Below are 144,179 nucleotides of genomic sequence, written 5' to 3' on the forward strand. Positions count from 1 at the left end.
CTCATTTCTTTGCACATGATAGATGCTAAACAAATGTGTTAAGTGAACTAATAAGTTACAATAGTGAAGTTATTACAAGATTCTCAACTTCATGCAAGTGAAGGATCATATTAGAAATTATAAGAATTTGTGAGAGAGGTAGAAAGTCTATAAGAGAATTATGCAGGAATTGTAAGATATATGAGACAAATATAACACCATGAAATGGGCCAAAGTTCGTGAGCCAGGAATAGTAACTGTTGCTTTCTCATATGGCATAATACTAGATGTAGAAGAAGAAAAAATTTAGATCATGATTGAGACAGATCCCTGGCAAAACTAAAGTTCAAAATCTATTTAGGCTCTCCCAGCTTCACGATTTTATTCTTTTGAAGTGTAAACAAAGTTCACTGGCCTGCCAGTCAAATAAATGCTAATGGTAAAATTGGCTATGGTTGACTTTTTGATGTTAAACATTTGAAGTTTGTTTCCACCTAAAAGGACAGGCTCCAATCTAACTGGTACAATCAAAATATCTTCAAATAGAACAAAAGTTAATGTCACTCGAGATGCACTAAAAGTTAAATTGCAGAATGGCTGAGAAAGAAGGGGTCTTGGCTTGAGAAAAGGATAATAGTTACCTAAAGAACCAAAGACTGTGTATTCTTGGTAGAGGACTTTAGAAAGAAAAATAATCTTTTATGGGCTGAGGAGTGTGGCAAGCTGAAGAAGACCCTTTTCTGAATTAAAATTAGAAAATTATAGAATCTGCACTGGAGACAGGCCATGGAAAACTAAAAGCACTTGAAAGTTGAAGCTATAGGGCAATGGAAATGAAGAGGAATTAAAGAGGAAGTTAGGCTACAGAGAGAAGGCTAGAGGAGGTACACAGAGAGGCAGAGCCAAGAACTCATGCAGTCCCTAAAAGCTGTGCAGAGTGAATTGTGTTCCCGTATCTCCAGTCTGCACTTTAGGTACCTGAGACCAGGCTGTAATTCATGCCTTTGGGTTCTTGAAAATTTCCTCATATTCTTTCAGTTAAGTATTCTTTGACTTAGGCTAGTTGAGTAAGATTGATTTTTTCCCCCCTTGAAAAATAACTGATTTCTAACTGGAACATACAAGTTTTCCAGAGACAGCAAAGCAGCAGATAGCCATAAGCAGCCGTGATCCATCATATGACAGTTCTTTAAAAAAAAAATCTGAAGTACATATGAACAATGTTTCCCCATCACTGAGCTTTTCCATGTTCTAAAAGAGAAACTTAACTTTTTTTCTCTGGTTCATCTTAACTAAATAAGACATCAGCCTCAGCTGAACAAGTGTGTTTATTCATAGTGGAACAAACATTTATTGAGTATCATCAACTCTGTGTCAGACCATTCTAGGGACTGTGACTAAAAGAAGTTAATGAGACATGTTCACTCTCCTGAAGGATTTCCTATAGGAGGGACAAATTTGTTTTAAAGTTAATCTAGTCCAAGGAACAGAAACCTGCTCAAACTAGCTTAAGAGAAAAAAAGAAATTATTAGAAGGATAAGGGACATTTCATGGAATTTAAGGTAGGAAGGGCAGTTAGATTTCACGAACTACTGGAAACAAAAAATAGAAAGAGATAACTAAAACAATCTCTCTCTCTCTCTCATTTGTACATACCTCAGTTTCTTGGTCTCTCATCTCTGTATCTTTGCTTTCTGTGAATAGCTGAAGGTTGACTCTTTGTATAATCATTAAAGAAAACGGATGTCCCAAGTGAACATGAATTCCTAGTCCAGGTGTTCAGCAAAGACTCTAGAATGTTTATACTCTGAATACAAATTCCTGGGAGAAAGAATCCGATTAGTCCAGCTTGGGGCAGTTGTCTGCAGAAGTGACTAGGAGGCAGGATAACGCCACTCAGTGACTTCTAGAGAGGGATCGTGGAAGACTGAGAAAGCCCTATGGGCAGAGCCAGCAGATTATTTTGCACATTTGCCACACACATGAAAACAAGTAAGGACAGTCAACCTTAGTAGTGCTAGAAGTATGAATAAAATTCATAGGTGTATTGATGGGTCCGGGGAGCTGGAGAACATAGAATTATTTTACTTTTGTTTACTTGTTTTGTCTGGTTTTAAATAGTAAGTTTCTCTGTTATTTTTGGACATTATGCAACTCAGCCACTGCCTGGAGACCTGTGGTAAGTCAAGCTCAATGGATTCTTAGCTTTACTCAGTCATATGGGCTCAATTGGTAATGTCTGAGGAGCCACTGGTCACTTCATTTTAAAATTTCCAGGACTTACATAGAATTTCACATTCATACCCTTTTCAGGCCAAAGGAGAAAAATATGGAACTGTTAGAAAATTCATTCTAGTGTAATAATGATTTATTAGAAACTCATTATTTACCAAGTTTAGGATGAGGTTTTTGTAATATAAACATAGAAGTTTTCAGAGATCCAGCATTTAAGTAAGAAAGTAGAGTATATACATAAAAGTCCCACCATAATACATTCAAAAGAAAGATGATTTGAAAAATAGAAAGCAAATTAGGGGATCCAAGAACCAAGAAAGAAGAATAATTGGCTCTCAATTAAAGGGACAGGAAAAAGTTGGGCAGATAATACAAAATCGGACAGGAGCCTTGAAGTAAAATTTGAAGAAATGGAGATAAAAGAGAAAGCCATTCTAAGCAGAAAAAATAACTAAGGAATTAGCAAGGAGGAATTGGAGAGGCAGGCAGGTGAACAGTTGAATTTGGCCTAAACATAGCGTGCAAGATGGAAAAATGGTGAAAGAGACTACAGAGGTAGGTTGGGGCCCAACTGGGAGCTTAAATGCTAAGGCACTTGAACTTTATCATGTAGACACCCAAAGATTTTCAACAGATCAATCTTGCATTTTAGAGAGATAACTGTGATGACAGGTACAAACGGTGGGCTGCAGATGGGAGAGGAGAAAGCACAGAGATTATTTAGTGGCAGAGGAACAGAAAATAAAAGATGGCACAGATAACCATGGTAGAAGGGAAAGACAGAACTGGTATGGTTTGGTGGCCAGGTGGCCTGTTGGTGGCCCTGGGAAAAAAAAAACAGAGGTTTCTGGTTTCAGTGACTACACATGTGGAAATGAGGTAAGCAAAGAAGAGCAGGATATGAAGATAAAAGAGATCAGAAGAAAACACTGGGAAAAATTCATCTGACTTCCCCCCCCCCGCCACCCCCGAAAAACTCCTGCCTGAAGTTAAGAGAATGAGAAGAGGAGGAAAAGGCCTCACTCCACCCCAGCAGTTTTTGGTCTCTGGGTGTCTCAAGACTCTTTCAAGTGGTCAGAGAAGTCAAAACTACTTTTAGAACAATACAGAAACATTATTTGTCTTTCTCCCTGAGTTGACATTTGTCCCGATGGTGCAAGAACAATGAAGAGGGCTGGTAAACCTGGTGTTCTTCACCACTGGGCACTAACAGAGAAAGGAAGGGGTGGGGACAGGGAGATGTCAGCCTGCGAATTTTCATGCCATAGACTAGGAAAAGTCATCGATATGGTTTCAGATTCCACACCGCAATATTCTTTAAGAAACTACAGCCTGTTGAGTTTTGTTGTAGTATCAGAGCATTATCCGGCATTGTTGCCTGTTTTTGCAAGTACATATCTGTGTGACACCGGATTAATCTGTATACCTTGCCCAAGACTACATATTGCAACAGATTGAAAGCAGAAGCAGACAGGAGAATCCAAGTGTCTGCTTTTAAGCTAAATTAAAAAATGGGCAGAAATGTAAAGCAATGCCACCCTTCTCGTGGATTTTTCTATTTGGGGAAATATAGTTATTTTTCATAATACACATGTTATTTATGCTTAACATGTAATGAACTTTTTGTTATTTAAAAATACATTAATACATACATATTTCAAAAATTATGTTTTAATTTCTTATATGGTAAATATCCATTAGTAATAATTCACATAAATAAAAGTTCTTTGGGATCCTCAATAATTTGAAGAGTGTAAAGGGCTCTTGAGACCAAAGAGTTTGAGAAGCCCTGGCTTACTCTTCGCTATCTTCTGCTCAGAATGCAAAGCTTAGCACAACCACACCTGGGCAGAATAGCTCCTAGAAGATGAAGGTAGGGGTTCTCAAACTGTTTTTTCTCAGGAACCCTTTATGCTCTTAAAATTAATGGGAGGCAGAAGTTTGTTCTCTGTTCCTTAAAATTTTTGCCTGCTCTGGAAAAATATGTCCCCTGTACCTCATGCCAGAATAATGTTAATTTGCCCAGTTTTGAGAACCAAAGCCAAGTAGGGTGCATTTTCCTATCCAGCACCCAGAGACAAAGCACAGATTCCTGTGACACATGAAGGGAACTATCCTGCCTCCCAAACAAGGGTCTGTTCCAAACACTTACTCACATTTCAGTGAGTCAAAAGGAAACAGACAGATATTCATCTCCCTGAAACTTGGCTGACTTCCTGCAAGAAGTCTGTGAGGAGAGTCAAGGTTGTGTGTCAGGGTTAGTGAGCGGCCACCTAAGAGCTCTCAGGTGGTATCTGGAGTCTTAGTAAGCAGGTGAAAACCACAGACAGGCCAGAAAAAATTGCCTTCAAATGTCTGTCAGGATTAGTAAGCAGAGTTAATAAGTGACAGATAAAACAGGAAAGAACCCAGGGCTATACATTTTGAGTCTAAAGGTGTTGAATTTATAGTCATGACCATAAGCAGTAGCATCTGATGAATACTAATTTAATCCTTAAAAAATTCAAGACTTCAGTCCTTCCCCTGGTAAAGAGAAGCATTTGATTTTTACCAATTGATCAAGTCTTTCCTGCCTTGAACCACTCTGCTTCCTGGGGCAGTATGCTAGGCATCCCGTCTGCTCATAGCAGTGCTCCACGAAGATTGGGAAGGGTGACAATGGCGATGCTTAGACGAATAATTCCTTAAGTTTAATTTACGAAAACATTTGATTACCTGACAAAAGTAGTCACTAGAATAACTCTGGTTCCAGCAATGTGCTGGGAATCTGTGGGTGAACTTTTGGATGAAAAACCAGATTTAAAGAAAAGAAGTGAATATCCTATACCTTAGGTTTGAAAGTAGAAATCTCATACAGTATAGAACGTTCTCTGTCCAGGTCTGAGTCTGAAAGAATGGGAGAAAATAGTCACGGTGTAATATAGACAAAGAGGAAGAGTCACGGGTTCATATATGGGCTCTCACCCTACTCTCTGTGTGTCTAGAAGTAAATCACTTAAATTCAGTAAGCATCATCGATCACCCCACTACCTGCAAGGAGAGGAATGCATGATGATCTCTCTCTCTCTCTCTCTCTCTCTCTCTCTCTCTCTCTCTCTCTCTCTCTCACACACACACACACACACACACACACACACACACACACACACACACACGGAGCTCTTGCAGCAGGTCGTGCTTAAATATCACCTCGGATAATCATAACTTCTTTCCCGATGAGCTAGTTTCTAACGTGGTCATTCTGCACTTATTTTTGTCCCTTTCTCCACCCAGTTTAGAAAGACAGAGAAAACGACGCACCGCGCAGCCCCTGGGAGCTGTGGCTTAGGGCACGCGGCTCTCCCTGCCAGGACCCGGGAGCAGTAAAGGACTGCGTGGGGGGCCAGCGCTCTCCAGCGGACCTGGGGAGCTCTGCTGCGGGTGGGTGACGGGCTGTCCGGAGGAAGGGTAGTGCCAGGGCTCATGTGCTCGGCCAGTCTAGACCAGGGTAGGAAAGGCTGCCGCCAGGCGCGTGAGCCCCATCTCCGCCGCCTCCAGGATGCCGGGGCTGTGAGGCTGTTGGGGAGACAAGGTGCGGCGCCGGGGTGTGGAGCCACGGAGGTGTAGCCCGCGGGGCCGGGGCTCGGCGGGGCGGGGCTGGCGCAGATCCGGTGTTTGCCCGGGCGGGAGGGGCTGGCCTGGGCGGGCCCCGGGAGCGGCCCGGCAACTTTTCCCTGAGCTCACCCGGGCGGGGAGAGAAGCCCTCCCGACGGCTTCTGGAGAGGGTCCGGGTTCTTGTATCCCTCGGCCAAGGTCATCCTCTGCACACTGAGCAGCTCCCGTCCCCAGGGCAGGTCCAGGATGGGACCCGGCCGGACACGGGGCGCGCCGCTGCTGCCGCTGCCGCCGCGGCTGGTGTTAGCGCTCGGTCAAGGTAAGCGTGGAGTTCGCTCGGCGTCCGCGGCAGGAGGGCGGGAGGGCGGGTTAGGCGGGACTCGGGAGAAGGCGGCCTGAGTCTCCGCTCCGATTCCACGTGGAACCGGGCTCGCAGCCGTCCGGAGCTGGTTGGAGAGAGAAATCCTCCCGTTCCTGCTCTCCCGGGCCTCGCGTCCCCATAAGACGTGTCTCACCCTGTCTGTGAAGCACCCTCCAAAGCAGCACCCTCCAGAGTCATCTCGATGAGCGCTTTTGTTTTGGGTGCACACACACGCGCGCATGGGGGGAATGGGGATTAGCGGGTGTCCTGGAGATCTGGGTCCTGCAGCCCACCTTCCCCTGGCTCAGACAGGTGCCGCGTCTGCTCGGGACCAGGGAAACCCGGAATCCGGTGCTGGGCAGCAGCCTGCAGCTCCCCAGAGCAATGCCTGGTAGCTTTTCAGAGGACTCCGAGCCCCAAATGCTTATTTTTCAACACAAGGTTGTGAATAATGCCTCCATTTCTTGCTTCAGGACGCAGCGCCGGTGTTTCTCCGCTTAGGAGATTTAGAAAACCCAAGCGCCTATTAAGTGCTTGGCGGAGGGGAATTCTTCCTTCCCTTCTGCCTTCCTCGTATTGTCGTAACGTCGTCCATTCACCGAATGTAAACTTAGGCCAGGAAAAGGTTTTCCACTTTCTTGATCACAGATGCCGCAAAGAGAGAATTAGCCGGGGCAGCAGCTCCAGCTCCAACTGCAGTGCTGTGGGAGTGGGGCCCACCCGCCGCCTGACTTCTTTTGCACTCAGTGGGGAAATAAGGCTGGGGGTGCGCCGCTGTTGTGCAGACCCACATTAGGAGCACTTAAGTACTTTCTCCCGACCTTTATCCAGAACCTAGTGTGTGCTTTAGGTTTAAGAACTTTATTAGTTTATTTGGGGAGGAGTCACATTTGTATTTTGTAGTTTGAACAGCTATCAAAACAACACCCCAAAATAAAAAAAATAAAAGGTCTCGGATTTTCAGGTGTTTTTACAAAGAAGATAAATATTTCTCCTACACTGGGCTTCTTCAAAAAAAGCTTTTCTTTATTGTGGAAGAATCCTAGTGCAGGTCGACCCTGTGGCATTTTCTCTAGGTCAGAGATAACAGAGAAGTAATACCACCATCCCCTCTCCCAGCAGAGAACGGGCATCATTAGGTTTTCCGTCTAAACGTGTCTGGTGCTTCACAGATGTTCTCTCCTGGGGCACAAGAGTTCTTCTGAGGGGGGCGGCAACCCTAATCTAAGGGTTTCAGATAAGGTTGGATTCTACATGAATAATCAGTCCCCGAAACACCACAACCTTCCTAAGAACTAATAGAAATATAAATCTGTGCTTCTCATCGCTCTTTAATTACCCCGTATTAAAAGAAGCTATAGAAACATAACATCATTTTCTTTGAAGTGTTCAGGCTTGTTCCTTAAAGAGTGAGAAATACTTTAGTGGAATGTGTCACTGCAAGGCATGAAGTCAGGTAGAGATTTCAACCTGGAGTTAGTTGTAAGGACTACTCAATGTAAGGAAGCGGAGATGATATAACATGACATCTGTAAAAATAGTTCATGTATTTATTCCCTCTACTTGCTCCAGTTATTTGCAGACTCAAGGAACAACTTTTCTCTTATTTTAAAACGATCATAATAAAGCTTTATATTTTGTGCTATCAAGAGAGTTTCCTAGGGAAGCAGCACCATTTTTTGATACCATGAATCTCCAAGGTTAACATGAATAATTGAGATCTCTAGCTCAGTAGTATCTAAAATTTTTATGGCATTACCTTATCTGTATAAAATTTTTGAGTATTCATCATCACTACACTCACATATACATAGTTGTTTATAAATTTATACATGTATAATTGTGTAATATAAACACATACAAAAATTAAAACTTAAAAGGTGTATATGTGTATGAGTTTATACATCTTCCATGCTCTCCGGTATGCATGCAAACCAATTTAGAAACAATGTCAAATCTCATTTTAACACTTAACATTCAAAGTCACTTTCCACAAACCTTTTTGCAGGTATTAAAAAAAAGCTGTACTCACAGTTTAGATCCATATTTATCACCTTTCATTTTCATTCCTGATTTACGTGCTTCAGATCATTGAAATGGTAAATGGGAAAGCTGAGGATGGAACAGAGAGGCCAAAAGAGGCCTAGATAACCTTTAAACTCAATATAAGTCCTTGGAGGAAAGGGAAATGTAATTTTTAGATGAATGACATCATGAATATTCTCCAGTGTGTTAACAGGCCAAGGATTGGACTTCACCCTGGGTTCTGGAGCACATCTTTTCTCACCACCCCTGGGACCCTGCCCCAGCCATCATGCCCTCTTTAATGTAAATCTTCAAATTCTCTCCCTAATGCAATGTCTCCTCAATCTGTAAATACTAATTTCTCTCCTACTTAAAAAGTCTTCCTTTTAATATTTGATTTCCTCCTGAAACACACTCTGCCTCTGGCTTCTGTTCTCCCTCTGTTTTTCTCCCACTTGCCTGGCCGCTCTTTCTGAGTCTCCTTCACAGGCACATTTCTTGCTGGTGTTTGCAGAGCTCCATCCTGGATCCTCTTCTTCAATCTACAGATTTTCTCTGGGCCCATTCCCTGCTCAAGTCAGACTGCTTAAGTCTCCAGCCAGACTCCTCTCCTGAGTTCCAGATAAGTATTTTCATCAGCCACCAAACCTCTCCACCTACATGCCCTATAAACTTGACAGACAATATTTCCTAAACTCAATTCAACACCAATATAAGATAAACTTTCTCCTAATTGTCTACTATTGTTTAATGGCAGCATTACCATGCAAACACCAAAGCCAGGAATATTTACCCACGTTTCAACCTCACAGCCAGTCTATACATTCTGTCGGTTCCCTGCCCCCTCCCCTCCAATCCATGCAAATTCTGCCACCACCCAGTTCAGGCCTTCACTTTGTTGTGTGTGGAGTACTGTCGCTTTTTTGTTTGTTTCTTGTCCCTCCAGTCTATCCTTTTCATTGTCACCAGTGTTATCTTTCTAAAACACTTAGCTGTATCCAATTGCTCCCTTGTTTCAAACGTTTGGCAGCTCCCTGTCTCATGTAGGGTAAAGCCCAAATTTCTTTGCATGTCACAAAAAGTCCTTGGTCACAGCCTACATATATCCAAACTTTTCTCTCCTACACCTTCACCTGCACACACTCTACACACATATACACATGCACACACACAAATCCACTCCAAAGCATATACACACACACACACACACACACACACACACACACACACACCTGTATACACCATTCTGCATTCTGACTACACCTGGTCATACCATATTTAGTGTCAGAATATTTTCCATACTGTTTCCTTTGCCTTCACTGCATTGTTACTGTTTCCCTTTTTCTCTCATCTCTTTACGACTAACCTTTGTCCAATGCCAGAAGAGACAATGCCAAGCAAAATTATAAAGTAGGGCTGTTTTCCTTTTGTGAGGAAAAAGAAAGCTTGAGGTAACCTTTTGCTTCTGGGACCCACCCTAAACCACTCTTCTCATTGTCTGCCCCTCGATGGCCTTAGCCACCCTCTGATAAAATAATGCCCTCCCCCATTGCTCACAAGCTTTACCTACCCAACCTCAGCTCAGCTTTGCTTTCTTAAATACTGGTTCATGAGCCATTGTTTGACTTAAATTCATGGACTGGGGCTCAGAATTCAGTATTTAAAAACATTACCTATATATATAGTCAGGTTTGGAAGTGATAACTTACATATCACCACTTCCTCCTCTCCTTTCCTAAGGAATTAAAATTCCAGTGTTGCCTGTACCACTGTTGCAAGAAGACCACCAAGACAGGTGGATTTCAACACTAGGAGTCAGTGGCTGAATTCCCTCCAAAGCGAATGATGACTGCTCCCTGTCTTTATGTGCTAACAGCCCTGGACATATGAAAAGAGGGAAGCTTGTTAATGTGAAGAGATGAGCTTCTAATGATGGAATTTTAGATATTCAGCAAAATAATGACACACGTTCAGTCAGTATATAAAAAATAAAGAGGAAGAATTGGGAAAACGTTTGGGGCCAAAAGTAACCTGGCATCATGTAAAATGTTACCACTAAAGCCATAAGCTTTAGTTTCGACTACCAACCCTGCTCAGCTTGGGATATTACTCAAAGATTCAGCACGGCATTAACCAGGAGGAACCATGGAAGGTTGTCTGTCTAATCAGCAAGTAAAGGTATGGAGGGACCAATGATTTACCAGGAAGAATACACAGAAGAATGGGTCTCTGAAGGGGAAAATCCTGATTATCACAAATCACGAGACAATAGATTCTGTGAATGACAGTGATTCCGATGCCCTTTCAGATGGTCCATGGGGCTCTATTGATCTGACTACAGTGAATTCCATAAAACTAATATTTAGTCATGTCTTTATGAAGCACCTACTTTATGTAAGACAGTGTGCTAGGCCCAATGTGGAATCAGAGAAAACCTGAAACATGGTCCAGAAAGCTTGCAGGCTATGTGCAAACAAATCCAAACATGGGAAAGGGAAATTGTCTCAGAGCCCTGAAGAGAACCTAACCAATTTCAGCCCCTGTCATCCTCCTTTCTAGCAGGTGTATATTTATTGAGTTACCACCCTACTCTGTACAGCTAGGAGATCCAGGGGAAGCTGAAGAGTGATGCAGCTGGGCCAATCTGGTGGTCCTGTGCCTCTCACCAGTGTCTCATTTAGACATGGGCATGTTATGCAATGTTGGCCAATGAGACATCGCGGAGATCTGCTGGGGGACTTCAGGGAAAGGAATTTTCATTACTAAGACAGACATTAGTTAAGAAACTTTGTCAGGTTTAGATGTGAAATTTGAAATACCTACAGCCATCTTGCAACCATGATACAGTTAGATTAAGGATAAAGCCAATATACTTGTGATATCCTCGTGGAAAGATGGAATGAAATGGGTTCTTGATATTGTCTTTGAGCTTTTGAATTATTGAAATTTAAGGCCATCATACCTCTTGGTGTCTTCAAATTTTTTTTTATATAATTCAGAACATATTGTTTTCTATAACTTTGAATTACAACATAAGTTTCTATAGTATAATAGATGTCATGTACTTTCACATGTAATTAATGTGTGGTACAGAACTAAATGTTGAGTTCGGAGGATGGAGGAATATCACTATGACACACTGATGCGTCAAGCCTTCAGAGAAGTCTTCAAGGGGACATAATTTAGATCTGCCATGAAGAACCTCAGAAATCATGGAGCCCAGTTCTCCCCTTTAAAAATGGCTGTAAGTGATACTATGGGAAAATAAGATAGAGAGCAACATAACTAGCAATAGGACCAAGTCTCCTAGTTTCTGGGTCAGGAGTTTAGGTTCATGAAAAGGAAACTGACACAATGAAAGCAGAGGTCATTTGTGCCCAGCACAAGGTGCTCAAGGTGTTTGAAGAGAGTGAAAGCTGAGATGTCAGCAGCCACCAGACCTTGCAGGGCCCCATAAACCATGAGAAGCAGCATGGGTTTTATCCTGAAGACAATGGAAAGGTTTCAAAGGGACTTGAGCAGGAGAATGCATGATCAGATTTGCTCCTTAGGCAGATCACTCTGGTGACAGGGACGAGGGTGGATTGGATGGAGGGCAGAGGGAAGGTACCGAGATCATTTAGGAAAAAACTGGTTTTAGTTTTAGTTTTAGTGTAGTGCACCAGGTGAGAGATGATGGTGGTAAAAACTCAGATAGTAGCAGTAGAGAAAGAAAATGAAGGACTGATTTGAAAGATCAATTCCCATCCATTCTTCTTAAGGAATTGGTGATTAATTTACTATGTTGATGGTGAAAGAGAGAAGAGGCTGATGCTTAGGTTTCTGATGTGGACAAAGCAATTCATGTAGTGCCATTTACTGAGGCAAGGAGTGTTGAAGGAGGGAAAGATGGAAGAAAGAGATATCAATTCAGCTTGACAGGTTGAGTTTCAGACATCCAGGTGTTCATATCTAGTTAACAGGTAGTCATATGTAGAGGGGTTAGGGACAGGAAAGAGAGTGAGATGGTGGTAGAGATTTAGAAGTCATCAGCATCTACAGAATAATTGAAGACGTGGCATTGATATGATTAGTCAGGCAAAAAGGGGCTACAGGAGGACTTTGGCCACAACTCAAGGATCTGCTTTAGAGGGTCAGGTGAGGAAGAGAAGTGTGAAAGGAAGGAGAGGGAGCAGCTGGAGAAGTAGAAAGAAGACTGTGGGCAATGGGGCACCACAGAAATATTTGAAGAAGGAAGAGTTGGTCAGTAGGGTCAACTTCGTCACAGAAGTCAAGCAAGTCTGACAGCCTTGACAGGGGTGATCTCCAGGGAGTACAAAAAGTAGACACCAGAATGGAGTGGGCTGAGGAGGAAAAGGAAGGTGGCTTGGGTTGAATGTCCCCCCAAAACTTAATCCCCACTGTGACTGTTAAGAAGATGGAAAATCTTATTATAATAATTGCAAGGTGGGGCCTTGAAGAGGTGATTAGATTCTGAGGACCATGCCTAGTGAATGGATTAAAAATGGTGGTCATGAGTGTGGTTCTGAGGCCCTTAAAAGGAGAGTGCAGGAGGACGTCTCTGTCTCTCTGCTCTACCATATTCACCATGTGATACCCTGAGTTGCTGTAGCCACCACCAGGACAAGACCCTCCCTGGATGTGTTCCCTGGACTTTGGACTTCCCAGCCTCTGAAACTGTAAGCAGTAAATTTCATTTTCTTACAAAGTACCCGGTTCCAGGTATTTTGTCATAAGCAACAGAAACGGACTTCACGAGGTGAAGAAATGTAGACAGTGCCAGAAAGTTTGGTAGTAAAAGAAAGAAGAAAGTAGCGAGAAGGGTGAGATGGGAGTAGCTGCCTTTAAAAAAACAAACAAGCAAACATGGGAAAACTAGCATAAAATTTTTTTATGATGAGATTTTTTTATTTCTATTACTTACGGCACTATATGGTACACTTGCAATTTTTTAAAATTGTACTGAACCATGTATATGAGGCAGAGGTCCATCACACAAGAGAAACTGAGGGAAGGGGAGGAGCTTTGATGGTTATGGAGAGGATGTTATCAGAGAGAATGGAAAGGGAGAAAGTTAGATGACTAGCAATAATGACAGGTCTGGTCATTAGGAGCCCCTGATTAGAAACCACAGATGATCATGTGAAGGTAGGAAAAGTAGCTTCCAGGATATGAAATGGAGAGGGTATTAACTGATGAGAGAAAGGTGACATTGTCCCAGTTATGCAGAGAGGGGAAGAAAGCAGAGGTATGGGAAGAGGCGCCTCCCACCCTCCAGTGTGGCTGCGTGGGTTGATGAGAGAGCCCTTCTATACATTTTTGTTTGTTTTGGAACATACCGATCCCACTAAAGTAGTTGTAATGAATAAGTTTAGTGCTTTTTTAGGGCGTGTAATACATAACAACTTTCCAATTCTGGTAGTAGAATTAATATCAGTGCTTTAAATAATGTCAGATTTCCTAAAAAACAAACAAGTTCTTTCAGAGATGCTGTATAGATTCATGTTTCTTCAGTTAAGCTTTTAATTCTCTACTTCTATTTGGTATAATATAGACACTCAAAATCTTTTCAGATTATTATTATATGTGAACACATAACATAATCTTTTTCCTTTTATTCCGTGTAACTCAGTAGTGTTTTCGAAGCATTTTACAGCATTTTCATTTAATCATATAAATTAGAAAAGAAATTTATGTCTACTACTAATTTTGTTAGTTATAATTAGTTCAAAGTCCTTATATTCAAGTGCTTTATCCAGTCTATGCCTGCTGAGTCTTGCACACATAAATTACTTTCACTAACCAGTATAAACTTGAACTGCATATTTTGCTAATGTTTTCAGCTCCATAGAATATGGGGACTGATAATAATTTTCAAATATATTTTATTTCCTTTGAGAGACTTGTCTATTCTGTTGCCCAAATAGTCAATAGAAATCCTGCGATTTTGTCAGCAGAGATTCCTGCATTATTATTCTTTGTTCTGAAAGGTTGACTGCAATTCTTCCTTTTATTAGTTTAAAGTGACTAGAGACAGTTTTTACTAGAGAAGCCGTACATAACTCCTGATCACTGAAAGGCTTTCTGTATAAAAATGAGGTTAATGTTTAAACAGACCAATGGAAATAAAAGAGTGTTAGACACTGTATTGTGAGTGTAAGAGATTATTTCATTGTGTTTTGAAAAGCATGAACAAAGCTACTTCACTGATGGACGCCGTGAACATTGGCAGTTGTCATTCTCCCTGATTCATTTGAAGGTGGCCTTTGTTTGCCTCTGTGCGGTCTGATCTCATTTCCATGGATACCATGTAGAAATGCAGACGGAACGCAAGCTGGCTTCTGGTCAGCTCAGTCAGACAACTCTGTTCCAAATTGTTTACCAGTTATCTTCATCTCCTTTAACCAAATAGTTTCTTGGATGCTTGTTAGAATACAGACCCCGAACTTGCTTGGATTTTAGAGCTGTTTCTAAGTGATATTCTAACTGTTGGTGCATAAAATAGATATTTCAAAATGATTGACTTAGTTTTCTATGTACTTATTGACATTGTTTCCTGGAGGGAAAAAAAGAAAAGCTTCACCTTGGAAATTGGAATGTGTTTATTTTCCTTTCTGTATAAAATGTAATGAATGGCCCCAATGAAAAAAATCTAATGCAAAATTGAAAGATAATTAGGTAAATAATTTATGTAAACGCTGTGGTAATTAAAAAATACCTTTATTTTTATAGTATTTAATTTATCCCCCAAATAATCAGACTTTAATATATTAGTGTTGTTTTATTATTTTTTATAGTTTGGTTCAAATGAGCTATGACCTTAGCCCTTTTTAAGAGTACAGCCATGTGATCTCTTACCTCTGTCTGTGTTCTCTCTTTCTGAAATACTCTCTAGCCCCCAACCCCATTCTGTGCATCATTTAAATCTTAATTTCATTGAGGCTCATGCACCCCACAAAACCTACCCATCCCCTAATCCAATTTAGTTGTCGCTCCTCACGTGGATAGCAGTTGTCCCATTTTATTTCAATAACCTGTGCACTCAGCTATAACTCCTGCAGGCTGCAAGCACAGAGTAGACACTGAGAAGACCGTATCTTCTTCGATTGTGCCAAGTATTCTTGGCACCATTTCACTGAATGAAAGATGAATGTATGAGACATGTATGACAACTACTGTAACATGGGATTAAAGACATACTTTCTGAATGAATTCCAAGCTGGAAAATTCCTAGTTCTTTCCAAATAGTATATGCAAAAAACACTCTATTTGCCAGTTTATCTGAATTTGCTAAAATATTCCTTTAGTTGATAAATTTGTTTTCACTTCTTTGACAGAGTTTGCTTTTAAAGTGTTTCTCTTTTGTCTTGAAATCTCTAACTAGGATAGTCCTATTGACAAGTAACAAGATTAATGAAAGTATTAGGACAGTGGAAACATCCTCTTTTTCTAAAAACCCTTTCCTGTTCCCCTTTTCTGTTCTCATAAAGCAGCACCATAATTTATCTTCAGTTTGACTCTCTCTCCCAATGAATACATTTTTTAGTATTACCTTATGTCCTGGTTATCATTGTGTTCTCAGAAACTCAAAAAATGATGGGTTAAAAAAAAAAAGGATTTAGGTGAATTTTAAAACCTTTTTTATCATGAAATATACATACATAGAAATGCATAAAAAGTAAATATACAGCTTGTCAGGGCTTGGATTTGATTTTACTCTATTCAAAATTAGTGAGTTTGCTGTTACTGTTTTATGGATGCAGGCAGAAGACATGAGACTCCTGGATCAGAGACAAAGGTCTTTATTAGTCATGGCACAGCAAGCAGCATGCGCATCAGCATATTTGTGTTGGTTTCCTTTGCTCCCCAAGTTGCAGAGGGGCAATACAGTGGGACCAGCTGGACGCCTGCACATGCAGTAGGGTGCATTACATGGAAGGAACACTGTGCTTGGTGAATCTGCTGTTTTATAGCAAGCAGTGAGCAAGACTGCTCTTTGTCCCACATGGAGACATTACTTCATTCCTCAAGGTTGCTCACTGAAAATACAACCCTGAGAAGTGGCATGGTAAAGAGTAGTCAGGCTCTTATGTCTTTGGCATACTCAGCAGATGTGTAGGTGTGTGAGATACCTGTGGATGAGTGTCTCCCAACATAGCTTAACACATTATTTTTTAAAATTTGTGTAACCCAATAAAATATTGAACTTTCAGAAGGAGAGAATAGACCCATAGTTACTAGAGGTGGGAAAGGGGGAGGGCAAGCGGGGTTAGGAAGTAATTGGATAAGGAACACACAGAATGGATATGGTTTGTAATAATGAACATGCTAATAGTATTGATTTGATCATCTCATACTGTACACAAATACTGATAGTCAACTCTGTACCTTATAAATATGTATAATCAAAAAAAAAATTGTGCAACCTAAACTCAGGTAAAATAAAAATAGATTGCCAGGACCCCAGAATTCTTCTACACATTCCTTCCCAATCATAAATCACTCTCTCTATCTTTACTTTTTTGGCAATAATTTCTTTGCCTTTGTTTATTCTTCTACTAGTTAAGTATACCTCCTAAACGCAAGTGTTTAATTTTGCTAGATTTTAAATGCACACACAAACACACACATATGTAGTATGTATTCTTTTGTGTCTGGCTTCTGTTAACATTGTGTTTGTGAGATTAATCTCATTTTGCATATAGATGTAATTCTTTTCTTTTTACTATTGTATAGTATTTCATTGTATAAATATACTACAATATATTTATCTATTCATCCTAATTTATGGACATTTGGGCTATTATGAATAGTCCCGCTGTGAATATTGTTGTACTTACCTTTGGTAAACCTGTGTACACATTTATGCTGGGAAATACCAAGGAGTGGAATTGCTGGGCCATCAGGGAGGCAAATACTTATCTTTAGTAAATGATGATAGTTTTCCAAGTGCTTGTATGAATTTAGTCCTGGTGGCAAGGCATGAGTGGTCCTGTTGCTCAGTTTTCCCCTACATTGAGTAACACAGGAGTTTTAAATTTTAGCCCTTGGTGCAAGTGTGATGGTATTACACGTGACTGCAATCAACATTTCTTTAAGTGCTAATATAATTTAGCACATTTTCATGTGTTTATTGGCCATTTGGATTTCCTTGTCTGTGAAATACATATTCTAGCCAGACACAAATGAATGAATGATTCCCAGTGTGGTTGTCTGTCTTTATGTTGATTTGTAGTAGTTCTTTATACATTCTGAATATGAGTCAGTTACACGTGCTGCAAATATATAGTCTCATTTGGAGGATTTTATCCTCTCAATGATGTACATTGATAAAGTTCATAATTTTAATGTAGTTAAATTTAACGAGATTTCGTGGTTACTGTTTTTTTGTGTTATGTGCAAAGAATAGTTCCTTAATTCAAGGTCATGAAGATATTTTCCTCTATCATCTAAAAACTTAATTGTTTTGTATTTTTAGCTAGGCCTGTATTTTCCTATAATTGATTTTTGAGGATGATGTAAGGTAGGGATTAAGGAGATTTTTTTTTTTAATATAGATAACCAGTTAGCTCAGCACCATTTATTGAAAAGAAAGTGCAATGTCATCTTCATCATCAATCAAGTGTCATATATGCTTCAATCTGTTTCTAGGCTCTCTGGTCTGTTCCAATGTCATATTACCTTAGTCACAGTGTTTACAATAAGTCCTGTTATCCAGGAGAGCAATTTCTCACCTATTTTTTTCCCCCTTCAGGAGCACCTGGACTACTCTTGACCTTTTGCAATTCAATATAAATTTTAGAATGAGCTTATTAATATCTATGAATTTAAAAAATTTTTAATTGCGTTGACTACATAAATTAATTTAGGAAGAACTGACATCTTTATAATATTAAATATTCCTATTCGTGAATTTTATATATCTCTCCATTTATTTAGGTCTTGTGTAATTTCTCTCAGTAATGACTTACAGTTTTCTGTTCAGATAACTCAAACAGCATCTATTAGATTTATTCCTAGGAATGTGATATTTTTTCATGTTACTCTAAACAATGACTTCTTAAAATCTTCTAAATAAAATTTTGTTGCTGGTATATTGAAATGTATTTTTTTGGTAATATGACTTTATATGCAGCAGTCTTGCTAGTCTTATTCATTAGTTCTAATTATTTCTAATTCTCTTGTATTTTCTATATAAATTATCATATCATCTATGAATTAGCATAATATCGTTTCTTCTTTCCCAAACTTTTTACCTTTTATTACCTTTTCTTGCCTTACTGAACCAGCTGGGACCTCCAATACAATAATGCATATTGTACAGAATATTGAATAGAAAGGGTAATAGTGGGCATCCTTATCACATTTTAAATCTTAATGAAAAGATTTCAGCATTTCACTATTTGGTGTAATGTTTGTTGTGGACTGTTCATAGATAACCTTTTTATCACATTATTCTCTTCTACCATTAGTTTGCTAAAAGAGTTTTTTAAAGTTACAATTGAACATTAACTTTTATAATATTTTTCTGTATCTACTGATGATTACATACATTTTCCTCTTTTGATCTATTAATATATTTTGTATATACCTTTCCATATGGGTTTCATTTATAACTTTACATTAATGCTTCCTGCTATGTCATGATTAACTGTTGTTCCATTGTTGGATATTTAGGTTGTTTCCTGTGGGATTTCCCCCCACTACTGTAAATAATGTGGCTATAAACATGATTGTACAAGAAACTTTTCTTCTTTCTTTTGGATGATTTGTAGCCATACATAATATGGGAGTTTACCAATTTCACCAATATTAGATTTTCATTTATTTTTTGTAGTTTGATGGGTATAAAGTGGTTATGTTAGTCCATTTCTGTTGCTTATTACTAAATACCTGAAACTGGGTAATTTATGACAGAAGAGAATTTATTACTTACAGTTTTGGAGGCTAGGAAGTCCACAGTCCAGGGGGCGCATCTAGTGAGGGCCTTCTTCTGGGGAGGACATCTTCAGGGTCCAGTGGCAACACAGGGTATCACATGGCTGGAGTGAGAGCTAACCTTCTCACTTGCTTTCTTTAAAAAGGCATCTGAACCATGCTCATGACAATCCATTAAACCATCAACCAATTACTCCATGAATGGATCGATTCATTCAGGGGGACACAGTCCTCATGATTAAATCACCTTTTAAAGGCCCCACCTTCCATCACCATGTTGGGGATTAAGTTCCAACATGAGCTTGGGGGGACATTCAAACCATAGCAGTGGTACTCCATGTTTATTTTAATTTTCATTCCTTTTATTCACGAGGGTGTATTTTTTTAAGTTACAATTTTAAAATGCCTACCTTTTGAAACAATATTTGTACAATAGAGTATTCTAAAAGAAACCTCAAGAGATCTTCTAGTTCAGCATCCTGTCTCATTTTTATAATAACCAGCTTTGAATTTACTAAAGCCCAGGACTCCGAACTGCAGTGTGTTGTTTATCATTTCAAGAGGCCCTTTGGATCTCCCTCCCGAAATCTCTTTGGCAAACTACTCTTTGTCTCTTATTTCCCACAGACTGATTATAATCCATTTTCACTTAAAGAGAGGCAATCCTCTAGTTAAGATTTCCACATTCAGAACCCTTTAAAAGGGAAGGCATTCTGTTTGCCAAAGCACTTGACTACAAGTAACTGAATCTGTAGATTGCTCTGGTTATCCATTGCCATGTAACCAGTCACCCCAAAATTTAGTCGCTTGAAACCACAACCATCATTTATCGTCTCATGGTTTCTTGGGTCAGAACTTTGAGAATGGCTTGGCAAGCAGTCTGGCTTGAGATGTCTCATGTTACTGTCAGAGAGAAGGCAGCTCTCTCTCCGTGTGGTATCCTCAAGCCTCTCCAGCATGGCACCCTCTGGGTAGGCTGGCTTCTCACATGGTGGTTAGGGCTCCAAAGGCAAGTGTCCCGAAAGAAACTGGTAGAAACTGCATGTCCTTTTCTAACCTTGACTCAGAAGTCACACAACTGCATCTATTCAAAGCAATCATAAGGTGTCACCTAGATTCAGAGGGAGGAGATTTAGATTCTCCCTCTTGATGGGAGAGTGTCAAAAAATTTAAACATACATGTTTTAAAACCACCATAGTAACTGAATCAACTTAATGGCTTTTACAAGATTGTTCATTGTTTAGATCAGGGTCTAGACACTGGCATTATCTACATTTGGAGTTAGGTAGTTCTTTCCTGGACTGGTGGTGGTAGGTGGTGGAGGGGGGAGCAGAAGGGCTGGTCTGTGCATTGGAGAATGCTGAGCTGCATCCCTAGATGCCAATAGCAAACCCCGCCCCACTGTGATGATCGTAAATGTGTCCAGATGTTACTAAATGCCCTCTGAGGAACAAAATTGCTCCTAGTTGAGAACCACTGTACTAAACAAACATTATGAAGCACATTTAATGTTTATGGCTTCATAGAGAGAACTCCAGCTCTGAAGAATAATTTAAGTGCCATAATTTTTCTGGGTGACTTTAGATAAGTCACGGGCAAACAATTCCCAATTTTGGAAGGTGAAATGAGATTATGAGCAGAAAAGTATTTTGCAGATTGTAAAAGTGTATATAATTTTATTTTTTTTAAATCCGTATATTTGGTATTTATCCATTTTTATAATCATTTGTTTAAGGGACCTATTTAAGGGACTTTTATGGAGTACGTATTATATGCCAGCAGAGTGTCAGACATGGCGAATTGGAGGATTTGAGGCAGCCTCCTTCAGTAGCTCTTTTTTTCCATTTCTAATACCACATGTGGAGGAGAATGGTAGCACCGAGAGCTTTACTGAATGTAAAGTGTGATGCTTAAAGCAAAGACTTTTTAAAGAAAATCGTGTTTTTCTTTCATAATAAAAGCCAGGGAGAATGCTATGCTGCTACATTCCAAAAGAAGTTGTAAGGGTCTTTTTGTGCTTTTGGCGTTTGCACTAACTTTCGTTAAAGAGCTGTAGTTATAAGCCAGACATTAGAGAGCTTAAATCTACAGTGTATGGTCATTTTCAAATGAGCTATAATTTCTAAGTTTAGTTGCTTTATTTTTTTGGTCCTGTGATGGGAAGGGGGATTCTACCTGCATTATTGTCCTTTCAGCATGAAGACAATGCTATTTAAAATGAGATTTCCTGTGGTTATGTACGTATTCAAAAGATCTAATGTGACCCATGACCATTTCCTGTTACCATACACATGCTGGGTAATGATTAGCTACACTTTAGAGAAAGAAGTATGTTTTCTTAGATCCATAGTCAGGGTCGGAATAATGCCACTTCCTGTTTGTGGGGCTTCCTGGAGGGTCCATGGACTGCTAATGTTTTCTTGGCTTTTGTGGTGTGCTTTTCGGGTGCCTCAGCAAAATACAGCACAATGTCATCCTCCTTCCCATTATACAGCAATTTTCAGAAACTTAAATAAAAATGTACTCAGGATGTGCTTTTCATGTTAACAGTGAAAACAGGCTCACAAATTGCTATGCCATATTAAATTGCTCAAGAACTGTGCCATCTTTGGTAGCACATAATGATATGAGTAGTAAAAATGAAAGCATACTGTCTTTACTAAGTGCTGATCATTTGTTAGGCACTCGGTTGAGAGTTTTATATGCATTGTCTGATCGCAGCAAGGTAGGCACATATATATCTGTTTTACAGATGAGAAAGCAGTGGCTTATACAGAATGAGGAACTTGCCCAAGGTCAAGAGCTATTCAAACCTCGGAGGCCAAGCTCTCAGCCACTGTGATAATACTGTTGGCCTTGCTCAGTAAGTGGATTTTTTAGTTAAAAAAAAATACTATACTTCTAGCACTGCCATACTTCTGCCACCCAGACACTTCCAAATATACTCAATCTTCTTTTTATGGTTCTCCTATAGCTAGATAAGAAGAAAATCTAAGTGTTCTCTAAAGCTCTAAATGGAAAATAAACTGTGTATATATTTGCATGTACATAATGTGTGTACATATATATTTATTAATCTATATTTTAATCCATCTAGCTATATATCTGCTCAGTAACCTGCATTTAAGCATCTTCCCTTGAATGAGTCAAGAGCTCTGAGGATTTATTTATTAATTAAACTGGTCTTTATTGATCTTCCATTATATGCATAACTTATTGTTAGGGGGAAAGGTGAAACAATCAATCTGTTTATTCATAATTATTAAGCCACAGCCATGTGCCAGGCACTATTCTGAGTCCTGGGAAGTATAGCAGTGAACAAAACAGACACAGTCCCTACTCTTAGGGACAAAGGCAGGTCTACCATCAAACAGGTGAAGCTTAAGTTTTAGGTCCCCTCACTGTGCAGACCACAGACCACTTCCAACGTGTTCACATGGCCTGATATTTTTATTAAATATGCAAAAGTTAAGGTCTCTTTTCTACCCTAACATAACATGTTTCCACAACAAGGACATCAACAATAAGCTAACTAATATGTTTCACCAATTCCTAGTTTCTGGATAATCCCTGTAAAAGAAAACTTGAGGTAGAGTTACAGGAACTGCCTTCACTCAGTGGAATGAGTGACAGGAGACGGGGATCACTGGAGACCACCCTAGCATCGGTCCACCACAGGTAGTGAAGGAAGGCACCTCTAATAGGCTAATGTGTGAGTAGAAACTGGAAGGCAGAGAGAGTGAGCAGGCAGCCCTCTGGGTAAAGAGCATTCTATGCAGAGGCAATGCATGCAAAGGGCCTGAGGTCAGTGTGTTTGATGAAGAGCCAGGAGTCCAGCGAGTGAACTAAAAGGATAGGGTAGGAGGGAGGTCAGACAGGAGGGGGAGGGGTGATCACACAGCCAATGAGGCAAAACGTACTTTGAGAACCACTGAATGACACTTCCAGGTAGTACACTGTTATAAGAGATGCAAATTGTAAGAGTCAAGGGAGTTGAAGGACACATGCTGGCTAGGATGGTCGGGGAAGACGCCAACCAAAAGTTTGTAGAGAAGTAGCCTGTGAACAGAGATAGAAAAAATGCTAACTAGTTATATCTATTATTTTCCATTCATTGCCTCAAGATATGTGAGATGTATCTTATTTCTGAGCAAGTTAGGCAACAGGCACTGACTTGCTAACTACACAAAACCATATTTTGAGAGAGAGAGAGATTCTCCTTTCACATAGAAGGAATTTAGGAAGAAAGTGGGAAAATAAAAGTGAGTTCATGACATGGTATTTCTAGCAACTCTGGGGCCAACATTCTTTCTCCCGTATTTCACGTCTCCCTCTCGGCCATTGAGGGACAGCAAATCTGCCAGAGATCAGTTCAACCTCCAGCATCTCTATGAACAAAAGAGAACCTATTGAGTTGTTAGAAAGTACTGAGTCATAATAAATGGCTGTAAGAAGCAATTGCAGTGGGATTTTGGAGAGGTTCATGGCCTGAAAGGTCAAATCTTTGTTTGAAATGACCTACCACATGCCACAGTACTCCAGGACTTGATGCAGTCACTTTGTCACACTCACACAAAAAAGTACTTTGGATTCTTTTACACATAAAATATGAACATTAAATGATACAACTGGAATTAGTGTATGTCTCTCCTTGTATTTACACATGTGCATGTGTGTATTGACAGAATTATCTTTGAAACTTAGACTAGTACATTTAAATTTTCTGGAATAATCTGATTTCCCCCTGTTTTAGTCTGTTTGGGCTGCCATAACAAATTACCACAGACTGGGTATCTGAAACTACAGAAATTCATTTTCTCATAGTTCTGGAGGCTAGAAGTCCAGGATCAAGGTGCTTTCAGGGTTGGTTTCTGCTGAAGGCTCTCCTACTGGCTTGTAGACAACTGCTTTCTCACTGACTCCTCACATGGCCTTTCTCCTGTGCATGAACTAAGAGATCTCTGGTGTCTCTTACTCTTCGTATAAGGACACCAGTAATATTAAATTAGTGCTCTACTCTTATGACTTCATTTAACCTTAATTACATCTTTATAGGTCCGGTCTCTAAAAACAGTCACACTGGGGATTAGGGATTCAACATACGAATTTTGAGGGGGACACAATTCAATCTATAAGACCCCCTTATGCTTAACAGTATATTCAGGGGTTATTTTTGGCCATGAAAGTGATTCTCATATTTCTTTGATGTGAACACAGAATAATTGTCAAATAAATGATATATGCGTACACTATTAAAAAAGTCCACAAATCATGAAGCAGGGTATTTTTACCTGGATGTCAGCTACAGTTTCTCTCTCTGCCTCTTAAAATCGAGAAAAGATTTATTCAAATTCCTTTTCCATCCCCATAAGAAAATACAATGCCCTCCCAATATTTCTCTGAATTCCCAGGAGGCGTACATTTTCTTGGTCATTAGGCCCCCAGCTTCCTGACTGCAGAGTTTTTTCTCCACTCTCTCAGGTCTGGTATGTGATTTGACTGTACATACAAGCTAATGCATTAGCCTGTGATTCTTTCATGGATGCTGACAGATGGCAGGAGTTTCGTGAGTCAGAGACAAAGGACTTTATTACTCACAGCACCACAAGCAGCATGAGCATGAGCATGTCTGCAATGGTTCCCCTTGCCCCACAGTAGTCTCATGGGGGCTACATGGGGGGGCCAGATGGACACCAGCACACACCGTGAGTTGCACTACAGAAAAGCAACAATGAGCTTGGTGAACCTGCCGTTTCACAGCAGGCAGTCAGCTCTTTGTCCTGTGGGGAGATGTTACCTCATCCTTCAGTGTTGTCCACTGTGGATACAGCCCTGAGGAATGGGCCAGATAAAAAGCAGTCAGGGTCTTACATTTTTGGCATACCTATTGTACTGGGTTGAATTATTGTGCCTCCCTTCCCCAAAGTATGTCTTTATCTCAGGCCCCAGAACCTATGAATGAACGTTACCTTATTTGGAAAGAGGGTCTCTGTAGATTGACTGAAGGAGCATGAATGCTCAAGCCACTTCTGTGAGGGCTCAAAAGAAAATGAGGAACATCTTATTGGAAACTGGAGAAAATGTCATCCTTATCATATGGTGGCAGAAAATTTGGCCAAATGGTGTCTTATAGTTGTGCAGAAATCATACAGCTTTTAAGTGATGAATTTGGATTTTTAACTAAGTAGATTTCCAAGCAAAATGTTGCAAATGTAGCCTGGTTTTTCCTTGCTGAATATAGTAAAATGTGAGGAAAGAAGTTACTTGAAGAAGGATCTTTTAAACAAAAAGAACCAGCAATTTGATGATCAGGAAAATTCTCAGCCTATCGAGATTGGGGAAAAAAATGCTGAATGTTACGAATGTTTGTGTCCCTCAAAATTCGTTTGTTGAAATGTAATTCCCAGTGTGATGGTATTTGGACATGGGGCCTTGGGGAGGTCATTAGATCAAGTGGATGGAGCCCTTATAAATAAGATTAATGCCCTTATAAGAAGAGGCTAGAGAGCTAGCTAGCTCTCTTTTTGCCTTATGAGGGAGAATACAATGAGAAGTTGGCAGTCTGCAATCTGGAAAAGAGCTCTCACCAGAACCCAGCCATGCTGGCACCTTAATCTTAGACTTACAGCTTCCAAAACTGTGAGAAACAAATTTCTGTTGTTTATAAGCCACCCAGTCTATGGTATTTTGTTGTAGCAGCCCAAACTGATGAAGACACAAATATTAGGAGATTCATTGTTAGGAAAGCATGCTCTGAAGAGATGTCCAAGGATATGGCTAGACAATCTTTTGCTGAACAGGTGAGGTATGTGATTTACGGATCCTTTCAACCATCTCAGCAGAGGCTGGGAATAGAGATCGGAGTATCCAGGAAAGATTTGTGGAGAGCTCTTTAGTCTAATGGCGTGGATCCCCATGACATACATAGGAGACCTATGAGGCGTTTAACGATGTTGTCTCAGCAGAAATATTGCCATCTTGGACTGAAGAGGACAGAGAAGCAAAGGCAAGTGGGGACACTGCAAGGCCAGAGGCTTATGGTGCTGCCATGGGCCCAGAGACAGAACCTTGAGTAACAGAGGATAATTCTCAGGCCATGAAGTCTAATGGAATTTTCTCTTCTAGATGTCACAGTTGTTTGGGACAAGGTGACTCCTTATTCCTTCTAATTTCTGCCTTTTGAAATGGGAATATCTATCACATGCCTTCACCACCATTATATTTTGTTTTATAGGTTTACAGGCCCACAAATGGGGAAGAATTTTGCCCCAGGACAGATCATAGCAGGAATTTCACTCATACCTGACTCAGATGATGAGATTTAGGACTTTTGAGCTGATAGTATTTAGATGAGATTTGGGGCTCAGAGTTAACTCTGTAATGGGTTGAGGCTTTTGGAGGTGTTGAAATAGGTGAATGAATGTATTTTGCATGTGGAATGGATGTGAATTTTAGGGGGCCGGATAGCAGAATGTAATGAGCTTAAAGGTGGCTCCCAAAAGGATATGTTCATATGCTGATTGCTGAAACCAGAGAGTTTTACCTTATTTGGAAAATGGGTGTTTGCATATGTAATTAAGGATTTTGAGATGAGAACATCCTGGATTACCTGGGTGAGCCCTAAATCCAGTGACAAGTGCCCTTATGAGAGTGAGGCAGAGGAAGATTTCACATATTGGAGGAGGCGATATGACCACAGAGACAGGGATTAGAGAGATGCAGACACAGGTTACGGAATGTTGACAGTCCCTAGAAGCTAGAAGAGTCACGAAGTGGATTCTCCCTTGGAACCTCCAGAGGGAGCACAGCCCTGCCAACACCTTGATTTCAGACTTCTGGCATCCAGAATTGTAAGAGAGCAAATTTCTGTTGTTTTAAGCTGCCTAGTTTGTGGTAATTTGTTACAGCAGCTGTAAGAAACCAATAAACCCATTAAGATGTGTAGAGGGGCAGGAGATCGATGGAGGACTGTTACCACACTAATCCTCCTATAGGTGTTCCTTTAATTTTACTAAAAGGTTGAATCTTTAACTTTTCCACAGAATCACTCATAGAAGGCCCTTGTGTATGTAGTTAGCTTTGAGGATCTGGTGAGATAGGAGGCAAGCCAATTACACCAGCACAAACAGACCACAGTTGTTAGGCATCCCTGTCCCTATAGGTTTTCAACCACCCCACTATGTTGCTGACCATTCTTTCGTTCTTTCTCGTCATTGTTCCTCTTACCTCCCCTAAAATCCTGTTGAGTTTTTTATTGGCCCTGCCAATAAAAGGCCCTGCCTTTATCACAGATGCCCTAAAATTTTTATCCTCACCTCAATTTTTCAAGGATTTTTCTAAACGAAAATAGTTCCTCTTTGAAATATGAAACTTCTCTTTAAAACATAAGATATTTTTTCCCATTAAATAGCAACAAGTTGCATCAATGTAATGTTTAAAAGAACTTTGAAAGATTCGAAACAGTAAAAGTGCACATGTGAGGAAGAGGTGAGGGACAGGGGATGGTAGTAAGGCAGGAGGGGACCCGGAAAACCAGGAATCAGAAGGATCTTGGAGTTAGAACTAGTCAGAACTAGAAAAGCAGGGTCTCCAAGGCTGAGAATATGGTCTCATCCATCCAGACATCAAAGCTATAAAGTGGAAGAATTTGCCTACCAGAAATCCATGTAATAGCTATAGGTGTACTTGAAAAAAATTGTCATCAATTGATTTTAGCAAAATCTGTGTAAATCAAGGACAATGAAATTATCATATATGTAAAAAAAAAAATCCTTGAGAACAGTAAAGGGGTTATATATGTAAAATATATGTAAATTACCATTATAGTCTTAGGAAGTTGAGTGCTGCCTGGCTTCATTCTGCATCACACACTGGAGGGGGCATTGTCCTCAAGTCAATGGGTCAAATCCAACCCAACAGGCTAGAGTTTTTCTTTGCATATTGTAAATGATATCTTTATGGGTGTGATGATAAAATTAGGCACTGCAAATTAGATTGAAGTAAATAGCTCATGTTTGTTTCTTCTAATCTAGGGTAGGAGAAGAAGTAATTTACTTTCTTATTTTTATCCTGATTTTTATTTATTGCAAGAATACCATAACGCACTAAAGGAAGTTTTAAAAGCAACAAATTACACTCACAATTGTACTGCTTGCTGTGTTAATATTCATAGATAATTTTGAGTTTTTCTTCTATTCTGAATATCATGTCTATATTTTGCTGATTTTACCAAACATTTTCATCCTACCCTATAGTCTTGACAATTACTTTTTTAATGGCAGTATAAAATTTCATCTAGTTTGTATGTTACAATTTGCATATTCCCCTAATATTGGACATTCAGGTCATTTTAATTATTGGTTATTAAGAAATAATTAAGAATTATTTTTTTTTAGATTGCTAGAAGTCATTCAAGCTGTTTAACATATGTGAAGTAGGTTTTCTTAGGCCACTTAAGACTGAGAGATGGCATAAAATCATGATACATACGAAATCATGACACAAAATCATGATATATGCAAAATCATGATTAAGAAAATAGCATTTCTGTGGCTCAGTCACCTACTTGCAAACCAGGGGGAGCCCAAGTCCTTTAACACTGCTTTTTCATTCTTTAGGAGAGGAGAGCATTCTCCTGGACTTTTGAACATGGTTCTTCTAGAAACTTTTGCTGTCCCTCATAGTCTTCTACTGTGTCCTGGTCACTGCTGCATCTTCCCGCTGCCCCTGCCTTGGGCATGAAGTCTTGATGCTCAGGTCACTGTCCTCTGCCCCTGCTCCTGACAGTGCTTCTGCATCTTCTGAGGACCAGGCCCCTCAGACACTGAAGAAATAACTTTCCTCCTTAAAGCAATGACACCTTACTCACAGTTGACAGAGATCAGGTCTTACGGCTCTATTTCTGTTCACTATTTCACAGAGACATCATTCCCCTAAAATGCCAGCTTACATCTGAAGGATTGGGCCAGGGAGCAATCTGAGAGTCCTCTGCTAAAACCACCCCTCTCTTCCCAAGTCCACCTCCTGCTTTTGGCCTTTACTCTCTTTTCCCAACCTGAATTTCTTCCTATATTTCCCCATGAACCCTTCTGCAAATGAGCCCCTTCTGTGAAAAGCCTGCCCCACTAGCCCTTCAACATATATAGATATGCTTAAATTTGCATTGGCTACATAAATGAGTCTCTTCTTCTGCCACTCTTTACTGTAAATATGTATCCTTAAGCACTGATGGTGATATGACAGATGTCAATAAACTTCTCCTGCTAAATTGTTTTTGTTGAATATGGAATGACATGTTTTGTTTTATACATTTATTTATTTCTGCTCTTGTTTTCAAAAGATGTTTTTTTCCTTTCTGAGCTTCACTGCATTTTTAGAACAAAACTATGTTAACTGTATCTAATCTCCAACCATATATTTCTATTTTTAATTATCTTATAATTTAAAATTTGTTTCCAGAGTAAAGTGGGAGAATAAATTCCTTATTTGCTGAAACTAAGTCTTAAATGGGTAAGGTTACCAAAAAACCTAACTGGAAACCCTCAGGGAAGGAGTTCCTATAAAATTTTTAAATGAATAAAAGAAAAAAATCTGCATTAATTATTTGTGCTTAACTATCTGGTTTACCCTATGGATATCAAAAAGGCAACAAACTGGGTTATAATCAAGGATGAAACACTGCTCCTCGAAAGTAGAGGAAACTAGTTTTAATCCACCAGGAGATACAATGCATGTACTTGCAGTAAGTTTTAGTGAGATGTATTGGAATACTTTGGTTTAGTTACTGTCAACAAATGCATAACCAGGTAACACTGGATAAATACATTGTTTGCTATTGTATTCACAGGCATTCAGATGAGGACAGAGAGGGAAGATTTATACTCTGTGTAATAATATGCTTCTGGCAGGACAAAGCTCAAGTTAGTTTGAGACTCACGGCATCTAATATAGAATTGGAAATGTGCATATTAATGAAGCAATCTATGACTTTCCATGCCAAACTTTTCACCATTTGTATTAGTCCATTTCTGTAGCATATAATAGAAAACCTGAAACTGGGTAATTCGTAAAGAAATAAAATTTGTTTCTTATGGTTTTGGAGACTGGGAAGTCCAATGACAAGGGAATACACCTGGTTAGGGCCTTTTTCTTGATGGTGACCCTCCACAGCAATGCAGGGTGTCACATGGCAAATGGCTGAGCAAGAGAACTAACCTGCTCACTCACTCTCTTTATAAAGCCATCAGTCCCACACCCATAACCACCATTAAACCATTGATGGTTCATCTATTCATGAGGATACAGTCCTCACAATCTAATCACCTCTTAAACAGCCCTACCTTTCAACTACCACAATTGGATTTCTCACCTTTCTTGACATTGTTACAATGAACATTGTTTCCAATCAGAACCTTGACACATTTAACCCATAGCACCACTCCCATATGTTCTCTTCCACACCTCTGTGCCTGCCGAACCTGATGTTTCCCATGCCTAGAAAAAGCTTTGCTTTTCTCTTTACAGAGAGACTTGTAACTCATCCTTCAAGTCCAGAGTAGTTGCCACCTCCTCTGTGAATCCTTCAAATTTAGATTTGCCCTCTTCTCAACTTTTGGCTCGAGGCTCTTTCTACCTTTCTATATTTTAATACTCATCACATTATGATGTAGTTTTTTATTTTTTAGTCAAATTACCAGAATGGAAGCTTGAAGAGAGCAGGGATATTGTCTGTTTTGTTCGTTTGCTATATACTCAGGATCTAGAAAAACACCTGGCAAAAAGGAGCTGGATAAATATTTGTTGAATAATTCCCTTCTTATTATGTATAGGTATGTGGGCATGGCTGGGAGGAAACAAGATGAACCAAATATGGTTCTATACTCCATATAATACAGTTAAGCTAAGAGGACAGACGTAGGAACATACATTTGCATTGGGATTGCAAAGAAGAAATAGGCATTGAACTAGACAAAATACTTACATTAAATTTATATAAGATGGATAGCATATACTAAGTGTGAAATGTTGATACAGATATTGAGTTGTAAATATATATATATAGTAAGTATATATATATATATATATGTATATATACTTGAAGAAAAATAACCATAATGAGCTAGGATTGTCCAGATTTATCAAAAGAGGCAAGGTCTTGTGGGAAAGATTTAAGTGGCAGGAAAGAAGAGATTTAGGATGCTTTAGGCATGAAGGAATAGTGATGAAAAATGACATGATTAGTGAGGAAAAGGAACAGACCCTTTATATATATATATATTTTTTCTATTCTTTATTTCATTAATTTCCTTTTTTTTTTTAAATTTTATTTTGTCGATATACATTGTGGCTGATTATTGCTCCCCATCACCAAAACCTCCCTCCCTCCTCCCTCCCCCCCTCCCCCCAACAATGTCCTTTCTGTTTGCTTGTCGAATCAACTTCAAGTAATTGTGGTTGTTATATCTTCTCCACCCCCCGTTGTTTTTTGTGTGTGTGTGTGTGTTTGTGTGTGTGTGTGTGTGTGAATTTATATATTAATTTTTAGCTCCCCCCAATAAGTGAGAACATGTGGTATTTCTCTTTCTGTGCCTGACTTGTTTCACTTAATATAATTCTCTCAAGGTCCATCCATGTTGTTGCAAATGGCAGTATTTCATTCGTTTTTATAGCTGAGTAGTATTCCATTGTGTAGATGTACCACATTTTCCGTATCCACTCATCTGATGATGGACATTTGGGGAACAGACCCTTTATAAATGGAACTTCTGTATAATAAGGTTCAGATGAGCCCAACCAAGACTCAGAGCTCAGCCAACAATCATATGAGATTGAGCAAGAAAGATATTTAACTTTCACAAGTTCCAGTTTACTTATTTGTAAATTGGTAGCTAGGTTTTGCTGTTTCACAAGGTTATTGTGTAGATCGAATGAGTCGGCATGATTCTGATATAGGCGGGCAGACATAGGCATTAGGAAATAGGGTACAAATTGGGATATACATTATGGTTTAAACAATAAAGGAAAAATACTGGAAGGAAATATAACCAAGTTAATCATACTTGCATTAGAATGATGGGACTATGAGTGATCTTCCCCCCCCACTCCCACTTTCTTCATATTCCAAATCATCATTGAAGGACATATTAATTAAAAATTCATTTTATTCAACAATTATCCTAGTTGCTGAGAAAAATAGAGTGAATGAAAAGAAACAAGGTTTGATCTCTCAAGGAGTTTATGTTTTAGTGGACAGAGTCAGACAGAAAACAATATAGATACCTAAGATAACTTCAAATAATAATTGCTACCATAGTGGTATAGTGCTGGAGTCAGGTGTTGCTTCCAGATAGAAGGGTCAGGGGAGGACTGTATGAGTAAAGATTTACACGATGGACAGGTGCCAAGATCTAACTGCTGAGTTGGGGGAGAATGTTATAGGGTGGGACAGGCAGCTGCAGAATGAGCTGGATGTGTTCAAGGGACCAAAGGAGAGTGTGGCTGGAACACAGTGAGCAAGGAGGAGAGTGGTGGGACGTGAGGTCAGAAAGATACACAAAAGCCAGATCACGAAGGACTTTGGAAACCAAGATGAAGAAAGTGGATTTTATTCTCAGTGTAACGGCAAGACATTGGGATATTTTAAACAGAGAGATGAAAAGATCTGCTTTACATTTTAAAATACTATTGTATATATGTGTATAGATACATATACATAAATGTATCTATACATATATCCATATATAATAAAATTGAACTGCTAGGTGACAAAGTGAACTCAGTTTCCTTATTTTTAAACTGGCAATAACATATATATATGCATATATATAATGATACACATATATACTGCATATAAAAATAGTATATGTATATATAATAAAGTTTAATTGCTAGATGATAAAATGAACTCCATCATGATTTCATGCCATTACATGATCGGCCAGGTCTAATTAATGGGGAAAAATAATGAGATCACTGTGCGCACAGTCACATGTGTTCTTTCCAGCATTAGATATTTTAAAAGAGAGAGCAGTTTGGCATCATCAGTCTAAGCTTTCACTCGTATGTCTGATAATTGGTAACATATTCAAATAACATTTATCACGTTCTGCACTATGGGCTGAAGACAAACTGTCAATTGGAAACACCAGTTTTCCGAATACCAATTCTGGTTCTCTGCTTAATTTGCTGTGTTATTTTCTTTTGTGTTTTATTTTTATTTTATTCAAAAATGAAAAAGAGCAGTGTTGCATATGAAAATTAGAATGCTAAGGAGAAAATTTGCAAATGTCAAGCTGTGTAGATTTTGCTACAGAGTATTTCAAAATTAATATTTGTCCTTCTCTTCCTGGCAGCGCATATTTCTAAGAAATAATGAGCTGAGCTCTCTTGAGTGAACAAATCCCCAGCAGAGTGATTTTGGCACTTGAGAGGCACGTTAACTACTTTAAGTCCCGAAAGCTTCATCACTGACTTCATTATTCCTTTGGAGCACTCTCCAGAATCTGCTCCCAGCGATTCAGAGGCACAATGGAAGAGCAAGCTGTTTTCTTCCTGCCTTTCGGTGCCTAAAACAATAGATTTCTGAAATACTGTGAGCTTTCAGTGCTTCCCAGAAAGTGGGATATTCCGTTGTGAAAAACACGTATGAGTAGAATTTGATGTCAGTTTTAAAGAGTCTAATCTGTCTTCAGTGTCTGCAAAGATAAATACTTACCTTAAGCAACATAAAGCATATTCCCATCTCCATACAGAGCGTTAATATCCACACACTCTTCTTTCTACAGAAGGAAGGAGGACCAGCATTAACACTAACAGTGTTAGAGAGAAAAACATAATTGACCTTACTCTCTCCCTTCGTTCTCTTTCCATCAGAAACAAGAACTTTCAAAAGAAGTCTGTCAAGGTGTTATCTTCCTTGGTCTTTGTTCTGGTTTTTTTTAAAACGATTATTATTTCTTGATCATTCAAAAAGAAACATCAAAAAGCTACTTTTGATAGTTTCCATTGGAATAAAAAAGATATGACACATTTTTCTACATGTTCATCCTCAAAAATTATCCCTTTTGAAAGGAAATGATACCATTTTCAAAGGGCTGTGATTTTGTACCTCCTTGGATGTAGGTATCAGTGACTTCAATAGATATTTCATACAGAGTACATGTGAAGGATTTCAAAGGGATTCAGAAAAAAATAAATGATACCCTTCAGAAAAAATAAATGATACCCTTCATTAGGTGGCTTATAGTTTTATTGTGTTAAGAAGGACAAGTAGAACTCAAATTACTTAAGAATCCTTAGAAGTAACATAGCAGTTTAAGAGTTCAGGCTCTTGAACCAGCCAGTCTTGTACTCAAATCCTTACCCTTACTTACACTTTCCAGCTGTGTGATACACTTACCTCTAGGAACCTCAAAAATCTCTGTGAAACAAAAATAACATTAGTAATTTTCTCCTAGCATTACTATGAGGATGGGTAAGATAATGAGTCTGCATATAAAGCATTTAGCTTGATGCTAGGGCCCCAAATAAATTCAAAAAGGAATAAATAAGGACTGGCTGGTTAGCTCAGTTGGTTAGAGCATGGTGTTATAACACCAAGGTCAAGGGTTCAGACCCCCTATACGAGCCAGCCTCCAAACCAAAACAAAAAGCTGTAATTATTATTTTTTGGTAAACATAGGAGAATAATTGCTAGGTCAAACAAGTTTTTTTAAATGACCTTTGGGAATTATATTAAACACTTTATATTCACAAATTATAAATATGTACTGTTTTCATTTCTCTTAATAGGCATTTTGAGTTGTTGTTTGGCATACAATGTTGGTCTCCCAGAAGCAAAAATATTTTCTGGTCCTTCAAGTGAACAGTTTGGCTATGCGGTACAGCAGTTCATAAATCCAAAAGGCAACTGGTAAGAATATTCTCTTCTTTATGATTTCAGTAAAAATAGTAAATAAATTTTATATTTAACTCCAATTGCTTTTTCAAATTGGTGCATGACTATCAATGGGTAGCTTTCAAATTTCCTTAAATGAACGATCTTTCTTTGAGAGTTGACAACTGCATATTAGTAATTAATGGGATGGTATAATGCTACTTTTTTAAAAACCTGGATAGAAAATTTTCTCTAAATGTTCCATAGCAAATTTATAACAACAGTTTTGACCATTTAATACATAGGTAGGTAGATAGGTAGGTGGATAGGTAGATGATAGATAGAGATATTGTCTTCATTTCTTTTCAAGTAGACTGATATTCAGTGATCTGTTGAAATCATCACCTAGCAAATGCTGTCCCTGGTCCACTTCTAGATGGTATAATTCTTCCCTAGATTTTCTCCTTCAGCAAGGCTGTGTCTATTCACTTCATTCTATGGTCCTCTCAAGCATCAATAAAAAATCTACAAAAGTGACTTTCTCTAGTATATTTAGCACCTTTTATTTTTTGCCCCAAAGTGCCCCCAGTCTTTTAATGCTGTGTGATGGTTACATTTATAAACCATGGCCATTCTACCCAGGTGAAAAACAACCACCCTGGTGGAAATGGAAATATCCAAATATATCCCCATTGCTGGCTTAAGTTTCCCATAATAACAATGCACATAAACTCAAGGAAATGAGATGATTCTGAAAGTTGTATTTAGGAAGAAGAGCTGTAGCTCCTCTTCTGCCAGAGTTGAGGCCCACTCGTGGACAAAGGTGCTTCCATTGGAAGCTTATCTCCTTGTTGGAATAGAAGGTTCCAGACCATCTCCAATTACAATCGAGCATCAGATACTGGAACATCGCCTTCTAGAGCTCTTTACAATGATCAAATGGGCTGTTGTTGGCTTATCAAATTAGAGCTATAATTCATAAACCTTTTTTCTGTGTGAATTTGTTTGATGCTCTAAACAGTTGAATTCAAAGAAACATTTAGAATCCAAATTATTCACATGGTGAGGCATTCCTGTCTGTGTGATGAGGAACCAGAATGAAATATCATGAGAGAGGGCAGTGTGTCTCTGCGAATCGTGAGCTAAGTTTTATGTGATGCAGATGAATAGGCTGGAGATGATCATTAACTAATGTGAGGAGACTTGGAAAGCAATGCATATTGGAGACAGTTTGTCACTCTCTGGAAGGACAAGAACAGTCTGGTTAGATACCCAAAGATTAGCAATTACTGTAGTCATTTGGGATATGAGAGAGAGATGCATCTCTAACAGTTATCAAATTCTGCTTTGATAACCATAAAGTTGTAAGGAGATTGGAAAGAATATATGGTCAGCATATTTTGACCTTGGAATCCAGCAAATGAAGTTGCCAATGATCCACAATTTTACATGTCTAACGCAGATTCTTTCCCCTAAACTCCCTTGTCAGACAATCCATTCAACATCTCCACGTTAGTGCCTAATAGACATACCACACTTAACTGAGAGAACACAAGTATCTGATTTTCTGCAGCAGCTAATGAGGCCAAAAATCCTTGACTACTCTTTCTCCCTCCTCCCCTGTATCTTACCATAAGCCAGTACTGTTGACCCTGTCACCAAAATGCATATTACATCTGTCCATTTCTCACCGTCCCTCCTGCTGCTGCCCCGATGAAAGCCAACACTAGATCATGTAAGTGCGGCTGCAACAGCTTCCACCCTGTCCCCTGCTTCCCTTCTTACCCCTCTTTATTCTGCTCTCCTTGCCATAGCCATGTGATCTTTCAAAAACATGATTCACTCCCTAGATTAAAACCTTCTGTGGCTTTCCAGTGCAATTAGTATAAACTAAAATTCTTTGAAGGATCTGGTTTTAGCCTGCCTGTCCTATACCATCTTTTACCTTTTCTCCTTTATTTTCTGTGCTCCAGTGATTATGTCTTTTCTCTGTTTCTTCAACATGCCAATCTCATTCCTGCTTCAAAGCTTTTGCTCATCCTTTCTCTTGCTTGGAAGAGTCTTCCCCAAGCTCTTCACTTAGCTGATTGGTTGTCATCTTTCAGTCTCAGCTCAAATGTCTCCTCCTTATAGACCTTTCAGAACAAACCTGTCTATATAGCCCTTTACCACCCCTCCTGGTCACTCTAGCCTTGTATGTGGATTTATTTTCAATCTAGCAGTTATTACTATCTGAAATGATCTTTACTTGTTTATGGGTTCATTCTCTGTGTTCTACCTTTTTCCCTGAGTATGGGGACATTGTTTTGTTCACTGCTGTGTCCTCAGTACCTATAGTGGTAACTGGCACTGCATAGGGGGTCGGTTATTATTTGTTGAATGACTGAATGATAATTCTACTTCCAAGTGATTCACCCAAGGTACTCTACAAAGTGAACTATAGTAGACTGACTTAGGAAGTATGAGCGAAACAAGACTTTCAGATGGACTCCAGTGGTCTGCTTTATAGATGTGGCCTAGCTGAGGACAACCTGGCACTGAGTTTTAGGTTATTCTTTTTAAGCAATAGCTTTCCTGGGAGAGGGTAAATCTAAGAGAGAGCCACCATTGGTAATAGATGTTAGTAGAGAAGATAAGCCTATCAATAACTGTAGGAAACTCAACCACTGGCCATGGAGCAGGTTGGAAGTTGAATAAGACTGAAAGGGGCAGAGTTGACAGGAACCTCTCAGGCAGAGTCCTGGGAAAGAGAGAAGCAGCCATATCTCCTTCTCTCTCCAGGATTCCCTCTAAGTATTTAAGACATTGATAAAAGACAAGTCTATTAGCAATTTGTGGTGAGATTCTAGTGCTGATAATGTGATGTGAAGACCAGGGACTCCAGACATTTCTAAACCCTGCCTTGGCCTTCTCATAACATTCCTGAGATATAAACACACAGGACAGTGGCTGTTGGGAAAGAAGGCACTGCTCACTTACTGGCTGGGCTAGGGTTTTCAACACCAGGGTAGAGCTTTCTAGTAAAGTATAGGATTAAGCTCAGGCTCAAGGTAATTCCCTCTGGCCTGTGTCTTAAGCACCAGCTGGTAGGAGCATTCTGCACCACGCAGAGGAAGAGAAGGGAGAGCCCCTGTGTGACCTGAGGGACTGACCCATAGGAGGAGAGAAGTAGGAAGGAAAGAGAATAAAAGCTGGCCAGGCTGCTGCTCTGAGTGCTTTCACTGATCTGGTCTCATGAAGCAAAGAAGCAGAAGAGGCCCACCCATGGGCAGGATCTTCTCCTCCACTGCAGGCTGGACACTCCATGAGGTGCAGAAAGTACAAAGCAGACCTTAATTTTAAGGAGTGTAAAATAGAGTCAATGAGGGAGATTTGTAGGCAGAGTAGGCCACCATGAATAACACTGTCACTGAGTAGGGGGTCAGTAATTAAGAAGATACAACTAAGTGCATGGTGTCTGTGTTCTTTTCGTGTCCCTAGCTCTATTAACTTAATATTAAGAGCTCATTTTCTCTTTCCAAGCCCTGGGACACTAGAGGGACAAATTTCCTCAGGACCTCACTCATTAGCCAGGCCCTGCCAGCGTGCCTTGTTACAGAGGGCAGTGCTGTGGCCAGGACCCAGCTGAGTGGGTTACCCCATTCCAGCACTCAAGTGGCCACAGCAGGACGAGCAGCCTTCACAACTCTCAGTTCAAGGGAAATAATGTGAAATTTGGAATCCACAATTGCCCATTTGTTTTAACAATTGGCACCGTGTACTTCTCCACTCCTAATTTATGACAAAAGCACAGATATTATGGAAGTAGCAGATGTGAGAAGGACTGTTTAAACGTTAACTTTCCTTCTGATACTGATCAAGTTAACTTTGGGCACAAAAAGTGGTATTACTAGGAATTCTTTTAATAAACTGTGAGTCTTTCTCCGTTGGACTTATACATATAATACATGCACGCTTGCATGCAGACACACACACGTATTTCCTTATTTTCTTTATTCTCTTACTGCTGCCTATTGTGAAGCTGCCATTCAGGTACCTTTTTCCTCTGCTTACTCTGACTTTCTTTTCAATCTATGTGAGTCCTGACTCCATCTCTCAGTCCTTTCATTCCCTCTAACAACTCACTTAAGCCTGTAGTCTGAATTTTCTTAAATCACGCTTCATTGTTTTTAAAGTACAATTTTAGCTGTTCCATATGTCCCATGTTTCTAAGAATTTATAGGGATAGTTTACTTCAGGATCTATCAGGTTTTAACAAAGTACTTTTGACTCTTTCACTAGTTTTATGTATCATATTTTTATTATACTGTAGACTTCTACTGTAGAAATAATGATGATATGGCTTTGATAGCTCTTGAACCTCTTTTTATTTTTTACTTTAACATTTACTTGTTCATATTTGTGGGGTACAGTGTGTTATTTCAATACATGCTTATACCGCACAATGAGTCACTTAGTGTGGACAGCGCAGTTGTGTACCCATTAGTCCACCAGTTCCCTCTCCCTAACCCCCTCCCCTGCTGGGCTCTGGTAACCACTATTCTACTCTACTTCTATGAGAACCACTTTGTTGTTGTCGTTATTACATATATGAGTGAGATTGTGTAGTATTTATCTTTCTGTGTCTGACTTCACTTAACACAATGGTTTCCAGTTTCATCCATGTTGCTGCAAATGATGCAATATCATTTCTTTTTATAGCTGAATAGTATTCCATTTTGTACAAATACCACAGTTTTTTCATCCATTGATAGGCATTTCAGTTAATTCTATCTCTTGGCTATTGTGAATAGTGCTGTGATGAACACTGGAGTGCAGGTGTCTTTTTGATATATTGATTTCATTTCCTTTGGGTATATACCCAGTAGTGGGATAGCTGGGTCATAAGGTAGATCTATTTTTAGTTTCCTGAGGAACCTTCATACTGTTTTCCACAATGGCTGTACCAGTTTACATTCCCACCAAGGACATAGGAGGGTTCCCTTTTCTCTGCATACTTACCAGCCTTTTTAACAGCCTTAAGTGAGCTGGGTAATTTTAAAAGCAAGCTGGCCTCCCCAGCAGAGCACAGAGCAGCCTTCTGGCAGTAAGTAAAGCTGTGGGCTGTTCTCCCTTCCGTGTAGGCAGAGGGACATCCCATTTCAGAGCCCTGCTTTTACACACAGGATGTTCAAATGTGGATGATGCCGTCCTTATCACAAACAATCTGCAAAGGATTGAGATATGTTTAAAATGACTTCCTGGGGCTGTGGTGATATGCACTGTTTCTGTTTGTCTGATCTGAAGGCCTGGACCAAGAACAATCTGAGCTCATTATATGACTCAAAAACCATAGAAAACTGCAATCACCTGTGTGATGAGGACTGACTGAGAAGTAGGCATATTTCCAGTTGTAGAAATGCATTTTCTTGTTCTAGCAAAGACTAGTGCATTCTTTTTCCTTCAAAAGAGAGGAGAAATATAATGTGCATGGGTTATAGCCCCCCACAAATCCATCTATATATGAATTTAGAGCTTTAACTTTGTATTTAAGAAACATTTTAATAAAGCTCTATGTATATTATAAATGTAACAGATTTCTCCCACAAATATGTCTGTAAGAGAATTTCAAATAAAAAATAAAGATGAAATATTCAATTTCATAACAGACATCAAAGCCATGTTATATGGCTTTTTGGTAACACCAATACCTGGTATTTATTGAGTACTCTTTCTTTGCCAAACACATAACACTCATGATGACTCTGGGAGCTTTGTAGTTTTATTGCCCCTTTTACAAATGAGAGAACTGAGACTTAGAAACAACTTAGACTTAAGTTGTTTGCCTAAGATTACAGAGCAAATAAGTAAAAAAGGGTAAATTAATGCAAAGTGGAAATAAGATGCTCCAAATGTATGTATTTTTGTAAGTATCAAAAGAGGGGAGTGGCAGGATGTAAATGGTATTTATAAATAACATCTAAATCTTGTTTTAACATATAAAGTAAGATAAACTTTTACAATTTTGAATTAAAAGTTCTGTTACAGAATTTATTCCATTATTCTTTCATTGGCTTTACCATTAAGTGTTGCCCGGGCAAGGATGACGCTTTTCATCCTGTCATACATAAGGATTTCTCACGTATGTCGGAGCCAGAGCCCAAGGGTTTTACCCTCAGCTTTCTCACCATTTGCTGGGTGACTTTGGGAAACTCATACAACCTCTCTGGAGCACAAAGAGTGTCATCACTACCAAACCAGAATGTTATGATCATTTTGTGCAAGAAATAAAAGTAAAGCACTTCAAAAACTAAACTGCTGTGCGTATGTGAGGTACACTAATCAGCACTTTGTAAAAAGACCTAGGAAGAAAATCAGGTTTTTATAACTCATTCCTCCCTCTCTCTCCCCACCCCTTGCCTCTCAACCATTTCTCATCTGTCGTGGATTAGCTTCCATGCATATTGGATTAGCTCCGGTATATTTCTTCTTCTTTGCCAAGAATGTTATTCCGATCCCCTTTCCAAAATAACTATGTCTTTGTCTTTCAGTATGGCCTTTAAATGTTAGCCAACATCATCCTTTATGTCTCCTTCCAAAGATAATATTCTCTTGCCGTTAGGTTGTCCTGGCAGTGCCATTTCACATGCTTACATTGTTTATTCAGAAGGTTTGCTTTTTTATTTTAAATCTATGGCATGTATATTCCTTTTTTTCTTCCGTTAGATTTTAGTTACTTTTTTACTAGCTTATAACTTAGTCCAATTTTTGATTCTGTAAAAACATTGGAAGTCTGTCTGTAGTATATGCTTGCACTTTTAAGTTTGAAAAACATCTTGTTAATTTATTTATAAATCACTGCTTTGTTACTGCCATGTAATGAAACATCACTCAGCACTGTTCACATAGGTGTGCAAAGTGATATGTTTCCTATCATCAACGACTTTCCCTCAGCTGGCAGTAAGTGCAGGGTAAATATGGAACCACTTACCTTTTAGAACACCAGCCCCATGGACCACCTTAATGTCAGTTTACCTACATCGGTCACACCATACTTGCAGTTTTTTTTCACTAAATTAAAATAATATTTATGGCTAATTTTAAAATGTTTTGTGCAATTTGTCATAAATAAAAATCTATAGTAGAAAGGGCATTTTAAATAACTCCTGCTCTGACTTCCTTCTCCCTTCCCCCACTCTGTGTGCGCCTACAAACCTATGAACACACACACACCCCTTGTTTGTGACTTGCATGTGGGGTGTATCTGCTGTCCTAGAATGTCTCAAGTGCTTCAATGATCCATGCAGATCCTCCATCCCTCACCAGTTTATAATTTTAAGCTTTTCTCTGTGATAATGTCTGATTGTCTGTTTCTGGAATAAATTTCATTTATGAAGGTGAGTGTGACTTATAGACACACCTTCCTACCATCCTTTGTCTGAAACATTTTCATCCATCCAACTCCATCTGAGGAGGGATCTGAGGAATGCTAAGTGGCACTGGAGGAGCCTGTCTGTTAATTTGTTAATGGCCCACATGATAGAAAGACAATGTGCATCTCTTCCCTAGAAGATTTCTAAGTGAACTTAAGACAATAGGAAGAATCAGGGATGTGGAACGAAAGGGCATGGGTGCGAAAAGGCACAAGTGCAGATCTAGGCTTTGTTGCCACATGGACACTTACAGTTGTTTTGTGTTTTCTGTACAGTTGTTTTATGAAAACAGGAATAGTTATAACACTTGACCTCACAGGGTATTTATAAGGATCAAAGGAGATAACGTACATAAAAAGTGCTTTACAAACTGTAAAGCGGTTTACAGATGTTGCTATTCCAATTTTTGTCACTGATGAAACAACTACCTGCCAAAGCACCTAGATGAAATGTGGTGGTATTAAAATCACCCCTCTCCCTAGGATAGGACCAAGAATGGGAATTTGTGTCATCACAAGGAAGTGAGTATTTCAACTTCTGATTTTAACTTCAAGAAAACCGCACGTTGGATGAGTTGAAGTAAGTTTTTACTGCTTCCTTCTAGTGCAAAAGCTAATTTCCAGAGTTTTTATGAGGCAGAACAATAGGCTTAAGATGTCTTAGCAGTAATAAGGTTGGTGGATTCTTCACTATGAAACTGAAAGACCTTGGGGATTTAGCCATCCCACTATTAGAGGAAACGATCTGGCAGCCTAAGAAGTCTGAGGCAGCATGATGAGGCTTAAGTACTAGAATTGCCTTTCACCATATGCCAAAGAATTTAATTATTAAATTTATAATAGCAATATTGTTTTCCAACCAACACCTAAAAAAATGAACTCTCTTTAACCATCTTCCCCCTTCTCAGAGATGCCAAGTCTTCACAAGTGAATTCTCTCCGTCATGGACTCCTTTTACATTTCCTAGCAGGAAGCAGGGAGCCCTTTAGAAGTCACCAGACACTTTGCATTGTCAATGGCCTGGAACTAAACAATGTAAGGAACAATATTTATATTTATAAACCATAGGCTTGGCTTTGAAATTGCTCACGTTAATGTAGATATTATATACAACAGACCTAATCCCAAGTATAACATCCCCTTAGATGTCTGATAGACATCTCAAACTTAAAATATCTCACACTGAACCCCTGAGCTCCCTCTACCTCAAAGTTTTGCTCTTTTCACAATATCCCCCTTATCTGATGGCGGTGACTTGCTCCTCTTTGTTTCTCAGCCAAAAATCTTGGAGTCATCCTTGACTGACCCTCCCTCCCTCTTTTCCTTCCTTCCGTCCGTCCTTCCTTCCTTCCTTCCTCCTCCCTCCCTCCTTCCCTCCCTCTCTCCCTCTCTCCCTCTCTCCCTCTCTTCTCTCTCCCTCTCTCCCTCCCTCCCTCCCTCCCTCCCTCCCTCCCTCTCTCCCTCCCTCCCTCTCTTTCTTCTTTCCTTCCTTCCTTTTTCAAAGACCAGTCCCAAGCAACCCTGCTGGCCCTGCTTTCACAGCAGATCTGAAATGACACCAGTCTCACCTTCCTCCTGCCAGCCTGGATGAGCCCTTCGCCATCCCGTGCCTGGATCATTGCAATCGCCTTCTAAGTGCTTCTTCTGCTTCTTTCTTCCAACACAGTTGTTCCCAGCAGCGCAGCCTTCAAACTCCTTCTGCAATGTGTCAGATCGCATCTCTCCTCTACTCAAAACCCTCCAATGGCGTTCTCATTTCACTTGGAGGGAAAGCCAAGCCTTCTGATATATACAAGTCTCTGTATAATGTGGCCCCCTTACCAGTCTGACCTCGTCTCCTACTGCTTTCCCCCTCATGCACTCTGTTCCAGCATTTGCACCTGCTGGTCCCAGGGCCTGGACTACTCTCCCATCAGAGTCTTATGGTTCACTCCTTCGCTTTCCTCACGTCCTTACTTCAGTGTCCTCTTCTTAGTGAGGCCTCCCCTGACCATTCTAATGATTACACCACTCTCCACCCCACATTCCTAGCTCCGTCCTATTTGTTTTTCTCCCAAAGCACTGATCACTACCACCACGTTTTACCTATTATATTAAGTTTACTGCCCATTTTTTCCTACTAGAATGTAAGTTCGATGAGTCCAGAAATTTGTGGCTGATTACACACTAATGTATCTGCACTGCCTAGAACTGTATCTGGCACATAATAGGTCTGGCCACCATGTACAGCCTCACAGATTGGAAGGCCAGGGAACACCATCATATGAGAATGGTGCCCCCTGGAGTTGTTTATCATGTTAGCCCCATAAGAGATCAATAGACATTGGTTGAATTGAATAAAACAAAAAGTTTTGCCGTACTATTTTAAGCATACCTCTGTCAGTAATCTCTAGAAAAATCCCTTGTATTCAAGGAACATTTGGAGAGTTTAGACACCAACATACCAAAAAAAGATATTTATAACAGCCCCTGGATTGTGGGTTTGAAACTATCCTGCCTGCATTACCATAAATACTGTTTACTAACCAAACAAAGTATTTTGAATTCCAGTGGAGGTGGGCAAATTGGCTATGTTTTCGAAGTCTACATAATCACTATTTTCTCACACGATAATTGAATAGTAAGTGTTATTTAAAGTAGTCATGGAAGAATTCCCAGTTTCACTGTAGGAAAAGAGACATTTATATCTTGGGATTTTGCTTTGTTTTGAGAATCAGCACACATCATGCAGCTCTTTCATCTGGCTAGGATGAAATTATACCCATTTCTTCAAAGAGATTTTGCCAAACTTCAACAGGGTATATCCCCCAAAATATCCTACTCCCCACCTTTGTAACAGTCTCTCATGGCATGTCCCTTCCTGCTACAGCTGATTATGTCAAGTTTTATCAATAAATATACCGGCCTCCCTCATCTTCCTGTCTGATTATTAAGAATGTCACAATTCCTTGGAGTAGACACTGGTGATGTCATAGCCTTTCCTTCTGAGGGGGAGTTGTTAAGAACCAGGATTTCTCTGAGGCCTTAGGGTGTAAGAGACGAGAGTCTGCTGGAAACTTTGCCAGTAAAGGAAGTGGTGATTTCAAAATATTCTCTGTAGTCATTAGCATGACCTGTAGGCTACTCACTAATGTGGTTTAAGGTCTTTGAGGCATGAGTCGTGTGTGATGAGGCACCTTGTTGTTCAACAGTCACCAAAATGGTCTGCTTTTCCAGTGTTTTCTATTGTCTTGTGTTAAGAGGTTAAGATAGCAGAACACTGTCAGAGATTTATCTGTGGGTATGCTTTCTGAGAATTTCGAGTGCTTTCTCATTCTTCGGGTTAAGTGACACAAAACTGTGCAGATGCTCGCCTTTCTCTTCTTCCTGTCTGATTAACTTAGGAGGCCCGTAGTTCTGACAGTGGTAGTGGGGATGTCATAACCCCTTCTGAGCTATGAGGTTATCGAATCCTGAATTCTTAGATGAAGTGGGAGGAGGTGAGGGGGAGAGTGTCCAGGAAATGCTTAGTCAATAGGAAACAGTGAAGAGTCTTTTTGCTTTTGCATATTCTCTTGGAGAAAACAGCTAGTGGTGTGGCTTTGCTGCTAGATGCTCTGAGGAACAAAACGGTAACATTTTAGATCAGAAATACTTTCGTTCCTCAGTGTGTCTCTCTTGAGTTATGCTGAGGATGGATGGAAATGCGCATAAGAGAAGTCACCTGAATTACTGCATTTGGTATTATCTGAATGTACCCTGTTCTTACCTGCGTTGCTAACAGTGTAGCCTTCTCCTAGGATGGCTGTGGCTCATTTCCAACACACAGCCACACACTCCATCACAGGAAGTATGGCCTGACCCTCAGTTTCTGGTTTCTTCTCCAGGCTAGTTCTAGAACCCAGCTCATCTGTCCAGATAGTTTTCTTAATCTGGTCCCTATGTCAGTCCTTTGTGCCCCCAAGAGGATGCCAAAGGGTGAAAAACTTGGGCTTCAGAATCAGACACGCTTGCTCTTCTCACCAGCCATGTGAACATGAGGACGTTGCTCATCTCTCTGGTGCCTCAGTGGTTCCATCTGTAAAATGGAGATAAAATAATCTCAGACCTGTTTTGCAGATTAAATCAGCCAGTGTTTGGAAAGCCTTACATGCAGTACCAGATGTTATAAGATTTGCTGTAATTAATAGGCATTCCTTGTGTGCCAAGGTACAGAGGCACACTTGTGATAGTTTCTTGCTGTAAGGTATTATTTTGTTCTCTACACAGACTCCACGGTCAGTTTTTGTTTAAAAGATAAAACAAGTTAATACATAGTAAATATAGGGAGGCTGAATCTGGAGCAGCTGACAGAATAATAAAAGTATCATGCTTTCCTCTCAACTTCGTTAATTTTTTTCATTTATTTTTTTGTTTGTTTTTTTAACTTGGACAAAAAATAAAAAACATGTTGTTTAATAAGAACAAAACTAAGGATTTTCTTTCTAGGTAACTGTCGAGCTAGGGCTGTGTCTGGAGCACATGCACACTAACTCCACCCACACACAACTCATTTACAAAGAATGCACTGCACCACCCCCAACCAGACCTAAGGCAAGGGGGCCTGATTAAATTATTCTATTTCCCAACAATCCACCCCTTCAGGGTCCCTCCCCATACAATCTATGTGTTCAGAATCTTCCGTGATGTTCCCTTAGCGAGGATAAATGACCCTTACATTTACATAACCTATTGCCCATTCAATATGTCTTAAGGCTTGTAGTTCTGTCCTTTTAACTATTAGCCACATATGTCCGGTTAGTAGTCACCATTGGTGTGATCCTCCATGGGAATCCTGCAGTCATACTGATGGAAAGTTCAACGCACATTCAGTAGGCTGACACACTGATCATGTGACTCCAGTGCAGTGCCTGCAGCCAGAACACTATGGGCGAAAAGACAGAAGGGTTATTGGTACCAACAGGGAAAGTTCTTGCCCCTCTGGCAAGATACATGCCAGTTTGCCATCCTGAGAATGGATGGTTGCAGGAATAGGTATCTTACCTGGCTTATGATACCATACTTTATCTACTAGTACTGTTGGATCTGTAGGTTCTACATGTAACAGTATAGGGGAACTCATAACTGGCCATAATGATAACACAAATGTGCCCTTTGGAATAGAGTATTTATCTGTTCCAGGCCATGTTACCTTTACTCGAGGAGGCCAGATACTTGTCACTCAAGATGAAACTTGCAAGTCTTCCTCTAATCCTTTTCCCCAAGGCTCTATTAAACCTACCCGGCATATATGGGGGGGGCTTGTATTCTCCAAGGCCATTCCCATTGTACTGTCTGTCCCTGTTGCAAACAGGTTGGGGCCAGTAAGAGAATATTTCCATTCTTGCCATATCCTGGCTTCAAAAGTTTATCTATAGTAGTGATTTGTAGCTGTATAGGTGCTGCAGCCCTATGCAACAGAGCTTCCACTGGAGAAGGTCCACCCTTGCGGGGTCTCTCATTTAGAATTCTGACTGTCAGCCATAACCGCCGTGTCCACCCTTTCAGGGATGGGGGTTGGGTAGTTAGCCTTAGTCCCTTTTTTAAAAGACCATTGTACCGTTCAATCATTCCTGCTGCCTGGGGATGATATGGCACATTTAACTTCCACTGAATGAACAACTGGGAGGCCCACCTCTGAACCTCACGTCCAGTAAAGTGGGTTCCATTATCACTTTCTATAACTACAGGCCGACCATACATAGCCATAAGGCTATTCAGTGCCTTCACAGTGTTTACCTGGTCTGGGGCCTTACAAGGCCATACAAACAGAAGACCAGTAGCCGTATCAACAGCAGTGAAATGTATCTGAAATTCTCTGACCTTGGCAGTGGTCTGACAAAGTCTACTTGACATCTAGTCAGGGGCAACCTTCCTCAAGTTATTTACCCATCTGTATGGGGCACCCACCGGGGGTGTGGACTCACTTGAGCACACACTGGACAAGCATGACAGGCATTTACTACATCTTCCCATTTTATAGGCAAGGCCCATCTTTGAGCCACCATCCACATGGTTTTACTGCCAGCATGCTGCATTTATTCATCGGTGTAACCACTGGGCTATATCAGTAGCTGGGGCTCTCTCCGGCCATCTTACCTTAGCCAAGGCATTGGCTTCATCATTTCCTGGACTGGCTAAGGGGAAGTGTCCTGCGACATGGAAAAGAGTTACTTCTTTCTCACGCCCCAATTCCCGTAACTCTTGCCACTTGGCTTGACCCCACAGGGGTCGGTGGCAATTGAGTCATCAGCTTATCCATCAAGTCATGAACTGAAGGCACAGCTGCATGCAAAGGAGGCCCTACTTTGTTCAGTTCTCAGTAATCTACAGTCATTCTCCAAGGACCATCAGGCTTTTTCACTGGCTATACTGGAGCATTTAATAAGCTATGAGCTGGAAAAATAATGCCAACTTTCTCTAACTCCCATATAGTGGCACTTATCTCCGCATGTCCTCCTGGTAGGCAATACTGCTTTACATTAACTACACATCTTGGCTGAGGTAACACCTGTGGGTCATGTTTAGCATATCCTCATAACACTGTCCGTATTCACAGCTGAAACTCTCCAACTGTTGTTTTCAGGTGCAAACCATAAAGTACATCCATACCCAAGATGTATTCAGCTACAGGAGATATATATATATACAGTATATACATGAGGAGGTAATCTCCCTATGACCAATGGCAATGCCACAGCTTTAACCTCAGTCGTATTTCCTCCATAGCCAACTATACGAACTGTGGCCCCTGGAAACTTATCTGGATTGCCATATGTCAGGCTACATTCTGCACCTGTATCCACCAACGCCAAAACATGCTGCACATTTTTCTTCGACCAATATATCGCCAATTCAACATGAGGCCTCCAGTCCTTGCCTGCCCCCAAAAGATGAGTACCTTGACCTGCTCCCTAATCGAAATGGAACAGTTCATCCACCTCCTTGGGAGCAACCAAAAAAATCTTTTAAGTCCACCGATCGCATCCTTTGATCATTTCAATGTTTGTTTCACAGAGGAGCTAACCATATCTTTCAGTTCTTTTGTATAACTACTTTACTTCTCATGTGTTTAAAACAGTTTTACTAGATTTAATAGACAGGAGTCTGCCTTAGTCTTTTTGTGCACTATAGCACTTAGCATGGGGCACATGCTGTTTAATTGATAATGATAAAATATTTACACAGAAGGCTCATGAAAGAATTTAAATGTCTAATACTCCCCAACTTTGACAAGAAAAAAACATAGAAACATATGCTTTCTAAGTAACTGAATGTTGCTGAGTAATTAACATGCTACAGTTTCTAAAGATAAAACTGTTACACGGACTCTTTCTATCCAATCTTCTGAGATCAGAAATGTCAGGTAAGGGCTTCTGCAGTGAAACGTGCAGTCTCTAGTTGGCGAAACTCTTTAGGAAGTGAAATTAACCAAAGGAAGGATGTAAGCACCAGTCTCATCCTGTATTATAATGTATGCACATTGTTACATAGAGTCTCTTAATATCTTTACGTATTTTTAGGTATCCCCTTAGAAAGACAATAATCATGAATCCACTTAGATAACTCATCTGCTCCCTAAATGAGTTCATATATGAAAGTGCTGAGGACATAGAAAGCACTCAACAAATGTCAGTTGTTGCTCTTGGTTTTTATATTGTTTCATTCTTTAGAGATGTGCTGACCACTAACCACGTGTGTCTATTGAGCACTTGAGATGTTACTTTTCCATATTGAGATGTGCTCTCATTATAAAATGTACACTGAATTTCAAACACGTAGGTAGGGAAAAAGAAATGTCAAATAGCTCATTAACAATTTTTATACTGAATACATGCTAGTTTGGAGATATTGAATTAATTAAATATTAAATATAGTATTGAGTAAATATTATTAAAGTTAATTTCACCTGTTGCTTTTTATTTTATTACCATGGCTGGTTACTAGAAAACTTTAAATTACATATGTAGCTCACATTCCTGGTTTGCATTATACTCATATCTCTATTGGACAGCACTGCTTTAGAGAGACCTCCAAGGGTGTGTGGCACAGCAGCTGTGTTATAGACATTATCAAGGATCTTGATCAGTTAAGAGGAAAGAAAACAGGTCAAAATTATAGCTGAACAAATATGACCTATTCACTAATAAAAAAAGGAAGTTAAATGTGTTTTTCACTGTTTTGTGCTCAGTTTTATCTTTAGGAAACTATACTTAACATTTTATCTCTAATGAAAAAAAAAAATTCTATTTCTAGGTTACTGGTTGGTTCACCGTGGAGTGGCTTTCCTGAGAACCGAATGGGAGATGTGTATAAATGTCCTGTTGATTTATCCACTGCTACATGTGAAAAACTGAATTTGCAAAGTAAGTTGTAATTAGCAATGTGATTTTTTACAAATAGCAAAATCTAATTTATCATGTACTCAGCTGAAAAATAACAGACATAGTAGTCATTGTTCTGTCTTAAAGAAATATAGATAGCTTTTTTGCCTTTATCTCTTTAATCATATGGAGCCCAGTTGTATCCGAATTTCCCAAAGAGTTTGAAGACCTGATTTAACAAGATGCATAGGAAATGTGCTGCCTCCTGAACCGTCTCGCCCCAGACCATGGACAGATTTCCATAAACGTTTAGTTTTGTTTCACTGATTACTTGCAGAAATCTGAGGCTATCCATTTTTATCCTCCTCCTCTCCTCAAAACAAACCATTAAGAATAGAAATACCAGTACAAAGGCTGAGTTTGGAGATATCAAGAAACACTCGTGGTTTCGATTATGTCTTGATGATTGCATTCTAATTTTAAAAAACCCACAATTGGTAATTATTTGCTGTTTTAATTGTGCACATCTGAGTTGCCTTCTATTAATGCAAAACATCACTAAATGTGTAAAACTAGAAAGCCAAATGAGTGATACATATTTCCACACAATATTTCCTGATGTAAGTGAGAAGTCACTCAATTCAATCATCATTACATCAGCAGCAGCAGCATCCAAAAAAAAAAAAGAAAGCCAGCACTGAGTTAGAGCTCTCCTGAAGAATTAAGACATGAATTAGGAAAATACAGTGTTTTGGAAATCAAAGGAAAGAAGAGTTTCAAAAAAAGACTTGGAAACAGGGAAGGAGTGTTTCTCATATATCTCTGCAAACCTAATTTCTAGCATAATTTCTTGCACTTATTAAGGGCTTAATAAACATTTTCAGCGACGTGGAAGGATTATCATTGGTGTTAAATGCTACAGAGCGCGAAGGGTGTGAGGCCTGAGTAAAGATCTTCAGCTTATTTAAGGAGGTTATGGGTGATCTACATCAGTGATCTCCAAACATTTTGTACACTCACCATATATATACATATTTTTAACAATAAAATATATAGTTTAGAAGTGAGTTTCAGAATTTTTATTATAGTTTAAAAGTTTTATTATATCCCTCCAAATGTATCATGTCACCCTCTGCTTTTGAACACTCATCCTTATTGTATATATTTTTATTATTCTTTAAAGCTATGTAAGTGCATATTATCTTCCTAATAGTACATTTATATTAAAATAAATTTAAAAGAATAAAAACATGCACATAGAACTTTTAATTTTTTTTCTGCACTCTAGCATATTATTTTTTGTGTAACTTACTCAGCTAGTGTGTAAATCCAGTAGTGTTGTGGGGAGAAAATGTATAACAAAGAATTTAGGAATGGGTGAGCAGTGAGCAAGTCCAAGGAGTAGAAGTCGGCCTCTTTTTCTAGAAGTTGAGCGGCGAAGGACAGCTGGGAAAAACAGTTCTGTATGACAGCAGGGTTAAGAGAAGATGTTTCTAGTAAAAAGGAGATGATCCTACTTGGAGAAAGCGTGGCAGGAGGTGGTAAAAAGGAAATGACTATTAGACAAGGATAGAGTTAACTGGATGGAATTAATGTCACTAGTACCTGAAGAAATGTGTCTTAGAAAGATTGCTCCTTTCTCTAAGACACAAAGGAAGGAGAGAAGTAGAAGTTGTAAGAATGACCTTCCCGTAATGATGAGAGAAGTCAAGATTACCCCTGAGAATGTGATTCGTCTTCTCTGCAGTAGCCGAGTTACTCACCAAGAGTGGTGGGACCTGGGATGAGGCTGGAGGCTTGAGGAGAAGGGTGAAGTTTTACAACAGTTGCCCTGGGAAATGAGGGAAGGATAGATGAAAGTGGCAATGATGGCTTGGCCGAGATTAGAGAACTTGATATGCCCCAGTTCAGTGGCAGAGAGAAGTTTGGAGAAATTCATTATTTTACATGGCTAGCTTCAAGATTTCCTTTTAAAATTCACCCACTATTGCTTTGAGCCATATTCTAAAATAGGGCATTCTTGATGACACTTCAAGGATATCTTCACTGATCCAGAAAAGAAAGCATCAGATAGTACCACCATGACTTTGTAAAGAGCAGATGTGGCAGAGGGAACAAATGATGTCCTCAGATGTGTTTTGTTTGATCAGCACATTGTTTGTAAAAAAAATTAAATTCCTAACAGTCATGCCCTCTCCAGAGCCCACCCCTAATATGTTACACTCTGCAGCCTCACACATTAAACTGAGTTCCTGGATCACTGAAGACAGCTCATTTCCCTCCACTTCACTGTATATTTCAAGCACCTGGATATATGGCCCGAAATTCAGTGCTACATATAAACATGGGTGTACATGGTTTGTTTGTTTGTTTGTTTGTTTAACAACTATGAGTAAACAGTGAAGATTTAATCACCTTTTAAAATCTTTTTTTCCTTTGATAGCTTCTACAAGCATTCCAAATGTTACAGAGATGAAAACCAACATGAGCCTGGGCTTGACCCTCACAAGGAACGTGGGAACCGGAGGGTTTCTCGTGAGTGTTTTCTTTTGAAATCTTCATTTTTTTTGAGAAAGTATGTAGTCAGTGTCTTCTCACAATCCTTCCCATCAAATCAGATCTTGAGGTTTAAATGTTAGAGCTTGTTTTTTGATACATTATACTATTTGGATTTGTAAAATAAAATAACATTCTGTTGACCTGTGCACTTCTCATGATATTCAGCAAAACCATTGCCACAGAAGGTCTTGAAAAAAGGGAGCAAAAGGAACACTAATTCTTTGCCCCTGGAGAGTGTACTTAGTATTTGTTGATGGCAGCAGAATCCCAGGTCTCATTTCTGCTTCCTGTAGGAACATTCAAGATAGGTACTGCTAATTCCGAAAGCAGGCTTCAAAGCCAAGAGGTATTTTTGTTTTTAATCATTTCCTGAAACTGTTGGTTCATCTGATATTATTTAAGTCATGGTGAGGTCTCTCATCTTACTGCATGTCAGCGTTTACCCTCATTTCATTTCTAAAATACTATGAGAAGACATCACAAATCAGTGAAATAGAATGCCCTATTTAACAAGTGGTCTGGGGACAATTAATTGGTTAATAGTTTGTATATCCAAATAGGCTTTTCAAGTGAATTAAAGAGCTCATATAAAAAACTAGAACAAAATGGAAGTTTTCTGAAGGAGGGAAGAATTTCTGAGATTAGAATTAATGAAAGAAATATTATAGGAAATTGTTGAAAAGATCTAACTATAAAAACATGAAAACCATCACACACCAAAAAAAAAAAAAAAAAAAGGGTTAAAGGCACATAAAAAATATTATTTGCAATTGCAATGTTCACTAGCTTATATAAGTATATTCTGGTTGTATAGTCCTGCTAAAACTGCCTCAGAAAGCCTAATTTAATTTCACATTGGTTTTATCTGTACCATTGACATGTTAACTTAAAAGCCTGTGTTTTATAACTGGATTATTCTAAAACTGTAATCAATTTTGAACAATGTCATTCTGTTTTTACTAACAGGTATTAGTTTTCAGATGACTTTGCTATCATTAAGTAAATTAAATACTGCTTATAATATGTGTTACATCAGTGCATAAATGAATATTGCAATAAATCTTCATGGTTTATGATATTCAAGTCTTTGTAATAACATTACTTTCTTCTTTTGTTTGTGTGCTTGTTTGTTTTTAAGGTTGAATAAATCAGAAAGAGGAACATATTGAGATTTAGTGATTATAGAATGTGCCTCAAAATTTTTAATCTGTAACTCTAGATAAATAAAGTAAAAGAAAATTGCAATAGAAATTGAGAGGTTAATTTGTCAATGTAATGAGCAGAGAGGGAGGGGGGAGAGAGAGAAGAAGAAAAAGAAAAGAGAAAGAAAGAAGAGAGACAGAGAGAGAGAGAGAGAGAGAGAGACAGAGAGAAAGAAAGAAAGAAAGAAAGAAAGAAAGAAAGAAAGAAAGAAAGAAAGAAAGAAAGAAAAAGTCAAAATTTCCTTTACATACCTAAAAGGTCAAAATCATAAGATACTCTAAAGAATTAAGTGGAAAAGACTGACAATCATCACATTTTTTTGAACCTTCTTAAGTTCTGGGCTTAAAGAAGGAATGCAGTTCTGGCATTAGCAATTGGCATATTCTAATTTCAACTTTTTAATGCTGTTTTCCATTGCTTTTAAAACAAAAAAAAATCTTGAATACTTCATGAGTTATTTTCCAAGGTGATAAAAAAAATTTTTTAAAAACAACTTAGGAATGGAGATATAGGAATATAGGATATAGGAATCAGTAACTGGTAAAATAAACTAATCAAAGGTATCAGCAATGATTTTCTGCTAATTAATTGGCAAAATGAACTATTTTTATAGGGGAAAACTGTGCTTTGTTCATTGAGCATGAAATATGACCAGCTGCTTCCCCTTTGAGCTACCAACAGTTAAACTGGGTCAAATAGATTCCCTTTTGTTTTTCCAGTTGCTTCTTGCAAGTCCCCACTCTTCTATTTAGTTTTAATGACTGATCCACAGCTTTCCATGTTAAGCATTGCAGATATTTTTTCAAATCTTTACAAGATTTCTATTTCTCACTTTTCTCCTTTTTCGTCTACCACTTTTAATATTATTCAATCTAATATTTCCCATGTGATTTAATCATGACTTAATCAGGAGTTCTTGGCATTCAAAGGCTGCTGAAAAGGAGATAATTGAGATGCCATTAATGGAGATATTAAGAATTGGATAATGTATGGTGTGGGCAAGGAGACAAATGCCAGCCAGCTTTGGTGGCTGAAATAAATTAGAGAGTGGTAGTGGGGGGGTTTTGAAGTTCTAGAAGTAAGGAGATACTTCACAGCCAAGTTAAAAACCAGCAGTCAATGAGCCTCCTTTGTGTTTGTTTAGCATATAGAGTGTTTTTAAATCTGTTAATTTGCGTACAAAATTTGTCCTCTCTGACTCTGCTTGAAAAATTGAAGAATCTGTCAACACAGGGCCTGTTTCACAGTAGTGGGTGAGCAAGAACCATAGTAACCTGCCCATGACCATAAGGCATGGGTTCTTCATTCACCCTGGTGTCTGTACTGGCCCTGAACACTCTGTGAGGGCTCCTGCCAGGCCCTCGGAGGCCTTCGGGTTTATGGTTCCGCTGAGTAGAGTGAACGGGCAGGAGGAAACTGATGCTCATGATAACAAGGATAGTGATGCTGGCTAACAATTATATAGCACTTGCTATATATCTGGCACTGTTGTAAGTGTTTTATATTTATAGACCCATTTAATCTTCACAACAACCTTAAAAGATAGGAGGTATGATTATCCCCATTTTACAGATAAAGCACCTGAGACAAAAAATGAATTTTGCCCTCTTTTCCTCCTGGGTGTTCTCTGGAAGAAAGGCACCCCTTTCATCTAGCTTGGAGGATGACCTGGTGGGCTCTTTCCATTACTGACATCTGTCCCTGCCAGTCTTGTCCCCTCCCCCTGGGGGCCTGCCACTGGGCACAGAGCCTCTGCCACCTTCTCCATCGTGTCTGCTTCTCCCAGTGAACTCTCATCCAAAGGCATTTTTGACTTGTTAGTTGCAAGAGTTGACAATTCCAAGTATTTTGAAAAGAATAGAAATGTCTGAATTCTACAGAGAAGTAGAGGGTTAGCATGTTCTGTGTGTTCCCATTTACCGTTTTCTTGTTTCTTTGAAGACGTGTGGTCCTCTTTGGGCACAGCAGTGTGGAAGTCAGTATTATACAACTGGGGTTTGTTCTGACGTCAGTCCCGATTTTCAGCTCCTGGCCAGCTTTTCACCTGCAGTTCAGAGTAAGTTACGGGTGTGTAGAAGGCCTGAGCAGTGCCTGTGTTTAAAGGAGGGGGGAACAATTTACCAACAAGGGCTGCTGAAGCCCTCAAGTCTCATGTTTATGTGGTATAAAGTTTGACTTACCTAGAGAAATCTGCATTTTTCATCTTTTTCTATGTAGCCTGCCCTTCCCTCATAGATGTTGTGGTTGTATGTGATGAATCAAACAGCATTTATCCCTGGGAAGCAGTAAAGAATTTTTTGGAAAAATTTGTACAAGGCCTAGATATAGGCCCCACAAAGACACAGGTATGGACATCAGTAATACATAAAGTAGCCTATGGCTTTCTTTCTGAGAAAATATTGTTAGATATGAAGTCTTAATTTTTGCATTTGTCAAATCCCATATTAAATGCACTCAATGATAACCTTGAAAGTTAATTGAAACTTGTACTATGTTGGGTTATTCTAACTATGACTTTGTCCAGTGCTGGGCTTTTGACTTTAGAGTTCTATTTCTGACACAGACAATAAGGGTATGGGATATAACATTTTAATCCTCTCTTAGTTGCCTATTTTTGCCCCTGTAACACAAGTTTATTAATACATTTGAAAATTCAATATGTACTTTTGTATTTTTCTTTATGTCCATTTGGACTAATAATGAATTTATTCTGTTTACTTTTTTCTGGTAAAACAATTTTCTTTGAATTCTGGGATTTTTATGAATAAGTCACTAAACATAATTCCTCCATTTATTATTTTATAGTCTTTTATCATAAAGTCTAGCCTGTCGTATTTTACACAGAACAAGTGGTTTCAATAATTTGATATAGCTCTCTGTTTTAAGTCATTAATTTGCATTTATATCTTCTTGAGGTAGGCAACCAAAACTCAGGAGCAGAAGCTTTAAGCTTCTGTAACGAGACTGAATAGCATTTATTTTAAAAGTACAGTTTTTGCTTTTTTGGTTTGTTGAGGTTTTGTTTTGTTTTTTTCCCCTTTCTTATTGGATCCTCTATTTCATGGGTCATTCTGGTTGTACCAGCACACTGAACCAACATCAGCGGGGACCAATTTAGAGTTATCAGTATACAAAGGTACTTGAAAAAGTTTGTGGAAAAATAGAATTAAAAGACAATACGAATCTCTCCATGAACTTTCTGAAGTACCCTCGTATGTTCTTAGATTGCATCTGATAATCCAGTGTCCAACATCTGGTAACAATTGTTGGAATATTTTTCCTTAAATGCTTTGTAGTTATCTTTATTGAAATTTGCTTTTCTGCTTTCCTATATAGTATTGTAAGATACTGTTACACATTTTCCCCATTGAGGTCACTTTTCAATACCAAGAGGACATTAATGCCTGCTGAAAATTGAAAGTTTTACTGTGGGATTTTGCCAGAAAATTCTGATAATAAGACTAGGCATAGCACTGGTTTCTAGAGAGTACAACTATTAAAGGCCCTCATAAGAGAAGCTTTCACATGCATCTGCTTATTTTCTCTGCCTCTAAATGGATCACCCCTCGTAACATGACTTACTTTATTTAACAGTCTTTAATATAGTATGACCTCCTCTTCTGTGTCTTTCTACATCTCTAGAAGTGGTTTAACTCAGTCTCTTTTCTTACAACCTAAATTTGACCTTTCTGTGAGTCCTAATATACCACATTTCTTTAAATCCTTCCCCTTTCTCACACCAGAAGTCCTGGAGCTGTGTTGTCATGGGGTTACTACCATCTTCCTCTAGTATCAGACTTTGAAATCCTCGGAGTTGTTTTTGATCCTTTACTCACTCTCAGGTCTTACATCTTATTTTAAAGAAAGGGGTTCAGGAGTATATTTCTTGCCATCTTCCCAGTGCCTAGCTTACTGCCTCCTTAGTAAAAAGTAGCAGATTGAACTCAGAAATCCAGACATTGCCCCTTCCACCTTCCTTGCATACTGACCTCTGGTTCAGAGAGCCTCTTACCCCTGACCCCTCACTGCCACTTCCTGTTCTGGAAACCCTATCTCCTAGGCTTAGAGGATGAGTTCAGTGCCTAAGAACAAGCACGCTAATAGAAGGGTGTGACTTTCTTGATCTGAATGTTCAGAGAATGTCCATGAACATCTTGTTCAGAAGTCCTTTCTCTTAGATCACTCAAATCAGATTCTCTCTAGTCATATTTTTCTTGGGAGGCCAGAAACTCCTTGCTCCATATGCATGTATAGCAACTCCCCTCCAGAAATGCTGAAGATCATAACAGAGGAAACACAGCACAATAAATAGGCCCAAATTGATCACATTGATTAGGAGCACATTGGTTTTCTTATATTCGGCTCTAATTCGTTATTACATAATTACTCTCAATTGATGAGATGTTACCTTCCATCTATGATTGCTTATAGTTGTCTGCAATCTTATATCCATTGGTAATTAGAAAGGTTATTTATATTCATTTTAATCTTCCTGTTATAAACCTTGTTCTAATATTTGCCTATATTAAAATATTACAGGGAAAAGCTTAAAAATCTACAGTTATTATTCTTGAGAACCAAATCATAAGCTGTTGCACATCATCTCACTTGGCCATAGTACTACTATTATATACTGAGGACCTCTAACAAAGAATCATTCCTTGAAAGAAGAGTAACTATCGAGAACAAAGTTGGAAGGGATTCCCTTAAGCTATTAGTCCATGTCTAAATGCGCTTTTGATTTTTATCACATTTGTTAAATAGAAGTTATTTATAACTTAATGACAGCCCATTAACAAACTTCTACTCTTTTAAAGGTGGGATTAATTCAATATGCCAATGAGCCAAGAGTTGTGTTTAACTTGAACACTTTTAAAACCAAAGATGAAATGACTGTAGCAACATCCCAGACATTCCAACATGGTGGGGACCTCACGAACACATTCAAAGCAATTCAATTTGCAAGGTAAGTTTTGACACTAATAGACCAATATTTTGATAACATAAAAGTGCTAAGATGTAAGAAAAAGGAAGTAAATGACAAAGAAAAATACTAACAATGGTACCCACACTAAACGCAGAAGTAATAAAGAAAAAAAGTCTGAGTATTCAGTGACTTGAATCCTTGGAAAAGGCAGTTGGGAAATGAAGTTAAAAATCTTTGATTCTAGGATTTTTATATTACATGATTCTTATATGAGTTAACAAGAAGTAAATGAAATGAAGAAGACCTTAGGTTAAAACAGTAGGAAATGGAGCAGTCTGTCATTATTTGTTAATATTTTTCAGAGCTCCAGACAAATGGAGCTAAGGAAGCATTTTATGCAAATTAACAAGGGCCAGAGAATCTTATGAGAGTCTGAATTTAATCGAATGAGTTTATTATACATACTACAATCCATGTGAATTACAAAGTGTGAATTTTACAACTCTGTAGATCCCTCCTCATTCTTTTCTCAGTTTGTCTATTTTTCCAGCTCCTTCATCTTCATTCTCTTTTAACCAGATCTCTACAAAAGATGTTCAACACTTTCCTGTTGTTAAAAAATAAATGAAGACAATGAGCTTGCCTTCTCTTAAACCACTTCCTGCATTTTCATCTTGTGCATTCCTTCTTTCTAGATCCTTTCAAAAGTGTCTATTCTCCCTTCCTCCCCTTCCAGGAAGCCCGTAGGTCTCCCCTAGCTGAGCATGGCCTTGACCACCCAACACCACGGTCCTGCCCCAAGCCTCATCCTCTCCAGCTCTTCTGAGCACTTGATAATGATGAACAAACACTGCTATTCTGAACCCGTAAACTTCTGGAATCCCTGCTAACTTTCTATCAACGACTTTTGCCTCTTCTCCAGCTACTTTTCCTATTTTTTTCTTCATTAAACAGAACCCTCTCTCGTCTATAGCCCTTCTCTCTTAGGGGCTGTGTTCACTCACATGGCGTCAGCATCAGTTCTATGGGGTTTAACCCACTGCAATGTTGTCAGCCCTGAACTCTCTCAGAATTCTCTCAGGCATCCAGCTGATGCTGCATATCTTTATCTGGAGTGTTGGTTCACTTATCAAATTCGACATGTTTTAAACTGGCCTTTTTCTTCTCCCTACCCCTCCTCGGGACTTGGCCATTTTGATCCATGCCTCTGTCTTATTCCTGCAGCCATTCAGACTAAAACTCCGATGGTTTTCTTTATTCTTTCCACCTCCTCCTTAGATCACACATCTGGTCAGTCAACCACATCCTGTCATTTCTATTTTTGAATTTCCCATTATATCTGCTCCTTCTTTTTTCTATGTGTATATTTTATTTGTTGCTTCCATCAACTGGCGACTCTCCATTTATGTCTCAAAAGCAGATTCTCCACAAGAGAAGATATGATCGGTTTGGTTAATTTTTATTGTCTCTATCAAGGTGTCCTTTTGGGGCAGGCCACTCATAAGCTGATAGCCAGTCACTTGGTTGGTTGCCATTAGGTGAAGTGCCCGACCTGTTCTAGTAAACTCGACTAGGGAAGAATAAGTTGGCATAGAAAATGGCATTCCTGGAATTAGAAACTGCTGAGGGACCCTGTTTTCAGCAGGAAACATGGGTGTGGCTTTTTTCCCTGGAAGGAGCCGGGGGACCTGGCAAGCTTTCTTCTCCAGTGTAACGCCACTGTCTGTTGAGGTAGGAGTTATATAGCCTTTTCAAAACTTTGGTTTTCTCTCCTGTGCTGTCATCTGTCTCCCTCTGACCACTATTTCCCAAGCTGACAGAAGTTAGTCTTCTCATTGCTAGGAGAATCACCCAACTATTTATTTTTTCTTTTTTTCTTTTTTTTTTTTTTTTTGGTCTTTTTCTTTAAAACACCGAATAGAATTCTGACAGTCTTTCAGTAAATATTGCCATGTTTCCATTCACACTGTTTTATTGAATGTCTGAGGTTGCAGTTTATTGTCCCATATACTGCAAGTAATTTTGAGGCACAGTGCCTGTCCTCAAAAACCTTATAATCATATTTGAGATCTATAGTATGTCCTAACAAGTATGTCACTCAAAAAGGATCTGATGTGAGTACTGTAATTCAAATTTCTGTATTCTACAATATAGAGTACAGAAGACATTTTAGGAAATAAAATGATGTGCTCACACAGAAAATGTTTAATGGATTTGATTACATAAAAATACAAAACTTCTGTACATAAGTAATTCCATTAAAATTCAACAGGTGATTGATGAACTGGGGAAATTATTTTCAATGTATATGAAAAGAGGTAATTTTCCTTATTAACAAAGAAATCTTACTAATCATTAATAAAATGATGAACAACACAAAGAAAAATGGGCAAAGGTATAGAAAATTGAGTTCTTCGAGAAAGAAATACAAATGCTACTAAACATATATTCACCATTCCTTCATTACTAAAACATGCATATTAAAACAATTTTATTTTATTTCTCACTGACCTAAATACCAAAAATTAAGAAATTTAAAAATCCTTATTGCCAGTGGAGGTGGAGAAACTTGCATTCTTGTGTACTAATGATAATATAAATTGGTGAAATTTTTGAAGGGCAATTTGACATTACTTACCAAAATTTGAAACATGTCTATTCTTTGTCCCAGTAATTTCATTGCTCTGATACATTTGAAAAGTATGCTAAGGTACATATGAAGAGACATTCATTACAGCATTTCTTGTAAAGTCAGAAATGGCCTAATGCCCAATAATGCGGGACTGGTTAAGTAAATTATGGTGCCTCCAAATAGTAAAATATTTTGCAGTCTTTAAAAAAGAAACAAGGGCTTAATAGGTGCTGAAATGGAAAGATCTCCATCAAAATGAAAAACAACTGTATGTCCTCATTTGTGTAAAAGTTTAAGGGATAGACTATGCATATATCTATATTACATCTAGATAAACCGTTTTCTAGAAGGAAACATAAGAAACTGATCATAGTGGTTACTTTTGGAGAAAGGGCTTTGTGTCAGATTGTTGTTTTATACTTTTCCAAATGCTTTGAATTTTTTTGGTCATGTATAAATATTACTTTTTTAAAAATAATTAAATATTGAAAAAATTAAACATGTTTAATGAGTAAAATTTATGACAGTAATATCTGTTGACTAATAGTAATACATTTAATTTTCTTATAAGAAGGTAAGGATAAGAATTTCCGGGGTAAGTACACAAACGTGCACATACACACCACACACACACACACACACACACACACACACACACACCATGAAACCCATAGAAATTATTTTTAACATCAAGCAAGATTAAATTTTTATATGTTTCTTTTCAAGCTACAATAGGACATATTTAAATATATCACCAGAATTGACATGGAGTGAAATTTTGTCACAGTGGGTTGTGCTTGAATAAGCTAGTTTCATATTTCTGTTTCAAACCAGAGGTTCACATATTAGCTTCATCTTTTGATGGTGAGTCTTTAATTTCATCTGCCACAGAGATTACGCTTATTCAGCAGCTTCTGGTGGACGACCAAGTGCTACCAAAGTCATGGTTGTTGTAACTGATGGTGAATCACATGATGGGTCAATGTTGAAAGCTGTGATTGATCAATGCAACAAGGATAATATACTGAGGTTTGGCATAGCAGTAAGTGGCTTTCTTTTTACTTGTTGTGCATTTGATGAGTAAACTTTGTTCCTTTATAGCATCACTTCTCAAGGCTGCACTTTCCCATTGGGTTCATTGTTCAATATAGAAGAAAATTTTTACTCTGATTTTCAGTCCTGTCAACTAAATAAATGATTGTGGAAATGTTGCTTGATTTACTTCTCCAGAGGGCCTATTGTGTTCAGAAATAGACTAGAAAGCACTAATTGGGAAATTGGAGTACAGCAGTAATGACCTTTTTTCCTCTTCCTCTGTTTTCAAGGTTCTTGGGTACTTAAACAGGAATGCCCTTGATACTAAAAATTTAATAAAAGAAATCAAAGCAATTGCTAGTATTCCAACAGAAAGGTACTTTTTCAATGTGTCTGATGAAGCTGCTCTACTAGAAAAGGCTGGGACTTTAGGAGAACAAATTTTCAGCATTGAAGGTAAAAGAACTCCTTTCAAGGACTTTCTTTCCAAAAACTTTCTTCAAGAATTCTTTATTTTATTATCATATACTTTATCTATTAATGTTAACTTGTATACTTTGTATAAAAAGAAACAAATCCGTAAGAAAAATGAAAAACGTGAATAAGTAGTTTATAAAAGATAAAATACAAAAGGTCAATACACAGAAGAAAATATTCCCAATTTCAGTAATTATTGAAAATATAAATTAAAGCAGTATCATGTTTTGCCTAGAAGATGGCACAGATTTATAATGTTTAATCCTAGAGAAATTCTCGGGAAGCAAAGAAGCTCATACACTGTTGATAAGATGGTAAATTGTTACAACTTTTGGGGGGGCAGTTTAGTAATATATTATCATCCTAAATAGTTTCACCTTTTTACACTCTATTATATAATTTTCTAAATTTTTGAATTTGTTGTTTATGAGGAAACATTTTATCAGATCTAAAATAATTTACATATGTTCCCTTGAAAAGTCCAGTCAATGTAAAAATTTCACATGTTCAAGAGCTCTCTGTGTAGGGGTAAAAAGTTGGTAAAAAGTTCTGCATGACCCAAATCCTGGTTCCTGATGGTTAACCCAAAGAACTCTCAGCAATAAAGAACATATTTTACTGAGGACTTGTGTATCAGGTACTGCCTTAGAAGCTGGGTCCAAGGCTTGCATAAATTAAATATTCATTCCTGTAGTCAAATCTTGGTCTCCTGCTTACCCGCTGGGAAGTACTATCTAAAAAATTTCATTGCTTCTTAAATATCTCCTGGTGCTTCTAAGTTATTTAAATCATCATCAAAATCTAATGTGCCCTGAGATAATACAAAATTACTAGGCTACCTATGCTAATTATTGTGTCTGTAGCAGCATAAATGAGAACAATCGCAATCGCAGTGCAGTCTACCAACTAACTAGAAGTCATTCTGAGCGTTTATTATCTGCTGTTATGGACTTTTGGGGAGTGCTGCCCTATTTTATTAAAAATTTTCTCTACGTATCTGTGTAAATTATTACATCTCCTAAACAAGACTATGTCATGTGGTAGAGTTTGTCTTCTTCCCTGTTATGAAAGTGTCAGTCTAGGAATTCAGCTTCCTTTTTGTGGAGATTAGCGGAACGTAGCCATTTTGACCACACTGTATGGAAAATGAGTACTAATTGAGTCTTATGGTGTTAGTGACAGAAGCAAGCACATACATAGAACTAGGATGTGCTTCCCAATTGGTAAAATTCCTACTCACTCTTGAATACTGGTTCCCAATAGCTAACCCAATTATGTCTCAGCACAGTCTTCACTACAGATCAATTGCCTGCCTCCTCCAACTGCATCTGAGATATCGAGATATTTGTGCATTTGTTTATACCAATATTTAAAAGATAAAAATTCAGTTAGTTTCTTAGCTAGTAATTATATATTTTTTTAAAAATGTTCACCTCAGTTTTCACCTTACCTCATACCTTTTTGTTGAGTGTTCTTTGACATCAGGAACTTTCTAAATGTTCCATTAAACACATTAATGCTAATTAAGATTAATGCCAACTTCGAAGTATTGTGAACTTCTATAATCTGCTAAAACACTTAGTGATTTCTCCTCCCCAGAATCCACCAGCTCTATAGTTTTGGGTGAACATCAGAACGCTGTGTGTGTGTGTGTGCATGCACTTGTGTGTGCGTGTGTGGGTGCACACGTGTGTGTGTGTACATGTGAGCCTATGTTTGAAAACTTGATTTAAAATTGCTGACAGTAATATAAGTTTTGAAACTGATTTTCCCAGGTACTGTTCAAGGAGGAGACAACTTCCAGATGGAAATGTCACAAGTAGGATTCAGCGCAGATTACTCTCCTCAAAATGTGTGTATATCAGATGATGTCAAGCCATGCTGTCATTTGGCATAACACTTCTGGACACGATAGCCTTATACATAAAGTAGGAAAAAAGGCCATCTAGTGACTGACAGTGCTGATTCCTAGTCACAGTCATTTAATTTCTTTGTGCTGCTGATATACCATCTTAGAAAATGAAGGTTAATAATTCCTTCCTTTCCCTATTCCAGAGGGATTTTGTATGGGAAAAAGAAGATAATATACAAGAAAGCCTTTGAGTGCTCCAGGGCACAGGCACTATGTTAATTCAAGGTATTATCCCTGCAAGAATTTCCTTTGAATCAATTAATTACTGGAAACATTTGTTAAAAACACAATCTCTTGTCATCACTGTCATTGTTGAATTCTGAGTTGCTGTATTATCTTTTTCTAAGAGCAGAGACAGAAAATACTTGAAAAAGTAAGGAGTCAGGAAAAACTGTGAGATGGGGTCAGAGTGTACCTCATCTTCTTAGGTCAGGGAAGTCCATTCTTCTTCCTTAGGAACATCCACCCCCCAGACCTCTGATTCTAATTCTGCTCAGAATACAAGTGAGGTAGTGAAGGGAGCAAAGAGCTGTGAGACCCTGGGAAATACTGAGGGAACAATATGAACTCCGAGTGTTTGATCAGCAGATCAAAGGACAAAGAACAGTTCATTCTCTATCTAGAATAAAGGGTGCTAACTTTTTCTGGATCACCAGTCTTTAGAGATGCTCATAAAGATTATGGATCTTCCCCGTAGGGAAAAAAAGTGTAAATGGATGAGCACACAGAGAATTTTTCACACATTTTCATGAGGTTTTCGTACATGCCCTGAAGCCCATTCATGCACCCCAGATTCAGAGTACCTGATTTTATTACAGTCATTCACATAATTTCATGGCCACTTAACCTCAAAATGGGACAGAGCACTTCCTTATTTGCTATGTCTTAATGGCTTATAATTTTTAATCTAAAATCATATCCTTGATGTTTTCTAAAATCAAAAACTTAAAAATAACATCCCATCCTGGCCAAACCTGCCTTCTGCGATGATTTATAGCTCTGAATATTCAGATTGGGTTTTGAGCCAATTCAGAGTAGCCTGTCCTCCTGGGCCCTCCCCAGTGCTGACCACTGGTTATTTTCCTTCCAGTAGGTTGAATGTCACAGCTGCAGGTGCCTTTTGTAGCTGTGCTGTTACCAAATAGATGGGACAGGATGTGGGTGATAAAGGAACAGTTGACAAGGAGTCAAGAAGAAAGAGGATAAAAGTTGAAAATAGAATAGGTCAGAAGAAGGCCTCGCAAGTCATGGCTGGGACAGCAGCAGCATCCCTGTCTTTCCTCTGTCATCAGCATTTCCCGTTTCTCAAGCATGTCTCATATCCTGCTGGGAGCTTTTTTATGAATCTGAGAGACTGGAGGCTCACTGCTGCCTCCTTTCTGAAAAATCATAAGCATTCAGCATTTGCCACTGCATGCCTTTGAACAGAAATTTGAACATGGCTTGTACCCATCCGGTACCACAGCTTATTACAAAGATTTATCTACAGGATATGTCATACTAAATAAATCCCAAGATAACATAGCCATGGGAATCCAGCACAAATATATTAAAACAATTCTGAGCTATATCAACATATATTCATATGTATTTTACTTCAGCATGCTTAGCTTTTTTTCTTAAATCTAGACAGTTTATTACAATGTTTTGCATTCTTATGCTTTAAAGGTGATTTGTTTTAATAATCTTCATCTTTCAATTATTTTAGGATATTCTGATGCTGGGTGCAGTGGGAGCTTTTGGCTGGAGTGGGACTCTTGTACAGGAGACATCTCATGGACATTTGACCTTTCCTAAACAAGCCTTTGACCAAATTCTGCAAGATAGAAATCACAGTTCATATTTAGGTAACGCACAGCAGTATTTGGCTCAAGCAAACTTACGTTCTATTTCTTTGAACCAGCTCATTGTTGAATCTCAGAATCAGTGCAGCAAAGCCCTTGAATTGTCATCTCATGATCGTATATATTACAGTTGGCCCTCTGTATCTGAGGGTTCCACATCTGCAGATTCAGCCAGCTGCAAATCAGAAATACTCAAGGGAAAAAAATAATAAAAAATAACCATTCAACAATAAAAAATAATGCAAATTCAAAAATACAGTGTAACAACTATTTATATAATATTCACATTGTATTAGGTATTATAAGTAATCTAGAGATGATTTAAAGTATACAGGAGGATGTTCCTAGATTACATGCAAATACTACATCATTTTATATCAGGGACTTGAAGATTTTGGTATTCACGGGTCCTGGAACCAATCTCTCAGTGGATATTGGGGTCAACTACATACATATATATGTTGCCTCTTTGCCAATCTGGCTTTAACCCATAACCACTTACTGAAACACTATGTTATATTCACTAATCTCTTCTGGCTTTTAAGCAATTGTAATTCCCGGATCATGATTGTGTTTCTTCAAAATGAAAACAATTTATAGAATCCAATCCACTAAGTGGCAGCCACACTAGAGTTATTAGTCTTCTTTTTCTTATAATAAGTAGCCACTGATTTTTGAGTACCTACTATGGGACAGTTCCTGAGCTGGCTAACTTATCTAAATAAACATTTAAATCCTTCCAACAACCCTTTCAGAGCCATTTTACCTTTGAGAGCCAGTGAGGTTAATTTCTTGCCTAAAGTTAAACAACTTACTAAGTGGCAAGTTCAGAATTTGAACCTGGGGCTAACTCCAAGCCCCGTGTTTTTTTTTCACTGTACAACACTACCTTTTAAACTCAACTGTTCATTCATTCAAGAAACTTTTGTTGAGTGCCAAGTTTATAGCTGGCTGATGAGGACAACCCAGAATCTAAGGCCAGCTTTATAGGTAGGGGTCCCACCCATGGAGGACAATGCTGCAGGTCAAAGACAGAAGCAATTTCTCTTAGAAAATGGAAGCCGTACCCTTAGCGATATGCTCAGGAGCACTAGGAACTGTGCATCGCCTCTAACAAATAAGGACCTCTGATCATCTCTTCTAACTTTGCAAGCCTTATCTGGCTGAGATATTCGATGGTGCTCATTCTGTGACTCCTCTCCTAGGTTATTCCGTGGCTGCAATTTCTACCAGAAAAAGTGTCCACTTTGTTGCTGGTGCTCCTCGGGCAAATTATACAGGCCAGATAGTGTTATACAGTGTTAATGAGAATGGCAATGTCACAGTTATTCAGTCTCACAGAGGTGACCAGGTAAATCTCATTGTTTAACATGTGTAATTAATTTTAGGGACAACCGGGGCAGGTGGGGAGTTGGACGGGCAGAAATGGAAAGTAATATTTACTGGGTGCCTACTCAATGATTGGCTCTGAAATCTGAGTTTATTTATATATTCCTTAAATGGTCACAACAATACTGAAAAGATCTACTGTCCCCTTTTGAAGGTTACTGAGAGTTTAGCCAGCTTTCTATGGTCATACAGCTTTAATTGATTGAACTGTCATTAAAACCCAATCCTGTCTGGCCTCAAAGCCTGGGCTGTTGGGTCACATCCCATTCATATTTTTGACTCCCTGAATTAATAATACATGGGTATGATTTAGTCATAACGGCAGGCACTTAACCACCACTTTGTAGGCAAGCCCACAATAGGAGCAAGGATCTGGAGGAGAAATAATGAGAAAAAGGGAACAGTATAACATTTTAAGGACTGAGCTTCTACATCTTAGCCTGTCAAGGGGTCCTGTTGGCTTTGACATTTCTAAAAGTAAAATGATAGCTCTTCTCTGCCATTTTCTAATGCTGTGTGACAATTTGGTAGTTAGGACCTATGATGAATCCCAGTTATTGCCCACATCAGCAAAAGCCGGTTGCTAGAGACTTCCTGTTTCCTTACTAAGTAGTTTTGACCCCTGGGCGTGGCATGTATTTTAAATGAGCTCCATTGATCCCTGACAACCAATATAACATGGTTTCCTTCTTTGAGCTGGAGAAACTAACCACAGATTTCTCTTCTCTGGGATTCAGTCTGATTCTGCTGTTGCTATGGATTTTCTAGAAGTAAGACCTGAGTTCTTGACTTCCCTGACCACTAACTATCTACGGTCACATACTCTTCCCTCCTCTTTAATATTTTAAAGAAGGGTGTTTTTGTTTTGAGAATAACAGTGAAAGTGTTATGGAAGGAATCATTTCTTACTCATTTCTGAATCCTTAAAAGGTGTTCACGTAGGTATGCATTGAACATTGCTGAATGAGGTGAACATTCAAGTTCCCAGCCTCTCTTATTTCACTTATCTCCACCTGGTCTTCCCATCCTGATCTATCCAGGAGCTACTCAACTGTCCCAGTCCATGTCATGGACATGTGCATCAGTCATGCTTTCCACTCCTCTATATCTACAAAGCCCCTTGTCCTCCTTAAGATGTAATTCAAATAATACTTCATCTTTCTAAGCCTTCCTGACTCCCTTGCAATCTGATCACCCAGCATTCTGGGGACTTGCCTCTACTACCATATATTTTACCAAAGAAGCCCAATTATTTGTTCCCTCCTGTCTTTCTCTACAACACATCTCACATACCTACTCAGGGTTTGTCTTGTAAGTGTGGTCTTTGGCCCACTGATGTCAGAAATAAGGACTTATTTAAAATGCTCTTTTCTGGATCACATCCTAGATGTTGCATCAGAATCTCTAGAAATGAGTCTCAGTCATCTGTATTTGAAAGACAACTTTCTTGGTGATTCTTGGGCACAGTAAGATTTAAGAACCAAATGTTGGGTGATGATACAACCTGAGGGAAGAGACTATGTCATCCAACTTTATCTCCCTAACACCTTGTGGGCAATAAATACTCATTTTTTGTGTACTGAATGAGTAAAATTTCAGTGTAATATTAGGAGTATATGAATCCTAGGAACCCTAAAGCTAATATGCTTTATTACTTCAGATTGGCTCCTATTTTGGTAGTGTGCTGTGTCCAGTTGATGTGGATAAAGACACCATTACAGATGTGCTCTTGGTAGGTGCACCAATGTATATGAATGACCTAAAGAAGGAGGAAGGAAGAGTCTACCTGTTTACTATCACAAAGGTAAAAAAAAAAAAAAAAAAAATTAAACTGACAGTTTAATTTGCTTTAGTATTAATCAATAAAAGATAATCAGTATTTTGAAAGAAAATGTATGATTATTGAATCATAATTAATTTGCATATATAGTATAGTTTATATCATCATTTTTGAGGATGTCATCAAGTTGTGATTTTAAAAATCACATTAGATTTTTATATATAAACTAGAGTTTAATGTGTAGCGTACTGCCATTTTCCACGAGAGATCTTTGAATATATATTGTCATAACAAATAAAGCATTATAGATGCACATCATTTTTTTTTTGGTTTAATTGTTATCCTAATTTTTGTAATTGATTATACATAGTCACGGAGTACAGAGCTAACAGTCAGCACCTATGATACACATCATTTTTGAAATACACAGAAACACACACACACACAAACATTTGTGTATTTCTTTCCCAAGCACTCATATAGTTTTTTGGTGTAAAATGATAACAGTGACAAGGTAATGCTATCTTGGTATCATTTTACAGTGAAAAAGACAAATTATACTAGGCATTTTGGAAACCTCCATGTAATCCTGGATGCTTTCTACATTAGTTTCTCAGGAAATTCCATTGCTTAGTGTAACATGTAGGTATATGTCCAACTCTTGGAATTTCCAGTCCTTGCACAGTTTTTCCAACTTGTAGATGGAACTTTCTAAATTCGTGCATATAAGTATGGTGAACTCAGTGAAACCAGGAAAGAAAACTGAATTAAAGACACAGGTTGACATAAAAAATTAGATTACTATAGAGGAGAAAGGATGGAAAAAGAGAAGCTGAAGTTAATACAGTAAAGATTATATTTAGTTGTGATATTTTGCCCTACCTTATTTATTTAAATTAATGTAAAAATTAACCTTTTAACAGAAAGCAATTAAAACAATTCTAAAGCAATTACACAGATAAAGAATGTATAATTGAGTATACAAGGAGGGAAGGACATATCTGCATGTTTGAAAATTTAACAAATGCCCAGTTTCTTAAATATTTCTTGCTTATAAAATAATCTAAATTATTAATTGTTGAAGAAGAAAAGATCTCCTAATACCTTATAAAACTCAGGAATAAATTAATTTCCATAAGATTATGATAGGAGAGAAAAAATCAAGACTGATGGTTGATGAATCAACATTTCATGGTTGAGGCACATTGCTTTCTCTTGAAGTCATAAAATATTTCCATACTTGATTACAAAATCCAAAGAAAAAAACTGTATTTTACAAGAAAGTGTCCTTTTCTTTGGGCAGAATTATTTAGTTATTCTTATAATGGGGTATTAACAATCTCATTTTTCACCTCCTATACCATCGTAATTATGCCACTAGTCAGTAATTTTTAGGTAAAGTCTAAATTAAGATATTGTGTTTTATTTTCTTTTGTGTCTGCCTTAATTTCCTTCAAGAAATTGGTAGATTTTCACCATTTTAAAATTTGAAATCACAAAGGTTTGCAAACAGGTGAAGATCCTAATACTGAGGGAAAAAGAAGACAAAGGAAGGGATACTTTTATGTAGGTCGTTAAGCTACAGTAAAAAGGATTACCTCCTTTCACCTTGGTTTATGAGCAGATATCCTCTGACCTTATGTACTGAAATTCTTACATTCTCATCATAAGTAGAGAATATTGCATTTTAAGTTTAAAACCCTATTCACTTTTAACATACTGAAAATCGGTTTGGTCATTCGATTGCTGTGAATTTTAATTATACAAGTTGTGAGGTTTACTGTAATCATCGTTTTTCCCCCTTGCAAGGGCATGTTGAGTCAGCACCATTTTCTTGAAGGCCCCGACAGCATTGAAAATGCCCGGTTTGGCTCAGCGATTGCAGCGCTTTCTGACATCAACATGGACGGCTTTAATGATGTGATTGTTGGTTCGCCGTTAGAAAATCAGAACTCTGGAGCTGTGTACGTTTACAATGGTCATCAGGACACCATTCGCACGAAGTATTCCCAGGTAACTCATGAGTGGCATGGTGATGTATTTACATGTGTATATCATCATGTTAAGCTAGAGAGTATCATGTAGGCCATCCAATCCATCCCCTTTATTTTATAACTTCATTCATTCACTCAACAAATATTTAGTGAGCTTTTACTATGTGCCAAGCACTGCTCTAGAATCTGGAGATGCCATAAAGAACAGGACAGATGAAATTCTGCCCTTTCTGGACCTTATATTACAATGGAGGAGACAGATATAAAAAAGAGGTAAATAACATAAATTGTTCCACATAGTAAGAACGGCTAAAGAATAAAAAGAAAAATAAAACAGGGAATAAAATTTCTGGGATGGGAATTAATCAGGTGGTTGAAAGGGTGACTAAGGAGGCGTCACTGAAAAGGGTGAGACCTGAGGGAAGTCAGACCTGAAGGAAAAGAGCTAGGACAGGAATCAGGACCTGAACTGCACCAACTCATTTCCGGTCTACCAATCTTTCACTGTTTTGTGCTGATTTGTGATTTTATGTTAAAGATTCATGCTGTTTCCTTGAAAATGTGGCTGTAAGAGTGATACAAAGGTCAGATAATATGACTGAAAAACCAATAGAATTTTGCGGAGAATAAAAACAACCTGAAAAGCAACCAGATAGACAATACGATAATGCAATGCAGAGTCTGCTACTTTCTTGTTTCAGTTGTTGTGCACTACAATTTCATGTCAGACTCACTTTTTTAGAAAATCTTGGGATCGGATGGAGCCTTTAGGAGCCATCTTCAGTACTTTGGGAGATCCTTGGATGGCTATGGAGACTTAAATGGAGATTCCATCACCGATGTGTCCATTGGTGCCTTTGGACAAGTGGTTCAACTCTGGTGAGTCAGTGAGACCCAGACACAAACTAGCTAATTAGAAATGACCTGCTAAGAAGTGGAATAGACTGCTGTGCTGGTGTTGTAGAAATGCACATGCATTATATAAGACTGCAGGGAATTTATGTGTCATAGTTTGCCAAAAAGGAAGGAATATGTTTTTCCCAGTAGAAAAAATATATGTATTAATTTAACATTAAAATCAAGTTTCTCTTCTCTATATGGTGAAAAAGTGTGTAGAAAAGACAAAGCCCTTGAAAAAATAACCAGGTTATTTCTGAACATTATGTTTCTATAAACAGCCTTATCTCAGCTTACAGAAAGGAAGAAGCCTTATGAGAGTGTATGAAAATACTGACATTCAGACCACATAAATAAAATGTAACTCTTATGTGATTAAAAGCTATATTTTAATTATTAGTCATAAAGCAAGAAACCATTATTTAGATTAAGCTGACTTCTCACTGACCTCCGTAGAGTTGAAGATCGGTGGAACAATATGGATTCAAAGGCCATTTGATTCAAGGTCAAAAAATAAGTATATTGTACTGGTAAGGGAATGTAATCAGAAAGAAATTGATTATTTGATCAAGAGTCTCTATTCATTCATTTGTCTCTGTTGGAAAGTATGCCTTAAATGTCCAAATATATCAAGAACATAAAAACATTATTCATTGATGTATCATGATTTTGAGTTTAATGATACAAATTTCACTTGTGTTTTAAAGAATGAAAGGCATTATTTTTATTACAGAATGAAATCTTATGTGGAAAAATAAAACGCAAGGACTTTGAAAAACAGGAAAATATATTTACTAAATAAAATCATTTGAGAGAAGCATACCAAGAGTAAATACAAGGTGTTATATAATTATATGGCTGATTTTTAAACAATTTTATAAGAAATCTACCTCTCAGTGAACGTCACCTTGTGGCCATCTTGGTAGACTTCAGACTTGGTGGGCTATTACTAACTGTACTGTGACACTCCTTTTTAATACAGTCAGTGATGGCCAGACTTTTTCTCTGATTCTTCAAAAAAGTCAAGACACATGGAGTCAAATCCAAGTACTGAGATGATCAGTATAAAGCTAATGCCATTTCATGGTCACATTCCTATAAGTCCCTGAGACTGGTCTTCCTGGGTAAAGCCTTGAAAATAATTTTTTTTTTAAAGTTTATAGGTATGTAAAACAATGACATCTCTGTTGGAATAAGTGCCCAGTCTCTCAAAGAGATTGCCTTAAAGAAAACATTCACTTAGGCATTTTAGATCTTGCAAGTTTGGGGACATGTTGCATTTGTTATTTGATGTTTTTTGAGTGCTTATTAGGGGGCCTGATACATACATGATTAACTATTAAACTAATTTTTCAATTGACTAAAGTCCTTCAGGTGGTACCCGAAATGAAAAGAAAATGTTTTCTGTACCTTCTTGTGGCACTTTTCAAAGCAGTAAAATTACTAATTGCTGCATGCTGCTTTGTAAATAGTTGAGGGTGCACATGGAGTCATGATGATAAGTACAAATTCACTGGCAGAGGAATTAGGAGACCATGAGTTCTAATTTCTCACTGGCTATTACTCAGGAAACTGATAAGTCACTTTGTGTTTCAGACGTTTTCATTGATAAAATGAAGATAATATTTGTTCTACCTATTTCACAGAAGCATTGTAGGGAATAAATGAGGCTATGTGTCAGATATCTAAAGAGCCGAGCCATTGTCAGAAATCTATAGTGCCCTGCCTGAGATGGACTCTTCAGCTGTTGTCTGGCATCAGGCTGGTTGCCACCATCATAGCCATATGCCACGCATGAAAGGATCACTGCCAGCCACTGAGGCAGCAGAGAAACAGCCAGGACCACACTCCTCTGTCTGGCCACCCCTACCTCCACCCGCTCTGTTCCCTACCTTCACTGCTTCCAGATGTCAAAACACAACAACAGATCATGACTTTGCACTTGACTCGCACAGAGCTTGCAAACTCCCATCCTGTGCTCATGTATGTGTTCATTTAATTAAAAATACGGAATGTAGATTGTGCTGCTGATGCAGTCACAAACTGAAAAGACATTATCCCTGCCTGCCATCTTAGAGCCTTCAAATATAAAATTCTGCTAAAGTGCTTAGATAGAGAGTAGAGAGGAATATTTGATAATGCTGGCACTGGGTCCTCCATGTAAAGGTTGTAATATGTGTGCTCGTTAATGATGTCCATTTATCTGTTTCCTTTTATGTCTTTCAGGTCACAAAGTATTGCTGATGTGGCTGTAGAAGCTTCATTCACACCAGAAAAAATCACTTTGTTCAACAAGAACGCTCAGATAATCCTCAAACTCTGTTTAAGCGCAAAATTTAGACCTACTAGGCAAAACAATCAAGTGGGTACGTAGACCTGAAATAACCTGTACAGAGATAGGTTTGCTTATAGAATTTTAGCCCTGAATATTACCTTCATTTTGGTTTGTATAGCAAACCAAATAGCATCTTTGTATAGCATCTTTATTTGCAGATGCTTAAATTGCCATACATTTGTGGTGCCCAAGAATGGTTCATTATGCATGGAAGGATTGTGTAGATAATATTCCTTTCTCATCTCTAGAAGGCGACTTTTGTTGTAGAAAGTTGTAATCTTCACGACATACTTATGGGCTCTCCCAGCTCTATCCTTGGAGTTTTTCTTCCTCTCAGTTCCCTTAACTTAAAACCTTCAGCTCACACAGATTACACTGGACTGCTGCTAATCATAAACAAGTGTGCCATATGTTAGTTATGCCATGGTCTAGGTATGGTGTGTTCAGTAAAATTATCAAGTATTGTTCCTATTCTTGAGGAATTAATAAGCATGAAATAGTGAAAGAAAAATGGAAAGCAACGTATAATATGTGCCCAGTGTTTTAAATTTTCTAAATAATACAGTGAAGTGAGTAAAAGTCTGAACTATGTCCCATCAGATGAGGAGTGGGGTGTAGGGGGCAAGGAAGTAAGGAAAACACTGTGGGCAAATGTCAGCAGGAAGTGTCGTCTTGTCCTCTCTCACTCGGGCTAGCCAAGTCATCTTTTAAGACCTGGCTGAAATCCTGCCAACTTTTGAAGCCTTTTCTAACCACTCTGTCTCACCGTCACCTCCCCTGCTCCAATTATGTCAGTGCCCTCCATGCATACCACACAATGTGACACTTGACTCAAAGCTATCTTCTTTCATTTGCTGCTGTTTCATTGGTCCTAATCCCCCTTCCATCAGATTTTGGCTCTAAACTTCAAAACCTGTAATTCCTACAGGTATTTAATTAATTAGTAAACAAACTAACATAAAGGCTGAAAATATAGAATTAGGTTATTTGCCACAATTCATACCAAGATACAAATAAGGTAAGAACACAAGGCAGAAGATAGATTCACATCTTGGCACACTTTTCATATTTTCCTACTTTTCATATCCATCTGGAAGTTTTCCAGGTATTCAAACATTGACCCAACTCTGAGTAGCGTATCTCACGGACCTGCCTCATAGCACATCCATCTGAGTAGCCATGATAGTTAAGTCAAATCCCATTGCTGTCTCAACATTAAGTGGCTAGTCTGTCTAAAAGATTAACTTGTAAAATATATTAGTTGGCAGAAACGGCTGGCTGGTCAGCTCTTCTGGACCTGAAGCACGAATGTGTCTCATGTATCTTCTACTTTTTGACTGTACTTCAAACCCTTCTGCTGCCCCCCACTCAAAAATTCTGCTTTCAGAGACTTTCCTTCCCATCGAATAGCTGCCATGGGTCCCTGGGCTTTCTTACTATTGGGCTCCCTTTCTTATAATCCTTTTCCCTGATGCCTTCAGGTCCACACAGACAAGCCAGTGAGGATCATTCATCATTTCATTGCTTGGCAATAACAGTGTGTAAGACTGTATCCCATCTTCACAACTGTGAAAAGGGAATTTATAAAGCATATGGTTTCTATTATTTATTGCATCAGGTGTACACTCCAGTTTAAGGTTAATAGCATAAAAAATTGATATATTGCCCATGAGACTTATATATCATTTTACCAAGCTGCTTAAAAAAAAATAACAGTATTTAGCATGTATACTTTGTCCTAACTGGGGTCACCTCCTCACTAGTGTTTCCTATGTATCATTCTCACCACTTACTTTTAGCTCATTTGATTCTTTTATATTTTATCTATCACTGTTGGCCTCAAGTCATTGAAGCAGGAAAAATTATACAACATCTCTACTAGATATTTTAAAGGTAACATGTACATTAATGTTTTTGGAAGTATATTTAACTTTTAAAATACTGAAAGTAATAAAATAACACAGATTAACTCCAAATAAGGCAGTTAATGCTGTGAATAGCACCAGATATTCTCTCTCAATTTTGGACATGTGGCTGGTGGACTTTAGGTGAAGGTAGTAATTCTGATAGTTTGGACACTGGCTACTGACATCAGCTTTTATCCCATTTTTTTTTTTCATTGTCACTTCCCTGAGTGGTTATTATTATAACTCTTCTATAGAAGAGGAAACAGAGGTTTAAAGAATTTAAGTAAATCACCCAAAGTCACAGAGCTCCTAAACCATGGAATTAGCATTCAAACCAAGTCTGTCTGCTTCAGACCTAATTGCTGTAATGTTGCATGCCTTTCCCCCTGGAAGCATCTAGAAAGTGCCAGCACTGTACATGTTCCCCTAGAGTTTCTCAGTCAATCCTCACAATAACAGTTTGCATGGAAACGGAACTTACAACTGCATGGAAACAGAAAGAACATGGGCTCTTATTTCAAAAATACCCAAATTTTATTTCTGACCATGTCCTAGCTGTGTGAACTAAGGTGAAGTATTTTATCTCTTTTATTTTAACTCATTATCTGAAAAATAGGATAACAATATTCACTCACCAGGTTTATTGTAAAACTTGTAGAAGTCAGAGACTTTCCAATAAGGCACAGTAAAGCAGGAATTTTTCTTTTAAGTTCATTTATAATAACATTTCTTTATAATATTTATCATAGCCATTGTGTATAACATCACACTTGATGCAGATGGATTTTCATCCAGAGTAACCTCAAGGGGTTTGTTTAAAGAAAACAATGAAAGGTGCCTGAAGAAGAATATGATAGTAAATCAAGCACAGAGTTGCTCTGAGCACATCATTCACATACAGGTAAGGCTCAGCATCGTACCTTTTCAAATCCTTTCCTCTCAGGGACTAATGAATGGTGAAAGTCTAAAATGGAAGCTTATGAGTTAGAAAATACTTGCCCTTCTAATTAATGCCTTTCTTGTCTAATTCCGTGAACAGGAACCATATTTCTTTTATGCTAGTACTTATGGTCACATTCTATTACTACATAAGTTAGTAGCATTAAATTTTATTTGTAATTGTAACTAGAAAGACTAAAAGTAAGATTCTTTGAAAAATCAAAGATACAGTGCTTTTTAAAATATTGAACAGGGAAAACTTTCAGCTGGCAATGAATTTAATTTTAACATTTTCCTGTTGGGGAAAATTTTATTTATATTTAAGCTACTCAAAAGGATAATTTCCATTGTGGTTTTCACTATTAAATTTAAGTGAACATAGGTGAAGGATGGTGGATTATGAGGTAAAAATTATTTGTTCTAATCTTATGTCATAGTAACTATCGTTCACATTGATTTTGAAAATCTCCCAAGTAGGAAAAATGCTTCTCAGGAGAAAGCTTGCAACAGGAAATTTATTTTATAAGTTATATGAATATTTCCCCTCAGAAACCACATACTGATATTTGAGAGTATAATTTACTCAGGAAACCACTTTAAGAGCTGTCTGAGTACTTTCCTAGAATATGGTTCTCAGAGTTTAAGGTGCAAAAGAATTGCTAAGGAAACTTATAAAATGCATATTCTGGGTCCCACCACCAGAAGTCTAGGTTTGAAGGTCCAAGGAATATGCAACTTTAGGGGGCACCCCAGATAGTTCTGATGTGAATGAATGGTACAGAGATCACACTTCAAGAAATGCTAAGGGTAGGAGTTGGAAAAACATAAAGTCAGTGGTTAGATGGATTAGAATTAGCTGAGTTGTTTAATTGTTCAATTTGAAAATTTCTTGTTTGTGAGGGCTGGACTTATTTTGCTGTTAAGGCCCCAATTATACAGATTCTTTAAAGGAAAAAAAAAAGCTGTCTTTCATTCTCTCCCATCCTGCTAAGTGGTGGATGAAATTACACACATAATCCATAGCAGCAAAATGAAGACAGCCAGGCTGTTCTTCTTTTTAAAAAATCCTATTTACTATTCGATGTCAATGCCAGTTAAAGTTTGTCCTACGAGCCAAGCCTACAGCCAGCTGAAGAAATATTTCCTTGGGGTCAGGGAGCTGTCTTAGTAGACAGGCCCCCAGAAGGGCTCACGACTCAGGAGTAAGTCCTGCCTGTGAATGGACTAAATAGAAGTTGAAGATACAGCTCTAAAAAGAAGGCAGATTAGAAGTTTAGGTTTTATCATTTGTGTAGCCATGGCTCTTGACTGACCAGAACTGGGAAGAGGTCTGTAAGCAGATTGCTAGATGACTTTAGCAACCCTGTTTTGGCATTTTAACATTTTTCATTAGACAGGAAGTCTCAAAACCTAGAAAGGCCTTGTGCCTCTTGGAATGCAGGAAATCCTCTACCCTCTATACTAGAGGCAAAGTGGAGAAGTTGTACTTGAAGCTGGGCAGGGTTGGCTTTAATGACTGCTGAGGGAAACGTGTCATTTTTGTATGTGCAGGGGGCAATGCAGCTCCTAACAGCCAACGTCGGGGAGCGCAGTGGAGGCTGTGGAAATCACGTTATCTGGTTTTGTAGAGAACAGTCACAGTCTGACTAAGGAAGAGGCTTCTCGTCCATTACCTGACAGCCAGCCTTGGGCACCTGCCCTTCCACGTCATAATATTTCCTTTCAGAGATTTGGTCAGGGCACCTAAAAACTCTTAAGTTTTGGCTATAGGAATTGGAAGGACGTAGCCAACAACCTAAGAGCCAGGTACTGACACAGGAGTCTTTTGAGCATCAAAACTAGACACATCATCTAAATATTTACAATTACTTGTGTACAAATAATGAGAATATGAAAGAGCTTAACTAAGAATCGCTACTTCAGATTTTTACTGGACCCAAGTCTCTTTAAGTTTCTTGGTAGTAGGGAGGCTAAAAGAAGAATTAGGACAGAAGAGAAGTAGCAAGAGTCTTGATCATTCAAAACAAGTATATTCTACATAATTGAGAGTTAACCATGGTCTTAATTGCAAACATATTTGTGTAAATTTCTTGTTTTAAATCTGCGGTGCCCCAGTAAACTGACTGTGTGTGTGTGTGTGTGTGTGGGTGTGTGTGTGTTTAGAAGCCCTCTGATGTTGTCAACCCTTTGGATCTGCGTGTGGACATCAGTCTGGAAAACCCTGGCACCAGCCCTGCCCTTGAAGCCTATTCTGATACTGCCAAGGTCTTCAGCGTAAGTGTGGCTTCCCCTTCCTGGATTTAGACTGACTAACAAAGTCAGAGTCACTGCAGTAGTTTTTGAAAGATACTTAGGATGTAGCCTTTAAATTCTTAGATTTCTAAATGAATTACAATTACACATGTATAGAGTTCACTGGTACATAAGTTCCACGAGGGCGGGGATTTTTGTCTTTCTTTTTCACTGCTCTATTTTCAGCTCCTAGAGAGTGCCTGACCCACTGCAAGTGTTCAAAAAATGTGTTGAAGAAATAAATAAAAATAAAGCAAACACCTTGTGCTCACCAACCACTTAAAAAATAATAATATTGCTAATACGTATGAAGCTCATATCCACCTTCATCCAGCTCCCCCTAGGCAAATCATTATCGTGAATTTTGTGTTAATGAATATTCCTAAAACATTGTTTGGTTTTGCATGGTTTTGAACTTCATATAAATAGAATAATAGTGTATGTATTCTTCTGCAATTTGCTTTTTTAACCCGAGAACAAATATATTGATTTGTTTTCCTTTCTTGCAGATCCCTTTCCATAAAGACTGTGGTGATGATGGACTTTGCATCTCTGATCTAGTTCTAAGTGTCCAACAGCTGCCACCTGCTCAGTAAGTTTTACTTTAAAGCTCAGTGTAAAATGTGAAAATAAAAGATACTCTAGATTACTTTATTACTTATTAAATGAGTGTTTAAGGAGTTTTTTTTTTTCTACAAAAGAAACATTCATGACTGGTAAAGACCTTTAAAAACTAAAGTTTCTATTTCTACACTGCACAAAGGAGTAAAACAATAAGAAATATAAAATTATTTGTATTTGAATGGTTCTTTTCCCTGCAATGTAATTAAAAACAGCAAAGAAAATCCAATAGCTTTTTCTTATTTATTGTCAGTATCATTTTAATTTGAAGATAGTTTATTATTAAGCAATTTTCTCAGTATTCCAAATACTCATAGGTCTAAAGAGTTTACGAATGAGTGAAGTTTATGAACTGGCCTTTTACTTTAATGACTTTCCCCCCTTCTTTTTACTTTTAACAGAGAACAACCCTTTATTGTCAGCAATCAAAACAAAAGGTTAACATTTTCAGTAACACTGAAAAACAAAAGGGAAAGTGCATACAACACTGGAATTGTTGTTGACTTTTCAGAAAACTTGTTTTTTGCTTCATTTTCCATGCCGGTATGTGATGACAGCACCGTTGTGTTTCCTTCTCATTATCAATTACTGTCTTCTTTATGCTCAATCTCCACTCCTCCTAGTTGTCTGAATCCTGCATGAAGAAGCACCTTGATTGGTCTTAACTTGGTGGCTTCCAACTAGTTAAACCACATGAACATTATCTGACTCTGTATCTAGGCCAATTGTGCTTCACATCTTGGGTCAGTTTTTCCTTTCCATGAGATTTGGCAGCAGTAGCTAGACACTCCTGTAATTCTTCTCGAGCCTTCTGTGTGCCAGGTGGCTGTGGTTCGCACAGATGCAGAGCACTTGCTCTGGGACGTTTGAGTCCTACAACTGAGCCCAAGCTTTGTGACCACAGCTCTTGCTGCTGCCAAGATGATGTATTCCAACAAAGCCAGTTGATCACATAGACTTGATCACTGTACCAGGAACATACTTGACCATGAGTGCCCCGGTCCCTCATCTACCGCCAACCAGTGAAGAGACAAGAGGAGAAAAGGAAAAGCTGAGATTTTCCAAATGAGCTACTTGAAGACAGAATTAAAAAATGGTTTCATCCAGTTTAAAGTTAAAGTGAACTTAATAGATTTAGAGTTCTAAACCTATCCTGACCTTAGTGTTTAAACATACTGTGCCAAATGGCAAGTTCTCATTTTAAAAAGAAAAAACCTAAGGAAAACTAAAACAAATTCTTTAATTATTTAAAATATAGATAACACCAATATATGATTCTGTTTTCTTCTCTTGAAAATATAAATTTCAAATATATTGAGAGAAACGTATGTACTAAAGACAGTGTTTTTGAATATTGGATTAAAACTACTTATGCTTCTAAAATATGAGAACTTTGATTTCCTTTTGGGAAAAAAATTCCAGTATCTAATCTCTTCTTCAGCTTGTTGGGTGTCCTGGTTTTCTTTGGGGTTAGCAATAAATATAGTATGTTAGCCACCCAGATAGTGCAATATTTTCAAGTCTTGAGGAACAATAAACTATTTCATTGTGAACCAACCTTACTGCTAAAATGTCCCTGTACATCTTTCAATATGTTGTGCAGACACCTACATTATATACTGACTGATCATTGTTGTTTCCTTGGTCTTGTTCAGATTGATGGAACAGAAGTCACATGCCAGGTTGCTTCATCTCAGAAGTCTGTTACCTGCGATGTAGGCTACCCTGCTTTAAAGAGAGAACAGCAGGTACAACTTGTATTTCATTCTCAAATCCATGCTAGCCCTGCCTCAGCACACAGGTTAATTTACCAACATAACTTTTATTAGGTATCATCATTTCATAGACATCACAAAATAACTGGCTGCATATTTAGAGGAATTTTTTCCTTAAATTATAAACAAAAGTAAGATTTCCCTCATGCAGTTCATTCCAAAAAGCATACAATATGGAAAGTTCTTTTCGTCTGAATATATTGACCAACATTGGTAAAAGTGCTGTGCACAGAGTCACAGAGGTCATTTGCTAATACCTGGCAAGCAAGTTTCACATCAGCACAAAACTCTTAAATTCAGACAAGAACATGTACCTGGAGAACTTACATGTGTCAATTGAAAGTTAAGCTCTCCTAATTCTGAAGTGAGGCATGCTAAAGAAAAAGGAAGAAAAAGAGAAAGAGATATTCTACCAATTTGAAAGCTTAAGGTATATAAAATTTAGAATCAAACTGGAGCAAGTCTACTTTTATGAAAATTTTTTTTTCATGTTGACCCCTATAGATTGATAAATTTTAATTTTGTGTATAGGTGACTTTTACTATTAACTTCGACTTCAATCTTCAAAACCTTCAAAATCAGGCATCTCTCAGTTTCCAAGCTTTAAGGTAATATATAATGAAGTCATATTGATGAGGGATGGCTTTTATATATATTTTTAAGTAATTTTCTAATGTTTGTTTCAATAGTGAAAGCCAGGAAGAAAACAAAGCAGATAATTTGGTCAACCTCAAAATTCCTCTTCTGTATGATGCCGAAATTCACTTAACAAGGTAGGTGAAGCAGTGCGTAGCCTCTAATCATTGACACCACTCTGGTTTATAACACATTCAGTTCCATTTACTCATTCTTAACTGAAGAATTTGGATTAAAATATTTCCCCCTTGTCAACTACAATAGATGTCCACAAACAACTTATTCTCTAAGAAAACCTTGTCCAGCTCTTGAGATTTATTGATTGAGAGCAGCACCAGAAAGGCAGAGGAATAACCCTCTTGCCACATGCCATGGGGAAAGTCCTCTGCAGGCCCTCCCAAGCAGGAACTGCAGACCTCCCCAAAATGTTGAAACAGAAGTCTTAAGGGCCCTGAGAGGTGCCAGCACTTTCTTCTCACTGCCTGCTTTCTACAGTGCACATAAGAGCTCAAGCAATATCCCTGTTCCTGGACATTCAAGCCCCAAGCACAATGCTTTGCACATAGTAGGTCCACAACAAATACAAATCTAGTCACAGACTGTCTGGTCAGATATTGAAACTAGATCAAGTCTATCATGAATTGTTCAGAGGGACAGGTGTCTTGGGAAGTAGGCAATATGCAAATACCACAGGTGCCACTAGGTTGATATCACCTTCACTCACACTTAGAAGTGAGGCAAGGTCATGGCAGAGATGCAGTGGAGCACAGCTATGCACGTTCATGGGCCGCAGGGGATGCCCACCTCCAAGCCTGGAAAGCAGAGTTTTCTACCTATTGTTTCCCAGCACAGACCAATGACCCCTGAAAGACACACTATGGTGTTTTCCCAAGAAGTTCAGTGACAGATGGTTTCTCTAACTCCCATCACATCACCCCAGCCCCTAAAAGCATGGAATTTGTAGATCATCCAATAGATCACTGAGGAAAAACAAAATGGAAAATATGTCTTCATGTCTAGAGCTTGAGACACATGAGAAAAGATGAAAAGAATGCTTCTGTTCAAGTGAGTTGCAAACAGCACAACCAGAAATTAAATATAATCCAAATCATCCATCCCTGAAAAACTCATCAGTAACAGCAGCTTCCAAAGGACCCCCACTTGCTAAAATAAGTAATTGAAGACAAATGCAAGCAAAGAGATTGATATTATTACCACATTACCTAAATTTTTTTCTTCTTACTTACATTGATGTTTTTCTTCTCCTAAACATTTTTAGTTAATACAGCCTTTTTATCATTCCACTCTCCCACCATGGCCAATTTTTTCATATATTTTCACAAGAAATAAATATAAGATTCAAATGGGACTTCACTGTCACTAATTAACATCTTAGCTATGTATTTTTAGGATGGTAACTTGAATTCTAATATATTCTAATGTTCTCTCAAATACATCATGTCGTTTTTAACAATGTATTGTGGAGAATTATAAAGAACAAAAGCTAAAGTGGCGCCTAATCCTACCTCCCAGAAAACCCAAACATTAAGAAAGATACACAATGAGAAGTGAAGTCGTCCCTCCCCACCTTCCCTGGTGCCACTCTCCATAGAAGAATAACTAGACAGTTTTCATAAAATCTTCCAGATATGGGGTTTGCTTATCTACCAGGCTCTATGCGTGTAACATACACACACATGCACACACACAAACGTGCACACACACATTTTACTTACCCAAAAGGAATGATAAAATATTCTTCTGCATCTTGCTTTTTATGTACTCTTAGAGAAGTTTTCATATCAGGACATACATATCTAACTTATTCTAGTCCTGGCTGGATCATAATTCATGTGAACTAATCCAATATTAATGAGATATTTGGTTGTTTTGCATTTTTGTTTAACTATCACAAGCGATGCTGCAAAAAAAAATCTTTTAACAAACATCTTTGCAAATGTTTGGAAAAAAGCTCTACCCAGTTATTGAATGTATCCCTTAGCAACAGCTTTCGTACTGTATAATTGTGTAGTTATATTCTACAAATATGATGGGTGGAAATAGATAGTATTATTTCTGAAACAGGGTTCTCCTGAGTATGGCTAACTGCTATTACAAATGTATTGACCAACACTTAAGTAACTGAAGGAACACTTTAAGTAAAAAGTGGAAAAATGTCAGATCTCTTTAAAAAGCAAAAGCAGAACATATTTATCAATTTAGAAATTGGCCCTATTTAGGGGTTCACACAAAGATCTGGAAGGCACAGGGAATAATTCATGCATGCACAGCCAGGCTTTCTGTTTCAAATCTTAGTCAGTTTTCCCATTTTCCATGTAAGGCTGATAAATCATTGTTTCCTCTCATATACATAACCTTGACAAATACCACATCTATTCAAGTCTCCCTATGACATATTTTCCTTTTGAGAATTTGGAAAAAGTTTTTTTTAGGCATAAAAAAGAGAAAGACAAGCTTTCAGTAAAGAAATTTAAAAAAAAATCTATTTCAGAAAATATCCAGCACAATTTTTTTTAGGAAATAGAATCAACATCCTATAATTAAGATAAATTGTCCAGCGGGGAATGAAAGGAGAGGATGTGCATAGAACCTCTCAGACTCCTACCCTCACCACTCACCCCCCAACCCCAACCCAAAGAAGCTACCCTCGTTGAAATCCAGCCTTGCAGCTCCAGAAATGAGTGAAGAGAGGGGAGGTCTCCAGTTTCATACTACTCTGAGTGGTCCTATGGAGGTTCCCCTGACCTAGTCATAGATTTGCTTTCAGACCTCAGTTGGCAGTCCCAAGCAAAGAGGTCAAGGTCAGTCCAATGTGTTTAGGGCTAGTCTAATAAAACTTCTGGGTCAGCCACAGTGGTTGAAACAGATTTGACCAACCCTAATTCACACCTAAACTATTAGAGTTGGTTTGGAACTAGAGAAGAATAGGAAGAAGGATTAACAAAGAAAATGTACGCCAATTTTATAGGTTTACAGTAAGGAATACTGCAAAAGGTAATACCCAATATCCTATCATTATATTTCTTCCATACAAAGTGGAAAATCCCTGGCTTATAAATTCATTCATTGAGTCAGCAAGGACTGAGTGTTCACTGTGTTAGCTTATCAGTCAATAGAATGGCAATTTTGAGAGGAGTTCTACTATCAGTTCTAAAGTAATACTTTTGTAGTTACTTTAGAAACTTGACAACTGATAAACACAAAGCAGAAAGTCGGTGAAGGGATATGGTTCTAAAGGAATTCGTTGTAATCTCAGAAACATACATTGGAACATAAGCCCAGTAAAAGTAAACTGTTTTATTTGTAATTTAAGCTAGAAGATACTTAAATAAAATAAACGTTTTGCTTTAAGAACAAAACTAAAATATTTGGCCTTACAAACATCATCCAACAGATCCACCAACATAAATTTTTATGAAGTCTCCTCGGAGGGGAATGTTCCTTCTACTGTGCACAATTTTGAAGATATTGGTCCAAAATTCATCTTCTCCCTTAAGGTTGGTATGCCTGTGCTAAGGATGGCAAATCTAGGAGAAAGGGGAAGGGGAAAAAAATGAGTTTGGGAAGAGAAGTAAAAAGAAGTTGAAGTACACCAGTGGTTCTCGAACGTGTGTATTGAAGTTACCTGGAGGGCTCGTTGAGACACAGATTGCTGGGCTTCATCCCCAGACTTTCTGACTCAGAGATCTGGGATGGGCCTAAAAACCTGCATTTCTTACAAGTTCCCGGGTGATGCTGATGTTGCTGGTCCAGGTGCCAAATTTTGAGAACCACTAGAATAGACCATAGATAAGTAAACAGCTGGGCTTTGTGAATCATTACATTTTCTGGGTAAGGGATAATTGATATGTTTTAAAGATAAATGTTCCATATCAATCAACAGAGCATTACCCTGATGTACCATTCTGTTTTTGTACATTTCCTACTAGTCCGTCATATGCTTGCAACTCTGCAATTTTGTAAGTTAAAAAAAAAAAAAATCTTTAAAAGAATCTTGATTTGAGATTCAGATGCTGGAATTTATAAAATGTGGATGGTATCTGGCAATCACATTCTTAATGGGACATTTAATTAATTGGTATTAATAATGAAATAACATTCATGGGGACAGTAATTAGTATCAGCCACTGTATCAAGTGCTTTACCTATGTTACCCCATTTAATTCCCAGATCAGCTATGAAGTGGGTACTATTATTTTTCCTAGGGGTGTTATTTTAAATGCTTAACAACTAGTAGGGCATGAGCACTGGCCATTAGAACAGAAACCCCACCGGTGAGCACAGATGCTTACCAGTGCCCTGTACCATTCCTGCTGAATATCTGGTTATTTTTATTTTACAAATGAGAAGACTGAAGCATAGAGAGGTCATGTTCCTTGCCCAAGCCACACTGCTAGTCAGTGGCAGAATGGGACCCCACACCCTGGCAGCCCAACTCCCCACAGAGTGTTTTCAACCATTTCTACCACATCTCTGAAGTCACAAATCATTTACCCATTAAAGCTGTAGATGTTGAGATTTTTCCCATGAGACACGATGACCTGAAATGTGATTGTAAAGTAATGACTCCCTTTCATATGGACTCAATCTTACCACTTTATAGTTGCCCCTCATCAACACAGGGGTTATAGATCACTTTCTTTGCGTTATATGCATCATATAACAATACCAGCATGTTTTATTTCTTATGTAGGTAACCACAGGAAGCATTCCAGTAAGCATGGCATCTGTAATCATTCGCATCCCTGAATACACCAAAGAAAAGAATCCACTGATGTACCTGACTGGGGTGCACACAGACCAGGTAAGGATAACAAAATTGCCTATAAAAATAACCATTTTCAAGTTGGGAATAACCCATGAAGTTGGGGTGATTGTGTCTGACATTTTATAGATAGGAAACAGAAGATAGCCCCAATGCATCCAGGCTGCCAATTAACTAGCAATAATTTCATATTAGAAGCAGAGTATTGTTACAAGAAAACAACTGTCTGAGTCTAGGAATTTACAGATGGCAGAATTTATTCCAAAAGCCCTGTTTTGGCCAAGTGGAAATATGACTTTGTCAGGGCCCTCTTAACAGAGAAGACTGGGAAGTGAGAGGTTGGACCTCCGGTTGTAGCAGGTCTACACTGCTGCAAATTGACAGCTAGTCTTCAAGCAGCTAGCCTGGGCTTTCACCCAATGACACTCAACCCTGTTCATTTTACTCATCCAGATTGCTTTTTAAATAATAGTGATGCCCACACCCACCTCAGGCTATTAAATAAGATTCTCTAGGGATAGGGCTCCCACACAGGTATCTTTCTTTGAAAGCTCCCTGGGTGGTTCCACCCTGCAGCCTGGGCTGAGCAGCACTGCTCTAGCCAAACCCTTTGACATCGGCTCACCCTTAGTGTAGCACTTGGCTGGTTCTACAGTAGTGTTGTTCCCGTAGTGTGCACAGGAGACAACAGGAAATCAAAATCCACAGAAAAGAAGCCTGAATTAAATCACTCACCCTTTATTGCTGTTGCAAATTTGTCTCATCACATATGGACTGTAAGAACCTAGCCCACTTCAAGTCAGGAAGACTTGAATACCTCAAGGTTTACCTTGGTAACTACAAGAAGTCTGGCCAGGTCAGTGCAGTTGAAAGAAGGCTAACAGCCCCTCCCCTGCCCCAACGGATGACAGCAGGATTTCTTAACACATTGGAAGGAACATTATAAGCCATTTTGCTCCCTAAATCTGGTTTTGGTGTTCTTCTCTGTAGGCTGGTGACATCAGTTGTAATGCAGATATAAATCCACTGAAAATAGGACAGACATCTTCTTCTGTGTCTTTCAAGAGTGAAAATTTCCGGCACATAAAAGAACTGGTGAGAACAAGTTAACATGAAAATGTCCTTCAGGGATGTGTTTGCTTTACCTGGAATCAAGGCACTTCTTTTCTCCTACCAGCTGATGTCATAGAGCTTTCTTATTTCACCTTTGGTGGCTGATTACAAATCAAGATTTAGAAAATGCATGCTCAAATCTAGGGTATTAGAATTATTATTTATGCCATGACTTATAAGACTGCATGTTCCAGAGTTCATGATGTCAAAAGGACTCGTGTAAAACTAGTGTGTTTCTGCATTGTGCGCTTTGGAAACACTGCAAAGAGCTGTGAGGGAACAGGGCACGTGCTTTAGAGTTGAAGTCCCTTATATCCCCCTTCCACATAATCCTGATGTCTTTTCTGTTTTTCAATATTTTATTATCTCCTGCTCCCAAGCTGTGCCCTCTTCTTTGGGAAACAGATTAGTCTAGTATCTAGCATGATGCCTGTTTAATAAGTAAATGTTTAGTGAACAAATAAACCCTAAACAAACCACAGCTCTCTCCTATAAGCAATATTAAAATTTTCCTTGTTTTCTTTTATTGAAATTGCTTTATTTCTTGAAGGATGGGAAAAAGGAAAATAGGAAGATGAAACGGTGTTTCTTTTAATGTGCATTAATCCACATATAGATTATATGTATGGTGGTACTTAAATGAACCACGCTACCTTTTAGCCTTTGACATAGGCCAATGTCATAGACTTTTTAAATTAGACTTATTTTTTAGAGCAGTTTTAGCTTCACAGCAAAGTTGAGTGGAAGTACAGAAATTTCCCATATACTCCTTGTCCCAACATATGCACAGCCTCCTCCAATATCAAAACATTGCACCAAAGTAGTACATTTGTTAGAATCAGTGAACCCACATTGACACATCACTATCACCTTAAGTCCATAGTTAACGTGACCGTTCAGTCTAGGTGTTGTACAAATCTGTGCTAGGAATTTTGATAATGTTTAATGACATGTATCAACGATTATATTGTCATACAGAGTATTTTCACTGCCCTAAAAATCCTCTCTGCTCCACCTATTTATCCCTCTTTCCCCCTAGCCCCTGGAAACCACTGATCCTTTTACAGTCAACTTTTTTTTTTAATCTAAGGAATGCACCTTTATCATTAAGTTTAATGACTAAATTATACTACATGTTGTGTATGTTCAATAAGTTCCTTAACTAGTATATTCTTGATATACATGAGTTATTTACAGTTCTTTGATTTGGGTTTTTTTTTTTTTTTTTTTTACTCTCATAAACAGTGCAATAAATGGGCTTGGTGTACATTGTCCCACTTACTTCTGATTATTTCTAGATATGAAATAGCTGGGGCAAAGGGTTTACACTTTTTACATTTTGAGACACAGTACCAAAATCCCTTGAAGAAGGGTTATATCCTCTAATAGTTCATGAGATTGCTTGTTTTCCTAGATCCTTCCCAGCTCTAGGTTTTATCTATCTTTGTAAAATTTTAGCATTTATTTTTAAAACCCATACTAACCCTCTCTCTTTTAACCTTGACTCCACCTTATAAGAACTGCAGAACTACTTCCTGTAGTAATGTTACCTGCTGGCTGAAAGACCTTGACGTGAAAGGAGAATACTTCATTAATGTGTCTACCAGAATCTGGAACAGGACTTTTGCAGCAGTACGTATGAGCTCTATTTATTCAATTTATCAATAGCAAGGAAATGCAGACCCCACTGTCAAGAAGTTCTTACCCTTTGACAAAATTAGTATCCTGACTAATGTCAGCAGTGCCCAAATATTCCAGAGCTATTTTACCTTGGAAGACATTCTGCTTCCTTCCCTTTGCAGTGCTTGTCCGGTGTGCCTGTGCCTCAGAATCACCTGGGATGCTTGTGAAAGTGTCCACTTCTCCAACTCCATGCTGCCCTGCTACATCTGTAAACATGGTGTCAAATCCGCCTCTGCTGTCCTTGGCTACAGTGGCCACCTGTTTTGTCTCCATCCCCATGCTCCTTGCATTTCCACCCTCCCAGTTTCCTCCACCACACCCAAGTCAAAATGCATGTGTCTCTGTCTTTCTCCTTGAGCTCTTAGCTAATTGTCTGATCGATCTCATACCAGCTAGTAGATGAATCTAGTGTAAGAATCCATCTTCCTATAGTAGAGCCAGGTAACCGCTCTGCTCTCCTGTTTTACCCTTTCTCTGATGAAACAGGACAGTGAGCACACAACTTTTTAAGTCATTTCAATCACCATGAAAAGTTTATAGAAAGTGCCAAAACTATGTCAGTGGTTTTTTTCTAAATGTCAGGTGTGAGTATACCATAGTGATATTTGCTTTTGGCAGGGATTTTGGTAGTCAGAATTTCAGTCTGGCATGAAAAACTTAAGGATAGAGAGAGAGGCCTTCTTAAATCTGACTGCTTGAGTGGCCAGCCACTTCTTTACCAACATTGGCCCTGATTGAGGTGGCAGAATAGAAATTAGTCTGAAACCTCCTGGGAGCCTTTGTGGCTCTCGCTGTTTTTTTTTTTTTTTAAACAAATAAATCAATTCCCAAGTTGCTTAAAACCAGATTTTACTCCCTGTTTTTTCACTATTTCATGATCTCTCCAGTAAACCCCATTCCCTGCTATGGAGTTTTGTGTAAGATTAGAGAACTGTGCTCCCTCCAAACTTGTCCCTAGAGTCAAAATATAAGCAGTATTCTTGGATAAAGACGTAATACAAAAAGGAATAGTGGAAGGTTAGAAAAAAATACAGAATTGGGGGAGTGGGAAAGTGAGGAGTGAGTTTCCTTTTCTCTTCCTTTGTTTTGTTTTCTTGTCAGTTGCATTTGCTTTCACGCCTTTGGGGCAATTACAAATCCTATAAGATGCAAAGCACTCCATTAGTTGTGCCACCTTCTCTCTGCTGCAGTCTCGTGCTCAGTTTTACCAATTGGTCCTTGGCCCCTTGGCTTTGAGGAACAAATATTTTCATAGCGAACTTTGCCAACTGGGAAGGAAAACTGTTGCACATGAAAATGCAATCACGCCAGCTCTGTAAAACACATTCGGTTTGTCTTGAGTTTGTTTAAGGCCAGATCATTGTAACTGTGAGACTTTTTAAAGTACCTTTCGATGGTCTTCAGAAGCAACAGTTTCATTCTGGGAGCAAACTTCTTGGGAAGTGTGTTTTTTATGCTTTTTCAACATGGTCATGACGGTTAAATAGAGCAAACGCCCCTGAGAATTATTGTATGTCAAGTCCTACACATCTTCCTCCTGCATGAAGGGTCAGATGTTTATATCTACCTTATTTTCACCTATTTCATCAGCAAAGTGGATGTTTCTCAGACCACCTGGGAGATCCGGTATGAAACATGGATCTCATTTCCTATATTAGAGCCCATTAGGTACTGCCTTCTGTTGCCACCCTTTTTCTGATGTAATCCCAGCTAACTTAACATTTCAAGTAATTTCTTCACAAAGTGATTGCTCAGGCCTCCACACTGATGGCAGCGCTCGCTGGCTGCCATTTGTATGGAAAAGCCTTGAGGAATGCTAGCAGGTGTGATGTTTCACTCTGCCAGGTGTGTGTGGTATGCACACCTCTACTTGTTAACCCTGCAGAGTACTGTGGACCTGTGAGAAGGGCCTGATTTGGGAGTGTAGATACATGAGGATACTTCAAAAAGTTTCAAGGAAAAATAGAATTAAAAGAAAATACAAATTTTCCACGAACTTTTGGAATACTCCTCCTATCCATATTAAGAAAAATTCTTCCATCTGTGGTCTACAAGGACTATGCAACCAGCATTCACTTAACTGCTACTTAAACCATTATTGATATTCTTAATGTTCCCCTGATTAATACATGTTTAAGAGACTGGTGATCAGGGTTAACTTCTGATGCAATCTTCCATCTTGAGAAAATTAAAAATAACCAGAGACTGAGCCAGTGGAAAGGAAATAAATTCCTCACGTTTTGGAAATACATTCTTTCTTTCTGGCTCTTAGATATAGTTTAGCAAGTTACCTCATGGATTATATTGAATCTTATGCCCTAGTAACCAGAAAAACTGAGTCCTAGTAGCGAGAGCACATGAAAGCAGCTCTAAAATCTGAGCGTTGTATTCTATTTCACAGTATTCATCAGGCCCAGTATTTGCATTATGGAGAAAACAACAGTGAGATATAGACATCAATAATGTTTCCATTGAAAAATAGATTATATTTCTGTAACTAGATCAAGGAATGCATATAAAGTTATTTCATATTAGGAGGTTACTAGTAACATTAGTGTAAAATGCACATCCTTCCTATATGCCTGTCCCAAATCCAGTATTATTTAATTGAAACACTTAGATTAGGAAATCTGAAATTATTACTAATGTGATATCACATACCAAAAGGTTCAGAGTGTCTGCTGCTGACACGCGTGGTCAAGTTCAAGTGTACTTTTAAACAGTATTATTTCACACACATAGACTCAGAAGGAAAATTCCCTTCCCTTTTTAATGTTGGTTTTCCATTCCATTATGTAATTTAAGTTCAGGTAAGTATATAAAAATACCAAGTCTGCAATTTTCTCTCATGTCTCCAACTTCATTAAGTTTTTAAAAATCTGAACCGTGATCTTTCCCAGTTAAAAACATTCATTTTTAAACCCTTGTTTTTCAACCCTATTTTCGAATTCACATCACCCAGGGAGATGTTTTAACCTGCTAATGTCTGGACTCCACCCCAGAGATTTGGTTTAATTTGCACAGCAAGGCCCAATCATCTGCATGGTTTAAAAGTTCCTCAGGTACTTCTCTGGAGTCCTGTTACATAATGCCTGTTTAAGCTCACAAAGATTCTAGAGTCTTCAGGATTGGCATTTGCTCTTATCACTTTCCACCAGGAAAGAAATAAATCATAAACATGTCAAGTTTTCTGCATTTACTGCTGCTAGGATAAAATTCATTCTTTATTCTTATGTTCCAGTCGACTTTCCAGACAGTACAGCTGATAGCAGCTGCAGAGATTGACACCTATAACCCTCAGATATACGTGATCGAAGAAAACACTGTTACGGTGAGTGCACCACATCTCTCCCAGCAGTCATTAGAGTCTAAAATAGGCATTTCATTTCAAAAACCTGGAATAGTCTTTCTTCTTACCTACATGTATGTCGAAGCATCTTACTGAAACTCGAGAAATCTGACATTTATCACGTTGAGTTCTGGCAAGGGTGCTTGCTGCTCAAAAAGTCCAGTGATATACTTCCCCTCCTCCATGCCCCACATGTTGGCAAAGTTGGCTTTCCTAGAAGTGATGATCCAATGACAGGCACAACAAAACAGGTTCTGTCTCGTTCGGGACTCCAACGTGTCCCATCTCCTTGCCTAAACCAGCACCACCAGCTCTTCCCTTCTCGTGCTTACACACAACCATTCAGATCTTAGGCCATGAAGTCTAAGTCATGCTTATTTAAATCATAAATTGTATTTTTTAAAAGAGAAGTGCTGAGGCATGCTTAATAAATAAGGCATTTGTTAGAGATTTTTTAAAATAGTGCTCCTTATAACTCGACACTGACACTGTATGACATGTCCATTCATTAGGTCTTACATTCTAGAAAACACTAAATGCTCTCCTTGATTTAAAAAAAAAAAAAAAAATGTACTTTCACAGAAAACAAAGGCTCTGTGTTCCAAGAGCTGGCACTGGACAGTTTTCCTCTGCACTGAAACTCTAGTTAGAATGTGCCATATTTAGATATAGCAGGATTTCCATGCCCTGCTAATCTGCTGGCAGAACCCTGAGCATTCTCTTCCCAATGCTTTTGTTAGGAGTTGGAAGCCAGTTCAAGACTCTGACCCCAAGGCCAGCTTTGCAGTTGGCCTCAGTCCACTGCTTCAGTCCACAGACTTGGTTAAAAAGCTGGTGAGCCTGCTCAATGCCTGAGAGTAGAGCTCACAGCACTGCTGTCCCACTCTTGTCCCAGGAAAAACGAGTCCGCACAATACAAGATGCTTTTCTGCCTCTGGCTTAAGAGCTTCAGTAAAAGCCCACACCCTCTCTGCAGAGTCTGGGGCATGGAAAACCAGAAATGGAGCCAAAGAAGATATGGACTTCAAATTCAAAGTGCTATGAACTTAGCCCAGAAGAAAAGTACTATAGATTTTTTAAAAAGCTCACTTTATAAAAAATTTAGTGTTCAAACAATATGTGAAACTCTGCCAAAGTCTTTGTTTTGTAGAAAGCAGTATTAAATATATTAATTGAAAATTCAAATTAACAATTTTAATGAACCTATTAGATACTTCTTTTCTTGGTTTTCTCTGAGCAATACTAATAATAGAAGCCAATTATTGCTTAATTGTGTCTGTGAAAATATTTTTTGACTCCAAACAATTATTTGGATAATTTTTTCAATAAGATTTTGAATCTAAATAATAAATTGACACATCCCTATAGGTAGATAAGTGTTTGTTATATTTATTTGAATCTCAGGCCCACTTAAAAATCTGATCCACAAAATTTTGTACTTCCGGGTCCATAGGGATCCATGGACCCCAGATTAGGAAGCTCTGGAATACAGAGCGGTAGGTATAGGACTGTCATTAAGCAATGAACTATATAAATGTATAGTTACTTTATTCATAAATTTAGAAAGCCTTATTTTAGCTCCTGAATATATAAGTGAGAAGAAATATAGTCACCAAGGCCAGCTTCAAGTTTAGCCCAACTCATAAATTGTATGACGAAAAGCACCTTCTCTGCCACTGTAATTTAATATTAAATCAAGTAAATAATTAGATATTGTCCCCTTCCTTCGCTCCAAAATGCAGCTCTTTAAGAATATTTTGTGAAGGAAATGGTTGAGACTCTTTACCCAATTAAAAAGATGACTAATATGTAATTTTACTGTTAAAACTCTTAGGGTAGTCATTCCATTACAGTGTCACTGAGATTGCCAGAAAGTAAACATAAAGAATCATAAATAGCCTCAAGGACAACTTTATCACTGAAAAGGTCAACCTGAGCCCAGAGATATTAGTCCTACTTTTGCAAGAATTGATACCAACCTTGAACGAGATTTAAGTGAAATCAGCATTTTAAAAGCTGGATACAAAGTTGCTGCTGCTGTTGTTTAATCACAGTGGAGTGGGGTTAATTAATTAGTTCTGTGACTTCCCTCCGCAAGGCTGTTGGCTTTTACTTGATGATGCGAATGTATGCCAGAAGCTCAAGGTCCTATGTTTCATAAATAATTAAAGCATCTGAGATCGTCAGAAGTGACATAGCCACAAAATACTGATGCAATTAAAGGAGGGAAACTAGAAAACTTGTATTCTTTATCTGGATTTTGCAGGAGCATTTTCTCTAAAAGTTGTACTGCAGTGTTTGAGGAATGCCACCATGAGCAAGTCATGTTACCTTTCTAGAGCAATAGACCTTCATTTATAGGATTAGAGAATTGGACTAGACAATCTCACTTTTTTTTGGTGCTGAAATTGGATAACACAATTGTGAACATACATTTTCAGATTCCTCTTACGATAATGAAGCCCGATGAGAAAGCCGAAGTCCCAACAGGAGTTATAGTAGGAAGTGTCATTGCTGGAATCCTTTTGCTGTTAGCTCTGGTTGCAATTTTATGGAAGGTAAGAAAAGTTTCATATTTTAAAATACAGGGCTCCCCTTCATCCAGGGCCCTGAACGTTTTGCTCAGCTTCAAATAAGTAGACTCTGAAAAATTTAACTGTGCAATTCAGTTGAACTCTCTGGATAGAAACGTCCTCACCAAAGGGGTGATAGATACTTGGTCAGCTGTCTGCATACCACCCTCTCCAGAGCCTCAGGGATTCCCAGAGATGTTTGAGGGAAAGTGGACAGCAAAGTGGGTCAAAAGCACTTCACAAAATAAGCCATGGATGGTAACATTTTTACTTCATCCCCTTTGCAGCTGGGCTTTTTCAAAAGAAAATATGAAAAAATGACCAAAAATCCAGATGAGATTGATGAGAGCACAGAACTCAACAGCTGAACCATCCAGCAGATGTCACTGCAGTGGGGACTGGCAGCATCCCAGCCAGGGTTTGCTATTTGCGTGAATGGATTTCTTTTTAAATCCCAGTTTTTTAATAACGTAATAGGTAAACTAGCCTGGTATTTTAAGAGAAACTGCAGGGCAGTTTGGAATGAAGAAATCGTTGGGGGGTGGGGGGTATAAAGGTTAAAAATCTTATTTTATATGGGGAAAAAAATTAATCTTTAAACTGGCTGGTCCAGAGCATACGTTCTAATGCTCATTGTGTCAGAAACATGTAATGCTTCCAACATGACAATTCTTAAAGAAAAATATAACACTTTTTCAGATTTTGGGGGGAAAATGCTCTCTTTAGAATGATTGTCTTTAAACATCAGCAACAAAAGTGGATATAATATATATACAAGTGTATATATTATAGTGGGTACTTCCACTTACATAAATTATCATGAATATTAATGTTAACAAGAGGGGAAAAACCAACATAGGTTGTTTTTCAGTTTATGCTGCTCATCCAAAGTTGCCACAGTGGATACTTTTAAGGGATAATTTTATTTATAAACTAGGTAAAATTTGTCAGTGGTTCCTTTCAGCCGATAGCTGCCTCTTTAGAGTCCCTTTTGCTATAAATGTCAAAACATGCTTGAATAACTTATTGGCGCTTAAAGTATACTTCCTGCTGAGGAAATCTATATTTAAGTGGGGGTAGAGGGCAGCTTAGAGGCCAAGACACAAAATTTTGCTTAAAATCCATAACATAGCATTTGTTGTAAAATCCTACCTGCTGAAGGACCAGCCTGTGCCAGAGGAAAGAGGAGGAACTTTTAGGATGCACAACAGTTCACTTTTAGGACTTGATTAGTTGGCTGGCAGAAACCTAGTGAATTTTTGAAAGATGAGCAATTTCTTTGGCAACACTCTTTCTCCCTTACTGAACCACTCTCAACCTCATGGTGCCTCCACATTACAGAAGCCCTCAGAAGCCTACTTTCCTCTCCAGTAGTTGAAAGTTATCCACCTTCCTTTACTCCTTATTTAAATCACCTAACCCTTCAGGATGGCTCCTTTACACCACGTGTTAAGAGGAAAAGGTCATCTGTTTAATTCACACACTTGTGTGAATTGCTGTATAAACTCCTTAATTTCAGGGAGCTATTTTCACTTATTGCTAAACAAGTAAGAAAAATAAGCCCCAGTGAATTTCTAAATGTTGAAATTCAGGTGGTGAAAACAAGGTAAAGTAAAACAACATTTCAGGAATTTGCAAGAAGTTACAGAGGAGGCATTGGAAACCACCAACTTAGCACCTGAGCCCTCTGTGCTTGTTTTGTTTCCAGAGTACTTGAACTTCCAAGAGTGAATTTCACCTGGGCGAGTTTGTTCAAATGCAGATTCTTAGGCCCCAACTCTTAAGATTCTTCTTTGATCAGACTGGGATGAGGCTCAGTAATCTGCATTTTCAGAAGCATCCCAGTTCACACTTTGAAGAACACCATCCGTTTCTACTTTTTGCACCTTCTTTTCTCTATTTCTGAACCCACAAGTTCTCCAGGAGAGACTTGGAGGAAAAAGGCACAGGCAAGAGCAATGGAGACAAAAGGGTTATCAGACTAATACATACAAGCCTTTGGAAAAGTCCTCATTATAAAATGGAAGATGGGGTTGGAGCTCAGCAATGACACTTTTAGTATTTTCTATTTGCATTATAGGAAATCCAGATCATAGCCTTTTAAATTCCAAGAATTTGACTTGGAAAAGATGTCTGAGGAAAACAAATGTTTGCCCATGTGCCTATGGATGGCCTTGACTGCCCTCCTGGTCTGGCCTGTGCTGGCAGCCGGAGCTATCTGGACTGCTTAATGATTTCCTTTGTATCTGACAAAGCAAAACAAACAAGAAACAATACAATTGGCCATAAAATGTCAGGGGTTTACAGCAAAACACAGCTTGGTATTCTCTAGTTAGGTGTGCCAGAGCCCAATTCTTTCAACAGCTGTGTGGATTCACTGTTTCATTTCAACCAAAATTAAAAAAAAAAAAAAAAAAGAATGGAGAAACTGGCCATTAGGTTGATAAAGAGTATTTAATAAGCCAAGTAATTACTGTTTAATACTAGTTTTTCAATGTGCTATAAAAAGAATTAAGGCATATTATTCCTTTTTACTCTGTCTCACCTTCCTTAGGTAAGTACTAAGGTCAGATGCACACATTGAGTTTGAGAGCTTTGGCTAGCCTTGGCTTAGTTAATCAGCCTCAATTACACTGTTTCCATGGAGTAGTCGGATTATTATAAACTAAAAAATTAGCTACTTATCTCCACACCATTTATCACACTAGGGCAGGGTTTCTCAACCTCGGCACTACTTTCATTTTGGGCCAGGTAATTGGCCAAGTGTTTCGTTCTTGTTGGGGGCTGGGGGTCCTGTGCCTGGTAGCATGTTCAGCAGCATCTCTGGCCTCTACTGACTAGATGCCAGGTAACATCCTACCCCCTGCAGTTGTGACAATCAGAAAATGTCTCCAGACATTGTCAAATGCCTGCTGGGAGGAGTATTTCTCAAGCACTTTTAGGCAACTGTGAGTATTCACCCAAGAAATTAGGGAGGGAAAAAAAAACATTGTTTGAAAAAAGGATACATGTTCCGTACTTTTGTTTTAAAAGTAAGTATAGGGTTTAAAAGATGTCACGCTAAAATTTCCATTTCATAAATGGTATACAGACAAGGTCTATAGAACATGATAAAAACTTTGAGTTGCTTCATGCATGGATGCTATGTACACATTATAAAATAGTAACACAGAAAAATAGCTTGATGAAGAAACTGCATTGAGATTTAAAATTGTGCTTCACCCATGTTAGCAGCAAAATGAAAACTCCTAACTAGACTAAAATTTTTTCTAGCTGGCAGTGTTATTTTTTTAAAATAATGAAAGTTATGTATTAGCTGTGAAGAATAAAGAAAACTAAAGCCAATTTATTATAGTCACAATTTAGTATAAAAGTTAGTATAACTTTTACACTAAAAGTTAGTATAAAACGCATAATTTTATAATGTATTTATGTATCCTGATGTACAGCTATAAACCCACATATGAAAATCTCATAAAGTAAGACATCATTAAACAGAAGGCAGGATTCCTTAAACTGAACTCCCTGATCAACTTTTAATATTTCAATTTGCACACATTAAACAATTGTATATACAACTTTTTAGGACTATGCCCTTTATGTAAATTTAGGCATACCGATTTTAATCAATTTGAAAGATTACTTTAAACATCTAGAGGTGAAAGATAAACATAGGGGTAAGGTTTGAAATATATGAAAATAGTAACTACTTCTTTGAACTTCAAAGAATGAAAATGTAGCCATTATGTAAATATAAAAAGATAGCTTCATATGTACCTGATTTATTTTGGCAGATGAAGTCAAAATATAACTGTATATATTGCACAATTTTGTTAGAATTGTATATTTTTTAAAGAGTAAATTGTCTTGGATATTTTACTTCATAATGTGTAAGTCTTTGTTAAGATGTGATATGTTTGCTGTTTTAATTAAGAATGTTTTGCCTCTTTTCTCTCCACCAAAACTGTAAAAATGAATATATCCACGTTTGTACATCAAGTTGCACAATTCATCTGATTTCTGGGAAACAAAAATCAAAGTAGAGTAGTAATCAATATAAACCAGTAAATAGCTTTCTCATATCAACATATGCGAATCAAACAGAAAAGTCTTATTTAATTGTAAACCACTCTTTTCATACCACATTATTGAACATCATTAAAGTTGTTTTGAGAATAAATCTATTTCTTTGGGTTTTGATCTTTACAAGGTAAACATTTTACTGTATTTATCTTATGTATTCACTTTGCTTCAGAACACATTCAAGACTCAATTTAAGAAGACTGAAGATTTAACTAGCCACAGGTATCTAGTCTGTTATGTTTCTAGCAGGGACCATAAGGATGATTTGTAGGAGGCTTAAACTACCTTAAGAGTTTAGGGACTTAGTATAAAGCCTTGTTCCTCAAAGTGTGGCCCATAGGTAGGCAGTGACTACCTGGGAGCTTATTAGAAAATGCAGATCTCAGGTGCCACCTGGAACTATTAGTTTCAAATTGGGAGTTTAACAAGATCCCTAGGTGATGCACTTCCATGAAAGTGAGAAGCACTGCTCTACAGCACAGTTTACCTCTTGAATTAAAATACGGTGCTTGGAATAGAGAAGAAAAAAAAAAAAAATCAGCCAAGCTGCTGCAACGTGCAAAAGCATAGTCATCTGCATAGTTTGTTTATTTTGTTTTGTTTTTAATTTAAGTAATAAGCAGCAGGGTTGAAATATTTTTATTGTAAAGACTAGATATGCTGAAATGAATATGCTGAAATTATAAAATAAGATACACATCACGTTCACCATACAGATGGCAGATTAATGCAAAGGTGGGGAGGAATGTGCGTGTGTGCTGCCATTTCTATGGATACACAAGCATCTCCCATTCATTGATCAGATGCTCTCTCTCACGACTTCCTGCCTACCCCAGTTGTGGTGAGCCATCTCACAAGGCCAGCTTACTGCGGAGCAACCACCGATAACTGTGTTTGGCATATATCTTGTATTAAAATACAGTGCTGGAGAAAAAGAACATTAGTTGTTTTTCATTTTGTTTTGTCTTTGTTTTTCACAGAGAGGGTTAGGAAATAATGCTAAAGACCTGTATTAAAGCTACCATTTGTCCCATACAGTTAATTGGAAAGTATTATATTTAGTCACTTTTTAAAAATTCTTTTTACCTATTCTATATCACCTGTAAAAATATTACAAATAGCATTTTTAAAAACTCTTCCCTCATTCTACATAACTCTTAATATTTTAAAGTAAGATACAAATTAAAACTCTGGCATCATCTTACACAAAATCAGGGCCTAATTTTCAGTTCTACTTTAAAGAAAATGGCTACCAAACTGAACTTTTTGGTTCTATGCAAAATAAAATCTAAAGACTCGAGTTACTCATACTGTAGACCTGGCTCTACCGCCCTCTGCTGGATGATCTACTTAACTACATCAAACAGCTCACTACCAGTTTAAGAGATCTTTAAACCTGCTAAGTGCTCAGTAACTGTAAGATGTCATAGGATGAGAGTGTGGAAGGTACTGGAGGAGTAAAGTTGCAGTACCCACTCATTCGTTTAGCAAGATATTTTTTCTCATCTATAAGTGCTACACGTGTCAGGTGTGTTTAATTTGGGACACGATACTTAACTTCAAGAGCACTGGTATTCATTCAGCAAATACGTATTTGAGTGCATACTATAAGCTCATGTACTGGTTAGGCACTGTGGCGACAAAGTCTCTGATATCATGAAGTTTACATGTAGTGAAGGCAATAAACGTCTAGATGTAGTACATCAAGTACTATTCAGTACCACAACAAAATACAAAGCAGATTAAGGGGGCAGGGTTCCAGTTTTAAATAGGGTAATCAGGCCCGACCCCGTGGCGCACTCGGGAGAGTGCGGCGCTGGGAGTGCAGCGACGCTCCCGCCGCGGTTCGGATCCTATATAGAAATGGCCGGTGTGCCCACTGGCTGAGTGCCGGTCACGAAAAAGACAAATAAATAAATTAAATAAATAAATAAATAAATAAATAGGGTAATCATAGAAGGCTCTCTGAAGAGGTAACATTTAAACAAAAACTGAAATAAAATGAGGACGTAGACTATGGGAATATCTGGAGGAAGAGGAACCTAGAAAGGACAGGTAAGGGCCCTGTAAGGTGGGGATAAGCCTGTCACATACCAGCCACAGCAGAGCAGCAGCCTACAGCAAGATGGGAGGTGGGAGGCAGGCAGGGGCCCCATCATGTGGGATTGCAGGCCATGGTGAGTGAGGACTTTGAGGTCCTAGGATGTGATGAGCTATCAGAAGTTTCTGAGTGGAACAATGAAATGATATAAGCAGAAGGAAGTGTGGCAGGAGAGAGACCATCAGCAGTCCAGGAGTAATGAATGGAAAGCTGACTCTGGAAGTGGCAGTTGAGTAAGGAAGAAGTGGTTGGATTCAGGATATATCCAGGGATCTGTTTGCTAATTCTCCAATAGGTTCATTCAGGGGTCTGAGACCAAGACTCAAACTACTGGCTTCTTAATCACTGTTTCTCAAAAAATACTGAAAAATATATTGTGACTCTAAAAATCACATCCATCACATCCAAAGGACAAAATAACAACAAAATACTTCACTCATTGAACATCCACTGTTACTTTCACTCAAAGATTATAAATCCCTTTTCATTTTGCTACCTGTTCAAAAATACTTGAAACAAGTAAGTTTAATTTCCTACTTCCTAAGTGAACTTACCTAGTGATCACACAAAGTCACAGCTGCAAAGTGACCTTGAAACCCTGCAGGCAATATGCTTAAAGGCTTTTTTTTTTTTTAGGTTATTCTAATTACTTGAGCAGCCAAGTCACAGAGATAGAAAGGCTACATGTCAGAGTGATACTAGCCCTTTAATACCTCAACCACCAATTAACTCTGCCACTCCTAAGTAAGGATCAATGAAGACCCTATTTAAGTCCAGTGTAATGCACCAAAGGCATTTAAGGACATTCCATCCCAGTTCCTACATGCCCCAGATTAATTCTTTAACTTCTAAATTTGAGACTTTAAAAGCATAAGTCTTGGTTCCAAACTTAGAATAAAGCCTACTTAATGAAGGCATGATTCTTTAAAAATGTGTTTCAAGAGTATTCTATGTTCTTTAAAAACATAATTACTCTCAATAAAAATCTTCCAAAGAGGTATGAGTAGAAAAATATTGAAATCCACATATCCCTCATATTAACATATATAACATCAGAGATAAACATCACATTAACACATAGGTGCAAAATCCTAGGAATATCTACAGTGGCCCAGTGACCCTATGATAACATGCTTTCGGATATAATGCAATTGACTCTGTCCAGCACCCAGCCCCTGTTCTCTGATGGGGATGGGCTGAAGTTTGATGGGCTGAATTGAGGGGGTAAGGCTGAGACCAGATGGGCAACCCTGACTCGGTAAGGGAAGTATGTGGAGGTTTTGTCTGCTTTCCCAGTATCATTCAGGCCCAATGTCTCTAGAGTAGCCAAGGAGTAGGCACCAAGTAGCCAGGAGATTTCCTAAAGCTGATGTAGCTGTCCTGTAGATCCCAAGCAAAGAGAGGATGCAGAATTTTCCCCATGGTATTTAAAGGTGGTAGATAATGATCACTAGGTGGATGCCTGGCACAGGACAGGCATTCACTAAATATTTGTTGAATAAATGAGTTCCTTTGATAAAAAAAAGTTTTCACTCGATGCAACAAATAGGATTACTAGGTTTTTATGTTGCAGAAACAAGGAAAAAACTTTCAATCTAAGTGTCTGAAAGCAGTTTTTGTTCTTAACAAGCATAATGCAAATTTTGTGATGATGCTAGTTGCCAAAATTACACCAATATTTTATTCCTTTAAGAATTACATGTGTATATGTGAAATTTGCTAAGACAGATCTTAAATATTCACACCATACACAAAAAAAGGTACTATATGAGGTGATAGGTATGTTAATTAGTTGGATTGTGGTAATCATGTCACAGCATATGTGTGTATCAAAACATCACACTGAATACCTTAAACATATACAATTTTTAAGTATACCTCAATAAACCTGGAAAAATTTTTTAAAAACACCGAAACTATATGGGAGTTATATACTCAAATCTATCAATATATAGGTTGGCCAGTCAAAAACCGGATCACTGTTTGGTATTGCAAAAAATTTAACTGTTTATTAATGATTTCACTAAGGATAATGTTGCATAAGTAACCCAAAAGAAAACTATCTCAAAATGCTTCAATAAATAACCGTTTAATTTTCCTTATATTGATTTCCTTGATGTAATTTCCATAAATGGTTGTGGGTCAAATTTTAAACATCAACTAACATTTTAACATAAATTAGCTTGTTGCTAGTAAGTTTTAGAACAATTTTATGCTGGCTTATATATTAATACAATATTAATAACTAATAAACTACAAAAAAGTATTATGGTAAAATTGTAGATTCTGAAATACTAAAAATCTCCATAATATGAAATATTTTAGGTATTATCTCTGAATTTAAAAAAACAGGAAACTACTGTTTTAAAACTTTCAATCGGGTTTACTTAGTTTTTAAAATATACATAAGTTCTAAAAATATATAATATCACAATTGTCAGGTGACTTTTTTTAATTCATTGAATCAAAATTGATTATACATATTTTTAGGGTTCAACATTGAGATATGTTGATCAAATCAATATTACTAGCATATATTTTGTTACAAATCATAATTATTTTTTATGCCCCTTGTCCAATCTCTCCCCTGCCACAATTAACCTAGATTTCTCCTCTCCTTCTGAAAGAATATTGGTTACTCTGTTGATTTGTTGCCTAGATGATCTGTCCAATGCTGAGAGATGTGATCAGGTCCCCCAATATTTTCATGGAGCAGATGCTTCTTCTGTCAGTCTGAAATGGGCTTTGTGGAGAGAGACATCCTCTTCTTTTCTTTATCTCTGCTGATGACTCTCCTTGTGTCAATGCACTCCAGTGGTTGGCAGACCAGCTGCATGGTGGTTGTGGCATCCAGCCCCCTTTCACGGTAGCCACGGTTATTGTGGTGGCTGTGGTGGGCCACCCACATGGATGTGATGTTTTTGGCATACTACTTGGCGTTGGCAGTGTGCCTGGTTGTGGGGTGTGTCTGGTCCCTGGCTCCATGCCTCAGGTCACCGGGCGGGCCCCAAGGTGCTGGCGCGGTTGATGACTTTTTATACTTTCCAATTCTGCCAACATTTCTAGAATGCATCCCTGATGACAATGCTATCATTGGACTGGGGGATGGGGTGGAGAATGCTCTCTCTGAGACAGTTAAAGTCAGAGAGGAGGGGCCATACCTCAGTGTCAGCTGAGCTACAGTTAGAAATGTCATGAAAGGATAAGTCTATCACAGACATGTTTCCCCACCTATAAATTATCTCATTTCCTCCCTAAAGCCCTTTTTCTCTATCTCTAGCTGCTAAATAACCCTCATCCCACATACCCATTTATTTTGCTTTCTTTTTCTCCCTTTTGTCCCACTGGTATAACATAAGAGAGTGTACTTCAGTAAACTATTCTATCTTAATTAGTTGAGAAGAAAAAGCAAAATGTGATTAACAATAAAAGTTTACCAAATTTAAGATTTAGTGCTCTAAACATTTATGATTAATCACTGGTTGCCCAAAAGCATTCTTTGTTTCTTTTCCAAGATGATGATGACTCTTCATACATTTCCTAAAAAACAGAACCATAACACGTGTTCAAAACATATCATTTTAATAAATAAAAATAGAATACATTTGAATGAATCAGACAAATGAATATCACATTTCAACCTGCTCTGCTTTTAACAATCTGATAAACATTTGCACAAGGCACTGAGAGCAGAAAAATAAATAGACATGTTCCCTACACTTAAGGACTCCCAATACAATTGCAGAAATGACAGGGAGCTACAACAAGACAAGGTGTGACCAACCACAGAAGGGACTAAACAATTAACTCCATTTGGGGCCATGTCAAGAAACACTATGGGCAAGGTTATGTAGGGAAAAATAGAAGGTATTTATTTAGTTTTAAACATTTTTTCTCTCCAAACACACATACCACTTCAACATTTCTAAATATGTTTTTCCAGAGCCAGACAGGGTATTTCCACTAACTGTGAAATTAAGTGACCACCCACAGAAGTTCTTAAACAGGTTTGAGCTGCACTCAGGTGTGAACTGCTCCGTTAAGTACAATGTGCACCCTACCTACCTGTCACCCCCTTCCTTTTATCACAGACAATCTCAAAGCATAGGCTAGGAATAGAACCAGAATAGAATTTAGATAATTTGTGAAAAGGAGGGGGAAGAAGAATGTATCACTTTCTCATCTCACTCTCTAGTCAAAGACTCCATTTCTGCAGGAAGAGGAATCTAAATCCAACTGTCCTCAGTAACCTGCACTTGCCCCAACCCTCTACAGACAGAGAAAAGCAAAGAGAAAGCTCAGCTAGTCCTCAAAGCATGAAAACAAGAATATGCCCCAACTCCTGCCCCCTCCTCTTATTTTCAGGGGCTATCCCGTCTTCTGCTTTCTGTCAGCTGACTGTGCATTCTTTCCTTCCTGGTGAAGAAAGCAACCCCTGCCGCCCAGGCTTGACGCTCATTTGGGAAGGTTCTTCCTCCTTCTCTCTTCCGGGGCCTGCCTCATGTTCTATCAAAACGGTGGCAGCCTTGTTCGCAGCAAAGCAGCCATATATTTGAGCTTCACTAAGTTTCCTTTCACATATCCCATCCTCTAATTCCAAAGTATTCCCTCCTAACAATGGGTTTTAGTTTTTATTCAGAAAAATACGGTCACTAAATTTCCCAGGCCCCAGTTCAGAGTCCCATTTGCTTATGTCTACCACTGACTGAGGCAGTAGGCTCCTGGGAAAGAGAGGAGACTCACCATTTAAAAGCCCTGGCCCTCTGCTCTTGTCTTCTGATCTACTGAGCTGTTCATTAATTCCTCAGCTTTGCTATCAGCCACAATGCTGTGGGTAATTCTAGACTCTGAAGCATAATGACACACGTTTGCAACTACAGAATAATCCCACTGCTAATGTCACTAGTCTACGGAAGAAATTAGGGAGTTGACCCTTTTCATCCCTCCAGAATACTCTATTTAACCAGAGAAATACTTGCTCTTGTTGATTGGTTTAACTTATTGATAGAAAACAAGCCAGAATGTCCTATCTATGTTGTTAAATCCACTCACTATGCACTTTTTAATCAGCAGCAATATCTTACCCCCCACCCCCTTTTTTTTCTAAAAAGAAGGAGCTCTAGGAAAAGGCTCTTTTGCCTTGGGGAATTTCTATTTTAGTCCTTGCCTAAATTACTCAGCATTATTCCTACTCTTCAAAAGAAAAATCCTCTAATTCAAGGGAATTTTAATCCAAGGGAAATGACTTCATATATGAACCACTGGAACAGTCCAGACTAGGAAGGCTGTTACTGCTTGTTGAGACCTTCCCTGTGCCATGCATTCTTTGGGGCATGTATTTTTCATGCTTAACAAACATCTGGAAAGGGCATATTACATAAATGTCCTATTTCAAAAATAAAGAAAATAAGATTCTATAGTTAGGTAAGGCCTACAATTACAAATTCTGTATGTACTCTTACTCCCCACTCTTTATCTAAGAATTCCTGAGAAAAATCATGCCCCCATGGCACAGTGAGATATTTTCTTAACTTACCTTTTTCCATATGGGCACGTTGGCTTTTAAAGTATCAATGGCATAGTTCACAGCTTCGAGGGATGCAGCCCTGTGGGCTGAGGACACAGCAATGATTATGCTTGCTTCTGACACTGGAACCAAGCTTTAATAAGATGAAGAAAAAAAAAATAACTATCACCTCTGAAGCTACACGTTAAAGGATCTGCTAGACACATGAAAAGAAAAAAAATCCAGTTACATATTCCTAGAACTATACTATAGTTCTATTTTATTTAAACATCCGATTTTGTTGGAAAAAGTAATTCATCCCGACTGCATTCAGCAGAAGAAATGCTGAGGCTGATGTTGTAGCTGATTTGTTAGCATTTATCCACTAAACTTGTTTGATGGGAACCAAGAAGAAAGGGTCCTTTCATTCATTCAGCAAACATCTGATTCAAACAAACAAGACACAGTGCTACATAATGCCTAGAGATACAAAGTTATCGCATGATAAATATAACATAGAACTTAAAATAATAAACAGCAATATTAATAAGATATTAATATTAATATTTATAACATTAATTAATGGCTTACATCTAATATATTAATAACATTGATTAGTAGACTGATAACATCTATTAATAGAATTACTGGTTATTGATAAAATTATAGTTATTAATAATAAAATAATAACTAATAGAATATGATAGATGTAGACTCAATCGCTGGCTGCTTCTTACAGCCCAGAAATCTACTCTAATAGTGGTACAAAAAAGCAAACTGCTTTAATGACTTTCAAACACATTTACGTAAAAAAAAATTAATAATGAACTGTCAAATAGTGAGTCCAAACCACCAAACATCTTCCAACAGGCCTCAAGGACTTTATTAGCACACCTTAGCACAGGCCCTCAGGCCCAGGGCCTAAAAGTCTTGGCACATTTGCACTTTGTTAAGAGCACCAGTGGCAATGGAGAGCTGTGTTTACACAATGTCAAACCACACAAGCAGCTATTAAAGGTACTGGGAGCCCTCTCTACTGTCCTCCACAACTAGAATACACAAACCTTCCTCTCACTGTAAAACAGAACTCCTAAGAAAGATTCCAGAATCAGAATTAGTACAGAGATGAAAAACAACTATAGTTAACTTTTAAACTGATAAAGGAAATCATACCCAAGTCTATGGAACACTGCTATGTGTTTGACGGGCCATTTCTGCCTAATGTCACTACAAATTTTTCTGACTTCATTTTCTGCCATTGGTAGATAAGCTTCATATTCTAGGCTAATGACTTTTTTCCCTTCAAAGTTATTTCTCGTAGTCCCTAAAGAAAAAAGCATAAAAAAAAAGAATTAAGTTTTTTCCCTACTTAAATAAAATAGAATAAAAAAGAATTATTTTTGAGTAATAAGCAGAATGCCAATTTGTCTAGAAATTATTTCAAAACTGTATAAAAACAAAACTTGATTAGGAAAACATATTTTAATTATTACAAAGATGACAAAGAAAATAACACTAAGTTTACTGAAAAGGCTCATATGAAAACCAGGCTATTATTCCTTTTCTAATGGTTAGCATTTCATACTTAGAAGGAAAATATTTATGTTCCCAGGATTATCATCAAGTATTTTTCCTTCAATATTTGGAAAATACAGAATTCTCTCCTAACAATGACTTTTATCCCACTTTTTTTTTTATGGCTTGTTATTTAATATAGATTAGTTTGAAGGTTACTAAAATAAGAACTAAAAAAATTTCTAACCACCACCATGGGTAATCTTGGTTTATTACTCAGCATCTTAAAATCCTCTATTAACACTGAACATGGGAAGCACTTGCTAATTACTGTTGTCTGCGAAAATTACAACTCACCTACAAACAGGGATGTTGCACCACAGAGTGGAGAAATCACCAATTGTGAGACTTCATCTACTGAAAGTTTCTCAGCAGTGAATTTTATTATATCTTTAGATTTCTCTTCAACTTCATCCATATCTTTCCTAGAAATGAGATATTAATTAACCTTAACACAAGTAGGAGGGCCAAAACACTCAACTTATAGGCTGTTTCAATTTATATTTTTTCTACACTAGGTGTGTTAAAAGGCATGACTTAATCTGAATAAAAAATAAGCAAGTGTAAAATTTTAGCAAATGAATCAGGCATAATAAAAAAAGGAATTCACCATTAACATGATCGTTAGAATACAATATATCTCATAGGTCAATTTATTCCAAATTCTGTAATTGCTACTCATACCTCTCATCATAGTATAATTGAGATATCACCACCTTCGTCTACACACACATCACTTCTAACCACTATGTTACCAAGCACCACACCTAGAACTGCTTATTCCTTTATCCAAAAAGGAGAGAGGAAGAGCCAAGTGATGGTGATTCTATAGGAACTGGGCTCCTTTCACAAGGTGGCACAACCCCAGCTAAGTAATTGAGAAAATAAGGGAATAAACTGCACATCTGTTCACCAGGTGTCCTGCAAAGTCCTTTGCCATGCATTTCTCATTTAATTCATCAAAACATTATTACTTTCTACGGGCCATGATTACATACTTACTAAGGGCCAGAGACTAATGCCAGGCTCTAGATATAGACTGGGGAACAAAAGCACAGGCTCCTGTCCTCAGGGTGCTTGTATTCAAAGGAGAGAAGCAAAGCAATAAATAAGAATTACAAATAGAGATAATTATGGAAGTAAACTGGTTCAGAGACAGAACACTGGGGAACGGCCTATTTGAGATAAGGGAATCACAAGGATCTCTTTCAAGAGGAAATGTTAAAAGTGGACACTTGATAGATAAGAAGGCAGACATGTAAAGAAACAGGGGGACAGTCCCCCAGCCCCCCCCCCCCCAGGAAGTGGCAAATGCAAAGCCTCTGGGGCCAGAAAGAGCATGATGTGCTCCAGAACCTACTGGCGGCAGAAGGCCTGAGCCCAGAGAACAAGGGAGAGAACAGGATGGACAGAGTTAGACAGGCAGATAGGACCTCGCAGGCCCTGAGGAGTATAATTAATTACAAATTCTGTGAGGTTTCATCTGAATCGAAAGATTAGAGAAAGAAGGTTCAGAGAACTTAAGGACTGAAATTCCAACCAAGGAATTTTAATAAATCCAGTGTTCTTTCCCCTGTCTCCTTCCAACTACTGAAAAGAGAAGCACAATCATTCATATACCACTGGATTCCAGGATTTTTCACCAACTGTACATGCCACCTGAGCTTCTACCACTTTTATTTCTTGCAATAAGACACAGGTAATCCACACTGGTCAATGAGCTTCAAACCATACTGATTTCCCACAACTTTTGATTCTACAAGACTACTAAAACCTAGCTGGTAGGTTATAAAATTACACAATCCCAATCCTGTCAAATACAGTCAAATAAACAATGTTGTTGAATAATCTTTCTTATCTTTCCAAAGAACAGCTGTAATCATCACTAACAAACACACCCCTTTAATGGCAGCCCATTGTTTTCTGAATAAATTCCAAACTCTACAAAACAGTATTTTAGAACCTACTAAAATCATGGTGATCTTGTTACCACAGTTTCCAAATAAAACTGAGATACATATCTAACAAGGAATTCTTCTACTATTTCCACATTGTAGCCCTGAGAAAGATCCCTAAATGCCAATATGCTGGGCAATCTGCCTGTGGCACTACTGCTAGGCTATGCCTAATGTCTATCCACCCCTTCAGGGTCCTCACAGTACAATCTATGCGTTCAGTGATATAGGGTGACCCCTACTTTCATAACATACGCAATTCGCTTCTGTGAAACAGCTTGCTGTGTGACAAGGTAGACTGACTGAGTTTAAATAGTGTTTGAATTGCTTAAAAAATGTTATCGTTTAAAAATCCCCCTCAGCTCTTTAGCCTCCTTAATAGAAGTTAAAAGCTAAATATTAGCTGGCACTTAGAGAAGTTTGAATTTTCTTTGCTGGTCCCCACCCAAGCTGCCCCTGAGCGATTAACTGGCTTGTTTCAGCTTCTGTTATCGGCTTGCGCTAGGCCTCCCCAAACTCCCTTCTCATGCCAGGAGGGTATGTGTGTATGTGTGACTATATGCTAACTATAAGTGTGTGACTATTTGATAATTTTAACTGTGTGACTAATGTAAAAATGTGCCATTTAAAAAACCCTATAAACTTCAAGTCAAGGCTGCTCTCTTCTAAGACTTTCTTGGAGGGACAGTCGCCAGCTAGCCAATAAAGACCCCCTTTTAAATTCTCAATTGGGTATTCTGGTTCCTTTTCCATGCAGCCTCACAACATCAGGACCTTCCGTGATGTTCCCTTAGCGAGGACAAATGACCCTTACATTTACATATTACACATTCCATCCCAGTCCCAAAAGTCTTTAGCTTGTTGCAGCACCAACTTAAAAGTCCAAAGTCTCATATGAGACCAACAGCAAAACTCCTTCCAGTCGTGAACCTGTAAATAGTCAAAAACAAGTTTATCTACTTCCAAGATACAGTGGGACAGACATTGGGTACATATTCCCATTCCAGAAGGGAGGAATAGAAAGGAAAAACAGGCCCCAAACAAATCCGAAACCCAAACAGCACAAACATTAAGCACATTGGGGCACCTGGGCCCCTAAAGCATTGGGCAACCTTGCTCCTACAGCTCCACCAAGTGCAGCCCATTGAGCTGCCCTGGTGCCTGCAGCTTTTCTAAGCTGGCACTGCACACTGCCAGCAACCCCACATTTCTGGGCTCCTGGTGGCAGTCCTGCCATCCTGGCTCCACTAGACATTTCCTCAGTGGGGGTTCTCTGTGGGGGCTCCAACCCCACTTTTCTGCTCCACACTGCTCTGTAGATGACCTCCACAGCGGATCCACCCCTACAGCAGGTCTCCACCCGAGTGCCCCATTTTTTTCATATATCTTCCAAACTCTAGGTGGAGGCTGCCATGCCTCCACTGCTCTCACACACTGCTGGCCTGCAAACTTAACACAATGTGAATGCCACCAAGGTTTTTGGCTTTTGCTCTTCGGAGGTGCTGAGGCAGGATTGCTCCAGCCAGAGTGGATGGGATGCAGGGAGCAGTTTGCCAAGGGCAATGACACCTCAGGTCTGTCTTCTGGGACAACTCAGTCCTTCCAGGATGGGAGGGGCACTCTCCCAAACTTCTCAAATGCTCTCAGGGCCTGTGATGGGTGGGGTACCTTTCCAGACTTCTCAAAGGCCTTTAGGTCATTTTTCTCTCATTGTCCTGGTTCTTAGCATCTGGCTGCCTCACCACCAAGATAATGTCCTTAGCAACCAGTTTATCTGCTTCACCCTTGCATTTTTCTCTGGCTCTCCTTACGTTCTGGCTTTTGAATTACTTCAATCAGCTTGGCTTACACCAGCTACTCACTCAGTCTCAGGGAGTTTTGCAGCAATCACCCACACAGTTCAAACAGCTGCATTTGCCCAGTCCATCAAGGAGTGGCTGCCCTGCCCCTGTGCACATCCACGGCCATTCTGCAGCCACTGCCTCAGAGACAGGCACGTAGTAACAGAGACTAACTTTCCCACCTTTTCACCAGATGAAAACATACTAGAAATTCTGCAGGGGCACCCATCCTTGGGTCATCTGCTCATCTGCATGTGGCACTCTTTTCTCAGGTTTTATGGCACATGGCCAGCCATTGGGTTTAAGTGGCACCCTTCAAGCCATTTACCTTCAGACAAACACAACATGCATTTACGACATAGTCTCTAGAGCACATTACACCATCCACCCCTAGGTCTCATAGCTGTTGCAGCCAGTGGCTCTTCCTGTTTCTGCTGCTTTACTGTCTCAATTTCTCGTGCACAAGAGGTCATGCCTGGAGATGCACAGTTTTCCCCAACTCACCACTGGATTGGTCATCTTCCCTGATGTGAGAGGCAGGAGTGGCCAGTCGCTGCACGTCGTCCTCCAAGACATTTATCTGTACTTCCAACAACTCTGCTTTCTGCCGCAAACCTCAATCAGTTTGCAGCACAGTGATCAGCAGCCAGGCTCTGGTCAGCAGAAAAGTGGCCACCAGGCACCACATACTCAAGGACATCCATATTTCATCCCCCTCCCAAGGGGTTCTGCATTGTAGTACCCGGTCTATGCTGCCTTGAAGTACAGTGTGCAGCAACCAGATCCCGGTCAACAGGAAGGTGGCTATAGGGCAGAGCATATTCACAAGTAGCCATATTTCCTCCTTCTTCCAAGGGCTTTCAGCTCCTGTACCTGCTCAGAATCCTGCCGACTACACCAAATGTGGAGCTACTGATAAGCTAATGTCTAGAATCCTGCTCACAGTGCCAACTGTCTAGCTCTTAATACTGTTTGTGATGCCAATTGTAAAGCTACTGGACCATGCCAGTTGTTGGGCTCTTTTACCTGCTGGCAATCCTGCACTGACTGGGCTGACTGTCAAGCTAAGGCTGGGTCTAGAGCTCCCAGACTCCTCAAGCCCATTCACAGACTGGGTCACAAACCCTTCACATGCCAGGCTGCGTCACCAGACCCCACACATGCCAGGCTGGGTCACCAGACCTCTTCACACAGGTCTATGAGCTAGGTAACCGGCCAAAAGATCCCTGGAGCCATAGGTTGGAAGGCATGGCTGTGCAGAGCAGATGCCTGAGGCTGACGCCCGCCCGCCTGCTTCACTAAAACTACTCTCTCTCTCTCCCCCGCCCCCAAGAACACAATAGCAACAAAACTAAAAAGATACATTGGCGCACATGTGCACTAACTCCACACACGCATACACACAATTTGCTTACAATGGATGTGCTAAACCACACCCAACCAGACCCAAGACAAAGGCCCTGACCAAACTATTCTATTTTCCCAACACTGCTTTATAGAAATAGTCTTCATTTTTTGTCACATTGCCTTTCAGAAGAGTGGGTGAAAAAATGGGTAAAAAAAGTAAACAGGCTCCTAGTCTGTTCCTTTCTTTAATGGACCCAAAATTTTTCCATTAAGCATAATATTTACTCTTGGTTTTTGATAAAAATCTTATCAAATTAAGCAAGTTTTCTTTCATTCCTAACTTACCGTGGGTTTTTAATCAGTAATGACTGTTAATTTTTACATTACTTATGTTAGGTCCCTGGAACTGAGAGCTTGACTTTTAGAAAGTTCCTGTCCTTCAGTTTCATTTCTCTAAATTTCTGTTTCCATAAGTTTCTATTTACATGAGTAGGCTCAACAGGCTGTACCCAGAGTGGAATACTGTAACCATTTCCCTCCCTTAGGCCAGATGTTTATCTTAACCCTACAAAAGAAGACATGCAACTGCCTCCCAGCACTGACACCATTTTTTGACTCAGCCCAGCAGGTCCGCTTGCTGCTTGCTAATAAAATCTTTTCTTTTCCTTTGCCCGGCTGGCATCTCCTTCCTTGGCGACCTTACAACTTATTCTTCATTTAACAATAAACTAAGCCTTGTTTTGTCTGTCTGCACTTAAGAGAAGCATAATCTTTCCAAACTATACTGAAGAATGTTCTTACACATTATCTTACACATTATTAGGCCTACTCAAATGTGGCCTAAATTGCTTGGAAAGAGGGCAAGATGACACGGGTCACAGAGCCACCTGCAACACAGCCATAATAATAAAGCTGTTCTTTTATACCTGGACAATGGTAAGCTTCTTTTCAGATAGTGGTCTTGTGACTTTCTAGCTGTACAATTTTTCTACATTTCTCTGTGCCCAGAAGAGCTATTATCTACTATTATTACACACACTTGTGAAAAAGTATACAGAATACAATACTATGAGTTCAAGTGTTGGCTCTGCCACTTATTAGCTATGTGATCAAAGACAAGTTTGTTAACTTCTCTGAATTCCAGTTTTCTCACTTGCAAAACATGGCTATCAATACTCCACTACCTAGCACTATGCATGAAACATAGTAAAATCTCATTAAACCATGTTAAATGAATAGAATGAACATATCAAACTGGTTACAATGGAGTTGATGCAGAAATAGTAGGCAGGTATTCATAAGTCTGTGTGCACCAATAAAGGTGCAGACTTACAAAGAATATACAACAGTAAATCATATATAGGTTATCATCTATAAAATCCTTTTTCACAAGACTGGTTAAGAACAACAAATCTCACATACCCAGTTGGCTCAAAAGCACTACCCTCCGCTAATGGGGGGGATAATGGCAATTTCGTCTCCTGGTTGAAGCAAGAGGAGCTGATCTCCAAGCTCCACATATTCTTGACGAACAGCAAATATCACCTGATTTCTAACATCAGCCAACCTATAGGGAAAAAAGTATGACTAGAAGTATCAAAGCTGTGATAGATCTCAAATCTCTTCAGCTGCAATTAAAGATATTACATAAATATTACTGTATTAAGTATCACCTGCAAAGTTACTAATTAAGTTAAATCATACTCTGTGGAGAAAAGACATAACCACTGAAGAACACACTTATTCATAGCAAATAACACATTAAACTGCTAACAACTCTTTGTTGGATGTCATGTGTCTAGGGGAACTGAAGAAACAAAAACTAGACTGGAGGCAACATTTAAGGCAAGCCAAAGGAAAAGAAAAATTTCCTAATCAGTACATGGCCTTAGCAGGGGCCTTCCAGCTACACATAGAAGGACACCAAGTACAGCTAGAAGTTTCCCACAAAACCAGGTCTCTCCCTGCAGGTAAAAGGTTAACAGTAAGGTAAAACAGAGGCCCCACCATGTTTCATTGATTATCAGGCACTTTAAAAGCAATTTAAAATATATGAAATCAAGAAGGAGTAGTTTCCTTTTGAACATATGTTGTGGTGTATCTTTCACATAGCACTAGGACCTCCAGGTTAAACATCAATACAGACTTAAGTTACACTATTAATATTCCTGGAACACCCTCAAATAAGTCACTTTTATATTTTGTTCCAAAAAGGACTTGAGTTAGGAATGACAGCAGTAAAATTACAGATTTTCAAGATTTGGGTGGAAAAAAATCAAATACCTATTGTAAAAACTCAAATTAGGCAGCATCTAAAGTTTGTTGCAGCTCATTTTTCTTTTAATATTAAAAATTTCTATTTTATGTTCTCTACAGAGGGGGGCAGGACAAAAAAGTTTAAAGCACACATTTTTAACAGATTTTGTAACAATTTCATTTAATGTTATAAAAGTGTAGAATATACATTATCAGTATTTTGTAAATTATGAAAGAAGATATACCAGTAATAATATCCCTCTTAGAGTATCCAAGATCACCATGTTTTTTAGGTAAAATATCTTTAACCGTCCTTAAGGAATTGCACATTTTGAAATACTGAAGTTTTCAGGAGTAGTTCCAGAAAAATACAACTAACGACCCTTTTGCCATTAAGCATGGAAATTAAACTTAACTTTTTTTTTTACTTTATCATTTACACATTTTTAGAATATTTAAGTGTTAATTATACGTTAATTAATTCTAAGTATTCTTTTTAAGTGTTAATTAATTCTAGTTAAAAATCTAGAAATTTTTAACTACCCAGGATGTCGCGTTTCTATCTCTTTCCACAGCTGCAATGCTTTTATTTCCTGTGGCACAGAAATGGTCTCTGAACGAACTCCTGCTATTTCAGCACTTTTTGCAAAATATAATACTTCAACCTGAAAATAGAGAAAATGCTTTTAATAATAACCTTTGCTGAATATCCACGCTGAGTTTTCTCATTTTGCAAATGTATGACTTTAATCAAAGACAAATTTTATTAGAGAAAATTAAATTGCCCATAAAAAAATTTCAGTATATCTACAAGTTCAAATTTTGAGAAATTTTCACTTTTTAAACACAATTCAGACTAATTTCGAGATGCTTTTTAGTTTTAGAGACTTAAGTGTGATATGATTAAAATCCTCAGCATATCTTGTTAGAAAACATGTTCAGTCTGTCTTCAATTGATATAAAATTATAGCGCCTTTAATAAACACTTAAGCAGTGAACAAATGTCTGAGTCAAGAAATGAATTATAGAATAAAATGACAAAATTAGCGAAAGGTGAGTCTTTCACAATTGTCAAATGACCTTTGGTTCCCATCTGCATTACACTGGACCAAGCCGCTGAGGATTAGGTTATGCAACACACAAAACCTGACATACAGGCAGGTGGATCTGAAATGCAGGATGAACGGGCGTGTCCTAGGCCAAACCTTTGCCATCAGCCTGGTAGCTGAGGGGTCGTACCGAGTAAAACAGCCCACCTGTCACTCAAGAAATAATCAAAGGTTTGCAAATAATCAAGGGTTTGTAAATCCATAGGTGAACACATTTCTTCACCAGATTCTTAACCAAGTGCATTTATTTTTATATTAAAATTTTATCATCGCTAAAAAAAGTAAAAGGAGAAAAAGGGAACCAAAAAAGGCTGAAGCTTCTTCAGAAGCGAGCCCGTCCTCGATGCCGTGACACGGACCCCAAGAGTTCACGAGTGGCGTGACCTTTGCTGGCGCGGCCTGAGCAAAGCTCCGAGGCCAGGAAGGGTCACAGCCCCGGACAGAAGGCGCCGGCCAGGGGGATGCAGTGGGGGAGGTCCGACTGACCAGGGCCGGGTCTGTGGAGGGAGCGGGCGGGACAGACACGTCCCGGAGGGCCCCGCACCAAGGCTCGCTCGCACATCCCCCCCCCCCTTTACCTGGCACCGCGGCACCATCCCGCCGCGGACCCCGGGACGGAGCTACCACCGCGTACGTAGAGGCACCCGGCCGACCCAGGGCGCAGGCGCAACCTGACCCCCCCGCCCCATCCCCCCCGCGCCCGCAAGGAGCATGCGCACAGCCAGCTACGCCCCGCTGCCCCCCGGCCGGGCTGTTTCCGGGGCGGACTGCTCCACTAGGAGGTTAGTTTTCTCTCACAGTTGGGTCACGGCGGTGAGAGCGCGCAGTATGAGTGGAAATGGGAAAAAGCCTGAGCGTGCATGCCCTTCTGCCCAGGAGGGAGGTCGTGCTGCAGGAGGGCAGACGCCGGGCTTCCCGGGACACTTGCCACCTGCGTTATGGAGACGTAGCTAATAACCCAGTAGGAGAGTTCAGGCTTTTCCACTTTTTTTTTTTTTTTTAATTTTATTTTGTCGATATACATTGTGGCTGATTATTGCTCCCCATCACCAAAACCTCCCTCCGTTTTCCCTCCCCCCTCCCCCCAACAATGTCCTTTCTGTTTGCTTGTCGTATCATCTTCAAGTAATTGTGGTTGTGATATCTTCTTCCCCCCCACCGTTTTGTGTGTGTGTGTGTGTGTGTGTGTGTGTGTGAATTTATATATTAATTTTTAGCTCCCACCATTAAGTGAGAACATGTGGTATTTCTCTTTCTGTGCCTGACTTGTTTCACTTAATATAATTCTCTCAAGGTCCATCCATGTTGTTGCAAATGGCAGTATTTCATTCGTTTTTATAGCTGAGTAGTATTCCATTGTGTAGATGTACCACATTTTCCGTATCCACTCATCTGATGATGGACATTTGGGCTGGTTCCAACTCTTGGCTGTTGTAAAGAGTGCTGCGATGAACATTGGGGAACAGGTATACCTTCGACTTGATGATTTCCATTCCTCTGGGTATATTCCCAACAGTGGGATAGCTGGGTCGTAAGGCAGATCTATCTGCAATTGTTTGAGGAACCTCCATACCATTTTCCACAGAGGCTGCACCATTTTGCAGTCCCACCAACAATGTATGAGAGTTCCTTTTTCTCCGCAACCTCGCCAGCATTTATCGTTCAGGGTCTTTTGGATTTTAGCCATCCTAACTGGGGTTAGATGGTATCTCAATGTGGTTTTGATTTGCATTTCCCGGATGCTGAGTGATGTTGAGCATTTTTTCATATGTCTGTTGGCCATTTGGATATCTTCCTTAGAGAAATGCCTACTTAGCTCTTTTGCCCATTTTTTAATTGGGTTGCTTGTTTTCTTCTTGTAAAGTTGTTTGAGTTCCTTATATATTCTGGATATTAATCCTTTGTCAGATGTATATTTTGCAAATATTTTCTCCCACTCTGTTGGTTGTCTTTTAACTCTGTTAATTGTTTCTTTTGCTGTGCAGAAGCTTTTTAGTTTGATATAATCCCATTTGTTTATTTTTCCTTTGGTTGCCCATGCTTTTGGGGTCGTATTCATGAAGTCTGTGTCCAGTCCTATTTCCTGAAGTGTTTCTCCTATGTTTTCTTTAAGAAGTTTTATTGTTTCAGGGTGTATATTTAAACCCTTAATCCATTTTGAGTTGATTTTAGTATACGGTGAGAGGTATGGATCTAGTTTCATTCTCCTGCATATGGATATCCAGTTATCCCAGCACCATTTGCTGAAGAGGCAGTCCCTTCCCCAGTGAATAGGCTTGGTGCCTTTGTCAAAGATCAGATGGCAGTAAGTGTGTGGGTTGATTTCTGGATTCTCTATTCTATTCCAAGGCTTTCCCACTTTTTAGGCTTCTCTCTTTGTCACTTTCATCTACCCCACCATCCAGTACATGGTTAGTGTTCTTTAAAGACGGAGTATTCGTCTTATCAGATCATTCGAACTGTATCAGATTGACACGTTGCTTTTTTACTAGCTGCTTGGTAATTTGTCCACATGCTATCCATCCAACGCTCCCAACTTCCTGCCATCCAGGACTCTGCTGTAAATTGCTTGCGTAGCTTGTGGATTAAGTTAGGCGTCCCTACCCTTGGAGTTCACAGTCCTGGATCGGAGAGAGTCATAAGCATTAATGGTAACTCCGTGTACCTTAGTGTAATACCAGGGATGTATGTTACATCTATCGGGGGTGGAACCTGGGGAGTGTGCTGTAGGAAACCTCACCTAGGAGATGCTTGAGTCGAATCTGCTAGAATAGTAGCAGAAAAAAACTATTGCCCTGAGCTTTTTTTTTGGAAAAAAAACTATTGCCCTGAGCTTTGCTTTGGACTGGTCTGCTTTTGCTCTGCCTGGACCACTTCCACCTCTTGATAGGCATTGCTTTAATTTTGCTTTGACTTCAGAATCTACTGGTAGGGCCATGATTCATCTCCTGTTACAGTTCTTTGAAGAAATGCTTCAGGAGAATTTGGCTGTTGGCTGCAGCTGATCTGGGCGCAACAGTTTAGGCGCTCATCAAGCGGAAAGTTTGCTCAACTCTAATTTTTCGGTCAGAATTGTGTAAGCTGAACCAATTGAGGTGTCTATGGTATTGGCTTTTGTTTCTGCTGTTATTCGTCGGTCTTCTTTAATTACGATGTGAATAAGATGATTTTTTTTCCTCGCAAATTGATGTGGATAGTGTGCCGCTGCAGGCTTCATCTTCAACCTGGTCTCATCCCTTGTTAAAACTAGTAATCCATTTGTACACTGATGATTTCTTTGGGGTCATTGTCCTCATAAATTTTTCCTAAAGCATCAATAATTTGACCATTCTTCCACCCATGCTTCATCATAAATTTGGTGTTTGTTCCTGCTTCAATTTTAGCAGAATTCGTGTTGCTCAGACAGGGATTCTTTCCAAACTGTTGTCTTACCCTTCTTCGTGTCTCAAAGTTGATCCTGTTCAGACACAAGTTAGTACGAGTTTATTTTGGTGCAAAAAAATTTTCAAATCCATACATGGCTTTTTCATAATACGCATTTTCCACGAGCTTTTTGAAGACCCCTCATATGTTGATAATATTGCCTCATTTTCATTTGCATTTTCTAATTATTAATGAGGTGAATCTTTTTATGTTATTAGCCACTTATACTCCTCTGTGAAGTTTTTTGTTCACATCTTTTACTCATCTGAAACATTTTTTTAAAAATAGCCTTCCCTATAATTTGTGGGTATGCAGGAAAGACTGATACTAGAAAATTCCCAGCTGATTCCAAAGGCTTTGATTTTATTTTTATTATAAATTCATTAATTAGATCAGTGAATGATCAGAGTAAAATATAATAAATTATTTTAGGAACAAAAAAACATTAGGAGCAGTATTTTCATTTTACTTAAGCTACAATGGTAAAAACATAGTTGGAGACATCATTTTCCCACTTATTTTTGCCATAAGAAATCTTACTAGGTTAGAAAAAGTAAGTTGAGGCAAAAATACTTCCATTTTATTTTCAGATTGAAATAAAATGGGATTCTGTGGGACTAGAAATACAGGAGCAAATCAGACCTTCACAGAAGGTTCCATTAAAATATCAGGAAAGTAACTTTGCTTATAGTAAGAAATTATCGAAAATATTAATTCCATTTTTTGAAAAATAATTTTTACCAGACATGGTTGGCAGAATCAGCATTCATTGTTAGATTTTCTGTCAATTGTTTCACAGGTAGGTAATGGGTTTTTGTTTTGTTTTGTTTCCCCTACCCAACTAAAATAGTATAATTAAATACTTGCCACCATTGATTTGGCTTTTACATGTTACAGTTCAGCCTCTGGTTGAACTGAGCCTAAAATGGAAATTTTTAAAATTATATATCTATTTCTAAAAGTCAACTCATCCATCCATTTACACTTTACAGGCTTTTAAAAATCTAAATATTTTATATTATCTTACCAAATTTTAATTATATCCTACTTCCATTTTCTGTCCACATATTTTCTGCTGTCATTTTCAGCTAGTAATAGTATCTAGTCCTAGGTATCTTAGTGGCCTATTATCAGGAACTCTTTGTAAAATGCTACTTAGCTTCAGTGACTTTATTTAAGCAAGTTGGGACCTATAAACATGTGCTCTGTTAAAACATAAAGGAAATGATTTTCAAATATGTCGACATGTACCCTTTTATTTTTTAAGTATTGCAGAATTTGTGAACAGTATAAGTATCTCTGAGGAAGTTTAGACTGTGTGGTGTGATATCTATAGACATTGGACTAGTGTCTTTATGGTATTAGTGGTATTTAAATTTCTCATTAAGAAATAGATGATGCTGTAGTTATTTTTTGAAAGACCAGTTCTATATAAACTCATGTGGAATTACTCATTTTAGCAGATCACCCAGAATTTCAAATACCTTTCTGTACAACTGAATTGTAAAGACATAGAGTTTGTAGCATGCTACTAATAAACAGCCCAGCAGAGTGCCTCACATCTTGTAGGTGTACAAAATATTATTGAGTCAGTTTTGTGATTGAATGAGATTATTTAAAAATATTACATCCTTCTTGTGTAATTTTATTAATTGGTCGTTTTAAATAAAAACAAAACCCAGCATATAGGATATACACTTGTTTATTCAAGGCAATTTAGGTCAAAAGAAGCACTCCCCCTTGTGGTTGTTTATTTCAATTGCAAAATCTTCGCTTTAACAATGAAAGAATTAGCAAAAGAGATTTCTGCAAATATGTTCTTCACCGATCATTTTCTTAAACAAGTGTGTAATCTCCCAGTTTCATATGGCAGAGGAAAGCCAGATCTCAAAATTTTATTCTTCCAAAAATCTAAGATATGCACAACAAAGAGATTTTTTTAAAAAGAAAAATGCAACACATGGGAGTTGTTAACCAATAAAAACCAAAGCTCTTTTAAGGAACATAGTGTGGGCTATAGAAAGCTCCTAACACTGACTTTTCAGAAGCGTTATGGAGGAGAGTTGAGGAAAACAAAAACCTGAAAAATTTCACCAAAGGGCAGTTGGTGAAGAAGAAATCTTCATAGAAATTGAAGACCCACCCCTTTCAGAAATAAAGAGAAGACCTGAGGCAGTTGCTGGTGAGGGGAGAGGCTGAGCCCAGAGCCCTTGGTGGACAGCCCAGGAAAAGGCCTCCTAGTATCAAAAGTGCTCAATAAGGAAGCCAAACCCACCGCTGACAAACCTTTCATCTCTTTGGTAGTAGAAATGACTGATGCCTGAATGCAGGGCAAGAGCACAAGCTGGGCTACCTCTCCTTAAAAGTAGCAAAAGGTCCAAGGTCCAAACTGAACTACAGATTGAGGACAATCTGAAGCCCAATTTATCTCCGGACTCAAAAAGGATACGCCTGGCCTTACAAAATTGTTATGGACTGCATGTCCCCCCCAAAATGAATAGTTGAAATCCTAAACCCCAAGCTGATAGTATTTGAAGGTGGGCATTTGGGGGGTAGTTAGGTCTCAAAAGTGTAGCCCTCATGAATGGGATTACTGCCCTTATAAATGGGATCCCAGAAAGTTAGCATGCTCTCTCTGTCCTGTGAGGATATGGCAAGAAGTTGTTAGTCTGCAACTCAGATAAGAACCCTCCTCACAAGAACCTGACCATGCTGGCACCCTGATCTCAGACTTCCAGCCTCCAGAACTGTGAAAAATAAATTTCTGTTGTTTACAAGCCAGCCAGTCTATAGTACTCTGTTATGGCAGCCCCAAATGACAAAGACATGGAGTAAACACAGGCTGAAGACGTTTAACAAAACTGCAAAAGAGTAAACAGAGCTTAGTTTGGCTAATGGAGGATCTTCTCCAACCCTATTCTCATCCTGCTCCATGCCCTGGGCTACAGATAATTTTTCCTTCACTGTATTTCAGGAATTAGCAAACATTTCTGTGTAGGGCCAGGTTGTAAGTATTTAAACATCCCAAGTCATGTGATCTCTGTCACAGCTGCTCAGCTCTGCTATTGTAGCATGAAAGCAGCCAGTGGCAATAAGTAAATGGATGAGTGTCACTCTGTTTCAGTGAAATTATTTACAAAACTAGGAGATGGGCCAGTTGGTCCCACAGGCCATATCTGCTGACCCTGCCAGTGTAGCTCACGAAGTAAGGAAAAAAGATAAGAAAGGGGTCAGGGTGAATTCAGCCACACTATAATCAGCATAAATAGGTTCAGACAAATCTTTTATGTTAAGTTTGAGAAGGCAAAAGTTTGTGTTACAGGCATATGTGGATAAGAGTCTTCGTAATAGTTCTTACCATTCACATGTATGCGCAAGGGCCCTCCCTTCTCAGCCTTCTGGCTTTATCGGTTTATTTTTTTGGTAGAGTTTGACATATATGACTCCATTTTGACTCTGACAATTTTCACACATACAAGTGATTTATTAAGGAAAGGCTCTATGTGGGAAAGGTGGATAGGGAAGAAGAAGACAGCAAGCTTGTATGCAAAGGTGCAATGTTGGTAAAATAAGAACCAAACAAAAAATAAGATATAAGCCAGCATAAGAAGGGAAAAATGTTTCAGCCAAAAATAAATAAATGAAATTAATATGCAAAAGTGTACATTAAAATGAGACATTAAAAAAGTATATATGTGATAGTAGAAAACAAGCCCCCTCCCAATGGCATAATCCCCCAGTGTGCTTTACAATTATGAGAGAGTTTATACAGTCACAAATTTCCATAAGAAGACTTCAAGGAGAAGATAAAAACCACAAAGTAGAAATAAAAGGTTATAGGAAAATATTGAAGACTAACATAATACCTTTATGGAACCAAACTATAAATCAATAAGAAAGAGAAGTAACACCACAAGCAACAGAGACTCAAGTATAGCTCTAAGTGGCACTGTCCAGTAGAATGTTCTGCAATCACCGGAATGCTCTATAATTGTGCTGTCCACAATTGTACAGCCACTAGTGCCTACAGAACACTTGAAATGTGGTTAGTGCAGCCAAGGAATTGGACTTTACATTTTTCAAAAATGTTTAATTTAGATTCAGTCACAGGGGGCTAGTGATTATTTATTGAACTTCAGGTCTGGAGGAGACAATGGAGACAAATACAATGAACACAGAGAAAAAGAAAACAAGTTAAACAATTACAGAGAACTTAATAAATATAGAGTAGGTATAAAGACCACAGAATATAAAGATAATCTGTGTTCCTGAATAAGAATAAACAAATGGAATATGACGTGAATTTTAAAGGTTGTGATGGAAGATAACTTTCCCAAATAAAGGAAAAGTTTAAACTACAGATTCAAAGGACACAGCATATTCTAGTGAAATCTAGCAACATCATAATGGACAATGAAATATTTCCTAGTCTTTATTGAATTTCAAGGATAAAATTTCTTCAACTATTCCAAAAGAATTTTTAAAAGTTACTTATAAGTGGAAGAAAATGGAGCAACCTTGTGATTTCTTCACAGTAACCTTTAGCATCAGAAGACATGAAACTGTTTACAAAACACTGAGGGAAAGGAACTGAGTCTAAAATGTCTTACATTCAGACATATCGTCATTCAACTATAAAGACAATAGGTGAATATAAAATAACGTGGGAAATAAAGTACACATAGGACTATCTTATAAAACCTTCCTCATAATAAAATCCAATCAAACAGGAAATATAATGAAAGCCATTTTTTTTTAAAAAGTGGCAAACACTGAATCCATTTAAATATATAACCAATTTTAAATAACCATGGAAACTATGGTTATAGAGTGTAAATATATTTAACTTAAGAGGCAAATAGTAAAGTATAGTAAATTATTTTAGGGCTGGTTCCCCAGAAGCACAGCCCAAAATGAAGATTTATATACGTCAACATAAATTACAAACCGAGAGAGGATCTCTGAAAGAAGAATGCGTTTAATTGGGAATAGAACATTGCAATGGGAATAAGTATGCCATAGTAAACTATGCGTGTATTCAGGGAGGTAAAGGAAGAGAAAGATTTTTAAAGGCAAGAGAGAAAAGTACATGTAATTTGTTTTGAAACAAAGAGAGCATTATTTACCTGGGTTTATCACAGGAGTTGACATCAGCTCATTAGTGAAAATGTGTCAGGTAGTTTTCTTGTACATCGGCTAGCTGTCCTTGTGACTCATGGAGCAAGCTGCAGTTTAAAAAATCCTCAGCAAAAGATTTTGTTACAGGCATGTATGGGTAAGACAGTCTTTTAATAGTTCTTATTATACATAGGCATGTATGTGTGAGGATCCTCCCTTCCCAGCCTCTGGGATTAATTTATTTATCTTTTTGTAGAATTTGACACGTGTCTCCATTTTGATTCTGACAGCTTTCACACATACAAATGATTTATTTATTGAGGAAATACTCCTAAGAAATACTGGGAAGGGAGTAGGAAAGGTGGATAGGGAAGGGGAAGACAGCAAGCCAGTACACAAAGGTGCAATTTCAGGCAAAACTCCAGCAGAGCATAGATGAGGATTTCTGATTAAAGATGGCAGTTTGAGCACATATGTTTACTTCTTCTCTCTCTGAAAAATTATGGTTTTAATAAAAAATGGCATAAACCCATAAGGATGAGGAGACTGGGAGAGACAACAACAAGAAAAAATGTTGAAAGCTAGATAGCAGACGGGACAATTCCAGCTCTGGTCATGCTGGATTAGCTAGATTCAGGCTTACCTTCTCACAAAAAAGACAAAAGCTGGAATGATATATTAAACAATTGTCTGCAGGTACCAGATAGCAAGGGCTAAGGTCCTTGAGAGAAGAAAAGTTCATGTGGTGAACCTCACATTCATTCCAGCTTTCTATTTAAGGGCATTTTCCAAACCCTGGCATAGGGAAATTGAGCTCAAGAAGACAGCAGGCATGTTAAAAATAATAATTAAAAAAAATTAAAAATAAGTGGAAAGAGAAAGACAGTGCAAACCACTCACCTAAAGAAAGCTGGTGTAACTACATTTGCATAGAACAAAATAGATTTTAAAACAAGAAGTATTATAAGAGATAAAGAGTCATATTACATAATAAAAGGGTCAATTTAAGAGGAAGGTATAAAAATTCTAGATTAGTATATACCATATAGCATGGCTTCAAAATACAAATATTGACAGAACTAAAAGCAAAGATAGACAAATTCACAATCATATTTGGGGATTTTAATACCCACCCATCAGTAACTGATAGCAGACAAAAATCAATAGGCATATAGAAGATCTGGATAAACAATTAACCAATTTGATCTCATTGACATATAGGACACCGTATCCAACAACTGTGTAATTCTAGGTTGATCATTTTTTCTTTAGGTACTTTGAAGACGTTGCTCCACTGCATTCTGGTTTTCATTGTCTCTTCGGTTACTTTTGTTCCTCTATACACATCTATGCAAAATGTGTCTTTTTAACTCTGTCCGCTTTCTAAGGATTTCTCATTATCATTTGTTTAAGCAATTTGAATATGATATGTCTTAGTGTACTTTTCCTCATGGTTCCTGTGCTTGGGGTTCACTGAGCTTCAAAACACAGTGGGTTTATGGTTTTCACCAAATTTGGAAGATTTTGTGCAGGCTAGTATTTTTTTAAATAATTTCTCTCTCCTCTATCCCTCCGTCTCCTGTAGGAATTGCAATCACACATATATTAGGCTTCACTTGTGCTCTGTTCACATTTTTTTTTCCAGTCTCGTTTTCGTCTGTGTTTTATTTTGTAATCTATTGCTATGTCTTCTTGTTCACTAATCTTTTTCTGCATTGTCTCATTTTTTGTTAATATTATCCACTGTATATTTATTTCAAATGTTTTAGTATTCATCCCTAAATTTTTAATTTAAGTCTCTTTTTGTATCTCCGATGTCTTGTCTATGAATTCTGTCACCTGAGGCAATTCTGGGTCAATTTGATTGACTGACTTTCTCTTCATTATGGGTGATATTTTTCTGATCCTTTGCAAGCCTGGTAATTTTTGGCTGGACACCAGACACTGAATTTTACTTTGTTGGATGAGGAGGATGCTTTTGAATTCCTATAAATATTTTTGACCTTTGTTATGGGGCAATTAAGTTACTTTGAACATTTTAACTCTTTTGGGATTGACTTTCAACTTTTTGTTAAGCAGGATCAAGCCAGTGGTTAATTGTACCCACTTCTGAGGAAGAATTGTTCTGAGTACTTTACCTAATGTGCAATGAGTCTGAGATTTTCCAGTCAGCTGGAGAGAACAAACACTAAGCCTGGATCTGTGAGCCCTGTAGATTTTTTCTCCTGATCCTCTGCTGTGATTCTTTCCTTGGCCTTGTGTAGTTTCCTCACACGCATGTGCTCATCAGTACTTGACTGAATGCTTACAGAAGACCCTCAGCAAGTCTCCAGAGTTCTCTTTCTGTACTGGTCTCTCCTCTGTAGTGGTCCAGCTTCCTTGGCTTCCCCAGACTCTTATCTCTTTCTCCTCAACTCAAGGAGACCGACCACTGGTTTCTGCCTGGGTTCCCCCTCCTGTATTGCAGTCTGGAAATTCTCTCTGGGCAGTGAGCTGGGTCAACTGTAGTGTCTACCTCATTTGCTTCCTATCTTTCAGTAGTCACTGTTCTCCATTGCCTGATATTCAGTGCCCTGAGAACTGTTCTTTGATATATTTTGTTCAGTTTTTTAGCTGTTTTAATTGGAGGGATAAATCTGGTCCATGTTACTCGATCTTGACAGAAGGAGAGGCTTTTTCCATAGGGTATGGAATAAAAGCCAAAGAGATACATTCCAATCTGTTTCTTAGGGCACAAGGGTCTCGCTGCCTGGAGTTCTGTGCTTATATAGAGGTTAGTGTTTGGGAACTTAGGGTCGCCTCTTCCAGATATAGATCTTAAGTTAAAACTCTTGTTTTTAGCTTTGCACTCCCACACACCATTGTGCTTTCTTTCCAGTTGCATGTTTCTGAGGCCCAATCAAAACCTCCTTAGTCGTATCTTCCTCCCGGAGCACCCTAGACCGCGTTACAAGCCCTCCATCCTATCCCTCCAGCTGCTCTTCTTTCAGGTATTCACTAACATCTCACCCGTTGATTCTCTCTGTCAGTCTCCAGTTCTCTCCCTCTCTTTCTCTCTCTGTCATTGTGAATGTATCTGTATTAGTCTGTTTCTGTTGACTATAACAAAATACTTGGAACTGGGTATTTTATAAAGAAAATGAAATTTATTGCTTACAGTTTTTGAAACAGGGAAGTCCAAAGTCCATCTGGTGGTGGCAACAGTGACCCAGGGGTCTCACATTGCAAGGTGATGGAAGCAGAGAGAATAGAGAGAGACAAACTCTCTTCTCTCCTCTTTTAAAATCCTCAGAACCACTCCATGACTACCATTTTTAATCCATTCACTACTGCACAGCTCTACAACCCAATCACCTCTTCAAGGCTCCACCTTTCAATTACCATAATAGGATTTCCACCCTTTTAACAGTCACAGTGGAGGCTAAGTTTCTAATACATAAAACTTAGGGGACACAATTCAAGCTTTAGGGAGTTTTGGGGGGACATAATTCAATCCACTACAGTATCCTGTTGAAATTTCTTCACTTTTATCTAAATTAGCATATGGTCAGTCCACCATATTGACCACAAAAGCCCACCCTTATTTTTTTTTTTTTTTGTCGTTTTTTCGTGACCGGCACTCAGCCAGTGAGTGCACCGGTCATTCCTATATAGGATCCGAACCCGCGGCGGGAGCGTTGCCGCGCTACCAGCGCAGCACTCTACCGAGTGCACCACGGGCTCGGCCCCCACCCTTATTTTTTTAATGCTGGTCAATTCTCTTCACATCTTATGCATTTATTTTTACTCAGGGAATCAATCAAATTATTAGTAGAGTTCTAAACAAAGCGTAGCAGTCTAACGGTTACTTAACATTATTCAAGTGCAGACTTTCTCACATTTCATTTAGCTTCAGGTGCCCATTTTATTATTTGTTGTCCACATTAAGTTCTGATCACAAAAAGTAAGTTCTAGGGCTATTAATTTTTATTCACATTTGAATTACATGCATTTGAAGTCATCCAATTTAAAAATTATAAAATCATAGCTAGATAGAAAAAATAGGTTGTATTGGTGTACATTCAACCCAGGAATCTGTAATTAACTGCATGTTATCAAATGACTAGAAGAGAGGAGATCAAATGTTCACATCACAAAGAAATTTATTTATTTATTTTTGTCTTTTTCGTGACCCGCACTCAGCCAGTGAGTGCACCGGCCATTCCTATATAGGATCCAAACCCGCGGCGGGAGCGTCGCCGCACTCCCAGCGCCACACTCTCCCGGGTGCGCCACAGGCTCGGCCCTCACATCACAAAGAAATGATTAAGTTTTGCAATGATAAATAGGCTAATTACACTGATTAGATCATCACACATTGTATATATGTGTTGAAATATAACTCCGTACCCCATAAGTATGTACAATCAATGTTTCAATAAAAAATAATTTAAAAAACAGTAATAAAGTCTAATTTTGTGTAATATTTGAAACAATGGTAATTAAAATAAAAATAAATTAATTAAAGTCAATTAACAAAATTATTAAAATCAATTAATTAAAAATGAATAAGAAATTGCTACTTTCAGACTGGCTCTCTGAGTACTTGCTATTTTTGCTCTTGCCACATGGTGGCATTACTTTAGCTAATAATTACAAATACTATTCTCCAATTGAATTTGTCTTAAACTGTTCATCCTTTGAATGCTACTAGGTCTTCAGAAATGAATTCCTAGCATTAACTGTAATCGCAAAGTCTGTAGACCTGACCAATCCCATGGTCGACTTTGAGCTATTGCATAGTCAGGTCTTAACTATCAAAGTCCCCCATGGACACCTCATTGCAGGGACAAGAAGATGTTTTCTAAAAGCTTTTGATGTCAGCTGTCAGAGATGTCCCTAATACAAAGGCAAGGGAGGTACAAATTACAGTGTTCTGCTCATACATGTATATAATTCCAAGTCATCTAAGAGCACTTACACTGTCTGAATCCAAAAGCTGAGAGATTAAAATGTGCCCCAGCTAATAATCAAAGATTATTGAGGAAAATAATATAAAATTTTAGAGAAGAGAGAGAGATAGTCTCCTGATACGTAAGATAAGACTTTCATGGATAATCAGTGAACACAATTTAATTACATACAAGAAATATTTGTTTAGTGTTTCCCCCTTCCCACCTCCTGCCTATTAAAGGCTTTAAACATCAGGGACCCGTTCTGGCCATTACTTCACCTATTATATTGCTTTTGCCCCTTAATGAGAAAAGCTAGCATTTTCTGAGAGTCTTCTGTGTGCCGAGTACCATGCTGTGTGCTTCTTATTTTTTATGCCATTTAATTCTTGTAACACCCTGTGGGATAAGTAAAATCATTCTTATTTTACGGATGACAGAAACTCAGACACTTACCATCTAGCAAGGACAGAGCCAGGGTTTGAATCTGGGTCATTTGTGCCCTAAAGCCCACACATTGTCCTTTACCCTAGGATGTTTCCAGGTTTTCCTCGAGTATGTGCACCTACACCTTCTATCTTGCCTCATTTGCCTATCTCAGTTGATATCCCACCTTAATTATACCTGACAAATTTCTGCTAGCGATAATCTATATATTCCTCCATTATTTATAAATGTTTAAAAATAATGGCAAAAGGTCCTCATATCTCTGTTATGGCCCAGTGCCTGATAAATGTGCACTTTGAATGGCCCTTTGAAGGTTCTGAGGGTTTACTTAGATTAATTCCAGAGGCAGGTCCAGACCAATCCTGCGAGGACTAGATTCAAATCTTCATGACCATCTTAGGACTGAAGAGGAGCCACTATTCATTCAGTGAGGCTGGCCATCAGATTAAATAAGAGAGCTTTAGAATCTCAGTTCAGAAGGGACCATGAAGATTATTGAGTCCAAATAACTAACCGAACTTGAGTACATTCTGCCACATGTCCACTAAGCAGCTGTCCAACCTCTCCTTGAATACCTTGAATACCAGAGAATTCTATATCCCAAGAATTACTCATACTTTTAGTCTTGGACAAGTATGACTGTTCTTCCTTATATACTGACATATAGCAAAGGTGACCAGCCGCTGAAAAGGTGGAGGTGAAGGTGGACATGGCGGCTGATGTTCCTGGAGGATTTCCCACCTGTTCAGAACTAGTTCAGGTCTGGGTCAGAACCTATGCCTGGGGGATGAAGTATCAAAAGAACTTTCGGCAGGGCAGGTGCCAGAGGAAAAAAGTACAGATGGTGACACCATAGGTTTAAAGCTTTTAAGAAGGATGTTTATTTGTATTTCAATGTATTTATATGGTTCAACTTTTTGAGGTGAAATACAAACATACCTGAATGAGATCTGATTAAAGTTCTTAGAGCAGTTGAATCTGATGACACCTGAAGATTTACTTAAGAAAAAATGTCTTGTAGTGTAAATCTGTGAGGACCACTGTTATGATGCATGTTAATATCTTATCTTCGACTTTGTATATAAACAAAACTATATGATTAATTCGAAGTCATAGGAAGTGTCTGGAAAAAAAATACATCCGTGATAGGTACGCCACAATGCTGTTGTACAGGAGTTTCTTTTCCAACATCTAAAATAATCACTTCCACAAGAGGGCGCCAGTTGATATCTTATTCTCAGAATAAATGAAAGACCGATTTAAAAATAACAGGCTATGTTGCATTTTATATTTACACAGTTACACCAAATATTTCAACGTAATTCAGGTTACCTTCATTGTTAATGTCTCCCAAGAAAGTAATATTTTATGTTACAGAAAGGTACGGTTTCTAGTTGATATATTAAAAACAAAAAACTCTCAGATTAAAGTCCAGTATTGTTTCATTTTTTTAAATAAATGTTAAAAATTCATTTAAAAATACGGATTCATGCTATCAATATTTTTACAATTTGCTTAAATATGAACTTCGGGCAAAATTACTTTGCTTTAAACGACAAAACAAAAACTACCTTGATTTTCCCCATTTTAACGGGAATAAATCTAAGAGGAGAAAGTCTCAGCAATGTCTTCTGGGTGTTGCTAAATTCACAGGTGTTTCAAATTTGGCAGATTCTCCAAAGCGTCTTGTGTTGCTCTTTGGATATTATCAATGAGCCTATGCTAGTTTAATTCCAGCATGAACATCCCAGTTGCGCACACACACAAATACATCTGTACGTATATACACATACACACACATATCTATACATATGTACACACACACACGTATACATATATACACATACACACACACAACTCAGCACTTAAGACAATTCATACACTTAGGCCACCTCCACCCTCCATCTCTCACACTGGGTCCTCCACTGTTACGTACAAAGAATAATAGGAGAAATGGCAGGAAAATCTGCTTACCACCTCAAATAGCATTGTTGAATTGGCCCCTTCTAGGAAGTGCAGGAAGAATCCTTCATAATTTAGCACATTTTTCCCCATAGTATTGTTCTCTGTGCACAAAGGAGGAAGTGCTTAGCAATTAAAATAGTATTCGCTGAGTATCTAATTGTACCAAGCATTATATAATAATAACTGTACCAGGCACATTTTATTTCATCCCCTTAATGACCTGGGTTGATAAGAAACTGGGAAAACTGAGTGTCAAAGAAGTTAAGTACTTACCCAAGGTGGAGAAAGGATTTGGATCCAAGTCTCTTACTCTGAGGCCCTGAACTTTTAACAAGTATTCTTCATACCCCTCTGAAGTCCAGCAGTAGATCCATTATATTGCCAAGCCCGCAGCTTAGACTTGGGTCCTAGTGTGTATCTAGCACCCACAGGTTATGTTTGGATGTGCTTGGGAAATCTATGGCCTTCTTTGATGGATACCATAGGAGGTAGGGAGGGATGGAGAGAAGTTATTTCCAAACTTCAGCTGGCTCTCAAAGTGGCATCAGCTGTTTCTGAGCACTGTGGTATAGTCAGGGACAGGCACATGATCCAAGTCATGTTCCAGGATTTTTGTTTGAGAAACTGGAAAGTGATGATGTGAGCTTGGTGGGCCTCCACAAGGACCCCATAACTCTTTCATCTATCATTTCTTTCTTCACCCAGAGAAAACAGAACTGAACTAGGGACCTGGGGACACCATTTGAGTGAGGAATCAATATGGCCTGAAGCCACTTGGACTATTTAAGTTAAGTGAGATAATATTCCTCATTGGCAGAGCCATTTTGAGTCGAGTTCTCTGTCACTCATAATTAGAGGTACACTACCTGATTCAGCCAGTTCAAATAGAATAGTGTAGCAAGATGCTGAGCAAAGTTTTCCCAGACTTGGCACCAACGCTGAGAACAGAGAACACATGTGAAATCGTAAAGTCCCTGCATTCTGAAGAGAGCAGCCAACAGGACCACACACCTCTCTCAAGGCCTACAAAGAGTCTGCAGAGCTGAGCCTACCACACACGACCATCCCCTAGTTCGCCTTTATGAACAAAAAACTGGGGAGAAAAAAGGGTAAGACAGTGAATTTCTTGACCTTGGGAAAACTGTAGGGTTTGGGGTGAGAGATGATTCACCTTTCCTCCCCAGAGAGAAGAAGAGGCTACGCCCTCACCAAGCAAGTAATAGAAAGGCTCTAAGAGAAGAGCTCGGAGGCTGGGACCTACAAGATTCGCACTCTCAGTGGAATGGGTAAATTCCCTGGTTAGAGGTTTGCTTAGGCCATAAACTGATTAATTTGTCCCTGTGCCTATCTGGGTGTGGGAAAAAGCACCTAAAGAGAGACAGCAGGAAGGAGAGAGGGGCTGGTCTGTCCCTCCACTGTCTGTGGCAAAGATAAGTGAGTCAAGTGGGTACTGCAGAAATTAACAAGATTTTAGGTGTCTTGCCCTGCCCGTGGCGGTGACCACCTGAGCAAGGGGAATCCCAGTAACAAGAAGCAATGGGATGGTGACCTGACCTAATGGTAGATGGAATTAGAGCTGGATCTGCTGGTCAGAAACTGTGGAGTGGAAGGGTCCTACAGGGCCCTCTGACAGACCCCCACATGGGCCACACAGAAAGATCACAAAGGAGGGAAGGGATTCAAATCAAATTTGAGGTTGATATTAAAATAACTGAGTTTAATGACTCAAAATGACTGGAAGTTTATGGGATAGATTCCAGATGGTATTAAGTGACACGAACTGGAGAATGAATTGGGCATGGTTGAAGGCAGTGACTGGAAGAAATAAATCCTTTACATATTTATACTCCACTGAAATGAGACTGCTCAGTAACTCTAACGGGATATTGGAGAATTCTTCTCATCATACAGGCATATGAAAATGACCCAAAAGGCAACAGAAATTCTGGCATTAGGTCAGAAGTGGTGACCGCAAATCTAGCACCAGTATCTCTGTCCACAGTTGCATTGCATTGTTGGTCTTTCTCTAAATCCTATTTCAGGAGACTTTGCTAGAAGAGATTGGGTCTGAGGAGGGCTAGACTGAAGGGAAGGTCAGAATGCATGTTCAATGGTTACCCAGGTTGCAATAAACTGGAAGACTAGCCAACATCGATTTAGACTCTTATTTTGAAAAGATATTAGAAATTGGTCACTCTTTCTTGTATGAAAGTTATGTCTCATTCTTTTCCATGTGTTGGGAAATGTTGTTATTGTTGTTAATAATGAGAGATTATTAATGAGAGATTACTCTCATTGTCCTTAATTCTTTACGGACACTGGAATGCCCTAGAATAGTTCTGGAAAGGATAGTGGGATGTGTGGGAGAATGAGAGTAGAAGCTGTAGATGTTGCACTCAAATGTCTAGAGGGACCCGGCAGGCAGGGAACTTGATGGAGAGTAGAACAGGCTTAGTGAGGCCATGGGGAACCACGGAGCACCTTGTCGAATGACACGGCTGCTACTCAACTCCAGCTGACTGTTGACATGTGAGCATACATACCTGGTTTAGCCAAGTCTTCCCATTTTTCAAGAGAAATGGAAAAACTCAATTTTTTATATAAATCTCATCATTTTTAAGTGTGGGCAACTATTCAAAACTTTTTAAAAGCACTGTATGGGCCAAACGAAACACATCTGTGAGCTGATATGGCTGGTGGGTTGCCAGCAACCTCTGGCATAGGTAACAGGAGAAGGTGATCATAACTGAAAAATTGAATGAAGGCTCAGGGGCTGTCAATCATTATTGCTTCTAAAATGAGCTCTGGATTAGAGGCATCTCTCAGAATGGAAATAGGAACTTTTAGGAGGTATGAAAGGTAGAGGAAGTGAGAAAAATTCTACTAATGCTAAAGAATGAGGTACTGGTCCCCCTCGGATGACGTCAGCCACCACAGGGAGAATGTCAGCTACAGAAAGACTCATTTCTGGTACCACTGACAACAGGTAAGGAGACTGAGTTCCAGCTAAAGCCAGGAACTGCTTTGGTAATATGTGATTGAATGTACTGCAGGTAAAATCAAGAGGATAAAAAAATGGATGAAGGGATGGAAGAGAATTTCTCAGACCTAGAGGTGTCAGAGATACCTCGGAAGAGGAAAAAGTTACAAATGCACATTTCCAGCAATAGCATTTGAAGCCCAGAGGAAAAATCTTTGAGCATCAAAAGGCCAAGCGTCTTCCTCCCCTAGGATAGTGCTGCAGAGGCTGTCTTGGGTGTAGGTGGATTGGGAGGATGTTGGTCCGTGCACAGAAATGAGATAAGAGAAAGTGTATTAGTCATTTTCTGTTGCTTATAATAGAATACCTGAAACTGGGTAATTTATAATAAAATAAAATTTATTCCTTACAGTTCTGGAGGCTAGGAAGTCCAAAGTCCAGGGAACACATCTGCTGCAGGCCTTGTTAACGGTGACTTTATAGTGATGGAAGGGTTTCACATGGCAAATGTGGCTGAGCAAGAGAGAGAGCTGACTTCTTCACTTGCTGTCTTTTTAAAGCCATCAGAACCATGCCCATTACTCCATGAATGGATCAATCCATTCACAGGGACACAATCCTCACAGTCTAATCCCCTCTTTAAGGCTCTACTCTTTAATTACCATAATAGGATTTCCCACCCTCTTAACACTGTTACAGTGGAACTTAAGTTTCAAAGAGTTTGGGGGAACATTCAATACACAGCAGCAAGTTATAAATGTTTCTGAGAAAATGCTACACTTGGAAGCTAGCCATGAGGTGAACATCATGGTTAAGCATCTAATCCAGACTGGTCTAGATATATACGTTTCTAAGACAAGAACTCATCTAGCATTTGCATTATTGCAATTGCCTCCTAACTGTTCTCCCTGTTTATGAATTTGATCCCTAACAGTCTGTTCTCAACTCAGAAGGCAAAGTGATCCTTCCAAAACTTAAATCTGGTCATGTTACTCCTCTGCTAAAAATTCTTCCATGGCTTACCATTTTACTTGGAGTAAATGCTGAAGCCCTTAAAATGTACAACAAAGACCCTGACCTGGCCCCAGCTCTGTCTTATCTAATGTCATTTCCTCCAACCTCACACACATTGCTCATTCTGCTTTAGCCACACTGGCCCCAGCCATGCTCTGAACACATCAAGCATACTTAGGACCTTTGCACTTCCTATTTCCTCTGCATAAATGACTCTTCTCCTGGACATCAACATAGTGTGCCCCATCCACTTCTTTCACTGCCTGCTAAATGCATACTATCAGAGCAGCCCTCCCACTCAACTTTCTTTTTTCTCATAATTCTGCTTAATTTTCTCTTTTCACTTATTACTACCCAGTAGATATTTTGTTTCTTTATAATTATTTCTCCCCACTAGATTGCAAACTTCATGAAAGGTTTGTCCACTGATGTATCCCCAGAGACCAGAACAGTATCTGTCACATAGTTGGTACAAGATAAATATTTGTTGAATGAAGGAGTGAATGAATGAATAAACGAACTAAGGAAACTTCCAATAACATCTGAGAAACTGAACAATCATAGACTAAGAAAGTACATAGACAATTGTGAAAGAGATTTGGAACCTTGGGCTGTTTCTAAAATTGAAAAAATAAATATGATTACCCTTGTCCATTCCTCCACTGTGATGAGTAATATTAGTGACATGAAGTTTAAAGAACGGGTGATTGCTTTCTGGAAATAAGGAAGGCTGTCTTCTTGAAAACTGCTGAAAGATAAGAAAGGAGGAGATAGGGTTCCAGGCTTGCATGATGAAATTGGCTCTGAACTTGGCCAGTAAAGGACCCATATGTGGGTTTACAACTGAAAGGACATTATGTCTAAAAACTGTTATTGAGATTGTGCCAGAATCTGTAATCAAGACCTATGACTTTTCTGGATTTCTCAACTTTAAAAAAATAGTCAGTGATTTAGATATATTTCTTCAGGATGCTGGCTGTCGTCAAGATCTAGTAGTGATGGTAAGTCTTTAGGGATTACTAGTGAGCTTTCTTAATTGGCTGAGCATTTTTTCTTCTGTAATACATATTTATAAAACATAATGGGAAGAGAAAGACAAATATTTAAAATATTTTCTCCCAAAGCCTTTTTTTTTTCTCTCTCTCTGTCCCTCTTTAAGGCCATGGATAGGCCTGTCTGTAAACATATATTAGGGTATTTATTCTTCCTCATGGAGCTGTTTATCCTCAGCCACCCTTTGCTTCTAGAAGTAGGTGGGAAAAGGCTAAGAACAGGATGAGTAATTTAATTTGTTACCTATTATTAGGTATTTAACATCACATTAATCAAATAGCCCCAACTGGAAAAGACTAAGGGACAAAGATTGGCTCTCATGTTGCTGTAATAAATATCTATATTTGAGATGGGTGAAGCCTTACCATTTTCAAGACAATTTTGCTTAATGTTTTGAATTTTAACTTTATTGAGTTTCAACCGTTTTTCAAGTTCCAGTGTAGAAAACAGAGCTTTGTTTTTAGAATAATTTATTTTAATTCAAGTTTAATAAACTCAAGATGGGGAAATGACTCAAAAACAATGAAATGTGTTTTTCTAAGCAAGAATATTAGGTTATAATACAAAGAAAACATGTGAATAAAACCACAAAGAATACAATTTTTAATTAGAATATTTTATGGGTCCAGTTTTCCTTGTAGGATATATAGAATTATGTGCCCAATTCCCATTAAATGTAACAAACACAACAAACAAAAGCTTACCACACACAACAGTCACAATGTGACTTGAGACCAAAGAGTTATTACATCTCTTGCAATTGACCAAAACCTCATTTAGGTTGTCCTGTTCCTAGATGAAACTTTTCATGACCTCTTTACAGTAATAGAATACTCTGCTCTTTGACTCTATCTATGGGGTCTGGCTTATTTCACCACTTCTCAATTCTGTTATATCTAATCTACTTTATATTTTAGACACTTATTGTCCATTTCCTTTATTCATTCATCTACTTATTTAGAAAAAAAATTGAACACCTAATTTCAGCCCCTCCTCAAGAGATAATAGTGACATAGCCAAATTTCAGTCAAGAGTTACAATTTAGAAAATGAGATGACAAGTACATAAACAATTATATTCTGGGACTTGGTGTGTGTGATCTTCATCATACAGAGCCACGTTTCATAGGAATTCAAAGAAGTAAGCTATCAGCTCCAGAAAGATCAGGAAAGTTTTCACAAGGAGGTGGAATGTAAGCTGGACATTGAAGGCTATATAGCAATACTAGAGACCACAAAGAGAAATGGTTGTTGGTGGAAGAATACAAAAAAGAAATTCTTCGGTGAGGAAATAACATGAATAACAGGAAAGGCTGGAAAATGTTCTAGACATGAAAACTAGTGAAGATTTTTCTGAACCACAGGGATCAAGCAGCCAAGTAAAGATAGATGTGCTTGAAATGACAGTTTCAAATCAGATAGTGTAGCTGAATTATTTAGGAATAATGTCTTCTGTAAGAAACAGAAACCCTGATTAAAACATAAAGCCATTTGTTGTTTTCTCAACGACAAATCCAGAATTAGGCAGTCTCAGGATTGTGTTAGCAGCTCAACAGAAATCTCATGGGCCAAGATCTCTCTACTTCTGCTCTACCATCCTAAGAGATTTTTTATCCTTGGTTGTTTCCTCATGGCCATAAGATAGATGAATAAGTTCCAGTCATTATATCCACATTCAAGACAGGAAGTCGGGAGAAAGAATAGCAACAACCACATGGGTTCTTTTTATCAAAAAGCAAAGGTTTTCTCAGAATCCTCCAGTTGTCTTATATCTCATCATCCAAAAATGAGTCAATGGCTATTTGTAGCTGCCAAAGAGGCACAGAAAAAACTATCTGCTTTCCAGCCTTCATGGTGGGAGTGCCAAAGAAAAAGTGTCAGGAATGGCTGTTGCCTTAGCTAGCCAAACTGCTCAAACTAGAGGGGATTATATGGATCTTGTAGACAATAGGCAGTCATTAATGATTTTCAGAAGAAGAAACAGAATAAGGCTTTAATATGATTGATAGACTGGTATGGTAAAGAATTAGAGAGTTGAGAGACTGAAGCAAAAAGAAAAGTTAAGAATATGTCCCATTTTAGACATATTGAATTTGAGGTCCCATTGGATATAAATCCATTGTCATTCCCAAGGTGAGTAGGGTTTGAAGATGTGTGAGTTTGTGTTAATTTTTGTCTCTTGCCTTTGTGAGGGTTGAAATCACACTATGCCCACCTTGCTGTGCCGTAGGTAGACAACAGAAAACCAAAGTTAGAGATGCTCCCCTGCCTGCCTGCAGACGTTTCCACTGGGCTCTCCCCTCATCATCTCCAATTTATCACTTCAGAAAGGGATTTAAATAGTCACTATGATTAAAATAATTTATGCCCAAATGAGTATTTTTGTACTGTGTTGAAGCATGCTACGTTGTTAGAAAGAATAGGACACGTGTTAGTATCTATTTTAAAGAAACATGAAATAAACATAAGTGACTATAAGGCCAAATTTGAAGTGGGATAAATGTTACTCATTCTTTGCACTATCCACAGTTGTAATGTTTCTAATTCAAAGGTAACATTTTGTTCATATGTAGTGCAAAAATTTGACATGCTGTTTATACTTAAATGACATAGGAAACATACCACTTATTCTATTAAAAACACGAGTTATCATGAAAGAGTTTGTTAACATTTGCATATTACATTCTGAGTCTGGTTGGCAAATTGTAAGGAAATAGAAGTTATCATTTCCCTACCTCGCATATGCCAGGTATTACAATGATTGATGAAAGAAAAGTGGCTGCCCTATTCGATCATTTGGTTTAAGATTGAGATAAAGGTAATTAATTAATTAAATAATAAAAACATTGTAACACCAAGATCAAGAGTTCAGTTCCCCATACCAGCCAGCCACCCAAAAAAGAAAAAAAATAACTTAAAAAAATAAATAAATAAATAAAACATATGCTAGAAGAATGGTTACAAGATAAGCAGCCTGACTTTCATAATAAATGATGATAGAATCCGATGCCTAAAATGTAATTCATTGCAAGCACAGCACTCAGCAGGCCACTGTTCCCACATACTGAGTGTCAGCACAGCAGAGGGATCAGGAGAAAGGCTCTGAGATCAGAATGTCTGGGTTTGAATTCTGGATCCATCACTTACTGGCTGTGTGACTCTGGGAAAATTAGTTAACATTTCTGTGAATTAGCTTCCTCATGCATAAAGAAAAGGATAATAATGAGGGTGCAGAGAGATAATCAACATGCCTGGAGCATGCTGCTGCTACTGCTACTGTTACTACACACCTGCTGTTACTATTACCACACTACTGTCACTACCGCTGTTACTACTGCTGCTACTCCTGTGACACCCAAGGTGGAAATATTTTCTAATGGAACAAATAACGAGAAAGTCCCAAAGCTTGTTTTTGCAAAGATCCTCACATGATCTGGCTGGCAATGATCTCAGGTGAACTGTCAGCAGCATTTGGCATGCTTAATCATTTTCTGCTCCTCAGTCCACTTTTTTCTCTTGACATCTAGGACACTGCACTCTTTTGGTCCGTTTTTTTTCTATATCCCTGGCTGCTTCTTATCAGCCTCTGTTACTGTTCTGTCTCTTCTTCTCAAACTCCAAATACACTACAATATTAGCATTAGCATTAGCATTATTAGTAGTGGTAGTAGTAGTATAAGTGGAATAGTTCTGGGGCTCAATTCTTGGTCCTTTTCTTTATCTTTAGTCATTCCTGAAGTGATATTGCTCAGTTCCACGTTGCATTTTTTAATATAATTTATTATAAGCATATTATTATTACAAATTGTGATTTTCAGTTCTGTGGTTTTAAATATCAGCTATAAGCTGAGGACTCCAGCCAAACCCGTCTCTCAAACGTTAGACTCAATATTGAATTGCCTATTTCACATTTCTACTTGTGTGTCTAGTAGACATTTCAAGTAATATGGCCACAATGAAATTCCTAGCCTCCTTTCAAAAACCTGTTCTACACACAGTGTCCTCTATTTCCGTGCATAGCAACTTCATCATTATAGTCGCTCAGGCCAAAAACCTC

General features: G+C 38.5%; 2 protein-coding genes across 2 annotated transcripts; one reads left to right on the forward strand and one right to left on the reverse strand.

Annotated features, from left to right (window-relative positions):
* The first annotated feature begins 6,409 nt into the window (after positions 1-6,409).
* ITGA2 (integrin subunit alpha 2) lies at positions 6,410-97,787 on the forward strand. The gene is made up of 31 exons (XM_063087591.1): positions 6,410-6,561; positions 6,672-6,916; positions 34,924-35,044; positions 50,694-50,803; positions 53,205-53,296; positions 56,465-56,579; positions 56,741-56,868; positions 59,341-59,489; positions 62,974-63,124; positions 63,408-63,573; positions 65,370-65,446; positions 67,215-67,353; positions 68,556-68,701; positions 70,400-70,543; positions 72,329-72,532; positions 73,256-73,392; positions 75,637-75,776; positions 78,402-78,553; positions 80,755-80,865; positions 81,393-81,475; positions 81,906-82,047; positions 83,160-83,252; positions 83,811-83,887; positions 83,969-84,052; positions 87,331-87,433; positions 88,630-88,740; positions 89,692-89,796; positions 91,333-91,446; positions 94,739-94,828; positions 97,288-97,404; positions 97,707-97,787. The coding sequence occupies exons 1-31, from the start codon at positions 6,410-6,412 to the stop codon at positions 97,785-97,787; spliced, it is 3,879 nt and encodes a 1,292-aa protein (XP_062943661.1).
* Positions 97,788-105,965: 8,178 nt separating this feature from the next.
* On the reverse strand, positions 105,966-118,714 carry MOCS2 (molybdenum cofactor synthesis 2). The gene is made up of 6 exons (XM_063086961.1): positions 118,627-118,714; positions 117,250-117,394; positions 110,982-111,109; positions 110,283-110,433; positions 109,140-109,263; positions 105,966-107,143 (listed from the first exon to the last, which is right to left on the reverse strand). The coding sequence occupies exons 2-6, from the start codon at positions 117,345-117,347 to the stop codon at positions 107,075-107,077; spliced, it is 570 nt and encodes a 189-aa protein (XP_062943031.1). The 5' UTR covers positions 117,348-117,394; positions 118,627-118,714; the 3' UTR covers positions 105,966-107,074.
* Positions 118,715-144,179: the final 25,465 nt, after the last annotated feature.

This window comes from Cynocephalus volans, chromosome 2 (genome assembly GCF_027409185.1).
Source record: "Cynocephalus volans isolate mCynVol1 chromosome 2, mCynVol1.pri, whole genome shotgun sequence".
NCBI classification, from domain to species: domain Eukaryota; kingdom Metazoa; phylum Chordata; class Mammalia; order Dermoptera; family Cynocephalidae; genus Cynocephalus; species Cynocephalus volans.

Bases quoted from the DNA above. Each gene is read 5' to 3' on its own strand.
- ITGA2 (XM_063087591.1), top strand. From the start codon at position 6,410: ATGGGGGGAATGGGGATTAGCGGGTGTCCTGGAGATCTGGGTCCTGCA. The intron at 70,544-72,328 runs GTAAAAAAAAAA...CCCCCTTGCAAG, and splicing joins ACCTGTTTACTATCACAAAG to GGCATGTTGAGTCAGCACCA. The intron at 75,777-78,401 runs GTACGTAGACCT...TATTTATCATAG, and splicing joins TAGGCAAAACAATCAAGTGG to CCATTGTGTATAACATCACA.
- MOCS2 (XM_063086961.1), bottom strand. From the start codon at position 117,347: ATGTGGAGCTTGGAGATCAGCTCCTCTTGCTTCAACCAGGAGACGAAA. The intron at 111,110-117,249 runs GTATGTGAGATT...TCTCATTTCTAG, and splicing joins AGTGCTTTTGAGCCAACTGG to GAAAGATATGGATGAAGTTG. The intron at 109,264-110,282 runs GTATGATTTCCT...ATCTTATTAAAG, and splicing joins GCAGTGTTCCATAGACTTGG to CTTGGTTCCAGTGTCAGAAG.